The 141699-nt window shown below is 37.1% G+C and overlaps 13 protein-coding genes and 1 pseudogene across 24 annotated transcripts; 7 read left to right on the top strand and 7 right to left on the bottom strand.

Moving 5' to 3' along the window:
- Window positions 1–11923: 11923 nt before the first annotated feature.
- LOC112290845 (uncharacterized) lies at window positions 11924–18397 on the top strand. Of its 4 annotated transcripts, none has more exons than XM_024537624.3 (15): window positions 11924–12113; window positions 13795–13931; window positions 14075–14152; window positions 14614–14669; window positions 14839–14958; window positions 15250–15320; window positions 15428–15521; window positions 15736–15948; window positions 16273–16521; window positions 16638–16746; window positions 17023–17090; window positions 17256–17343; window positions 17526–17600; window positions 17745–17836; window positions 18083–18397. In XM_024537624.3, exons 1-15 carry the CDS (start codon window positions 12053–12055, stop codon window positions 18171–18173), a joined length of 1602 nt encoding a protein of 533 aa, XP_024393392.1. In that variant the 5' UTR covers window positions 11924–12052; the 3' UTR covers window positions 18174–18397. The 4 variants fall into 4 exon arrangements, with proteins under 4 accessions (XP_024393392.1, XP_024393390.1, XP_024393391.1 ...); XM_024537622.3 differs by having other exon boundaries at window positions 11925–12954; XM_024537623.3 differs by having other exon boundaries at window positions 11925–12954; window positions 17274–17343.
- A 5961-nt stretch (window positions 18398–24358) lies between these two features.
- On the bottom strand, window positions 24359–27971 carry LOC112290465 (uncharacterized). The gene is made up of 8 exons (XM_024536719.3): window positions 27846–27971; window positions 27003–27407; window positions 26494–26628; window positions 26135–26308; window positions 25940–25990; window positions 25497–25693; window positions 25194–25281; window positions 24359–24943 (listed from the first exon to the last, which is right to left on the bottom strand). The coding sequence occupies exons 1-8, from the start codon at window positions 27846–27848 to the stop codon at window positions 24716–24718; spliced, it is 1281 nt and encodes a 426-aa protein (XP_024392487.1). The 5' UTR covers window positions 27849–27971; the 3' UTR covers window positions 24359–24715.
- Window positions 27972–29029: 1058 nt separating this feature from the next.
- LOC112290464 (peptidyl-prolyl cis-trans isomerase CYP37, chloroplastic) lies at window positions 29030–31339 on the bottom strand. Its single transcript, XM_024536716.3, has 4 exons — window positions 31259–31339; window positions 30540–31089; window positions 29678–30106; window positions 29030–29568 (listed from the first exon to the last, which is right to left on the bottom strand). The coding sequence occupies exons 1-4, from the start codon at window positions 31259–31261 to the stop codon at window positions 29120–29122; spliced, it is 1431 nt and encodes a 476-aa protein (XP_024392484.1). The 5' UTR covers window positions 31262–31339; the 3' UTR covers window positions 29030–29119.
- A 1932-nt stretch (window positions 31340–33271) lies between these two features.
- Window positions 33272–34491, top strand: LOC112290582 (small ribosomal subunit protein eS24z). Its single transcript, XM_024536984.3, has 5 exons — window positions 33272–33419; window positions 33651–33692; window positions 33797–33967; window positions 34117–34203; window positions 34364–34491. The coding sequence occupies exons 1-5, from the start codon at window positions 33348–33350 to the stop codon at window positions 34397–34399; spliced, it is 408 nt and encodes a 135-aa protein (XP_024392752.1). The 5' UTR covers window positions 33272–33347; the 3' UTR covers window positions 34400–34491.
- A 1163-nt stretch (window positions 34492–35654) lies between these two features.
- On the bottom strand, window positions 35655–39133 carry LOC112290581 (putative LL-diaminopimelate aminotransferase, chloroplastic). The gene is made up of 10 exons (XM_024536982.3): window positions 39058–39133; window positions 38475–38686; window positions 38261–38328; window positions 37982–38098; window positions 37761–37823; window positions 37440–37544; window positions 37195–37245; window positions 36658–36978; window positions 36306–36512; window positions 35655–36101 (listed from the first exon to the last, which is right to left on the bottom strand). The coding sequence occupies exons 2-10, from the start codon at window positions 38656–38658 to the stop codon at window positions 35799–35801; spliced, it is 1419 nt and encodes a 472-aa protein (XP_024392750.1). The 5' UTR covers window positions 38659–38686; window positions 39058–39133; the 3' UTR covers window positions 35655–35798.
- A 5801-nt stretch (window positions 39134–44934) lies between these two features.
- Window positions 44935–50674, top strand: LOC112290579 (protein THALLO). Its single transcript, XM_024536979.3, has 14 exons — window positions 44935–45312; window positions 45945–46084; window positions 46421–46567; window positions 46747–46880; window positions 47036–47123; window positions 47253–47432; window positions 47729–47821; window positions 47958–48071; window positions 48336–48484; window positions 48752–48887; window positions 49085–49308; window positions 49545–49605; window positions 49805–49873; window positions 50223–50674. Exons 1-14 carry the CDS (start codon window positions 45180–45182, stop codon window positions 50352–50354), a joined length of 1800 nt encoding a protein of 599 aa, XP_024392747.1. The 5' UTR covers window positions 44935–45179; the 3' UTR covers window positions 50355–50674.
- Window positions 50675–52229: 1555 nt separating this feature from the next.
- Window positions 52230–54026, bottom strand: LOC112290583 (small nuclear ribonucleoprotein SmD1a). Its single transcript, XM_024536985.3, has 4 exons — window positions 53854–54026; window positions 53552–53628; window positions 52856–53047; window positions 52230–52627 (listed from the first exon to the last, which is right to left on the bottom strand). The coding sequence occupies exons 1-4, from the start codon at window positions 53865–53867 to the stop codon at window positions 52566–52568; spliced, it is 345 nt and encodes a 114-aa protein (XP_024392753.1). The 5' UTR covers window positions 53868–54026; the 3' UTR covers window positions 52230–52565.
- Window positions 54027–54305: 279 nt separating this feature from the next.
- On the top strand, window positions 54306–58197 carry LOC112290580 (U3 snoRNP-associated protein-like EMB2271). Its single transcript, XM_024536980.3, has 8 exons — window positions 54306–54750; window positions 55150–55271; window positions 55500–55863; window positions 56230–56454; window positions 56735–56981; window positions 57213–57391; window positions 57540–57605; window positions 57859–58197. The coding sequence occupies exons 1-8, from the start codon at window positions 54463–54465 to the stop codon at window positions 57934–57936; spliced, it is 1569 nt and encodes a 522-aa protein (XP_024392748.1). The 5' UTR covers window positions 54306–54462; the 3' UTR covers window positions 57937–58197.
- A 4015-nt stretch (window positions 58198–62212) lies between these two features.
- On the bottom strand, window positions 62213–63529 carry LOC112290415 (beta-fructofuranosidase, insoluble isoenzyme CWINV3 pseudogene; annotated as a pseudogene). Its single transcript, XR_016505918.1, has 2 exons — window positions 63328–63529; window positions 62213–63194 (listed from the first exon to the last, which is right to left on the bottom strand). The product of XR_016505918.1 is annotated as a beta-fructofuranosidase, insoluble isoenzyme CWINV3 pseudogene (transcript).
- Window positions 63530–75354: 11825 nt separating this feature from the next.
- LOC112290219 (uncharacterized) lies at window positions 75355–77663 on the bottom strand. The gene is made up of 8 exons (XM_024536297.3): window positions 77405–77663; window positions 77230–77267; window positions 76997–77071; window positions 76688–76771; window positions 76508–76542; window positions 76074–76159; window positions 75894–75959; window positions 75355–75648 (listed from the first exon to the last, which is right to left on the bottom strand). The coding sequence occupies exons 1-8, from the start codon at window positions 77481–77483 to the stop codon at window positions 75614–75616; spliced, it is 498 nt and encodes a 165-aa protein (XP_024392065.2). The 5' UTR covers window positions 77484–77663; the 3' UTR covers window positions 75355–75613.
- A 2118-nt stretch (window positions 77664–79781) lies between these two features.
- LOC112290726 (acyl-coenzyme A oxidase 3, peroxisomal) lies at window positions 79782–84590 on the top strand. Its single transcript, XM_024537351.3, has 13 exons — window positions 79782–80314; window positions 80687–81144; window positions 81332–81439; window positions 81568–81740; window positions 81875–81974; window positions 82092–82297; window positions 82409–82544; window positions 82673–82792; window positions 82919–83065; window positions 83291–83395; window positions 83736–83834; window positions 83974–84041; window positions 84162–84590. Exons 1-13 carry the CDS (start codon window positions 80170–80172, stop codon window positions 84337–84339), a joined length of 2043 nt encoding a protein of 680 aa, XP_024393119.1. The 5' UTR covers window positions 79782–80169; the 3' UTR covers window positions 84340–84590.
- A 4559-nt stretch (window positions 84591–89149) lies between these two features.
- LOC112290453 (uncharacterized) lies at window positions 89150–91765 on the top strand. Its single transcript, XM_090255477.1, has 4 exons — window positions 89150–89314; window positions 89607–89670; window positions 89964–90944; window positions 91147–91765. Exons 1-4 carry the CDS (start codon window positions 89236–89238, stop codon window positions 91634–91636), a joined length of 1614 nt encoding a protein of 537 aa, XP_090111603.1. The 5' UTR covers window positions 89150–89235; the 3' UTR covers window positions 91637–91765.
- Window positions 91766–93494: 1729 nt separating this feature from the next.
- On the top strand, window positions 93495–97213 carry LOC112290454 (uncharacterized). Of its 8 annotated transcripts, none has more exons than XM_090255480.1 (5): window positions 93598–93719; window positions 93914–93971; window positions 94100–94185; window positions 94929–95814; window positions 96289–97213. In XM_090255480.1, the coding sequence occupies exon 5, from the start codon at window positions 96291–96293 to the stop codon at window positions 97080–97082; it is 792 nt and encodes a 263-aa protein (XP_090111606.1). In that variant the 5' UTR covers window positions 93598–93719; window positions 93914–93971; window positions 94100–94185; window positions 94929–95814; window positions 96289–96290; the 3' UTR covers window positions 97083–97213. The 8 variants fall into 8 exon arrangements, with proteins under 8 accessions (XP_024392467.1, XP_090111606.1, XP_073394471.1 ...); XM_073538370.2 differs by having other exon boundaries at window positions 95727–95814; XM_024536699.3 differs by lacking the exon at window positions 94929–95814 and having other exon boundaries at window positions 93495–93719; window positions 96289–97164.
- Window positions 97214–98042: 829 nt separating this feature from the next.
- Window positions 98043–103374, bottom strand: LOC112290452 (uncharacterized). The gene is made up of 10 exons (XM_024536690.3): window positions 102221–103374; window positions 101658–101735; window positions 101165–101533; window positions 100919–101048; window positions 100634–100773; window positions 100257–100435; window positions 100015–100122; window positions 99074–99873; window positions 98752–98875; window positions 98043–98567 (listed from the first exon to the last, which is right to left on the bottom strand). The coding sequence occupies exons 1-10, from the start codon at window positions 102429–102431 to the stop codon at window positions 98445–98447; spliced, it is 2262 nt and encodes a 753-aa protein (XP_024392458.1). The 5' UTR covers window positions 102432–103374; the 3' UTR covers window positions 98043–98444.
- Window positions 103375–141699: the final 38325 nt, after the last annotated feature.

Genomic DNA, 141699 nt, shown 5'->3' on the forward strand with positions numbered 1-141699 from the left:
TTTGCCAATTGGATTGGCTAATTTTGCACTAATTTCCGGTCCTCTACATACATTCTGAAGTCCCCGTCACATCCTTCTATCTTACATCAAGGAAACAACTACCTAAAAAACCAATAGACTGTCGCTACTCCGATCGCGACAACAATGCCACCACACTCTACTAGAGAACACCACTAGAAAGACAAAAAGCATGAGGTCTTCACGCCGCGAAGTACGTCCTCAGGATACCCAGTACTAAAGTTGTCGATCACCACTGCTGAACTGAAGCAGTCGACTACTCTATACCTTCGCACTAATCACAAAATAAAAAGGATGCTGCTCCGCAGCACTACAATAAGACAAAGAATACAAAAAAATCCTGAAGCACCCACGGACACAACCAGCGTCCACGCTGTACAAGCAGCACACCATACTACAGCCCGTACACTGAGCGAAAAAAACAGAGAGTAGGAGCGACACCATCCTTCGCCTTCGATCAGCCTCTCCCATCGTAGCATTTGGAGCTCCAAAAACAGAAGGAAGAAAAAAACAAACCAAAAAACTCGTTCCGGGGAGCCGGAGCTCATGCAACAGAAGGAAGAAAAAAAATAACAAGAGGGTTAGGGATCCGGGCGGCCGGACCCCTCACCACCTTGATCATCTTTTATTTTATTTTATTTTTCTTTTCTTCTTTTTTATTTTTATTTTTATTATTTTTTCCTTCTTCCCTCTTCTCCTCTCTTTCTTCTCTTCTTTAGATCTTTTTATTTGTTCATAATATATATATATATATATATTAAGAATTATTAATAAAAATAAAAATAAAAATCTTTTGACAACAAGACATACTTCCATTGGCCATCATCTAATGTTAGCTACAAAAACCTATTCATCATGGAATTTTGTCCTAATAAATTCTACCTTAGGTTGCATATTTGCTATTAGCAATCTATTTCCTATTTCTTCAAAAAATTCTACTACTAACTCACAAATTCTGTGATTTTAGGCACAATAAGTACATTTTTTATATTAAATATCTAAGTGAGACAATTCAGTGACTCACAACTTCATATTCTTGTTGGTCATCAACTACAGCTTGTGGTGGTGGTGGTTGGTGTCGATCTAGAAAGCGATTTGGCTTAATATAAAATTCCATCAATTGCAAAATATGGAAGATTAGATGGACTCAAACATGTGGCAGAAGCTTGAGGTGATATGCAATGTCAAAATTCTTTGCACAAATGAAAAAAGGTCCAAGCCTTCAAGGTACTACCTTATGGATTTGGATTGATGTAGCAAGTGACAAGTTGGAATTAGAGAATAACACTTGATCATCCTTCCAAAAGGTCTTATGTTGCCAATGGTTATCCGCATATTACTTCTATTGATTTTATGCAATAAGGAGGCATTTATGACAAAAATATAATGAGATTCATAGTCACCTACTCCCAATGTGCCATAGGTAATAAACTTAGCTGTAATAGTCTAAGAGATGCTGCGTTGCAAGCTTTTTTATGTTCACATGACTTGCAAGAGCATACAAAAGCTCAAATGTCACAATCCAAACCTACCCAAAACTATGTTCTTGAGATCTGTTCTAAAGTCATCTCTCGCCTCAGATATCCATATTAAGATATCATGTTCTTCTTGAAGTATGCATGTTTGGAATATAGCATTGTCAAATATATAAATCTATTTTTTAAAATAGAGCAAGCCATCACTAAGACTATAATCTTGATATTGTATATTGTCTACATTCAGCTAATCACAAACAATCTTGAAATAAGTATCCTAATACATAGCTTTCTTGCACTTTGCCTCTCAGGTTAGATTTGAAATGACACTACTAATGGTAGCAACTTCTACCTTATCTTTCAATTTGTCCTTCAAATTTGGTCTCTACAATAAGCTATCTAGCACAATATATTCTCACCTTTACTTGTTAGGTAATAAATTATTTGACTTGCTAGTTTGATTCTAGGCAATAGTTCTATTTGAAAGGAGGCACCTTGATCAAGAGGCACACCACTAGGTAGATCGATTAGAAAGATATCATGATATTTTTGTATGAGTTGATCAGCCCATTCTATTCCTTTGGTTGTCTTTCCTACCACTAGTGTAAGATTTGGAACCACCATATATATCGATTGCTTATGCTGTATTTACTTCTTCATAAAGGTCGTCCCTACAAGTTAATCTTTGATTGCAGATTGTCTTTCTTATTCATTTCATACAGAGGTGCAAAGAGTCACCTTACATCTACCATCTTTAAAGGAGATTGTCCTTGCTATCCAATCAATTTACTTATTTTCTATCTCTAGCCATGGCATACCAAGGATAATATCATATCTTTGTATTGTCACCTTAAACTTCTCTCTTAAGACATAGGTGTCAATCAACCTCAAAGTTTTTTTTTCACATGTCTCACTTAATACATTCTCTTAGTCATGTACAAGGTATATACTTCCTCCTTTAATTGCCTTAATTTTAATTCCAAGTTGGTCGATAATTTCAATTGAGATGCAATTTCTTGTGGAGCCATAATCTACAAGCACTCGACATGGTTGTCCTCTTAGTAGTCCCATTAGATATACTAGTTGATTTTTTTTTATAGTTTTCTAAGGCCATGCCATTTATCTCTAAGAGATAGTAGTTATCTCCAATATTAGTCTTCAGCACCTTTACTAGGGAGCCTCATTTTTTTACTTTGTCTCATTATCAATTTGGTGAATTTTGAGACTGTGAATCTACCTTGTTTTGTTGGTGCCTGAATTTTGATGTTTTGAACAACCTCCAATCTAGTGGCTTGGCTCTCGGCAATAAAAATATAATTCCTTTTGCACCAATATTTTTCATCTTTGTGGTGTCAATGATTCTTGTAGGACATCAATGTGCATTGATATTGCTTGTTATGCCATAGTATTAGATAGTGGCATAGGACTTTGTGCTATAGATTGTGCTTCACAATTTCTAAAATCTATAGCATCAACCATCTCTGCAATCCAAATTATCTCTTCAAATATTTGTAGATCTCTTAGTTCTACTTCTTGTTGGACTCCAAGTTTCAAACCTCATAGGAATCAATCCATCATCTCCACTTCGGAAACATTGTCAATTTAGAGATATAGGAACTTAAATCAAGAGACATATTTTTCCACCAATGTAAATTGTGTAAGATTTATCAATTGATAACATGCTATCTTCTCCGCATTGATGTGCCAAAATTTATTCCTAAAATCACTCTCAAACTCCTTCCAATTACAAAATACACCTTGAGCTGTATAACTTTAAACTCAATGTCATCACCAAATGGTTGTTGCATCTTTCAAATAGCTGGCAGCATACATAATTCTTTTAGTAGCACTTGTCACAGATAGTTGGAGGCGTTGTCACATGTTGAAGAGCCATTGGCATATATCTTCTTATCTTAAAGTTCCAAAGTATGTACTAGGCTTATTCAATTTTAGCCTAGTAGAATAAAAAAATCCAATGTGACTATAACAATTGACCTTAGACTAAATGATGACTGTTGATAAACTACAAAAAAATAGTCTAATATTCCCTCTTATACCAATAAAATAAGATTGGTCTATCTTAAGTGTCCATGACCTTTCTAATCTACAACAACCTAAAACCTCATCCAAGGTAGGACAAACTAGACCAAAATAAACTAAACAGAACTAAACAAAATGAAATATGGAAGATAAAACTGAGCAATTAGAATCAGAAGAAAACAAAACAAAATAATAAGACATAAAATCTAATTATATTAAGAGAAAGGATTCAAAGCCATATCTAATCAAATGACCTAAAAGGCCCTAACTAGTCCTATTAATACTTTATTCTACCACCTTAGACTTTCTAGAATGTTCTTAGATGATGGACTCAACTTAATTAATTGCCTTAAATTTCTTCTAGAAAGTTCTATGGTAGGCTCTACCTTAATAATCACCCTAGGCCTTTTCTAGAAGGTTCCAAGGTAAATCCTACTTAGTCCACTAATCTAACTCCAATTCTAAAAACTCCCATGGTTCTAACTACCTATAAATATCTTATCTATATCTTATTACAAGGCATCTATCTATAGTCATTTTGAAGGTCCAATTTACTAAAGACAATTATACCTTAAAGTTGATCAAGAAAATCATCCATACATGAAAGTGGAAATGCATTCTTGACAGTCTACTTATTGAAGACTCTATAGTCAATGTAAAGTCAAAGTCCAACATCATTTTTGGATGCAAGGACCACAAGTGCTTTCTAAGGCAATGTGCTTTCTTAAATGAGGCCCTTCTCTAAAAATTTATCTAACATCTTTGTAGCTCTTCAAGTTCATTCGGTGCTAGGTAATAAATTGGCTAACTTGTCAATTTGGCCCCAAAAATATTTTTATTTGAAAGGAGGCACCTTAATCAAGTAATATGCCACTAAATAAGTCAATTGAAAAGACATCATGATATTCATGTATAAATTATTTTGCCCATTCTATTCTTTTGGTTGTCTTTTCCACCATTGATATAAGATTTGAAACCACCATATATATATCAATTGCTTATGCTATATTTATTTTTTCATAAAGGTTATTCCTATAAGTAAGTCTTTAGCTGCAGATTATTTTTCTACCTCACTTGATGTAGAGGTATGAAGAGTTACCTTATGTCTACCACCTTTAAAAGAAATTATCCTTGTTAGCTAATCAACTTACTTATTTTCCACCTCTAACCATGGCACACTAAGGATAATGACATATCTGAGCTTTATTACTTTGAACTGCTCTCTTAAGGTACAGGCATCACTCAACTTCAAGGTTTCTTCTTTACATGTCTCATTCAATATATTCTCTTAGTTATCTACTAGGTATATATTTTCTTCTTTGATCACCTTGGTTTTAATTCTAAGTTGGTTGATAATTCGAGTTAAGATACAATTTTTTGTAGAGCCACAATCCTCAAACACTCAACATAGTTGTCGTCTTAGTTGATCCATTAGACACACCAGTTGACTCTTTTGATAGTTATTTGAAACCATGTTGTTTTTCTCTGAGAGGCAATAGTTATTCCCAATATTGATCCTCCATGCTTTTATTAGGGAGTCATATTTCCATATTCCATTTTTTTATCGACTTAGTGAGTCTTGAGATTGTGAACTCATCTTCATTTATTAGTATTTAAATTTTGACATTTCAAAAAACCTCTAATTTGATGACCTAACTCTTGACAATAGAAACACAATCCCTTCTTTGTTGATATTTGTTATCTTTGTAATATCAGTGATTCTTATAAGGCATTTATCTCTATCAACATTGATTATTATGCCATAGTATTAGATATTGATATGGACTTTGCATTATAAATCATGCTCCATGGTTGAACTCCTTTGTGAAGATCGATAGAACAATCATAAATTCAATGTTCTAAAAAGATATCTATATTTTTTTTTTTAAAAAGTCCTAAAAATCTAGATACTAGCTAGGAATACTATTGCACATCTTCTCACCAACAAAAATGAGTGTGGTATATATAACAAAAGATAATCCTTCTTTTGTGGCATATATGAAAGTTCTTGCATCTACCAATAAAGGTTTGCATGTATTAAACTTATGTATTTCTACTTGGCTAATGAGGTTTTGAATTAAATTATTAAAAAAATTAAGGTTACAAAAAATCCAATCTATCTAAGGATGTATTTTTTTAACCAAGATAATCCTAAAATAACAAAATTTGATAGAGAACTTATTACATTAAATATTATAATTCTATTATGATCTTTAATTGCTACATCTAAAAAAAAAAAATCATGTCTAACATCTCTAAAAGATAACAAATGACCATCTATGACTTCTACATGTACAAGTTTAGTTTTCTTGATTAACAATATCTCTTGTTTTTTGACAAAATCTTCATCTATAAAACAGACTGAGGCTCTTGAATCTAATGAAGCTAAGACTATGATTTTTTGGTCTTAAATAAACTTCTATTGTAAAATAAGGTGAGGGGTCTAAAGAGAGAATTAGACCTTCACTAGGAATTATACAAGATTTCAGCCACACGATCCCTATTGTAGCTAGAAAAACTTGTTTTCCAACACATTGTCTTCTTTGGCAACCATGCTTTTCATTTTGTAGTTGTATTGTTTCTTTGAACAATATTAAACAATATTTTTAGCTTCTCCATAATATAAGTATAAGCCTTCTTGATGTCGTTGAGTCTTTTCTTGCTCCATGAGGGATTTAAAACGTAATATATCAATTTACATTGGTTTTGGCATTGATAAATAAATTTTTGAATTCAACCCATATCAAAATTGATTGATAAGGGCTTTTTCATTTTAGTTCATGTCACAAGCAAGGTTTTAGAATTCAATAGCATATATGGTGGCTGACCAAAATCCTTGTCATAAAAATAAGAGCTTAGTCTTTGCTACTCTTTCTTGATCACTTTTTCTAAATGTGGTTATAAATTCTTTTAAAAATAAATTCAAATTATAAAAGAGTCACAAATCCTTTTCTATTAAAGGTGCAAATTAAAAGAGAACATTTCTTGATAGAAGTGTGCTTATAAATCCAACTTGAGTAAATCCATTAGAGTATTGGAAGGGATGCAACTTTATATAGAGCTTAACTTATTGTAAAAATCCTCAAAATTTTGATCATGTTCCATCAAAAATTTTAGATTTAGTAATCATTATCTATATCATACTTGTAGAAACAAAACTCCCTAGATTTTGTTGTGGGATCAATCTACTTGCTTCTTTCAACTATACAATTTTTTACCATAGACTTTGAATTTCTACTATAGGCATAAGAATAGTACTTCAATGATTCACATTAGAAATATGTAAAATTTCTATTCTTATAATATTAACAAATTCATAAAGATCTATAATAGTTGCAAATATATTCTTACTTCCACTGAGGATAGTATCCATAATCTTTCCTTCTATAGACAACTTAAAAAAATTCAAAAAGTTAAATTAGAAGAAGATAATCTGTAACTTCTAATATCAAATAAAAGTTTTTACAAAGAGAGATAATCTATTTTTTTTAAGAAAATATCAATATTACAAAATAAGATTATTTATTTAAAGATAGATATTCTACAATCTTTAAAATACAACAATAAAAGTAGGATAATCCACTCACTTCTAAAAAAAGTTAGAAACAATAAGTTAGCACTCTTATCAAACTATCAAAGATATGAATCTTGAAGAAAGAAATCCTCAATATACTCTTGTATCACTGAAAATAATTAAAACGCCACTCAAAGATGATATAATATTGAATTAGAATAGCTATTACTAAAAATATAAAAAATAACTAGAAAGTCTTGAAACAAGAATAAAGATTAGAAAGATGTTGGCAAAAATGGAAAAAACTTCACTTTTGCTTCTATATATATCCTTAACTATGAACTATGTGACAATATTTTATAACACCTCCAAAACATGTTGACTTTGCAAGACACATATCTTAACCTACCTTGACAAGTTTTCTATATGTGCACCACATAATTAGCTTATTTCACAATCTATTAACATGTGATTAACTTATTAATCAAGTTTCTAACCTATCAATAAACTATAAATATATGTAAAGTCAAAATAGCATCTATAAAGATTTTTAAAAGATTTTTTAAAAGATATTATATAATTTATCTATTTTTATCTATTTTTATTTAATCATATAGGTATTTACTAGAATATGCATGTATATTCATTACAATGGCACATTTTGTACCATGTACAAAATTTATCAAAGGTAAAGAAATAGCTAAGTTTTTCTTTGGCAACATCTATTGCTATCATATATTTTCTAAAGATATTATATTAGATAGAAGAACTCAGTTTGTATCAAGATTTTAGAAAATACTTTTCAAGATTTTGAAGGTTTACCTAAAACTATCTTTGGCTTTCTATCCTCAAACTAATAGACAAATAGAGTATATAAATTAAGTTTTGAAATAGTATTTGAGATATACCATCAATTATCAACAAGATGATTGAACAACTCTTTTGTCATTAGCAGAGTTTGCTTATAATAACATGATATATTCTTCTATAAAATAAATATATTTTTTATTAATTTTGGTTATCATCCATAATTTGATGCTTTTAAATTTTGAAAAGTTGATAATCATATGACAAAAGATTTGGCAAATCATTTATTTGAGCTACATTCAATAATAAAAGTACAACTAAAACAAGTTCAAGAACAACAAAAGAACAATACAAATGCCTATCACAAGCAACAACTTCATTTTCACGTTAGTAATAAAGTATGATTACTTTATTATAATATTAAAATTATTTGCCTTTGTGGCAAGTTAGATTACTATAAACTTAGACCATTTTCTATTTGTGAACAAGTCAATCCAATCACTTATCAATTACTTCTATCAAAATTTATGAAAATCCATCTTGTATTTCACATATTTCTTTTGGAGCCATATGAAACAATAAATATCTCAAGAAGAAGATAAATACCACTATCTTCTATAGAAGAGGATAATAATAAAGAATTTGAAATAGAAAAAGGCTTAGACTCAAGGCAAAACTAACTTAGGTAAAAATAACTTATTCATTGATATGAATATGATATTAATAAATATGCATATGAGCTAGCAAAAAATCTTATAAATGCAGCAGAGAAGGTCAAAGCTTTTCATCAACAACATCCATCAAAACCAAAATAAAAAAATAGCAAACCTTTGCTATAAAAGAAATATAATGTAGGAAAGATTGCATTAAACTTTTTATCGTCATTTGTAGCTTTTGTATGATTGTGGTCTTAAAGAGATGGAAAACCTATAGCCAGCATATTCAACTCAAGAACCATCATTTGTTAACTTAATAGATGAGACATTATGATTATCACAGCCTTTAAGATGATATAATAGATATAAAGACCTTCAAGAGCAATACGTTCTTCCTTGAATAAATGGAAAGATACAATGTATTTGGTATTATGACCTAAAAAGAAAGGCTTGATGTTTGGTGATTTTATTGGAGATGGAAACAACTCTTGATGGTTTTATAAATGTTTTGTTTGAAGGAAGTTACAAAGGTTACAACAATGATTAAATAACAAGGTGGTCTTTTCATCCTAGAATGAGACATTACCAATGGTTAAGAGAGCCTATCAACTACCTTCAAAGGAAAGAAACATTAAAATATGTAGAAAATATAATTTGCCACATCTTAGACTTCTTTGACATGTGATTACCGTTCCTTGTAGAATTTTTTCCTAAAAGAAGTGGTAATATCATGAACATATATTTATTATAATTTTTATCTAAATAATATGAATAGATAAAATAAGTAAAAATAAATTAATTTCATAACATAAAAAGTAGAGGTAAGAGTGAAGTCTTCTTCATTCTTGTCAATTTCTTCATTGCTTTTAGTCTAATTTCAAGAGTCTCTATTTTTCTTATCTTTTAGAAATATTTATTTCAGTTTTTTTTAATATACATATTTTCTTATTTTTATTCTATCATATTTCTTTGAAAAAAATTCACTTATTTATTTACCTTTATTGAGTTTTTTTCTTAATACCATCCTCTAATTTGACTTGAATATTAATCAAATTTATCTATTATAAATATAGAAGAAAAAATAATGGATACTACACTTGAAAAAATGAAAATAGATTTGCAATTATTATAGATCTTCATAAACTTGTGAAAACTCTTTAAGTAAAAATTTTATGTATTATTAATGTCAACCATATATATATCATGTCAATGCTTATAAAAAAAGTCAACAATAAGGTCCAATATTTATGACAAAAAGTTACATAGTTAAAAAAAGTAAATACATCAATCTTATAATTAAATTCAAAAAACTTTTGTGCATGTAGAGGTCATAAATGGTTGTTTGTAACTTCTTAAGATGTTATCCATGATACTAATTTTTTAGATATATAAACTAATGGATATAATAGCTTAATAATATTTAATTTTATTAGATCTCTCTCTAACCTAGTTATTTTAGATTAGTTATGATTAAAAAATATAATCCTCAAAATAACTAGATTTCTTATAATTTTAGTTATTTCTATACCATAATTATTATGGACATACATATTTATTCTAATAATTATCTAAATAATATGAGTAGGTAGAAATAGATAAAAATAGGTAAATTTAGTAATATCTTATGAAAAAGCTTTTCAAAAGCTTTATAGATATAATATTGTCTTTATATGTGTATATAAGTAATTAATAGGCTGAAAACTTGACCAACAAATTAGACATGTGGCACATATATGAAGCTTATAAGTTAGACATGTGTCTTACAAGTTAGACATGTATTTTACAAGTTCAACATGTGTTGGATATCCTATAAAATATTGTTATATAACTCCTAGTAAGATAGTATATGTAGAAGCAAGAGTGAGGCTTTTGTCACTCTTGTCAATTCTTTTCTTACTTTTAGTGTAGTTTCAAGAGTCTCTAGTTTCTCTAGTCTTTGGCAATAGCCATTCTAATTTCTTCTTGAATATTCTTACTTTCTCATTTTTATTTTGTCATTTCTCTTTAATACACATCTTAATTGTTTATATATCTTCTTTAAGTTCTTGTCCATAAAAATAATCCAAATTTTTGTTATAAAAATAGAAAGTCATAAGTCTAAACCTTGATTGGTAGGTGCAAGAGCCTTCATGCATTAAGCAAAATAAAGGTCGTATGCATATCCAATGCACAACATTCAACTAACAACAAAGGTCAAACATTGACATATGAATTATTTTATAAATGTATTTATATTTTATTAAAAAAAACTATTCATACTTTTAAAGTCTTGAATATCTTGTGTTAAGATTAATATTATCTTTTTTCATTTTTTTTACAGCATTGATTTTAAAATTTTAATATCAAACATAAATATACTACTTAAATATATTGATTATGTATAAAAAAAAATTATAAATATATAATTTTGGAATTTGATTTTTTATATAAATTTATATTTTTTTATTACTACTGTTATTATAAATGATGCTTAAAAGTAAATTTAAAATAATAATTTAATAATTTTGAGATTAAATTTTATTTTTAAAAAAATTCATAATACAATATATATATATATATATATACATTCTTAATGTATGTATTAAAAAGGATAAATATTGTAGATATACATTTATGTTAGTAAGTCTTATAAATATTATTGTTTTTTGTGCATGTGAATGTTTACACATATACTATGAGAAGCAATTAAATAAATTTTTTATTATTTAAATTAGAAAAAATTGTAGTCATATAAGTTATTATTTTTTTGGAATTTATATATATATATATATATATATATATATATTAATATTAATATAATGAGATTAATATACTCATTTTACTTAATTTTATTTTAAAGATTAATATATTTATTATAATTAAATTATAATCTAGTTTTATTACTTTCTTTTTATAACAATAATAAGATGTAGGCAGTTTCATTTATATTTTCATTTTTATGATCATAATTTTTTTTTCTTCTAATCACGTGTATTTTCTGTAAATTATAAATCAGTTTTACATGTGTGTCTGTTTTCATTTTATTATTTTAATAAACATTTATGTGATAATTATACAATATATTTGTATGATTATTAGTTACATTTTTTTTTCATTTTGATATACTATTATATTGTGCAAAAATAGATATCAAAAGATTGCCCTAATATATTACTTCCAAAGCATAGTCCCAATCCGGGTACATGCAGAGACGTTGGAATAGGCCTCCATGAAACGACGGAATCTGTTCCACCGCAGAATTGTAACTTACGTCCAAGTCGACGAACGCGCCCCCGTCCCAGTTACGGATCACGACCCAGCGTTCGTCATCGTTCGTCCATTCAGGAACGAAGTCAAAACCCGTCCGTCGGTGTCATTCAATCGAAGTGAAGCAGGTGTGGGGTAGGGCGATGCGATGCGCTGCACTGCGTGCCATCGCTCATCACTAGGAATCCGAGGATGGGCAGTGCCGGAGGATCGCATCGCATTGCAGGTGTAGGACATCCACTCCCACCGCGTGTGCCTGATTCTTCTCGCAGCACTTGAGATCGAGCACAGGAATAATGGGGTGGCGATCAGTCAAGACTCAAGGCGAAGGAGGAGGAGGATATGAAGGAGAGGGAGGTATAGTCGCACTCCTGCGAGAAATTCTTCTGCGCAGGGATGAGGATGCCCTTGGAACTATAACGAAGTCGAGGAGTATCACGCTCATGACGTGGCAGGGTCATGTGTGTATTTATATGTATTTATAAATATAATTTATTGTCTGGTTTCTTTTCGTTTTTTGTGGAGAAGTGACGATATCTCAGGTCTTTGAAACCAAATCAACCCCACCCAACAGCACGGCTTCCGCTGTGTAGATGCTCTTTGTTAACCTCAAGGCCTCCACTAAAAACTTTTTTACACCTGAAGCGGAATCGCAGCCCATCCAGAGCCATTTGTGGAAGGAGCAGAGGGGCGATTTTCTCGACGTTCCCTGCTGCAAACATCAACACTGCTTCGGAGTCGCTGACCCCCCTTGTGTTTCTCAACGTCATTTTAGGGTTTCGTTTGGATTGAATCTGTGAGACCATAGCTCTTCTGCCACGTTTGTCAGGGGTGAGAATATCATCAGAGAGTAGAGTTGACGTTTTGAAGGTGTGAGTTGAAGGAATTTGAGGAACAGCAGATTTGGGTCTAGCTTATTTGAGAGCGAGGGCAATGGAAGGAGGGGTTTTTCGTCGCACAGGTTTGGGAATGTGGAATTGAGGGACACGGGTGGAAGAGAGGAGCAAGGGGGTGCAGTAGCCGGCAAGGATGTATGGCAGGTTGAGCACTCGGAGTGGGCCTACTGAGCAGCATGTGGTGAGGCTGGAGCAGGTGCCCCGTTGGATCGAGCAAGAGCCTCTCTCGCCATCCGCGAGTCACAGTGAAAGTGAAACCTCTGACCGGGGCTTCGTTGATCCTCTCACTACGTCGCTCGCAGGTAGACTTTTTGTTGGAGTTTTGGCCATATATACCTCTTGAATCAACGGATACTTGATTGTTATAGAAATCACGGTCCCCCACCGAATTTTACAAAAGCTCTGGGATCTGGACGTGGAGCTGAATTAGGTTAAAAATATGTGCCTGCTTGGTTATACGCAGCACAATCCTAGTTCAGTATCTTGTGCGCCGCGTGAACATGCGCGATCGTTCTTGTATCCTTGTAAAGGCGTGTTAGCTGGATGGCTTAGCGGGTGTTAATTCAAAGCTTTACCTACTCTGGAGATCGTGAATACGCGTCATTAGATCGTTAGTATATCTTCCTGTTTGCAAAGAGAAGAGAGAAGAGAGAAGTTAATTAACATTCAGAGGAAATATCGTTGTGTGAAGTATGGTGGTTATTAATTTTCAAGTTTTAGACTAATGGTACTCGCCCTAAAAAGTTTGCTCGTGCTCGATTTAGTATGTTTCGTAATCATCAGCATTTTAATGCCTCCGTCAAGACGATCTATAGTATACTGGTGGGACTTGGATCGTTGGATGGTTGCGAATTCCTCTTTTTTGTCTCATTTGTTTCTTTCAATTTGTGTTCTGGTGGTAATCGGGTTGCTAATGTGAACACTTGACGGAAGCCGTGAAACTTGGGTTGTAGCTATTGTCTCCTCCCTTGGTACTCTTTCTACGTACTTCGTAGGTGTTTTGCGCTTTCATCTTTGTTCTCTGTCCATTATAATACGCAGGTCTTCAGGAAAAAGACACAGCTTGCTCTAGTAGCTTCTAGAATTTTGAAACTATGAAGCTTATGAGCATTCAGTAAGACAATGTTTGTTCCTGCTGTCAGGTTCTGAAAATGGGGGAACGACTTATGGGTCAACTTCCAAGTTTCATGTTGATCATGACATGAATGCAAAGCTCTATCTGTGGAGGGGTACCCCATGGGTTTTAGAAGTTGATGCAGTTGTCAATTCTTCCAATGAGGTAAATTATGCATCGTTTCTTTCGAAATTAATGGACTATGTAAAGCTGCACCATCCAGACAGGGGTGAATGTAGTACACATCTTCTTTTCTGCTCCCTTGTTCTGTGCTTTCTACTCTTTAACCTTCTAAATATGGTGAACAGAATCTGGATGAAGCACATAGCACTCCTGGCTTGCACCCAGCAGCTGGACCTGGACTTGCTGAGGAGTGCGCCACTCTGGTAAGCTTTTGAGACCACTTACTAGGATACGTTTGACATGGTTGGTGTAGTAGATTGTGATGGTCATATCCCTTGTAAATGGATGCCTGTCAATCGTAACGTTATCAGTGGCTGAAGTTTTAGGATTTTTGTCGTATTCTGACACATGGTTACTTGCCATGTTAACAATTCAATTGTATGATGCTATTGTATTTCTAATAAAAGCGAGCGAGTTCAGAGCTAGCTCGATTTTATAGTTCCTACTCAGTTGTGATGCAGTGAAAATAGAGTATATTTTTGGGCTGAACTATATGTTACCATGATATTCAGTTTTATCGGCAATGGATTGGCTATTCACTTGAATGTACTCCAATAAGAAATGGATGTACATTTTATGAGAACTTGGGAGTGCTTTTGACAAGTGCTTCATCTATATTATACATCGAGTGCGGTAGTAACGACAAGTTGAGATTCGTGTACAGGGAGGGTGTCGAACTGGATTGGCCAAAGTCACTGGTGGCTATGATCTACCTGCAAGGTATGTTATTGGTTAAGGATTTCTGCCGATTTTTTCAGCAGCATTGTTTGCCTACTCTAGTAAGTCCATCACTAGGTAGTATCCATCGGCAATCCTTCTGTATACTTGTTCAGAATTCTAAATCAGATGGTTACAATTTACAGTAGGGGTTGGCTTGGTTGATTTGCAGGCGTGTGATTCATACAGTGGGACCTAGATATGCAGCACGGTACCACACAGCAGCTGAGAATGCATTGAGTCACTGCTATCGTTCATGCCTGGAACTTCTTATCGAGCAAGAACTTTCCAGGTTAGGTTTTTGAGTCACTTGTAGGATGAGTTTTATTGCTTCAGTTAGTTTTGGGGGGTTTTATCTATCATCTTTTACTTAATATAATATCAACTCTAGGTAAAATACCATGCTATCACAGTTCATAATGCTTATTGGAAATGCACATGTGTAGTGCAACTTAACATCTTTTCAAGTCTCATGTAAGTTGAACTTTATTAAGACTTGAACTTTGATGGTATAATATGCAACTTTAGTTAAAATTCTAGCTTCTACGTTGTAACTAAATCCTGTGCTTTGTTATTTCACCAGCATTGCATTTCCCTGCATTTACACAGAAGCCAAAGCTTATCCAAGGGAGCCTGCTGCTCATGTTGCGATTCGTAAGTACAATTTTTTTTAATACCGTGATTGTTTCATCTGCCTCTTTGGACTTTATAGTTCTTGAAAACACTTTCAGCGTGGCTAATTGATGCACGGATTTAAACAGGGACCGTTAGACGTTTCTTGGAGAAGCACAAGGACAAGATTACTGCTGTAGTCTTTTGCACATCAAATGCTACTGATACAGATATATATAAAAGGTCAGATAATTCAGTGTTACTGATAAAAGGAAGCTCGATACTTGGAAAAGATCCGACAACTTACGATTTTTTTATTTATTGGTTTGCAAAGCAGGGTATTATTTAAACTAGAATTATATGGTTATGTTTCACCGTTGAAAACATCATTCTAACTTGATTGTATTAACATCTAAATTTTTTTCGTCTGACTTGTTCTAGTCTGGTTGCTGGGCAGATTGCTTCCATTGTATTTTCCAAGGGACAATCATGAGGAGGAGATTGCCGCTACCAAGCTGCCAGCTGATGTGGGAGATGAAAACGGAGAAACAGTTATATCTGAACGCAAGATCAGAATATCAGCATTGCCTGGTGTGGATGGTTTTCCGATATCCACACAACCCTTCTCAGGAGATGTCACGCCTAGTTATCGGTCAGCTGCTATAAAAAGGTGGATTTTTGGTTCACATTATGTATTTTATGATAACCGCAAAACTAATGTGATGTGGGATCAATATTTGATAACACAACCGGTAATAGTAGTTCTGTGTATGTTCCATGTGTTCCTTCATTTGTTAATGATGGTAGTGTCCCTTTATGAACATGTTCCTCTGGTAACTTTTTTCCGCATGGCCCTCAGTACTTTTGATTTCATGGTCTTCTCGTGGAGAATTTTGAAGTGGTAAGCATTGTCCGATTATGAATTGTGTGTAAATCGTGAGTGTTCAAGTCTCTGATCCGACTAGTCCTTGTATGAATGTATGTGTGTTTATAGGAACGACTCAATTGACGGGTTGGTTGACCCCGCCTTCATGTCGATGACTCGGGATCCTGATCAGAGACGGAAAGAGCAATGGGAGAAAGCTGCACAATCTCAGACAGGATGGGCATGGGGCAGATGGTTAGGGCTTGGAGGCTTGGGGGCTTCTGTCCTCTCCTCCACTGAACAAGATTCTCTTCATGGGCGTTTTCTCGCCAGAGCAAATGCTATTAATCTTACAGAAGTTGCGGAGATGAAGATATTGTACTTGCTCTCACTTACCTTTGTAACACCACTTTTATTTAATTATTTGCCATGGATGTAATGGCGTATAGTGGCCAATGATTGTGTGTTTGAGATTAATGGTTGACGCATTGCAGGTACCGAGGTGGAGTCGATGTTGATGGGCGACCAATCATGGTAGTCGTCGGGGCTCACTTCCTCCTCCGTTGCCTCGACTTGGAGCGTTTTGTATTGTATGTTGTGAAGGTTAGTGCATACTACCTGGCACATGATGTTGTTGTAAGTGGGTCTGTGATTTTGTTTGTAACTTTCTTTTCTACTTGGCGGTTTTTCAATACGCTGCAGCACATTGGTTTTTAAGAAATATCTCGATGAAATTTGCTTTTCAAGGGTATTGCAATTTGAGTGGGCAGGTGGTCAAACACTTGTAGAAAGTGTCGTGTATTATAATTTTGGCTGATTTTGTCGTTTGTTCTATTTATGATGCATTGATTATGAACTTTGGATGTGTTGTATTAACAGGAAATGGAGCCACTCATCAATAGACCTTACTCAATTGTGTACTTCCATTCAGCCGCATCACTCTCAATGTGAGTTAGCTTGTGTATTAGCTTACTTTTGTTGCTGGAGCAACCGTCTTATGGCTGGAGCACCTGGTTACTTTCAAATTTAACACGATTTATTTTAATCTTTTGTGAATGTGAGTTATACTTCTCTTGAATGTGTTGTGAATTGGTTTTAATCCTCAAACATAGTTTTCGCTCTGGTCACAGACAACCTGATTTCGGATGGGTGAAGCGCCTTCATCAGATTTTAGGACGGAGGCACAAACATAATCTACATGTATGTACACATGCTTGACCCAAGCTGGTGGATATCCTTTTGAAAGTGGCAGAATAATTACTTCAAGCTGCAATTTCTTTTATCATCATGTCGGTTATGTCAGATAAAAGTTGACCTTGTCGAGGCAGTCTGAGCAGTTTCTTGAAGTAATCATTCAATTCCTGAGTGTTTGTATGTGACAGGCAATCTATATATTGCACCCAACTCTTGGTTTAAAGGCGACGGTGATGGCCTTGAATTTACTGGTGGAACCTGAGGTAGGTTTTTAATAATATTCCTGACATGAACTACTTAAACGTAATTTTAGTTTCGTTACTCTAGCCTGACTACTAGATTCTTTTTCTTTTTCCTTTTTTATTTTTACTTGTGGATTCTATATCTGAGTGATTTCTTTTCATCAGGTTTGGAAGAAGGTGGTCTACGTAGAGAAGTTGTCGGATCTCTTCAGATATGTTCCTCGGGAGCAATTGACCATTCCAGACTTTGTTTTCCAGTAAGTCCCTATCCTCTAATCATCGGGGATACATTAAATATGGGGATTTTTGAGCTTAGTAATGTAAAATAGATTTTCGATGAATAATTTGTTTATGGATTTGTAAACGACAATATTTGTTCGTCAGCTTCAATATTTCCTGGATTCCTCATGCTTTTGTTTGTAGGAAGGCGTCTAAATGTGGTTGTATTTCACCAGTCTTTTGGGCATAGTTTTCACAGTACATTTGTGGATCCTGGAATGCAGGCATGATATTGAGGTTCATGGGGGAAAAGCTTTTGGGATTGATCCCAGACCACGAGCCATAGCAAATAGAAGCCTTCTGACCTCCCGGTAGCAGTGTTTGTGAACGCTGTTTTGTAAAGCTCCTTGTGACCCTTGGTATTTCAGCCAACTTGTCACATATTCCCCCTGTTCTTATACGTAACTTGTCTGTAATTAGGGTTGCAAAATTATTATTTTATATCGTAGACAAGGTTGCAGGTGAATTTCTGAAAGAAATTCTCCGCTTGAAGGTGTTACTATCTTACCACAATGCAATGGATTTGTGAAAATTTTCTATTTCTGACCAGTCTGCTTTCAGCAGTAGTTGCTGGATATTAGATTTGCAGCTTCTCCAAAAATTCCATGGTATAAGCTCTAGCTCTTCCTGCGTCTTGATCATCATCATCTACCAGAAACACTGAAATCACTTTCAATTTTACTCCTAGTTTTTAATTTTTATCATATTGCAGTTTCCTACAATCCCATCCTAACTAACAAGAGAGTCTAAATATTCATCATCATTAAAAATGATTTAAGTATCGAATTGGCATTGAGTTTTGATATAAAATGAAGTAAAAAACTATAATCTTTATGTTCTCAGTAAAAACGCAAAATGGTTAGCTCAGCATTGCATTTGCACTGCTATCTCACACTCCATGCACTGGAATGCTTCTAAATAACTTTTCCTATTCCCCTTCTATATGTGGAAGCTGTAGATAGCAGATAAAAACCTGTTGTTTTTGCTTCAAACAATATCACAAAATCAATAATTGGGGTTGAGATTCAGTAGTCTTGATTGAAACCTAAAACTGAAATCTGGCACTATGGTCTCATTGGTTATCTATGGTTTACCTGCATATTATGCTCATCAAATATATATAAACAAGTGTATACATATAAAGATTGAAATTATGTGGAGGTATTTTAGTTAATTCAAATCCTACATGTAACATAAATTACATTTGTATGTCTAATATACATGATATAGAAATATATATATATATAGGAGAATGTTAAATAGACCCAAATTTTTACTAGATTGACGTGGCCATCCTAACCATCATGTAAAATAAAAATGATCTCAAGATTCATTTCTCCACTATTAGATATGCAATCAATAAAAACCAACTTCATTCATCATGATTACCATATTCTTCATCAAAGGCGAGTCTATTTAATAAAAGATTATGTCTATTTAACATTCCCCTATATATATATATATATATATACACACATATCTCTCTTTATGTGAATAGTATATAACATATTTATGAAGTATCCTCAACAAAACATGTACTTGGAATTTAGTTGGAATACAATTTTAGTTTCTAGATATATATATATATATATATATATATAATTTCTATAAAACATCTCAAATACTCTTAGAATATCCACATAGATAGCATAAGAGTCTTGGTAAAACTTTATTCTATCAAATTTTAGCCTTTAGACTTTAAGGTCATGCCTCATTATTTAATTACCCATCAATTGAATTATCAATCCAACCACTACAAGTATCTTCCATACTCAATCCATTTTATCTTATCTATGCAAGAATAGAGACTTAAATATCTTATATATAATCAATATTAAGATTGAGAAGATATAATTAAAGTGTACTTTGAAAATCTATCAAATTCTATAAACTTTGTTGCAAACAAATCAAGATTAACGGAAGGAATGGTGATTAAAAAGTAATATTAAACTGGTTTGTGTCGTTCTTTATAATAATTGACAAGACATAGGAGTTTAAAATATATTTATTTAAAAAAATAAAAATAAAATGTTACGTAATCAATTTCAAAATTATTAAGGCACGATATAATTTTTATTACTAGAAACAAAGCATAATGTAAAAATAAAAAAATAAAAAAATAAAATATTTTTAATAATATGAAAAAAGAATAAATTTTAATAAACTTAATTGAGTAAATATTGTACTCTTTTACAAGATATGCAGTAGGAAAATATTAAGTATTCAAAGACCTACAATATTTCTTAAATTTTATATAAAATACATGCAAAGGCATCACAAGATAATAGAAGCAGTGCTTATATAAATCATAGTTTTAAAACGAATTTTTTTTTAATTACGTGTCTTTTTTTAATATAATATTCTAGTGACTCAAGAAACAACATACTAAGATTCTAATTGGCCTTAAATTCTATTAAAATCCGATTTTTGTAAAGTCTTTAATAAAATGTCTTTGAATTTTTTTCTATGAGATAATCCAAAAACTTAGGTTTTATAATCAATATATAATATGATATTATTTTTTTTTGAGAGAGCAAAGGCTTTGGTGTAAACAAATGACAATAAAACTAATTATTTTCTATTAAAGAAAAAAAAATATCAAGAATGTCATTTGGCTCCTTACTTATTTTGTTATGGTAGATGAAATTTTAAATATAGATATTCAAGATGCAATTAAAATTTAAGATGGAAGAACATAGTTGGAATATTTCTATTAGAGGATTATAAATATTTTTTAATTCAGTATACAAATGAACTTACTTTAATTATATATGAACTAGAAAAAATTTGTGCATAAAATTTTTAAAAAATCGCAAATATTTAGTCATGCTTTAGAAATAGTTATAAATTAATTTAAATTATTGATCTATTGGGAAAAAAAAAAAAAATCTATGACTAGAATGGATAGATAGGTTTATATGAACTTGGACTAATGAGACTAACATCAAGAAATTATTGGATATCTTCTTTGGCTTACATATCCAAACTAATGATTTTGACTAGTTTCTAATTGATACTATGAAATATAAACTTGACTATTGATGTTCTTTCAAAATCAATATGGCACAAGGGATTATAATTGTACATGATATTCTCCTCTCTTTTATATTCTATTTCATATCTAAATTAGTTAGATTACAAAAATAAATAAAGCAAATAAGAATTCTTTTAAAAGCTTTTCTAAACAACATCCTTGTTATAAAAAAAAATAGCACAAAGTATGTATTGTAAGCTTAGGGATGAAAGAAAACTTAGATTTATAGATTCCAAATATGCAAATATAGTCTTCTTAGCAAAATAGACTATTACAACTTAACACCTTAAAAAATTAAGTATTCAAACATTCTAGAAACTTAGACTAATGTAAGCATTATCAAATGCTTTTAAAAAAATGGGTACTAGACTCTCACCTTGCTCTTCTTTCAACTTATATATAAAGGGGTAAAATATTGACCAAAATATATATATATATATATATATATATATATCGGACCAAGCTGATCATTTATTTAGAGATAAGAATTCTAAAAACTTTATTCTGAAATTTGACATAAGTTTTTGTAACAAGTGACAAATTTTTCACTTGCATTGGATTAGAATTAACCTCAAAGGACAATCTAATTAGAAAAAATATGAATTTAATATGTAAATTAATTTTTTAAATAAAATAATAATAATAATAATATATTTTATTTTTTAAAATAATTTTTTTAATTTCTTATTAGTATAAAACTATTATTAGGAATATTTAACTAATTTATGTTATAGAGGTTATAAATATTTGTTAAGAAAATAAATAGCATGCTTAAAATAAGAGATTTGATAGAATTATATATATTATAAAATAAAATTTTACTATAGTACATATTTTGAATAAAAATCTAGATCCATAAATACAACAACCATAGTTTGAATTACTTAGGTCAACTAAGATCAAAATTTATATAATAAGAGGCCAATTTAAAAGTCTAAATCATGATAGAATGATTTAGCAACAAAGCATGCTACCATAATGGTTCAACATCTATAGCCATAATACAACATAACATGTGGCTTTGTAAAAATAGTTACAATGATAATTTGTACTGAGAGAAAATACTTTTTGGATACAAAGACAAAATTTTATTTTATGGAGTAATGGATGTTCTTTTATTTTATCTTTACATATATTTTTATTTATCATGGCCTAAATTAATGACATGCAGAAAAATTCATTTTAAAGTACACAAAGTTCTTAGAATTTAAATACTTAAAAAATGTATAGGAGTACTAAACAAAAAATAATAATTACAATTAGAATAATGTGTTGTTTAAACTAAAAGACTAAAAAAAATGTTAATAGAAATAATTTGACATTGTACAATGGTTGTTGATGTATGAAAAACACAATATAATACTAAAAAATAACCTCTGTTATGTTGTCTTTGCACACCAAAACATCATATATTATTTTTATACTAATTCTTAGAATGCCTTCAAACAAGAAGAATTTGGGATTAGTCATTTGCAAGCTAATTACAAGCTTAAGATTTTAGGAGCATTAGTGGTCAATTACTAGGAAACAAATAATTTTTTATAAAAGATATTTTGACCAAATCTAGGAGGTTCAAAACTATTTGGTTATACTTGAAGAAAGTGCGTATCTAGACAATTCAATTACAACAAAATAAAATGTTGTTTAATGGCAAAATGTGGTTAGATCAATATGCATAAAAATTAATCTAGACCATCCTTTAAGAATATAGAAGAATAGTATAGAAATCTACAAGAGATAAAATAGATAAACAAAATTGAAATTAATGTATTATTCTTTAAAGAATGGAATAGATTATGGGTGGCCAAAGAAATAATATAGTTACAAATATATTAAAAAATTCTAAATAAAGTAGAAAAAAAAAAAATAGATTTCTATAAAGTAGATTGATTCTTTATGAAACAATGAAAGTTGAAATGTTCCTTTGTTTGTCCTTTATACAGGATGTTAGAAAATAAGATGCCTCTTGTTATAAAAATTATAATCAATGCATCAAATATATCTTGTAGATATGAAAAAACAAAATAATGTAGAATGCAAATTGTGGAGCTCCAAACCTTGTAGCAAATCTTGAAAGTCCAAATCTTAACAGATTCCTTTTGAAGCCTAACCCTTGTGAACAATAGTATTCTTAGAAATTTTACTCTATAAAATAATAATAATAATAATCATTCATAGCAATAAATATGATCTTTTGCAACTACCATTGTTTCTTGATATAACTTACTCTGATATTCTTCAACGTTCTCTTGCTGCAGCTTGTAATTTTTTGATGATGTTACATTTTTATTTGTATTTTTGTATGATTTTAAAACAGAAATTTAATATAAAAATATTCTCCCATTTTTCGAAATTATATTAATACTGTCAAAAGAAATACAAGCAAAGAAAACTGGACATAAAGCATACCAAAACAACAAACATCATAACTACAAAATATGGCTTAGGTAGTGAAAGACTAATAGAACTATCATAAGCAAAAATATCAAAAAGATAATCAATCTAACAAGAATATGAAAATAGAATCAAAACAATTGCAAATTTGTCCAATTTAAGAAATGGATAAGCATGATGTGCTTCCTTGCTTGATGATGTTTGTTATCTCTTTGACTTAAAACTTGTTCTGTGATTCAAATATTAGATCCTCTTCTAATATTGTAACATAACAAAAAAAATTGGATTTCCATTTTTTTACAATTTCCACAATTAATATAGATTTAGTGTGTTAACTCTAGCTTTGAACAAAATATTTTCAATATGCTGCACGTTGTCAAATTTATTTTGTTGTTTTATTATTATTGCATATGTTTCTCCTTTTTCCTTTTTTACATTATATCAAAGTTCAAACTTCATATTTACTTTCAAACTAATATGCATCAAGGTACAACACAATGGTGCATTTCTAAATTCTTTAAACATGAGTTGTTTGTAAGAGAAACCAGTTGTAATTATGGATGGTTAGACATTAAATTTGCATTATTCAACTTCAAATCGTTGTAAGTTGGTATTTCATGCTTCGACTGTGGGATGGGAGGTGCGTGTTATTACGCTTGGACATGAAAATTCAGCTCCACAGTACATTAACAAGTTCGTTTTTTGAATTTCGATTCCAACTGTTTGAATGTATATATATATATATATACGCACGTGCATACACATTTTCATAATCATCAGTTGCAACTTCTCTTGCCACTAGTACATGATAGAATATATAACACAGGCATATACATCTCTGTCTGTCCACTATAAATAACTGGATTACATACTGCTTCCTAAGTGGCTGGTTAGTTTATATTCTCATTGCTATGATTTGAGAGCATTGGTAGTATTCATGAAGCATTGTGAAAAATCCAAACACGAAGAAGTTCCCTCAAAACTCTCTTGTGGGCACAATCCAACAACGAAGCACATCTACAACACTACTAGAAGGAAAATATAAAGAAAAAAAATAACACAAAAACTGAGATTGCGGATCAAGGCTAGCATTGTTTCATATTGTCAAGACAATAAGAGATTTCACTTCTGTTAAAAAAAAAAAAAAAAAAACCTCGAGTAACTCCGAGTTGTCAACCCTCAGGTACAGCCTACTTACAACTCGACAGATCAGAGTTACACTGGGTACCACCCTCTAATATTCATATGGATCGTCGCCACGTTGCACTCCGGCCAAGAGTTGGTCTAAAGTTCTCATGCGACCCACAAACTTTGTGTGAGATCAAAGTTTCTACCACGAAGGAAGTTCTCTGTCTACCTCTCAGCTGGAGCCCCTGAACAGCTTAAACTGGTGCCATACCTACCTGCAGAATTGAGTTGAAAATCACTCTCACGATTCAGAATATCCCGAGAAAGCTGGACCAAGTAGAGGGGGCTCATCTATTGAGGCTCCGTACGAGTGGATTTTGTTGAATCGCCAGTAGCTATCAGGTAACTCATCCTTAAACCAATCCTGAAAATCAGTGAACTGCTGCGATACTTCAGACACTGAGAAGTAGTTTATTGGGAACATGTCACCAGTGAGCAAGCCTTCAGTGTGTCTTGGGATCCTCTTGTACTGCAGTTCAGAAACAGGAGGAGTCAACAAATCTCTTACTTTGGCAGGAATTGAAATTTGACTGCCAAATAAAGCCATCAGCTAAATAAAAAAAGAATATGTAGAGCTTGCCACAGGTTCTTTCACTTGATCTAACGAGGACAAGAAAACCACAAAACAGATGTTTGGTACTATCATTGCAGATATGCAACATTAGCAACTGAACAGATTAATGAGAACAGGTCAGTAAATAAGGGAGATAGAAAATTACCAACAAGAAACCCATCACTTTTTCTAGAAAGTCATCTTCATTCATATTGACAGCTGTCGGATATATCTTCCCGACCACCACCCTATGCCTGCAAAGCAGCCCAACCCACCCGTGTAAGTTGGTAAGACATATCAACAACAAACATTTCCTAGTCTAAGCTATCTCAAGATGTGGTGGATACGCTGGAGCTAAATATCCGCCTGACCTTCAATCACAATAGAAGTACTCCGTTGAGTTTAAATTCAAATTGAACACAACTAGAGCCAGTAGAACATAATCTAATACAAGGCTGAACTAGCTTACACAGTCTCCTTGTCGTCTTTGCTAACGAGAATGTCATATATCCATCCTCCATTTGTCACCCATTTGTCCTCAACATTAATCTCAAAAACAATTTCTCCACCGTTTGGTACTTTGACCTTGCACATCCTTCTCCGTGCTGCAGCCTCGGCAAGTTCCTTTTCTGCTTGTGCTAATTCTTCACCAGACTGATCCTCTGACTGAGCGGAGTCAGACAAGAGCCACGATAAGTACGAGAAATCAAGATAGAATAATTACTAACCGAAACAAGCAGCCCCATCGATAATTTCGGTGTAAAATTCTCAAACGAGACTGGCAAACGATTAGTTGCAAGTTCTATGTCCTAAAAAGAAGGCGAAACAGCATACTAAATAATCAAAAGCCCAGTGCTTGAATGCTCGTGATACAGTCTAACAACCTCCAAATGAGAATCGAATTCGTCATACCGGTAAAACATCGCACTTTCCGGCCTCCAGTAATTGAGGGTCAAACACCATCTGCGTCAAACCAAAGAAGATCAGAACAGGACCAAGAAGAAGTACACACATGCTCATGATATCAATGAAACTAGAGTAGAACGCAATATGCTAGGTAACTCCTAAACCAGAAATCGAATCGGATGGCTTGAACCTTCAGTTTACCTCCTCTTTCAAGCCTCGGTCGGCCATCATTTGTAAATTTACTTTTGCCTTTGCCATTGCGGCTGCGGCCCTTCCCCTTTCAGAAATAGAACCTGCATCACCAGGCTGTTCCCAAAGAGATTTCTGAAATGGATCTGTATTTCCAGGTGGTGTTAACCCGAGTTCCGAAAACCACTGCCACAGCAACGTCACTCGTCAATACTATTTTTGACCCTCTCCAAGTTAGACTGGTTCAACGAACATATTTAGATACAACGCACAAAGATTCATTTGAAAGTCACATCCCAGCTCCGTAAAAAGTATTTAAAGTGGATGAGAAGAACGCGTGCACAGCTTGGACATTGTGTTACGGCACTCACCGATTGCCGGCAAGCAAGCATTTGCTTCTGATCCAACTCATTCAAGTTGTAGAGCTTGTAGTAATGGCACATGTCAGGACGCCTGCCCATCAGCAACCGTAGGGAATTTCGCACGTCTTTCGAAAATCCAATATACTGCACACATATTGAGGCAGAGTATCAAATTTAGTTATACTGTAATTGATAACTTGAGATTAGATTGCACTCGATGTTCCATTGGAGTGCAACACTGTACAAATTTTGCTACACTTTTGCATACTCGAAAGAATCAGTAGAGACGGTAAAATTAAACGTGCTCTGTGAACGGAAGTTCCGAGCTAGCAGAGTTTACATTGACCATCTGCACAACTTTCACGACGTCCGACTTCATTCTGCATTGGAGAAATAGCTATCAAGGACGTAAATTCAATCACAAGTAGAAAAGTAAACAACATGTAGTCCAAACAATAACTACCAAGTTAACTGTGAAAAAAGAATTAAAACTGTTCGTGTGAGGAACAAGAAATTACCTGAATTTTCTTGTTTTGATCACAGATTGCAAAAACAGATGCGGCTGTGTTAAGCTCGACAGGGGGTTGAATGCGCCCTTGTTGATTGATGAAATTGATCAGGGGCAGTTCATTGAGACTAGGAATAGTTCCCTCGGTTGTATCCGTGCCCGCAGCCATGGCCACCACGGCATTGCGACCATGCATCCGTAAAGTTTGCTTCCTTGAGCAACACTTCAGTGCCAGTCTGGCTTCACCGTATAAACTCGAACTCTGCTGACTGCAACTGGAGACAGCGTGCTGGTGGCCAAAGCAATTGGAAATGGGCAAGGTCACTCGAGGCGAGGCATTCAGCGTGGAAGCAGAGCTGGTTGAACCCAACTGGGACATGGCGGTAACCCCGCTGGTGACGCACGTAGCCGATGCCTACCACACACAACATTCCAAACCACTTCGTCACTAAATCCTGCCACAAAGATGACAGACACTGTTTCACAAGAAGAGCAAACAACCTACTACTCACGCCTATCTCTAACCATCACACCCACTCGCCCAGCTACGCATTTGCAGTCCCCCGACAGAGGCAATCTCAAGAGACGTGTAAGGGATCAAAAAACCCAGAAAAGTAAAACCCCGATCAAGGCAATGAAAGACCGATTTCTGTGTCACAACCTCCACTGTACAAAAACCCACCCCAACTTCACACACAAACCCCCACCGCCGCTTCTCGACCCTTGCAAAAAACAAGCAAAACAGCTTGACCTCGACTTACTAACTCTTCCTTCTCGCCCTCGTCAATGACATATGTAGTGAAAGGAAAATGGAACAAGTAGCAGAAACAAGAGTGGAAAAAGGAGCACTGACCATCGCAGCGACTGCTTGAAGACCGGCTCCCTTGCTCCTCAAACTCCCGCTCTGATTCCTTGCGCTTCTACAAGGTCCAGGATGCGGAAGTGGCTTGCGGCATAGCGAGCGAGAGAGATGAGAAGAGAAGAGAAGAGACGGCGAGGGAGTAATGTGCCAATGGGATTTTGTTGGATAAGGAGGGCGATCCTTAGCTCGGATTTTCCAGCTCGCTCCTCCCCTTTTCTTTTTTTTTTCTAGTTTCCAAAATTGGGGAAAAGCTTAAAATATCTGCTGCCTCCTCTTCTATTCTACTGTCACTTTCTCTTTCTTCTCTTACTTTTTCCTTGATATATCAGCTTTTTGAAGATTGGGCAACCATACCTGAAGGTACAAATGGTGCCACCCCTGCAAGATAAAATGCCGCTCAAGACCCATCTTCCGAAATTCTGCTGTTAATGGTGTATCTGTTCACAAAGCTTTAAGAGACTAGAGATATTTTGATTGTGTTTATTACAGAAGAACGCAGTACACTGTGATGAATGTCGATTTTTGGGTGTATATGCATTAGAAAACCAGTTTCGATTTCACGTAATGTTGTTGTTCACAGAAATGACATTATCCATGATCTTCCATCACAACTTCAAAACACCAAATACTCCTAAATCTGGAATACTAGTAGTTCATTGTGCATCAAATCACAATGTAACAAATTGTTTATAAAATAAAAATAGTATAGAGTTCTTTAGTGTAAATAGAAGCTGTTAATAAAAACATCTCAAGTCATCATTTGGATGATGGATGTCACACATCGAAGATTCTTTTCGTAGGTGTTGTACTTAGTACGGAAGATATTCATGCTTCAGTGCTCACCATGAGAATTCAGTAAACATGAAAGAAGAGCATTACAAATGAGAGGACGACGGAGAACAATGGCTGCATAAACCCACAGTAGCTAGAACGGAGTCGAGCATTCTGTATACTGCTCACGAAGTGGCTCAAGCGCTAGAGAATTCAACTCAACGTGCGTCGTACGAGGGGTCTGGAATAGGATGCGACTGTGTGGTCGGTTCACATCGATTCAGTGCAAGAAGCACAAATAGTCATATCGGCAGTTTGAACTCAACAGGCAGTGAGATTGACACCGTGCCGGTTGAAAGGGCAGAGAAAACAGCAAAAACAAACAAACAGAACAAGCAAAGCCATGGAACAAACCAGCACAATCAGTTGTGCAACTTCAGGCTCTTTCTAGAATACACACATTCTCAGCTGTGAGATTTAACCTATTGCGGTTGTCATTGAACAACGCGATCGGCCCCAGACACTAACTTTGCCTCTTTTATAACATCTCCCGTTTTCAGTTGAGAGAGCAGCTCCCTACCTTTGGTGACATACCCAAATACAGAGAACTGGCCCTCTTCGAACGACAGGCCACCTAGTCCAGAGTTGCGCCTGTCATACAAGTAGAAGAAAAACTGTGAAGGGGAGGAGAAATCTTCGGACGTCTTGTTGTGCGCCATGGCCACGGCGCCATAAACAGATAGTGGCAACACTGGCAACTCGCCGTCCTGCACGTTGAGGGTTGTCCTGTATAGAGGTTGAAACTCCCCGGAGGGCAGGATCTCGATAGGTAGCTCTCGCCCTGCTCCGTTGAGATTCTCCGTGTCGGACAGTACTGCCTGCTCTGTGTTTCTCAATTTAATCCCGTTGTAAGCACCTCTCTGGATCATATCGGCAAAGTTGCCTGTACAGGAAACACAGCAGGAAAAAGGGTTCTAATCAGCATAGTTCTCCACATCGCATAGAGATCATATGCCAATCGACACAAGAGTGTTCTTCCAGCGAGTCCTTACCTGCCGTCAAAGGAGCAGAGTAACCATCCAGAACAATTTCGAGAACTCCAACTGGCTGAGGACCGCCACCTGCGGCCACAACGAACGTAGACCCATCACCTTTCTCTAGAGTCAGCTCGGCGACTGCCCGTCCTGTGAGGTGAGGGAAATCCTGAAACTCTTTAGGGAGTAGGAACGCCAACCCCGTAGCTTGCATCACCTCCAGTTGAGCGATGGTGTCGAGCGACGAGGCAAGGCGGATGGAGACTTTGTCTGCGTCTTTCGCAGCAATAGCATCTAGAAGGCCAGGAAAACCGCCCTTTGCAGTCATCAAGTCATTGTAAAGCTGCGTGCCTTTCTCCTTCTGGTCAGCTGGCAGTGCAGCTAAAATTGCATCCTTATCGTCTTCAGCTAATTTGAGCGCCTTCTTCACGTCACTCTCCATGGTACCTAAACATTAAAAGCTGTTGTCAAATCCCTTGTGGCCACCTAAAACTTCAGATGTAAGGACTGCATTTTCCAAGCCTTCATGACAACTTTCGCCATGACTGTAATGTAGAAGATTATCAAATTCCAATTCAAATCATTTCTTCAGAAAGCTGAGATCTATAAATCTAATACTGGTTCTGAACGTGAGATGGCATCAAGGATACACCACTCTATCACGAAAAACCTCATTTGTGCTTCGTGATGTCACGCGCAAACTTTGTCTTAAAAGTGAACTGTCATTCGAAAGATGTGCTTGAGAAAAAACAGGGGTGCCTACATATGTGACTGCGAGGGCTGCACTTTCACGAGTCTACATGATCACCCTGAATGAATCGCCTGGGGAAACGTTTATAGGAATACAGGAATAATTCGAAGTGGAGGTGTGCCCACTTACCGTAAGGTTTCCGCTGGGGGATGCGGAGCAGATAAAAGATGTCCTCCAAAGATTCCTGGATTTGTTTCATAGAAACATTGACAGCTGGAATTGCCCTCCGCAAAGCCACTTCCGCTGAGCGAGGAACTTTGGTATCCGGAGAGTACAGCACTGCCTCCGCTGGACCGGCGCCCCATTCTCCCACAAGCCCATCGATGGGGATCGGCGCTACCGCTTGTAATGTCGCCAACAGCAGCGCAAACACTCGACCTCCGCTCTTCTGCCATAGACTCAAATCCGCTGTCACTTCGCGGTTCCCAGTCTTGGACTGCGAGAGCTCATCCGCAGCGGAAAGCCTACCGATTCGAGGGAATGCATCAGTTTTCACATGAAGCTCTGCATCCTCTCTAGCACTGGGTGCGAGGGGACGAACTCCTGGGTAACAAGCCCGTCTGGGGTCAATACACCTTGTCTTCGACGAATTAGGAGGTGACTTCGAGTGAATCGATTTAATGACTGAGGAGAATTGCGACACAGCAGTTACCTTGCTAGCAATGCACGCGGCCGAGGCCTACAATCAATCACACTATATCACCGTCTTCAGCACGAAACCCAATTCAAATCATCCACAATCCACTCAAAAACAAAAACAACCCAATTGCTTACAAATCTCTTCCAGTGTGGGCGAACCCAATAAAGTACTGCATAAGACGGTGGCAAGTGGGAATAGAGCGACGCACCATCACGACAGAAGGGCCAGCTTCACCGCGAAGTGGCGAATTCTACAGCAAGGCCAGCAAATTCCACAGCGACGCTCGCGTGCGAGAAGCGACGGGGCTTCGAGACGGGTGGGTGGGTGTTGGATAAGGGTGGCGCCGGGGCCGGGATCGTGATCGAGGATGACGTTCATCCATCAACGATATCATGTGACGGAAGCGTTCTTCATTCATCCGTGTGTTTTGTCAAAGGGTGTGTTGCTGATGGTGTTGGCCATACCAGTTCAAAAATGTACATTTTTCTTATTCATTTTTCAAACTTTTTTTCTTTTGTGATTCTCGTTTTTTACTTTCATAATTTATAAATATTTGCATACATGAACCGTAATGTAACAGTTGTGACCCAAATCAACATAATTAGGTGTATGGATTTTTGTATGAGTGCGTGTATATTTAATAAAAGTACATGTTTAATTTACATAAGGATAACTTAAAAAGAGTCTGATTTTTTTGGGTTCTGAAATTCACACTTGATCGAAGTTAGTAAGAATTAAGCTCAAATTCATAATTACATCACTTTGTATGTGTATATATATATATATATATATATATGTATATGTTTTAAGGTCGTTTTATTATTTTTAACTTACATATATTTTGAGTAAAAAATAGTAACATAAAAACCTGCACAACACTAATGCTACTAATATTTAGTAAAGAAGAATGTTGTGAACCGTTCAATTGCTTGAATTTTACACCCACTATTCCATGCATTTGTCTGCTATGCTCACCCTATCAGAAAAATCTTGATAACACAATAAACTTATTTTGTCAGAAGATTTAATGTAATTTTTATGCAATTAAGGATGATTTATTTTTTTTCAGATTTATTATATGCTACGAGTCTGTTGTTATCAAATCTTAACTTTTAATTAACATACAATATCAATGGAATTAATCTTCATGTCTAAACTTGTTCGACATAATTTTTCTAAGACTCCTTCGAATGACAACACACTCTGTATTAATATTCATGCATGGGAATGTTGCAAATTGTTGGTTTATGCAAATTATTTTTTTGTTTTGATATTGAAAATGCTAAACATCCTGATAATTTTCTAAGTTTAAAACATCCTGATACTTATTCTTTATTCTCACATTTATAGTTGCATGTGAGACAGATAATAATTATTGAAATTATTGACACAAATATTGAACTTAAATGAACAAAGTTGCTTGTAAATATGCATGTTTTTTGTATGTCTGCATCTATTAGGATTTGAAATATTTTGTTTTTTCAGTTTTGTTTTAAACATTCTACAAACCATATCATTTTTGCGATGTATATATATACAACGTTTACATACAGTTTAATTGACACAAGTGTATTGCAATTGCTCTCAATATCTTACATTTATTTATTTATTTATTTTTCTTTCTTTCTTTCTTTTTGAACAACTACAATCACAATTTCATAAAATTATTAAAGTATACAATGTTAACAACAAAATGCATCCAAATTTTCATTAACATTATTTTTTTACTCTTGCAACAAGAATATTAATGTGATAACAAAAAAGTGATTTTTCTAATATAAAATGTTTCTCTACTCAGAAAATATAATAAAACCAAGTAATATTGTATTTACTGTGTGTAGTACTATTTTAAAATGATATAAAGTTGTCTAAACATCTTCCATCGAAAGTTACGAAAAAATAAAACCAGATCATAGTTACAAAAGCGATTGATTAGCTATTCTTTGTTCTTTCTCTAAATAAATTATCTTCGGTGGAAGAAAAAGAAAAAAACACACACACACACACACACATTCCCAATCGCCTTCTTTTCATTCATTTTTAATTCAATAAAAGTCTTGAAACCAGTGAGGGAGTGAGTGGCACCAGGCGAGCGAGTAGAACACGAGGGGAACAGAAAGGGAACGAGAAGGGGACAATTAGGGTTTAGCGGGGAACGGGCAGGGGCGCCGAGTAGGGTTAAGTCCAGGGAGCCCTCGTCTTCTGACCCTCTTTCTGCAGCGTTGCGCCACCTCGTCGGAGCTCCAGTTCACGTCCAGCATCGCATTGCATTGCCTTGGTAAGCAGGTCCCAGCAACATGGCGGACAAGGCGTGCACCGTGCGCACTCGCAAATTCATGACCAACAGACTGCTCGCCAGAAAGCAGTTCGTAAGCAGCGCTGGCCCTCCTCTCCGTTCTTTCTCCCATCGGTTTCCCAACTACTCGGTTGGATTGAGCTTTTCTGGGATTGAGCTCTTGTTGGTTCTGTGGTAGCACGCTTTCATATTTAGGTCTTTGGCTGCTGGGTTTAGGGAGAGATTTTATTCTTATTGTTTATTTTTTCGGAAATTTGGTTCGGTTTTAGGGTATTGATGGGCGGTTGTGTGATCGTTTGTGCAGATCATTGATGTTCTTCACCCTGGTCGTGCCAATGTCTCGAAGGTGAGTTTGTGTAGCGAGTGCTCATAGTTGTATGCACTTTTTTGTAATTGTTTCGGTCAATATGGGGATTGTTGCGGTGTCTGAACTTGAATTGTGTGGTTCAGGCCGAGCTGAAGGAGAAGCTTGCCAAGCTTTACGAAGTTCGTGACCCTCAGACTATCTTCGTGTTCGGCTTCAGGACCCAATTTGGAGGTGGCAAGTCCACTGGGTTCGGTCTTATCTACGACTCTGTTGACTCTGCTAAGAAATACGAGCCCAAGTACAGGCTCATTAGGGTATGTTCTGTCTCGGCGCAGGGTGTCACGGGATTTCTGCGAGTGATAATCTATAGCTTATGCTACCTTTCTCAATTTCATTCTGGCAATCGAAAACCTAATTCTGCATCCACTGTAATTTTAATAACTTTCAAATTGGGAACATGTAGAATGGATTGGCTACCAAGGTGGAGAAATCCCGGAAGCAGATTAAGGAGCGCAAGAACCGTTCCAAGAAGATCAGGGGCGTGAAGAAGGTACGTGACTTGGTTGTGAGTAGTAGTTGGAATTTGATTATTGCGCATTTTGTCATTTGTTTTGATCTATGATGTTCTATGCTGTTACAGGCAGTTATTAATAGGATACCACATTACTTAGTACTACTACTTATTTACTAATTCTTATATTCTCCTACAGACGAAGGCCGCCGGTGACGCCAAGAAGAAAAAGTAGATCTGAGATTTTTCTTCAGATTGTATAGCCGTAAAGTATACTTCTCCTGGTGGATTTACTATGGCAATCTTAATGAAATGAGAGTTATGACATGTATTGTTCGAGGCATTTGTTTAGTTACGTCATCTTGCTTTATGCCCCCTTTTTTATGATTGTCTTGTTTGTCCTGGCCCTGAAATTTTTGGATCCACTTCAAGGTCTTAGTCCTTGACCAGCAAATATTAAGCGAAGTGTATCTAGTTCTTCATTCTGCTTAGTAACTGCATGCTTCTCTATCACCAAACACATTGTAGTTGCTGTACTGTCTCGTCAATTGTGAACTGTGGTTGGAGTACGGAAGCATGATTTTGTGATAGCTACTTCGGTTCGTTGATATTTCTTACATTGTAGTCTTTTACAAATATTTCTCGATCACATTAGATTGTTAAAAGAGGTATGAATCCCCTGAGTAACCCATTCCAACTCACTACACTACCAATTTATTAAAAGAAGCGAAAGTGGACCCCACACTTCCAATACTGTCTCACTTTTGCAGTTTTCCTCCTTGTTAGGTTTTCTCCCCCCCAGTTTTGTTAATTTCTTTACTTTCATCAATATTCTCACTGTTCCAACGGAGGTACAAAAGAATTAACTAAACAAAATGGCGTATGGCAACCTTTGACGCAAATTAACTTTCTACAACTACGAAAAATGTGGAGAATGTCTATAAGTGGAATCACCAAATTACGAACAATTTATACTGTCCACTCTTGCGAAATGCTGCAACAGCCCCATACAAACTTGGAAAAGCTAAAAGCTGAGTATCTTACTTACTTGTAAATCCAAACTGGCTAACTACTCTTTGCATCCTGGCTACTTTCTGTTCGGTAATGCTCATTCATTAATTTGAATTGTATAGTTGTCAAATGATTTATCTGTCCATGTCAAAGTCGCATGTGAGTGTAGTTGCTGGCGTTGCAGAAAGGGAAACTGCATCAACAATATTTGTAACCACTTCCAAATTTCTGCTACTAGTACCAAGCTGACTACTAACTCCTCCAGCTAAATGTATGTACTACTTCGAAGTGGTTGCAAATCATGGTTTTTCTGCATGAGTCAATACATAATAAATTCGTACTATTTTTCAGTGTACAGGTTTTCAGTGCTCAAAACCAACAGGCATGGATTTTATACACGGGCACAGGTGACAATTCTCGTTGATGTACAGGACAATCCTTCGAGGAAGCAAAGAATATTGACGTTGAGGTAGCTTAAGTGAACATACAAATCAAAGATAACTTGAATTTGAAGCATTATAAAGCGAAAGGTTGAAGGTATCAAAACTCAAGAACTTGCAAGTCTAAGGACTCATGTGCCAGTTATCGTGTAAAAGAATATTCAGTTCTACAGTACTTCACGCTCATTTCTTGCTTCCGAAGTACTCCTTGAGGCGCCTTGATGCTTCCAGAATGTTCTCTCTGTGGCCAAAAGCACTTGCTCTGATGAACCCTTCTCCACCAGGCCCAAATCCACTTCCTGGTGTGGTAACGATGTGTGTTTGCTCCAAAATCTCTGAGAAAACATCCCATGAGCTCTTCCCTGGAAATTGTACCCACACGTAGGGAGCATTCTTCCCACCAAATGTCTTAAAACCCAACGACTCGAACGTTTCCACTAGTATTTTAGTGTTTTCCTTGTAGAATTTCACAGTTTCATGCATAGCCTGCAATATTACAAGCTACTAATCAGTGCCATGCCATAGTCTGACTGGACAGACCTCATAACAATCCTTAGCAAGCTCTGGCCGACCACTGGAATAACCAATTGAGACATGAACCAGAAATATTCCACGTCAAGCGGTTACAAATCAACAGATTGATGAGCTAAGTAGATAACGAGGCAAGGGCTCTACAGGTTGGTATATTACCTTGAGACCCTCAGAAGAGACACAGGCTAGGCCGCCTGCTTGCGCTACGTTGGATGCACCATTAAAGCACGTGGTCATGACACGATTGAAATCAGTATGCACTGGATGGCCATCAGCAAATTTAAGGGCCTTGGGCACTACTGTCCATCCCAACCGCACTCCCGTGAACCCGGCGTACTTGGAGAAGGAGGCAGTTTCGATGGCACACTGCACATGTTAAGAAGACAAACACTTGCTATCAACGGGATTACTTGGTCACCTAGACATAACGAATAGAACCTGGACCACCTAGATCACTCTAAGGCATAGATTTCTGCAAAGAGAATCACTTTTCAAGAAGCACAAATAGTACCTCCTTGGCACCAGGGATCTCGTAAATAGATTTAGGGCTGTCGTCAGAGGTATAGATAGCATAAGCTGAGTCGTATACGATAATGGATCCATTCTTTTTAGCGAAGGCCACAAGCTCTTCCAATTGCTTGCGAGAAGCTGACGCTCCGGTGGGGTTATTAGGGGAGCAGAAAAAGATGATATCTGTTCTTGGTGTTGAGGACAAGTCTGGAAAGAAGTCATTCTCAGGTGTGCACTTCATGTACTGAATCTTGCTGTACTGTTGAGAATCGGATTGAAACAGACCAGTTTGTCCCATCATGACACTTGTATCTACATAAGCCTGCAGTCCAGATTTGCGATCGAAAGTAGACTAGTCAGAATCATAAGCATTCTTACAAAGAGGCGTGGTAAGAACTTTCAGTATTTGATACTCTATGACTTGGATAAGGATATTGTAATAACAAGTTATATTGCAGCACAGAACAAACAAGATCAATCCACCTCTAAAACTGATCGAAACCTTCTAAGCCGAAAAATGTGAAGTAATGACAGATACCGGGTATGAAGGATCTTGCGCTGCCATTGTCACATTAGGTCCAAAGACAAGCTGCATACAAATAATAAAGGCTGTTGGGTGAATTCTTGTGTCTAGTCATAAGTGGTTAAGTAGCAAGAAGGAAGATGGGGGGCCTAAACCAGTATAGAATCAACGGTTGTTCAACATGATGTACAAAAGCAGGCGTTAAAACATGCAGTGGATGATTACTTTGAGGTCTAACATAAAATAATAACAACAGGTACCTGCAAACGCGTGATATCACATTTTGCTCCATCTGAGACAAAAATCTCAGTTTCATCAATTCCAAGGTCGGCATAAAATGCTGCACCAATACCCGCACGCAATGGCTGCAGAGTGCCACACATGAAGAGTTAAACCTTAAACCTCAGTAAGTTTTTTCAAAATAGCGCCATAAATGGTAAACTCGATGGAAGTAAATCTTACGAGATAAACCCAGAAAAAGAAGTTCAAACGACCTCCAAACACGTATCTATCACAGAACGCCAATAAAGCTGTCCTCAGAAGGAATTTATTTTTCTGTTCATGGCTAATGATTAGCTCACCTTTTCTCCTTGCTCGGCGCCGTATCCGCTGTAACCTTCAAGAGTAGACAGCGCTCGAGCCCTCTGGATGTCATCACCAAACTTCAATCGGATTACAACACGGGCAAAACCTACTCAAAGACGGACTATGTTTTCCCATTCACCACTATGACAATGTTTGACAAGTGAAATGTTTATCTTTTATTGGTTCAAAATCTGTGGCAGCACAGTTTCAACTTTACCGCTTCCATAGCTCCAGTGATAACTGTTGGGATTGGCTCAGTAGTGTCACCAATACCCAAGCTAATAACTTTAGCATCGGGGTACCGTTGAATGTGCGCGTTTCGCCTTCTCGCAATCTGTAGATTGAAATGTACGGTTAAAACCAAACAACTTGAGGACATAAAGGTCACCAATTTTTTCCCATCACAAATTGCATTATTCACGATGAGGTGAGTCATAGTAAACTCCTCGCCAGTACAAGCTAACGATGAAGCTTGACTGGTGAATTGAATCCTCACCTCAGGAAAGAGATAACCAGCCTGAAGCTTCGCGATATTCGCATTCCTATTTACTGACGTGGTGTAAGCTGGAACATTAACCCATGAACATGATCAAAAAAATACCTTTGAAAGATAACGGTTCCTTTGGAGAAATACGTTAATCAGGTGGATTACAAGGTCAAGGAATGCAGGAAAAATATCAGTGTAACAACCAGACGTCCAAAAACCTTACTTGTCTTTTCAGCGGGCTCCGCAATGCATCGAATTAAAGAAACAGATGCACCGCGTGTAACAGAGACCTTCGGAAGAAGCGAAGTTGCAGTGGAGAAGGAGACAGAGGAAGAGAGGTTTCGAGTAGCAGGTACAGTGCAGAGTCTCGCCGATGGAATAGACATTGCAGTAGTCATGGCGTCCATAGCTACACAAATGCTGCAATGATAACACCTGCAAAATCTGCAAGGGTTTAGGGCTTTCAGCACAAACTGAAAATCAAAATGTAGGCAAGGAACTAACGTGAAATGCAGCAGTCTCGAGTAGATTCTTTCGTGTAAAAAAACCATTCCAGACTCAGACAGAGGTGCTGATTTCTCGAGCCGCAAACCCTAAACCTAAAGTAGGAAAATTGGAACTGCCTACTATGAACACAAATTTTAATCCTGGATGCATTATGTGCCCTATGAGGCATTACACTTCTGTCCGGAAAGAAACTCTTTTCTTTTTAACACTTCAAGGTCAGTACTTTCGCCAAGTACAAATCCTTCAACAACAAGCAGAGAGCGTACGTTACAATAAACTTTCAACAATGTGGTTCATACCTTGGGTCCTCGGAGCACTGAGGAGTCACCGCAACAAAGAAATTTGATATGTCGGACCCAGACAGATAAGGGAGCTTGAAGCAAAAAGACGTTTATCCCCCCCCCCGAAGAAAAAAAACCCCAGGATCCGCTACGTTAATCTCAATTCGTGGAACGCTATGAGCCACTTGATTCCATACCCGATGGTTGTTATTACTGCTGATACCCGCTCAGAATGGTTCTCCTCATTGAACCGTAAACAAGATCTCTTTTTTGCTAAACGGGCTGTTCATATTGGAATTCGAGGTGCTCACTCTCGAGCAATCAGTTTAAGACTGGAATAGGGTGCTATAGAACATAGAGACACTGGCGACGAGCGGCAATGAAGCTCCCCCCTGTCTCACTGTGCGCAGGCGCAGGTACAGTGCTTGAAATTGGGAATGGAACAAGTATCTTCAGAATTCACACGTAACTGCGCCTGATTATGTGCTTGAAGCTTGAAGAATTAGGGTCCGCTCACGTTGGGAGATGATGCATGCATGCACATGATTGCGGTTGGGATGTTGTGCGAAGTTAGAAGCTCAGAGACCTACAAACTTCACCGTGATTGCAAGGAACTTTGATCTAGATTGATGGAAGCAGATATAATTACAGTAGTTTCTATTGGCGAAGTGATTGAGGAGCGGATAGGTCTGTCAAGTGTGGTTTTTGCTGCTCCTCCGATTTATGTATTATCCTCAGGTGTTCTTCACAGTGAGAATCGGAAGGGACGGGCGGAGAGTGGGACATGCTGAGGACACACAACCCATCGCCACTGGGCGTCTCCATCCTTAGTGAGGTCGATTTGCAGGAATTGGGGCAGAAAAGTGTTCTTCAGGAAAATGGCTGACTTCCCCACCGTGACAGTCCACACACGGAGCACTTCGTTGTGGGCTTCGCCGGACGCTGTCCAGTGCCGCAATGACAAGTATCCATTCAGGCAGCCAGCCTCCGAATAGGGAGTCTCATCGGTGTGTATTGGAGATTCATTATCGTCCGCGTTGTGGACGAAATCAAAAAATCGGCTCGTCACCAATGGAGGCGCCTTAGCCACCTCCACCCATTGCATTTCAGGGGTCAACCCCCACACGATGAGGTCGCGGCCCGAGGGGCTTTCATTGTTAACCTCAATGGTGAACAAGAAGATGGAATCATCGCACACGAGCAGTTTTTTGTGAGCCTGCAAGTCAAGCCGCGTTGCAGGAAGCGAACCAGTGGACACCTGAACCCAGCTCTCGTTACCAATATCAAACTCGAAGAGGCTGTAATCCGGGGCAAGAAAGATGAATCGCCCGCCACAGAAGACAGAGTAGCGATCCGCAGCAAGGAAGGAGGTAGGGGGTAACACCATCTTCCATCGCGCCGGCGCTTGGGTCTGCAAGGGAACGGATGTGTCACATAGCTCCGCGCATGTCAGCTTGAATCCACCATCATCACTGTCGAGGAAGTTCGTGGCGAGGATCTTCATAGCCCTTGTGACAGGATCGACTACCATACCCTGGATGACGCCCCAGCTCCTAAGTGGCGGCAGCTCATGCCATTGCTTCAGCACTGGGTCACACACCGCGACGCGTCCGTATGTTCCGAACTTGCGATAGCAGCGATCGCTCATGCACACAAGGTTACCATCGGCTGCGACTGCAAAGGGAAACCTGTTGTTGCTGTCCACAGGAAGTCGTATGGAATACCATTGCTCTCGCATGGGATTGTATGCCGAAAGCTTCCCCAAGTGAAGCCCGTCGGTGATCATGAGCAGCAAATCCTCAGCCACTGTATTGCCGTTCTGTGAGGCCGCTACTCGTGCCACAATTGAATCCCGCCATCGCTTGCACACCGTTGTGAAACGCAGCAAGCTTAGCATTGGAAGCCGCTCAAAAATTAACTCCATCAGCTCTCTTGGCAACCCCATCTTCGATTCCATGATTCTTGCGGTTTTTGTCGCTCGTCCCCCCTTCAATTTTTTCCTCACTCTACCGCCTTTGCTTCGCCACCCCCTCAAATACTTATTCTCCCTTTTCAACCCTACCTTCTTCAGACGCCTCTTGCGTTGGGTAAGCATGGTTCAAGAGCAATCCCCGTAGTCACCAATACCAAATGGTATGTGTAGAACTGCAACACTTCAGAATGTGAAGATGTTGCGAAAACAAAGTGTGAGAAGTGTTAACGGCGCTAGGTCGAAGGCACAGAACATACTATGGAATCGACTGAGCAGAAGGATTTGTGCAAGCGCTAATTTCAGCTATTTTACTGTCTGAAGTGGCACCGCAGATTGTTGCTGCAGTTCCATGTCGAATCAAAACTGTCTCGGATGCAACATTCTTCTATCTATTCCAACTATGTTTCCCCATTCCTCTTTCTGAATCTCACAATATGTTGTGTTTCAGAGACCAACCGCGAAATACAGCGTCTGCTTCTATCGCTGCCATGAGAATGTCAATTTTGGTTGAGCTGAGTGTGTTTCTTCTCTCAGCGTTGTAACGGCGATACAGTACCAGCGCATTTTCTAATGCAACAACGTGGAAGTTCCGACGTGTTGTGCGAAACCAATCCCAAATTTTGCAGGAAGAGAAGACCCATATACCGTTCAGGGAAACGGATGTTTTTGCACAAATTGAATTCCGAAGTTTTGCAAAATATTAAGATTAACCATGTCATCAATCGGCAAGAGAGCCTAATATCAGGTGGGTTATTGCAATGTGGGGAATCTGGGAGCATGGGGGGAGAAGGTGTGAGTGATGAGATGAGAATGATGAGAGAAGGGAGTGAAGAGACGCATCAAGGAGAGAAGGGAGGGCCTCTTCCACTCTCCTGCAAAATTAACTCTTTTGCATTCTCTCCGTAAACTAAACCCGTGAGCTCTACGAATTAGTCGATTTGCATCTAAACTCATAATACAAAAACAGCTTTAGTCTTAAATGCTGTCACCGCAAACATACAGACAGACTGTGAAGAAAGTGGACAGCCCAGACGATCTGTAAAGGGGAGCTGATGCGTCTTCGAAGTGAGCACAATCTTTTTGAGTTTGACAAACCAGTAATTGTACACTATTGTGGCATTATCGATAAAAATCCATACTGCAAGTGGAAACAAAGCATTGGGTATCATGCTCCACCGTTCTCAGCGTAAGTAACAGTTCAATGGGAAGAGTCGCTCACCGTGAAGTTGATGCACACTCACATTCCTAGTTGTTGTGTGTGGATTCTCTGCTTAGGTTGAGGCGATTCATGGCGTCCTTTATGTGAATTCGCCGATGATCGTACCGACGAACTGGCACCGATTGTTTTATAGTTGTCCTCGCTGTCGGTGAATGTTTACTATGTCAATGTGTTCATTCCACTGGCTGTTCTTCGTCGAAAGAATACATGAGGTTTGAGATCAAAGAGATGCATGTTTCAAAATTGGAAACTTGGTTTTTTTAATATGGGCATATTTATATAATAAGTAAGGATGGGAATGAAAATCATAGGGATAAACTATTGCTTCTATTTGCTACAAGGTTACCTGTACTTAAGCTTTTAATGGAACTGATTATGGGATTCATGGAAGTATTTTATTTGGAGTTTGAATGGAGAAGGAAATTTTACAAGCATGTTTTTATAGGAAAAAAATATATAATGTTTATTTTGAATAAAAATTGCAATACTGATGATATTTCCAATACGGTAGTAGATTTCAAAAAATTGTAAATTCCAAAAAAATGAAACGACTCAAATAATATTTATTTATTACTTCTTTGATTTTAGCTTACTTGTTGTTTTGTATGATTTGCACTAGCATCAATATATTCATATAAAGTATAGCATCAGTATACTTTAACAAAGTAGAAGAACAAAAACAAATTAAAAATAATCTAACTAACTTCACTTCTTTTGTTATAATAGAAATTTGTGCTAATTACTACCAACACCTCATTGTTCTTTTTTGTTGCATTATTACTAATGTTTAATATTATTTTATAATAAAAATATATAATCTCTTAAAACTTACTCAATTAACTACCTAGAAACTTAATATATATTTATTTTTTGTTTACTAACACTATGTCATATCTTTTCAATTGCAATATAGCTGCAACATAGTTTGATTCAATTAACAACAATTGCTTGACACTATGTAAGTTTGATTGATTAGACCTTTAGAGATATAATTTTTCCTTCACCTCAATGCAAGAGATACATATTGAAGCCTTTATAAAATCAGAATGTTTTGCAATTGATATATACATATAATTGATTGTACATAAATAAAATTTCAAAGAGATGATTAAAAACATAATTATTTATATAAAATTTATATATTTTTAATTTACAATATTTTATCAAAAAATAGATTTAATTTTTTTTGTATGAATATGTTTTTTATTTAAAATTTTAAGCAATTAAATTCAACATAATGAGAGAGTTTCTTATTTTTATATTTTGATTCTCTCAATATTATTATCATTTTTACTTTCATATATTTTAGTATTAAAGTTTTGTAACTTATCAATGTATATATATATATATATATATAATGACTTCCCAAGCTGATGAGAAAAATAAACTTTTTTCTGTATTTTGTTTGGTTATATTTCTTCTAAGGGAATTTTAGCCATTTTTCCACCACTGAAGCATTTTGTTGTAAACAACAGTACTTATTAATCGAACATCTCCTTTTGTATTGCTTTATAACACAGATTTTATTTTTATTTTTTATTTTTAAAAAATTGTGCAAAAGAATGCTACATATAGTTGGCTATGGAAGAAGAGATCTTTTGCTAGATTTAGCTCAACATACTTCATTGTCTATCTTTAAGATTTATTTATTATTATTATTATTATTATTATATAAGTAAATAACTATTATTTTTCACTCAAAGCATAATCAAAATTAAAATTTTGATAGTCAATGTGATTTCAAAAATGAAAGTAATGTGGTAAACAATATTCTTAATAAACACCTTGGCTTTAATGACTTAATTAGTAAAACATTTGACAATTATTTAACTTTTATTACAAGGCCATTGGCTAGATCAAGATTGTGTAGAAGCATCACATGTGTACCAACTTTTAGCAATAAGTAGATTATACTCTATTCAAATTATTTGTATCAAATTTACATAAATATTTTTTTTCCTACTTTCAACAAATAATTAAAATTATAGCTTTTTAGAAATTTAATTCTTAAAATATATAATTTTCAAAAATTAAGATTAATTAAAATTTCAAATTTGTCATAAATTGCATGGGTTATAATTTGACTTGTTATAGATTAAAAAATATTTACAAAAAAACAATCCAAATTTCATAATTTCAAAAACTATAAGTAAAATTTGAAAACCTCATGTTAGAACATTGATAATAAGTCTTATTGCAATTTGTTTGAGATGCAATCAATTATTTCAACCAATACATGATAACTCTCAAGCAATAGAATTGCTTGATTTTGCAAGCTATTTGAGAAATCTTTGCTCAAGTTCTCTTTACAATTTCATTCCTTTGCTCAACCATTTTTATACAAAGTGTAATTTTATCACATAACACTTCAAGACACCACAAAGTTCTCCAAGCCCATAATCCACAATCAAAACACACATGCCCCTAACAATGTCAAATGCTTGTACACATCCATCCCCTTATAAGACCATCCATCCATCCACCCCTCCGTTTATCAATCATGTCATCCATTCAGTTTTCATCCACACATTCATCAACGCATTTCATTCGTTCGTTCGTTCATAATTTCATCCACCTTTTCATTCAATAATCCATGCATCCATCTATTTATTCATTCATCTACATTCTACATTCTCCCAGCCTCGTTGGATTTCCAACTTGTAAGAGTCCCACCTTTTTACTTTTCTTCTTCTCATTCTTCTTCTCGCGGCCTCATACCCGCGAAGAGTGAAGCAACGATCCAACTGTTTAGGGTTTAGGGTTTAAGTAAGCGTGAGGGGGTCTAGTCTAGGGTCTTGGGTTCTCAAGCCCTCTCCCTCTGTTTTTCTGTCTGTATGTGCTTGCCTCGTCTTGTCTCGTCTCGTGCTACAGCTTCGTGCCAAGGGTTGCAATTCTCTGTGTGGGAAGGCAGGGCAGGCACTTGTCTGAGGTTTATCCACCTGGGACACGATGAAGAAAGAGAAGATGGAGCGTCTTACAAAATTGCAGGAGATGCAGGAGGAGGAGAGCGAGGACGGGGAGATGCAGGGCAGCGATGACGAGGACATGGATGAGGAGGAGCTCACTGGGCTTGCAGCCAAAAGTGCGTGGATTCTCTCGCGTGTGACTGTTGGATTTTTGCCAATTGGACGCAGGAATTGTTGCAGGGGTTGAATTGTAACGGTATTGTAGGGTTAGTTTGATGGTTATGGTGCTTTCTGAATGATTTGAGTTTGTGTACACGGGTTGTCTCCTTCTTATTCGAACAGTTCAGTTGAAGTGTTTGTAACTTTCAGTACTGTACTTTGTAGCTTCTTCACTGCAGCCTCCTTCTCAGAACACGTTTTGTTATGCTGGATTTGGCTGTTGTCGTGTTTCAGGCCCGTGAAACTATCATATTTTATTGCGTCCGATTTTACAGAAGTTCAGCTGACCTCTTAGAATCTGTAAAATTTCATAGACATTTCACGGGGTTTTCTAACTGCATTCTGGTCGCATAGGCTGCCTTCATCTATAATGCGGAAAATTTAAAATTTCGTATCATGCTATTAATTCATCGTTGCAGTTCAATTTTTGTGGGGAAAAGCTGCATTTGGTTGTGCTTATCAGTTCGACTTTGCGCTGTATAATGTTCTTGCCGATCGGGCGCATGAATTGCAGTAGTACAGTGTTAAGGTAGTTGAACAGATGCTGATGGTCATTCGTGGGTGATTTTGTTTGTGTCCGTTTTTGCAGTGGCTCGGCAAGCTAAGTTTATGAAGCAGAGAGTGGGCATGGAAGACGATGAAGACGATGAAGAAGAGGAGGAGAAGAAGAGTGCTGTGTGGGGAAAAGGGAAGAAAATTTATTACGGTGCAGATAATGTGGACTATGAGGTAAGAACTATCAATGCTGGTGAGTCGGTAGACCTCAAAGCTAAGGTTAATATGCAGTTTTTTTGACACTGGTAGTATCATATTACACACGTTTCAAGAAAATTTAAATCATTCTCTTCTTTCTGTATTTTTGTTTCAGCAATTCAAATGATGAATTAGTCTGTAAATCATATTTTTCTCCTTTATTCTCCTAGTTTAGTTGGAATTCGAATTATTTTTTTGGTTCGCATAACCTATAGCACAGTGGTTCGTGCAACCCTTTCGTATAGAACGCAAATTGTTCGAGGTGTATCGTTTAGAAGCTGAACTACAGTGGCCGGGTTGTGATAATATCAGCTTCAATCTAGTGATGAGGAGGCTCCTGCAGAGGAGGAAGAAGCAATGAAACAACTGCAGAAGGAGATAGCTGCAAAAATGCGCCCTGAAGACTATAACGATGATGATTCGGATGAAGAGGGGATCGAGGGCGAAGAATCTTTTGAGGTGATCTGATATGCAAGTTCATGATTATTTGTTTATAGGTATCCTCAAACTACGGTCTGAAGGTGTAGCCATGGTTGTATGTGTGCGCGGTATTTTATTTAGAAATTTCGTACACCTCTTTTCTTGGATTTCTATAGTCTCAACGATGTATAGATCCCCTAACCTACATGTCGACACAGGATGCTGCAAAAAAGGAGTCTCAACCAAAGAAAAAGAACAAAGTCGTAGATAAAATGGTCACAGACGGTACCATTGAACTCAAGAAAGATATAGCGGCACTGTCTAAAGAAGAGCAGATGGAGGTTTTAATGAGGTATGTATTTCATGGAAGTTGTTGGATTCCATGCCTTCACGTTTATGAACTCAAGCTCAAAATAACCCAGTTTGGGTTCTGAGACATAGTAGGTTTTTATGAACATCAACTTATACATGCATATATAACTCAGTTGACATGATTATGAATGACAGCGATGCTCCAGAGCTGGTGGGGTTAACGACAGAACTTCAGGATAATCTTAACGAGCTTCGGACAAAGGTGGCACCGTTGCTGGAAAAGGTATATGAATACAAGATCATCAGAAACATCAATGATTTTTAACATGTTCTTCTTCAAAGGTTGGAGAAATTTGTTCTGCGTGAATGCTTCCGCTCTGATCTTGGTAGCGGTTCTTAATTGATGATGAAGGTGAGGGGAAGAAAAGGAGCAACCGAAGAAGGACTTAATTATTTGGAACTGAAGCACATGCTACTTCTAAGTTACTGCCAAGCCATTGTTTTTTACTTATTGTTAAAAGCTGAGGGACAATCTGTTAAAGACCATCCCGTTGTTGGCCGCTTGGTTGACCTAAAATTGTCATTAGAAAGGGTGAGTGTTCTCCTCAACGTCTAATTAGATTTAGTTCAGCTCCGTGATTTTAGTCCAAATTTTCTCTTGGTCTGTTCCAGTTGTAATTTTATACTTTGAGTTGGGAGTTTAATAGTCTACCGGTTAGCAGTTTGCCATGCCTGGAGACATAGATATTTAAGTTGCTCTGCGTTAGTAGTAAACTTTACTTCTTATGATGTTTTTTCGTGTTCAACATAGTGTTTGGTGTATGGTATCCCATTGGGTGCTTGGAATGCAGAAATCACTGGTATAATGATTCTATGTCCTTTTGACAGCTCCGTCCGATCGAGGAAAAATTGCAGAAGCAGATAGAGAAATTGCTAAACTCAGACTTGATCGAGGCTGATGAAGAAGAAACAGAGGCCAATGTACCTCTTTACACCTTTCTCCTATTTTAAGCAATTATGCAGTGCTTCAGTTGGGACCTTGTTTTGGTATGAAGGAATGTAAAAGAAGTTTTCGTGCCTTATTTTCCTCATTTGTAGTGGTTTTAATAATTTCCAGGAAAAACGCGAGAATTCTAAAGCTTCGAAGAAAGCATCTAGTGAAGGGAAATCAAAGAATCGTAAAGCTGCCATTGAGGAGACCGGGAATGGAACAAATGGTCATGTTGAGGAGGTCAGATGTTATGAATTGCTGAAGCATCAGGTTCCTTTCTATTTAGCAAGTCTGGTAGTTAGATTTAGAGGATATATCCAATTGATTGCAACGAGATACGTGAAGATGTCAAGAACCCAAGTGCTTTATCTATTGCATGCTCAGTGCCAGAGTATGAATATGATTGTGTTTTCTTTGGTTTTAGGGGATTCCTACTTGTTATTGGATGTGTGTGATTAATAGTAGTCGATTGCCAGCACTAAAAATTGGTTCCTGGTTAAGCAGGCAGATAATATGTTGGGAATTGTGAGTAAACAAATGTTGGAAGAGAGGTCTCGCTTGGATGCTCGTACACAAGAAGGGAGGCATGTTGCCCATGTACCCGTATCAAATGCAGAGCGTAAAAAAGCTAAGCGCCTTAAGGCTAGCACTGGGTGAGTTTTTTTTCTCAAGAACTTGGTTTGAATTCGGCTTTGATGTTTCAAATCATTGTTCAACATTTATGTGGGTAAATCAGAGACTCACTGGCCTTTCGAAATTGATTTGGTGTAGTTCTCTTACTTAGACTTCGTTCTCTCAGCCGTGTGCACAGTATTCTTGACGGAAGTTGTTTTCTGATTGACCGTTACACCGCATTGAATATTCTAGGACAAATGACTCTTCTGCTTATTTGCATTTCGAACTGGTTCTGCTCTTGGCAGGATGACAGGAACGGGTGATGATTTTGAGGATGTTGTGGACAACGATTCTGGAGTGTCGAATGGACTTCTTAATGCGAAGCCACGGTCACTTTCACAAGTCATCGCTCAAGCTGGTAGACCTTTTAAGAAACCGCAGGTATTAAATGGAGGACGATGTCGAAACTTAATTACTTATCGCAAAAGCCATGAAATCTGAATTCATCAGAGGGCATTCCTGTTGAACACAGCTGAATTGGCGAGTTCTTTTTATTGGTCTTTTGAAATCGGTTGCAATTGTCATACCAATCCAAGTCAGTGATGAATACTAAGGCAAACAATTTGCTTTTTGTACAGATTATTTCTGGTGATGCTGATTTACCAGTCAGGGAAGAATTAGGAGATCGAAGGAGAAAACTTGAAATTCAGAAAACTAACAAAAAGATAGCCATGCATGACTCTGATGACCATGAAAGCAATGGAAGAGCCAGTTCTATAGAGCCAGAAGAAGATGAATTCTATAAGCAAGCTAAATTGCTCAAGGAGGCCAAACAAGCTGCTAAAGATTCAAAATATTCAAGGTCAGTAAAAAAGTTATACTGTCAAACTTTCGTCTTTCTCAGGCTCAGCGCATCACCTGCTTTCTTGCGTGCGAGGTTTGTATTCAGTCCTTAGGTTTGTGTGGGCAACAAGTTTGCTCTTCATGGCTGTTATTCAAATCTTGGTCACCATTCTTTTTAGCAATTATTTAATATGAGTTTGAATTTCATGTGGTTTCTGGTTTTACCCCTGAATTCATAATGTTATGTGATTACAGAACGCTTCTGGTTCCCGTTGAAGAAGAAGACGCTGAGGGAAAACGGAGCATTACTTGGCAGGTAATTGCGGAGCGTTGCTTGGATGTTCGAGAGGCTTATTACTTTGCTTTATTGTATACATCGTTGACTTCAGTGGGCATTTCCTCTCGACTACACGAAATTACTCGCGCCACATCTTCTCGAATTACCCATGAGGCATCCTTTGCCTGTCACGCAAATCTCCCTGAAAGCTGAATTTGGCTTTATTGTGTCCACGCAGATGGAGAAGAATAGAGGGCTTACGCCTCATCGTAAGAAAGCTAATAAGAATCCTCGCAAGAAATACAAGGTCAGTGCCCTTAACACTGTGGGATACTACTGTTGTAATCCCATTTCACACTGTTGTATCTTTCTTAATATCTTGTCTTTCCACCTATCAGCTTCTCATTTACATTTACTTCCCGTTTTGGTAAGAACGTATGCTATTCTTTTTACAATCCTTATATGATTATGTTTTCCAATATAGTAAGAGCCTAATGCCGTGTGTGCATGCTTGTCAAATTTTAAACAACTTGGGTACTGCTTTTATTTGTGTTGGGAACTCACGGAAATGAGAATGTTGTGCGATAGACTGTGTCTCCCTTTTTGAGTATTGGATATCTTCTTAATTTAATGCATTTTATTTTTGTGCATTTCAGCTTAAGCATGAGAAGGCAGTCATTCGTCGGAAAGGTCAAGTACGTGAAATGCGACAAGCTACATCGAACTATGGTGGTGAATCTACCGGTATTAGAACCAACATCAGTCGGAGTGTTCGGTTTAAAAACTAAACTTTTAGTCAATTATTGTAAGGGCAAACAAAATTATAAGCTGCTTATTTCTATGGCTTCCTTTCGAGATCTTCAGCGGGTCTCCCGGTGCAACCTTGGTGTTACCCATTTTATGAGGATATTTAGAGTGTACCTTTTAGCTCCCGGATACGAACAACCAGTTTTGCGCACTCTGAACCGGTTGTACCATTATGTAAGACGGCTGGTATAGGGCTTGTGGCACCTTGCGAGTGGCATGGTCAGCTCTACCTCCCCAACCAGCTCCACCCTTTCGCGCTACTGAAAGCGCAATGAAGTGCGCTCTGCTTTTCCTCGTGTCCCTTCCTGGCCATCATCATATGATTTGCTTGGTCTAATGTGGACTCCCTGTAAATGAAATTCTGATAAGATCCATCCTCGTAATTCCTCGATCAAGTAGGTCATCGAGAGGACCTTCTCGAGCTACGCGACTTTAATACGATAAATTTTGTGTAATCAATCGCTCTAAAGTCAAAATTCCAACTATTCATTTACATTTTTATTTACAGCACAGTATAAAATTTGTACACTCAAAAGTTTTAAGGAGCAATAATCTTTCTAGTTTTTTTACAGTAATTACTACTAGAAATAACATTATGTAGCATATCTTTTCACATCTGATTAATTTGAGAATCATTTAAAAACATCAACATCAGTGATTGAGATGAAGACTTCAAATGTGAAAAGCCTAATCTACCTTCAGTTCTATTTACACAATTAATTTAGCAATATATGTAAATCAACCCGAAATCTCATCACCGAAATTTTAAAACCTAAATGTATGTACATGTAAGATAAAAATAGAAATAAATTCAAAATTCGAAATTTTGTTATAATACGGTTAAGATTTCATGATTATCAGTTTCTATTTTCAAAGAAATGATATTACAAATAAACTCTCATTATGCCATGAACGTAAATTTGTGTATCCAGAATAAAAACCTATGACGTCATTTATATATAAATATGAGATAAAAGCCTTTCCTTGTGTTCAAGAAGAACATCGATAGACACGCAGTTCATATGTCAAAAATTTCTTCCTGGGAGGAGACTAATCCTCCACTCTGGCTTCAAGACAGAGTTCTATAATTGTGTATCTGACATGCAGCTGTCTTGCTTTGATATCTTGCTAGCATCTGTGAAATTCTTGTGTAGGAGATAGTTGACCTACTTCTCATGAGTGCAAACGTTTAAAATAAGATATGTAGGATATAAGCCTACTGTGTGAAGTACAAGTCAACGCAAACTTCATGTAATCTTCCTGCAACCCTTAACATCTCCAAGTCTCACCCTGCACAGATCACTTCGGTTCTGCTTGCAGTCAATGAAGAATCAAAGGTATAAACACCATGAATTTGTAACTGTCGGATTCGAGAGGTACTCGGGTGACTTGGAAAATAACAAATTTCTATGTAGATCCCGGTCAGCGTGTAAAGGCACATGCTGAATGCGAAATCGGTGAATAAAGTCGGACACCGAGATCTTGCACTTGAAGGGGGGGTTCTTCACGCATTCACTGTGATGCATCCATTATTCATAAATATGAGAGTCCTACATTCGAAGCTTTGCACGTGAGAGTTCCGGCAAGTTCCATGGCTCCTTAAGGCACAGATGCCTCTAAGAGTGGTAATTTCTGGGATACCCGCAAGTGGCTGGGCTTCTGTGAAATGAGCAATTTTCGGTCCCAAGTGATCAACCAACAAGTGTTCACTGTATAGCTTAGATCTGGGAGTGCTGTTGTATTTCACAGCGTCAATAACCTTCTCGGCTTCACGCAAGTACAAATTGTTTCGAAACTAGACCCACCCAGATATTAACATAAGGAGGAACTATTGGGCCGGGCAAAAAAAACACGAGTGCCAATTTCCAGCTGATATCGCAGTTACTTTGTGTATCACAGATGTTACAGGATGACAGAAGCATCGGCAATACATATATCCGTGGCTCTTTCCTAAAAAGTCACATTACCAAGCACTTCCATGATCCACCCTTGACGCTACTATTGACCCTCGAACACAGAGGCTCTTTCTCATCACCTGCAAGCACCTTATCCTGCCAAAGAATACTCAGAATTGAGATAAATTGACGCGGCCAACATCAATAAGATACACATGTGCATTTAGTAGCACTGTACTTATACCAGGGGGTCGCTCAGCAACACTGGAAACCCTAATGAGGGATATGAACCACAAACTATCGCCCACGTCCACGCCCTCTGCCACGACCGCGCCCTCTTCCCCTTCCAACGGGTTTGCCTGCATACGATATTCACCGTTGTAAGACAGTATACACGATGCATAACTACATAAAAAATGTAAATATAATAAGACAAAGTCTTGAGTACATAATCAATACAACATCAAGACTCAGTCTTAGCTTAATACACAACGTGCTGGGATACAATGTAACAATTCTAGTAAAGCCAAGGAATAAAAAAAGAGTACTAGATAAGACTTCTGACTCAAAGGGTTTAACAAAGAGACCTGCAACAGGTTTCTTGACTTTCACGCGCGGTGTATCGTCAACAAGAAGCGTGTCAAGATTCAAGCTGTCAGGCAAGATATAATATCGAATGTTGTTGCCGCGGACACTGAGATGGTCGAGAGCCACAGGAACCTTTCCCTTCAAAGTGAGCTTCACAGACTTCAAATGCGTATTCATGCTGATATCTACACCTGCGAAAACGAAGTAATAACATCAACGACTCGCCATCGTTTTCGCCAGAAAGCTATGTTTATTACAGAATTCCGCATTTTTCGTACAGTAGCCAAGCTGAATACATTTTATGTCGCTTTTTTAGTAGGAAACTTCGGCATATCCAGCTAGAGTAGAAACTACAGAATGACAACGACCAAACATCGAGGTAATACTTAAAAGAAAAACTAACTGCGTAAGAATCCCTTCATGAGAGACCCTTTACAATATTCCATGGATACCAGGGTTAGCTATCCGTAAACTCCTTCAAACTTCAAAACTGGAAAGGAAAGAAAACGGGGAAGAGGGATACACCAGAAATTCAAAATGCTCTGCTAAGCGCAGACATTGTAACTGGGAGCCGAGTCACCCAATCCCAGGAGAAATTATTAAATAAGGGCGAAATCGAATATGTCTCAGACCTACCTCACCGTGATGTAGAATTAGGGTAAGAAAAAGACGCCATACTAACTTTGAACACATACCTGTGATAGTACCGTGCACAATGGTTCCATTCTTGAGCTCTATCGATACCGTCTCATTGTTCAGTTTCATCAAAAATCTGAAGCCACTCACCCACACAGACTCATCAGGGTCCAGCTATCGTCACTCCCACAACAATTCCACACAAGACTGCCGGAACCAAAACTCCACATTGAAATTCACCCGCAGCCAGCACCTTCATGTAAGTACTCGCATTGTACAATTCACGAGTGAAATCCTAAAACACTAACCCTAAACCAAGAGATGGAACCCAAAAGAACGCGAGGAGAGGAGGGAGCGGCACCTGACGAGCTTCATTGTGACTGATACTTGCTGAACCTGCTGCTAAGCTTAAAAAATGAAAATTGGCCGCTGGTGAGGGATAGCACCGAAGTAGTAAACAACTTGCATCCGAGGAATTGCAACAATCGGCCAGCAAATCCGTCGGCAACCAAGCTCAGCTGCAGCAAACTTGGTTGCAGCGGACTTGGCCTTCATCTTGGCGGTACCGGCGAACGGGTCGGGTCGTGCAAAGCCGGGGGGGGGTGATACCAGATCCCGGTAAAACTTTGGATGAAACTTTATACTTTTTGATTAGTTTGATATTTAATCTCAGGATATAATAAGTTTAAAAACTAGAACAATGATAAACATTCATCCAGATCAGCGTTGGTGCAATTTCCGTCCGCCTCCGTCTATCCTTGTTCGCCTTCGTCCATCTGTGTACGTCTCCTTTCCAAAGCCCTAAACCATTGTACAGAGAAAGAGATTGCTGATCTCCATGGCCGACCTGCGCTTTCACCTCGCTCGTTCGATGCGATTGTGCGCCTTGCAAGCATAATTTCCTCCCCGGGCGATGGTTTGATTGTGCGCTTCCTTCAGATGTTGAAGTTCTAGTCTCTGCCTTATTGAAATGGCGAATGTGAGGAAAAGAACACAGCCTAATGCGCGGAAGGACAGGGGCAAGAAGCGTAAGGTAAAGGAGGTCGGAGAGAAGAGAGATGGAGGCTCGGTTAGGAAACCCAGAAGAGATGAGGAAATATCTAGCGAGGAAGAGGAGGAGCGTATCGGAAATGAGGGGGAGGCGTTTTTTTCCGAGGAGGAAGAAGAGGAAGTGGATTTAGAAACAGCTGATGAGAAGAGGTTGAGAATTGCTAAAGCTTACCTTGATCGCACTCGACAAGCTGCAGCGGACGCCGAGGTACCTGGTCCCTCCCGCTTGTGTTCAAATTTTGTTCTGCTGTGTTGTGTGCACTTGGTTCCATGATTAGCATTCTCTCTTGTCTCTGAGTGTTTGAATTTTGGCAGCCTTACCTACGTCTACATGTGTGTAAACATTATGCTGGGCCTTGCTCCGTTTGAAACAAGTTACTTCTTGCAATGAGTGCCAGAATGAGGAATGTAAATACGTGATATTTTTGGAAGTTAGTTTGCTGAGGATTGGCAGGATAACGTTCATTCTTACTATTGTGTGTTAGGGATTTCTGCGACCCCCTCAATATTGGTTATTTGAACTTTAGTTCACAGTAGAGTGCAGTGTTGTACCACATTTCGGTCAATCAAGAAGCGAGCCAATATGACTTGTGTTTGCTTTTTGTAGGATGATGAAGATGACGAGACGGCAGACCAGCGTATGGGAGCTCGTGATAGCATGGTCGCAGATTTATTGCAACAGGAGCAGCTTGAAGAGAGTGGCCGTGTGCAGCGTAAGATAGCTTCAAGGTAATTTATCAGCTCATTTTGATTACTTGAGGATGATATGAGCTGTTCGTTTTTTAACACATAGACCGATGCTTTTACCCATTTGCAACAGCTTAGTATTGGAATTGGTTCAATTTTCGAATTTTCAATATTCAATGTGCGGTTTACTTGATTGATTCAACTGTATGCTCATTTCCTTTATTATCCCATTCTATTATTGACGTTGTTTGGGTGTTCCCTGTGCTTCAGAGTTGTTCAACCAACTGCTATCCCTGAAGGTAAAGCAGTGGGCCGGAGGCATCGGCAGTCAGTGACGGCTATTTGTATCACGGATGATGACACATTAGGGTTTTCTGCTTCTAAAGACGGAATGATAATTCAATGGAATATCGAAACTGAGCAAAGTGATAAGTATCAGTTGCCTGGCGATAATGTAGCCCCTTCTACTGCCAACGGTGGTCTCGTACAAGGAAGTACAATAAAAAAAACTGACAAGAAGGGTAGTAGACATATACTTTCGTTGGCCGTGAGTTCCGATGGTCGATACTTGGCTTCAGGAGGTCTAGATCGAGCTATACATCTTTGGGACATTCGTTCGCGCCAACATATTCAGGTAACATCTTGTCTCTTGGGCCGTCCAATTACCTTTTTCAACAATATAAATAGGGGCCTATTAGTCTAAGTTTGGGTAACAGAGGCGCGTTCGTGGAAAGGACAATTCATACCATCATTTCCGAGGAATTGGTTATTAAGACTTCCATGTTAAAATTGAGGGCATATGTTGGTTGTGTTAATTGATTGTCACTAGAATGTGATGTTTCATCTTTACAGCTGTGGTAAACATGGCATCGTTTCATTTTCAACGTAAACTAGTATCCTCAACTCCATGTCCAGGGACATCAATTTGTTTTCTGTAGGGTTTTGGGTAATTATGCAGCTTTTTCCTGATCACTGTGGAGAATTTGTCTTATGTGTACAGGCTTTTAATGGCCACAGAGGTGCTGTCACGGGATTGGCATTTAGGCAGGGCACGCAGCAGCTTATGTCAAGTTCCTTGGATCGTACCGTCAAGTTATGGAGTGTGGAAGACCGTTCGTACATTGACACTCTATATGGACACCAAAGCGATGTGATTGCAATCGATTGTCTTCGCCAGGAGCGCATTCTTTCCGTAGGACGTGACCGCACTCTTAGACTCTGGAAGGTGCAGTCCTAGGCCCACATAAGTTTAGTCTCGAGTAGATTGTGGTGGTTAATGACATTGAGTTCTTGCCTTTTTAACTTTTCAAGTGGTGTGTAATTTATGGGCATTGTTTATGTGGTTTTCAAATCTCCGCTTGCGTCGTTTATATTGTGACAAATATTTGTTATATGAATCCAATTGTTATAGGTTTAGAATGAACATCTCGTTACTTAAAATTGGAAGTTTGATTTGTTGGATTATTTACCTCTTCTCAGTGACACCGGTGTGGTTTGTATGACAGATTCCGGAGGAGTCGCAACTTGTGTTTAGGGGTCACAATGCTCACCTTGAAAGCTGTTGTTTTATTACAAATGGGGAGTTTTTATCTGGTTCAGATGATGGTTGTGTGGCTTTATGGAGCACATTGAAGAAAAAGCCAGTGTACATAGCTCATGGCGCGCATGGGAGTACAGAGAAATATCACTTGAGTTTACATACAGATCAGTCCAGTTCATTAGATTTGGCGAACGGAAATGGAAATGGAAACGGTGAGTCTGACTATTTGCAACCCATAGTTCGTTTTGTTCTATTGTTTTTGTTCTCATAATTTTAGCTATTGGAACTCTGATTGTGATTTTTCAAACGACAGATATAAATGCTGGTTGTCCTAGTTTTCGGATAATGAGTATTATGCAATAATATTCATGGCGTAAAGCATGTGTTGAATTTCCTATTGCAGTCTATTAATTTTGACTGAAACGAACGTGTCATGGACGCAGGTCATGTTGAGGAGCACTCTGTCTCCACTGGGACTCGTGGTGCAGAGTCCTGGGTAGGAGCAGTAGCAGTATGTAGAGCTAGTGACTTAGCTGCGTCTGGAGCAGGGGATGGTAGCATTCAACTCTGGGCTCTTAAAGATACGAACCGCATTCTTGAACCTCTCCACAAGTTGCCAGTGGTAATTTACTCCACATTGTTGCGATTTTATATTACAACTGTCTACTGTGGATATGTATTCTGGTTTTCATTCTTTTGCTCCACATATGCTTATTCAGCTCGTTAGAGCCATCTGTCAGAACTGAGTATCAATATGTTGCACCTTGCAGAAAGGGTTCGTCAATTCTTTGGCATTTGCACATAGCGGCCGTTTCCTGCTTGCGGGTACTGGTCAGGTATGTCAGCTTCTTCGCCTGGAATCTTTCTTCGAGTCCTGTCTACTTTCTCAACATTAGGTGCTCTTCTACTTCTCTGCTTTAGATAATCTTACTGAAGTTGTCACAGCAATTAAAGGTAAATCAGGGGACTCTGAGCAAGTCATAAGTTTCTACGTGGCATTGCAGACGTTTCCAACGTGATGTGCGGGTATAATACGCTTTATGTGAACTTGAAAAAGCGTTGCTAATTATTCTTTAATTTCAACCGCAGGAACCTCGAATGGGCAGATGGGGCCGGGATCCAGCTGGAAGAAATGGAGTTATCATGCATTCTATCGAGTTATCATGATTTGTCCAACTGTACTTGTGGCAGTTGCTGTGACCAAACGTAAGTACGTCTATGCCAGGTTTTCCTGCCGGAGCTAGTCGGTCGTATGTAGTTACCTCACAATTTTTGTCTGAGAAATGTACACAAATCACAGATTTATTTAGTTTTATTTTTCAGTCATCGGGAATGCTAGAGAGTAGACAGCTGAGATTATCTGTTCTAGAATCGCAACAGCTCAGCCGAGGATTCTTTTAATTATTAAATTATTGATTTCTTTGCTCATAGTTTATCACAAGTTTGCATCTGAGAATTTATTGCAGCCATGCTATTTAAGTAGCTGTTATTTATTTCTTTTCCGTTGGTTTTGTCTACTAAATTGGTAAATTGTCATGAATGATGCATGTTCCTTTGATAGGAATTTTTGTATATTTAATTATCACTTAAAGAGCAAAAATTGTTTCACATGATTTCAATGAATTTGAAAAATTTAACTTCATGGTAGTTAAACATAATGGATTCAAGAAATGCCATCTATTTAATTTTGTACATGACAACATTCCAAAATATGAAAAAAAAATATATATATATATATATGTAGTTGCAATTTGCAACAACATGATAGCATGTAATTTGCATACCATTTAAAGCTTAGAGAACCTAAGAACCTAAGTCTTTTAAAAGAAATTGATTCATTTAAAACTTTGCAAGATTAGATTTTATACAGAAAATTATTAATGGATAGACACTTTGATTAGAATGTAATCCAACATATAAAAACTCAAGTGAAATGAATGTGAAAGCAAAAAAATTCACAAACAGTATTGTACAACTTAAAAAATGTACAAGACTTTTTTAAAAATTAATTTTTTTAACACAAAATGAAATTTCACATAAATTGATTAACAGAGATGATTTTAAATTCTTTAAGAGTTATTGATGTTTAAAAAAAAAAAAATCTAAATTTGTACAAAAGTAGTGGTTAGTTCTTTTGAAAATTTATACAAATTAAATGTTATTGTATATATATATATATATATATTAGGTCTATTATAAACTTTAAAATTTAATTGATTTATAATTCTATACCCACATTTTATTACAAGTTTAATTAAGACTAATAACCCTCAAATATAAAATTCAATTGGTTTAATCTTTAAATTTATATTTCTTAAAGATCAGTTGATTAAAAAAGAATCAAAATAGTTGTTTACAAATAATGGTTAACATATTCAAAGCACTAATTCAAAACTCTTTTTCCTCCAAAAGAACCAACTCAAACAACAGTTAGTATTCACTCCTATTTATAATTACAATTTTTGCCTTGGATGCAAACATGTATCAATTTTTATACTATTAGAAATTATTTTGATTTTGGATGCATATGAGAAAGAGTTAAGGTGAGAAGTTACATTGAATTTTTTTACCAAGAATAGAAAATCTAACATGAAAGCACCATAGTAGAATTCATCAAAGGATATATCTTTCTAAGGGGGTTTATTTGATTTTAAGAGAATTTGATAAGTTAGCATGAGGGTTAGGTTGAAATTGTATAAGCTCCATCTTTCTCTTGTAGTTTTAGTAAAAACAATGTGTTTGTAACTATTGCCATTAAAGAAAGTGTTGACAATACAAGTAGGTTGTATATAAGAAAGAATATGAGGTCAAACACTTAATCTTATATGCACAAGTGAGAAGCATGTTGTACATTGTGAAAAATACATTTGATATATTAGATTAAGGATTGCCTCAATTGACTAACTTAATGAAGTTTGATAACATAGAAGTTAATAGTATGAGTCTTTATAATGAAAGAATTTAAGGTTGAATTGTAAAATGTGATAAAATAACCACATTTTTTTTATTTTTTATTTTTTATTTTTTTTGCAAGAGTTGATAGGATGTATTGAATGTGGTGCAAGGCGTAATCTAATAAACTATTATAGTGTTGCAATTTATAATGAAATAATGTAAAACAAAAATAAATAAATAAATAAATAAATAAATAAAAATGATTTATAAGAAATATCATAGAAATTATAAACAACTTAAATTGGAAAAATTTACTACTTAGGATTGGTTTAACTCCTTAATAATAGTACTTGAATTTTGGTGCTTGTTCTTTTAGATGAAATTTATGATATAAAAGATACAAGATTAAAAAAAAGTTTTGGTTACAAAACAACAATACATTTGTTTCTATATTGTGTCAATTTTTAAGAATATTAATGTCATAAAAAAAATTGAAATTATTTTTGGAAGTATAGCCTCTAATACAAGGTAGATAGACAAAGTTATTAGAGAATATAAAATTTGAAAGAAAATTCTCTAATAATATAAATTTAAATTTAAAAATATAAACTGCAATAAAGAGTTATTTTTGTCAATATTAAAATTATAATTACTTGCAATAGATTAATACATTTATTTTTTTAGACTTGATTTTTAAAGACATGAGTTTTGGAAGTCAAGGGAAAGATAAAATTATTCAAAAAAAAAATTCTAGTAAAAGAATTATATACATACATACATACATACATACATACATACATACATACATACATATTAATTATAAGTAGACTAAATAATTACATTAGAAAAGCTTATTTTTTATTATTAGATATTATAAATGGATTTTATTGTATATCTTGTGTATTATAATATAAAATTTAAATACCTATATATAACATGAAAAACTTTTTATTTTATGTACCAAATATTGTTAAATGAAAAAATAAGTCATTTTACATGGTTTTTCTATTTAACAATATTTGGTACTTAATATCAAAGGTTTTTCATGTTGTACATAGGTATTTACAAGTTGTATTCTTATTTGTGGTACAAAAAAATATTTTAGTAATTTTTCATTTGTAAAGTTTTTGATATGTTATAAAAATCACAAAAAGCACAAAAATAATTTAAAACAAATTTAATGAGAATATAATCGATTTGTATTTTTTATTCAAAAAAAATTGTAAGTTTAATTAAAAAATATATATTTTTTTAAGATCATTGTATGTACATATTAATTTTTTAAAATCAGCTTATGATAGAAAGGTATATATAAACACTAAAATGTAGAAATATTTAGATAGATGCTTTAGTAATAATGAGCATTTCTAGTTAATAGTGTTTTTTTCATTACTAATTACAATTAGATTATTTAAGCATCTCTAATTATCATAAGTAAATTTTTCTTTTAATGTGTAGCATGCATTCATAAGAATAATAGTCTTACAATACATTAGTATACTAGGAAGATGATTTTAAAGCCTATAAAATTTATAAATTTAACTACATAATAAGAAACATAACATAGATGTTGTATATTAGATTAAGATATGTCACATTTTGTACAAATTATTGTTGCATGATAATTATGATTAATTTTAGAATAATATAAATTATAAGTTTAATATTATAAAAAGTGGCTAAAATCCTAAAGTTAATTTACAAAATATACTAGATAAAAAAAAAAAAAAAAAAAAAATGTAATAGAAAGGAGGGATTTCTTTTCTATTATTCTTTTGTATAAAAACTAACATTGATGTAAATTTCTTTGGATTAATTTTCTCAAAATTTTAGTTAATCAATTATTACATTCTTTTTTATATTTTTTTATATTTTTTCTAATTAGTCTAATAATATGAATAACTATTATATGCTAGCTTTTGTAGCATTAAAAATCTAAATAAATATGATTATATATATACAAAATCTAAAATCTGTATTTCTAAATTACATCCATTTGTATGAGAGCTCGTTTAGTAAAAAAAAAAAGAAAAAAGAAAGAAAAAAAAAAAGAAGTTAGGTAGTTTTGATACATTTGAAAAACTAACAACTTAAGAAGTTTTTTTTAGATATTTATGTAAATTTGATCCATATTTAGAAAAGATGCTCTTCAAATTAGAAAAAAAAATAATTTAAATTCATTTAGTAGAAGCATACTTACAAGAAAGAGTAAAAATTAAGTCTTAGTCAACTTCAATAGATTTGTAATCATTGAAAACAAAAAAAACATTGCCAAAATTCATCCTACACTTCTCTATAAAATTATGAAGACAACAATAAAATATTTGTAGTTAGGACAATAAGAACTCAATAAAAATATTGATATTTTTTAAAGAAGAAGAAATAAAAAAAATAAAAAAATAATGTAGTAATTATTATTTATTAAACTCAATATTTAAAAATCAATAAATGAATAACCACATTTTGTAACATTTTGTAACATATTTCAAATTGTGGTTAAAGAGTTCTAATACATGCACGATTTTAATTGTTAATGAACATTATAAGGTTTGGAAGATATGAATGTCACACACAATTTACTTATACTTTCACACATTAGTACAAAAGTTAGTCAAAAAAATAAATAAATAAATAAATAAATAACTTCCTCTATTTGATCTAAACTACAATACTTATCTAGAATGTTCAAAATGTTGTATACACACACACACAAAATTTAAAAGGCTGAGGCTACAAGCACACCCTAACTTGCTACAAGCACACCTAATTTTATATGTGCACACCCAAAACACGTGGAGCGTTATAATGAGGATCTTGCTCGGGCGTTGCCTTTAATAGTAGGATGTGAGAAGTTGTTCTGATCTGCAGCACGACACATTTTTTAAAACTTTTTGCAGTGGAATAACACACAAAGCAAACTGCTCGTCAATAAGTTCACACATGTAGCTAGTACATCAATACCTCCCAACACCCTTCGCAACAACCTTTCTGCTTTAGGCCAAAGTCGCTTGATGCAAGTCGATATGCCGAAGTGGGTCCATATGCCGAAGTTTTAATTTTCTCTATGTCATGAACGCGCTCTCACACTTTGATCGACAACGTGATAGTTCGATGCTAGTGTTGATCTCTACGATGAGAGGTTTGTATGTATTGGCTTCTGCCAAGTAGTTTCCGACCGAGTAGTAGTCATGTTTTGTTTTTAGCTCCAAGCTGACTTTCAGGACATGCAACACGCCCTTTCCAACTGCGGATGTATTCAAATCTTTCCTACCCTTGATCCTCACGGGAAACAAATCTGGGCACTCCCACATTCCTGTTGTGGGATCCTCGTGTAGACGGTTGGAGAAACTCCATGTCTGGAAGTCCATGCTCTTGTACAGAAGCGCAGTCCCTATTAGACCTCCCTCGCCGGCGTTTGCTCCCACCAGCAACCCCCACACCCCATCGAAAAGCCTCCATGCTTCTGTGGGGTCCCGGAATTGTGATGAATTGTAACCGAGAGGTATGGGAGCAATAGGGTTATAAGGAGCCTGAGCAATCAAACCCAACAGAGGTGGAATGAGGCTTATCCTCTCGCTCGGAAAGCTAAAATGACTCAAAATTTAGTATCCAAAATTCGGCTCTCAAAAGATCGTCAATACAGTTGGCAAAGTTTTTGCTCACCTTAACCCATTTCCTTGGAAGGGGATCAGATGGATCCTCGGGATCGCCTCTCGCTTGGACCTGTTTTGTTTTCGAAGGAATTTCCAGTGTAGAGAATCACCGAGGTGCCATCGTCTAAGATTGTGATAGAACCTGAAAAGCAGCCATTGGCATCATACCACTGATCGCGCTTCAAGGTTGCTCCCAGAAAATTTCCAGCGGATCAAGTCCTTGGAGATGACATGGTGCCACTTGATGTTGCCAGGAATGGCCGCATCTTAACTTGCTACAAGCACACCTAATGTTTTACAGATTTGTGCTTTACAGATTTTATGTAAAACTAAGAAGTGAACTGAATACAAGTTGCTGTCACCTTGGAAGGATATACACTTGAAAGGTCCTTCTTGTTGTAGTTTGCTTCTCGGTATTTAATCGTTGCTAGCCTTGGCTGACGTCCTGTGAAACGACCAATTTGATGTTGATAAAGTAAATAAAGCATTCTATCTATGGCAAAGCAAAGTGACAACTTTACTGGCAATAACCATTGGTCACCTAATCAAGTCATGTGAGGAGATGAAATAGGGAAGAATAGTTTGTGGTAAAATTACACCCAACAATGAATAGTTTGAACACTGTAGATTGCATTAGAACCGTGGCAGCTAAAGGAATCGCCAGTGCCACACTTTCGTACGACACTAGATCATTTCAATGCTGCAGTGTCTTTAACTAGGACTTTAACAGAAATTACTACCACAAGAAACACATGCAACTTTTAATTGTTTCAAAGCATCCAAAACTCTGGCCGTGGTGCTGTGAGCAGGTGCTTTTTTGAAGCGTTTGCGTGACATTGAATGCTAGATTTTTTAACAGCAGTAGTTCCCACATAGTAGTCCGTTTGCTTACCAGATTATCTCCTATTCCATGATGTATCAAAATATGAAGGTTTTGGAATTTCTTGTTGTTCTGAATAGACCAGTAAGGTTTGAATGATGGTAGAATAGTTATCTTGTTGTGGAATTAGAGGAATTGGATACATGCCAAGTTGAGATAGGCATTGGAAATGTTTCTCTTTGGGAAGAAATTTTGTAAATATATCTACTATCATATGTATGGTTGGTATATATTATAATTTGATTTCCTTGGCAAAGATCTTTTCTTTGATAAAATGCTTTTAGTAAAAATCCAAAATATCACTCTAAAAGCAAACATATAACCATTCTTATTGCTTTTAGAATGATATTTTGGATTTTTACTAAAACCAATGGCACTTTGACTATTTGAATATATGGTGGTTGGAGCATGTTGAAGAAATCCAAGTTCATAGAGTAACTTTCTTAACCATATGGTTTCAATTGTAGCTTTTATTAAAGCTATGTATTCTGATTCTGTGGATGATAAAGCTACAAATTATTCTTTCTTGTTGTTCCAAGAGATAACTCCTCTAGCTAGTAAGAAGCAAAACCTAGAGATAGAACAACAGGTGTCCTTATCACTTGCCTAATCAGCGTCAGAATAACCATGTAGAATATCATTGTGAGGTAAGTGTTGATATTTGATTCCAAAATTTAATGTGCCTTTTATATATCTCATAATTCTTTTCAAAGTTTGAATGTGTGTAGAGCCTAGTTTAGAGAGATATTAGACTAAATTATTTATAGCATAAGTACAATCTGGTCTAGAATTAACAATGGCATATATTAAACTGCCAATAACTTGAGAATAGAGATAATCTTAGGAAGTAATGTGGTCTTCATTACTCAAATGAATTCCTATTTGGATTGAGGTACTTAATAGATTAGAATTCAACATATTAAATTCATGAAGTATATTTGTTAAATATTTGGCTTAATAGAGGATTATCCATCCTTCTTTTTGGTTTTTTAGAAAGGCACTACCTAGAGTATAATGGATTTTTCTTTCATTTGACAGATCAAATTTTTATTGTAAAATATCTTTTACTTGTTGAATTAAGAGAATCTTGTTGCTGATAATGATACAATCATCAACATAGAGTGTAATTATGATAAAATCTTTTTCATTTTTCTTTAGTGATAAATTTTTACATCTATTTCTAGATATTGATATTTATAAAGAAGTAAGTATTGATCTAACCTTTGATACTAAGGTCTAGAAGATTATTTAAGACTATAGAAGGATTTATTTAAATTACATACTTTTTTAATATGTGTAGGAGATAATTCTTTTAGAATAGTCATATAGATATCTTGTCATGGACATATACATGTAAATCAATAATTACCTATATGATTACATAAAAATAGGTAAAAATAGATTATCCATAATATCTTTTATAGAAGCTTCATTGATGTTGCTTTGATTTTATAGGTGTCTATAATTGACTTTTTAGGTTAAAAATATAGTCAACAAGTAAGCCATGTGCCACACATGTTGGTAGCTTGAAGAACAAGCTAACTATATGGCATATACATAGAAAACTTTTCTTGTAAGCTAAAGCATATGTCCTGCAAAGTCAATACATATTAGAGATCCTATAAAACATCTCTATATAGCTCTTAGTTAGATAGTATATATAGAAGCAAGAATGAAGCCCTCTTTACTCTTGTCAATTCCTTTCTTGCTTCTAGTCTAGATTCAAGAGTCTAATTTTCTTGCCTTTTGGCAATAGCCATTTTAATTTTTTTTTAATATATATATATTTTATTTCTATTTTTTTACTTTTTTTTGACACAAATTTCTTAAGTTTATGCGACTTTTATAGTCCATGTCATTGAAAAATTGACAAGAATACACTTACAATATTAGAGCTTTGTCTTCTCTTAATTAAGAGTGGTTTACTCCTTTTGATAAGATATAAGCATATCAAAAGTTGTGGATTACCTTCTTCTAAACTAATATTGTTCTTAGTATCTTTTTTGTTTTCAAATCCATATCTTGCAAAAAAACAATTAATCCATTACATTATATGCTTCAGAATTTTGACAACTTGCAACTGATATCAAGTCGGATAATTTTACATTTATTAATCAATTTTTCTCTGGATTATAATATGAGATAAAAAAATTGATGGTCAACTTACCTAATCCTGAAACATTGAGTTAAGCAATTATCTTTGCTGTAAAATATGACAATTGACTTTTTAAATTTTGATTATAGAGTTTGACAAGTAGGCCTCAACGTTTTTATAATTCAATGGCACCACCAATGCCTCCTCAACACATACATTCAAAAGTACAAAATATGCAAATTGATGTGATATGTTTTTAATCTCTTACTTAACAAGAAAAAAAATCATTGTCATCGAGAAGGATTGTGCTTATATTGTGGAGAATCTAAGCATACTATTCAATATTGTCCAAAAAAATGATGCAATTATAAAATGAAAAGTATATATGTCAAAGAAGATAATATATCAAAAAATAAGTTTGTCTAGCTATAATAGGAACCATGTGGCTAAAACCTTGTACAATACCTAATAAAGGTCATATTTTCTATTCAAAACCCTCTTCTTATTTTATATTAAATATTATTTTAGGATCTAAACATTATAAAGCCTCTATCCTGTTAGATTCAAGAGTCTCAACATGTTTCTTAGATAAAAAATTTACTAAAAGACTTAGCATATCTTTAATGAAGAAAACTAAACCTATTCATGTAGAAGTTATAGATGGTCATCTCTTGTCTTCTGGAGATGTTATTCATAAAATTCTTCTTATAGAAGTAATAACCAATCGTCATAATAACTTTGTGATATTTAATATCATTAAATCTTTCTCTAATTCAATCATTTTATACTCATTGTGGTTAGAAAAATATAATCCTTGAGTAAATTGAATTTCTTGTATTTTCAACTTTTCTAAGAGTGTAGCTAATCAAGTAGAAAATTACAAGTCTAGTACAATTAAATGTGTGTTTGTAGGTCCAAGAGCTTTCTTGCATACTGCAAAAGAAGGATCACTTTGTGTCATTTATACCATACCCATTTCTAATCGTGCAAAAACTTCAAGTAGCATTCCAAGCCAATATCAAGAATTTTAAGATATATTTGAAAAAAAGAATATAGATACTCTTCCAGAATATTATTCCTATAAGTACTTAATTGACCTTCAAGAAGGAGTACAACCGCCATTTGGACCAATCTATAATAAAATGAGTTGATTGAATTCAAGGAATATATTGAAAAAAATCTAGCCAAGAACTTCATACGCCATTCCCAATCTCTAACAGAAGCTCTAATTCTATTTGTGAAAAAAAAAATAGATTATTGCGAATGTATATTGATTATTGAGGACTCAAGAAGATCACCATCAAGAACATGTATCCACTACCTTTAATATCTGGACTTCTTAATCAATTGATTCAAGCTAAGATCTATACAAAAATAGATCTATAAAGAGCATACAATTTGGTATTCATCAAAGAAGGAGATGAATAGAAGACTGCAATTTGAATCAAGTATAGATATTTCAAATATATTGTCATACCTTTTGGACTTATAAATGTACGAGTAGCTTCACAAAATCTTATGAATGATGTTTTTTGAGAGTTTTTGGACGATTTTTTTGCCTATTATCTAGACAACATCTTAATCTATTCTAAGAATATAGAAGAATATGAACTTCATGTTTTTCATGTGTTACAAAAATTAAGAGATGCGACTCTATGCCAAGATAGAAAAATGTATATTCTACACTATTCAAGTTGACTTCTTAAGTTATATTATTACAAATGATAGACTTATGATAGATTCTAAAAAAATTCAAATTATTATAGATTAAAAGATCTAAAAAATAATACGAGATGTCTAATATTTTTTGAGATTTGCTAATTAGTATTAGATCTTTATCATAGAATTCTTTCAAGTTGGAGCTTCACTTACACATTTGACTTATAAAGACAAACTTCACTAGAATCAAGAAGCAAAAGTAGCATTTGAAGTTTTAAAGATAGCCTTTGCTTTTGCCCGAATCTTGTATCGTGTAGACTTCTTCAAAATATTCTTTATGGAAATAGATACATTAGACTTTGTTTTAGGTATTGTATTATCACAAATGGGAATAAATAATAAACTTCACCTTGAAGCTTTTTATTCCATAACATTTTCAATAGTTGAGATTAACTATGAAATCCATGACAAAGGGCTTCTTGTAATTGTGGATTATTTTCAAGAATGGCATCATTATTTAGAAGGCGCTTCCAGTTTAGTCACCATGTATACAGATCACAAGAATCTTGAATACTTCATTTCAACAAGTATTTTGAATCGTCGCCAAGCGTGTTGGAATATATATTTATCAAGATGTGATTTCAAGATCACATATCAACCTAGAAAATAATAAGGTTTATTAGACATTCTTATCTTACACCAAAAGAAGGAGATGCATCTTTTGATCAATAAAGAACGATTCTCTTGAAGCTCAAGCATTTTCATCTTTTAGTAATGAAATCAATATTAACTATTGATTCAACCTTTATCAAATAAATTCAATCAAATATATCTTCTAATCCTTTTTTTCATGATATCAAGAATTCTTCTTTTTGGTCTCATGATGCTTTCAAATTCAAATTCAAAAACAACCTATTCTATTTCAAAGAATGCTTGTATGTTCCAAAAGAAGAAGCATATTTATATGTTCTTCAAGCATGCTACAATTTTCCAACAGTTGGACATTTTAGATATAACAAGACTTTAGAGGTGATATCTAGAGATTTTTGGTTGCTAAAAATGTAGAAGGGGGTCAAAGATTTTGTTCAATCATGTGATGTTTGATCAAGATCAAAAACTCCCCATTATCAATCTTATGGACTTCTTCATCTATTACCTATTCCAAAACAACCATGGTCTTCCATTTCTATAGATTTTATTATGGATCTTCCAATTTCACATTTGTATGATTCTATACTTGTGATAGTAGATCATTTTACAAAGATGGCACATTTTTTATCATGTACAAAATCTATCACAAGTGAAGAAACAATCAAGCTTTTTATCAATAATATCTATCAATATTATGGATTGCAAAGGATATTATATCAGATAAGAAGACTCAATTCATATCAAGATTTTAGAGAACACTTTTTAAGATTCTAAAGATAGATATAAAGCTATATTCAATCTTTTATCTTTAAATTAATAGACAAACAGAGTGTATAAACTATATTTTGGAGCAATACTTAAGGTCTATTATGAATTTTCAACAAGATGATTGGAGAACCCTCTTGTCATTGGCAGAGTTTGCTTATAATAATATAATGCATTTTTCTACACAAAAAACACCTTTTTTTTGTCAATCATGATTATTATCCATAACTTGATACTTTTGACTTTTCAAAAGTTCATAATCCTACAGTAGAAGGTTTGGCAAATCATTTGATTGAGCTACATGCAACAATGAAAGTTTAATTAAAAGGAGTTCAAGAATGACAAAAGATCAATATAAATGCATATCAAAAAGAACAACCACAATTTAATGTAGGTGATAAGGTATTGATACTTTGTCATAATATCAAGACTACTTGTCGTGTAATAAATTGGACTACTGTAGGCTTGGACCTTTTCCTATTTGTGAACAAATCAATCTAGTTGCTTATCAATTATATCTATCAAAATCAATGAAAATCCATCATATCTTCTACATGTCTCTTCTTGAACTATACACGATTGCGAACATATCAAAAAGAAGACAAGCCCTATGTCATTTTATAGAGGTGGACAATAATGAAGAATTTGAAGTGGAAGAAATTTTAAACTCAAGGTGGTGCCAAAATAAATTGGAATATTTTGTCTATTGGCATGGATTTAATATTAGTAAATGCACATTGGAGCCAATTAAGAATCTTGTCAATGGAGCAAAGAAGGTGGAGACTCTTTATCAAAAATAACCATCAAAACCAACATAAAAATCTTCTTTATAAAAGAAACAAGATCTAGGCAAGATAACATTCTATTTTTTTTTTTTTTTTTTGTGACTGCTTTATCTTTGTGACACTAAGAAAATGAAGAACCAACAACTAGTAGATTTGACTCAAGAACCTTCATTTACTGACCTACTAAATGAAATATTACAATTGTTATAACCTTCAAGATGACGTAATCAAGATGAAGATCTTGAAGAATGACATGTTCTTCCTCAAATAGATGGCGAGATACAATGCATTTGATATAATGACTTTGGAAGGAACTTTCAATGTTTGGTGATTTTAGTAGAAGTAAGAATAATTCTTAACAATATTCTAAATATTTTATTTGAAAGAAGTTATGAAGGTCTTAACAATGATTAAATAACTTGGTGGTCTTTCCACTCTAGTATGAGGTATTATCAATGGTTGAAAGGCCTTATCAACCAGCTTCAAAGATAACAAAGATCAAAGTATGTGGCAAATATAATTTGCCGTATCTTGAATTTCTTCAACATATGATGATTGCTCTTCATAGAACTTGTCCCTAGAGAGGGACATAATATCACAAATATATACATGTAAACCAATAATTACCTATATGATTAGATAAAAGTAGGTTAATTTCATAATATCTTCTATAATAGCTTTTTAGAAGCTTCATAGATGCTGCTTTGATTTAATAGATATCTATAATTGACTTTTTAGGTTAAAAACGTAATCAACAACTTAGCCATGTGCCATACATATATAACGTAATCAACAAGCTAACTATATGGCGCACACATAGAAAACTTTTCTTATAAACTAAAACATGTGATTTACAAAGTCAACACATATTAGAGGTCATATAGAACATCGTCATGTATCTTTTAATTAGATAGTATATTTAGAGGCAAGAATAAAGCCTTCTTCACTCTTATCAATACTTTTCTTGTTTTTAGTCTAGATTCAAGAGTCTCTAGTTTTCTTGTCTTTTCACAATAGCTATTTTAGTTTTCTTATAATATACATATATTTTATTTCTATTTTGCCACTTTTCTTTTGATAAAAATTTCTCAAGTTCATGCATCTTTTTCCGTCTATGTTCTTGATATATCTTTTTCTATAAAATAATTTTTAAATATTATTTTAATAATTAATTGGTATATTTCGAGATTATATAGAACAGCTAAAGCAAAAAGAAATTTGATGGAATTAAATTTGACTATAGAAGAGAATATTTTTATGTAATCAATGCCTTAAACTTAAGTAAAACCTCATGCAACTAGCTTTGCTTTATATTTATCAATACTTCCATTAGCTTTAGTTTTGATTTTAAAAATCCTTTTTGAACTACTTGATTTTTATTAAGTAATAAATTTATCATTTGTTATGTATTTTTCTTGTTTAAAGATGTAATTTTAGCATTAATTTCTTTTTGCCATTCTTAAGCATCATCTCTCTTCATTGCTTCTTGAATGGAGTTTGGAGCTTCTATGATGGTAGAAACAAGATGAACTTGGTGATGCCTATGACAATGGCATTTATATTCTTTTCTTTCTTGTATAGATTCTAACAACCGTGTGCTTAGTTTAATATTTCTTGTTGATTATGAATTAGAAGGAAGATTTGAATCTTGCAATATAGAATGGACTTCATCATATTGAAGAGATAATATCTCATCATCATTGAGTAATGATAGTTGAGAGAAGTCATCGATGACATCAATGTAAGAAAGAGGTTGTTCTCTCACATTTTCAAAAGTATTATGTAATAGATGTTGATCAAATACATGGTAGTGAAGAGATTCCTTGAATAGAAAGAATGTTTTTTTCATTGGTCCTTATAGTTGTTGTAGAGTGCTTAAATAATTCTAAGTCTAGTAAGAGCTCTTTGTTGTCTTTTGGCAAGTGTTTTGCTTTTGGATCATGTAAATTTTTATTGAAGAGATCATCTCTAAAAATAAGAATTTGTTGATTTTATATATTCATGAGTTTGTAGGCTTTAGATTCTTCAATATAGCCTAGAAAGATAACTTCTTGTCAATAAAAGTCTAACTTCTTTCTTATTTCTTTAAGAATAAATATACAAGCTTTGCAACCAAATATTCTAAGATAAATTTGGTTGGAGTTTATACCATAATTCAAATGGTGTTTTGATATCTTATACAAATTTGGTAGGATTCTTATTTTGGATGTAATTAGCGGTTTGGAGTGCTTCATCCCAAAAAAAATTAAGTAAGATTGAATAGGATAGCATTCCAAGAACTACTCCTATTAATGGCTATTTTTTCTTTCAAAAATACCATTTTGTTGTGGTATATAAATTATAGTATATTCTTATTTGATTCTTTTTTTGTTACATAAATCTTTAAATTCAATTGATTCATATTCGCCTCCATGATCAAATCTTAAGGTTTTGATTTTGAAACTTGTTTGTTTTTTCACAAATTTTTTGTATAAGGTGAATTTTTCAAATACTTTAGATTTATATTTCATCAAATAGAATTGGCAATATCTTATTAGATCAGCAATAAATGTGATGAAGTAAGTACATCCTGAATGTGTTTCTTCTTACATAAGACCACAAATGTCAAAATGTACAAGTTCTAACAATAGGATAGTTCTTTTTGTACCTTGTATAGGAACCTTCTCTTTATGTTGTTTACCTTCTATGCAAGGTTGACATAAGATAATTTTCTTTTCATCAAAGAGGCCAATCTTTTTTGCCATTGTTTGTATTTGTTTAAGTCTTTGTTGATTTATATGTCCTAGTCTTAGGTGCCACAAATCTGCTTTATTGAATTAAGTTGTTGATGAAATTGCAATTTGAGGCTTCTTTAAAAGTATTGTTGTACCTAATTTATATAAATCAAGGTTCAAAATTACACATTGCAATGGTGTTACCAAATTTATTGATAAGTATAGTTGTTCTAGGTCTTATGAAAATTTCTCCTCCTGCCTTATCCAATTATTTGGCAGAGAATAAATTCTTGGCAAGTCCTAGTATATGTAATATATTAGGTATGATCTTTTCATCACCATTTATGATTTTGATATTTACATCACCATATCCTTCTATGGTGTATGTTGTAGTATTGTCTCCTAAATAGACAACTTGTTTATCTTCATTTTTGATGTATTTGACAAATTCTGCTAATTCATGATACATATGTTGAGTTGTTTCCGAGTCCACATACCATATTGAATTTGCGTTTTCTTTAACTATAAGTATTGCCACATATAATTTATTTGATTTTGTAACAACATTTTTTTTCTATTATTACAATTTTCAATTCTTATTCTTGTTCTACAACCTTTAATCAAGTGACCAAGTTTCTTGTAGAAAAAAATACTTCTTATTAATAGCAAAATTACTCTTTTCATATGGCTTAGAGGTACTACTCTCTCCTTATGGATTCCTTCTGAAATTCTTGTTAAAATAAGATTTCTTATTATTATTCTAAAATTTCTTGCCTACATATAGGGCTAAATTATTATCAAAAGTTAAACTCATGTTTTTTCATGAGTGTTTCTTCCTAGATCAAATCTATTATCAAGGATGCTAATGTGATCCCATGCTGCCTTCTCAAGGAGCTAATAAAGGATCTATATTTTTAAGGCAAACTTCTCATTAAGGTGAGAATTGCTTCATCATCTGGAACTGCTAATCTTGCTCCCAACAATTGTTCCATATGTGCTCTAAAGATATGAATGTGTTTAATAACACTATCACCTTCTCTCATTTTTAAGATATATAATTTGTCTTTCAAATACATCTTAGTTACTGCATCATGTAATTCAAATATTTTTACTAGTTCTTGTCATCCTGAATTTGCTGATGTGTAAGATTATATATGTGAAAAAATGTTTGTTTTTTAAGCAATTGTTGATTATGGTTAAAGACAATGTATTCTTGTCTATCCATGTGCTTATACTCCCTACTCCTATGGTAGGTAAAGTTGTGGTTCCAGTAGCAACTTCAGCTACCATTAATTCCATTAGTAAGCATTCTTCACCACTTGCTATCCACCATAACTTTTCAGCCTTGAAAACTAATATTAATCTATGTTTCCATATATTAATATATAAACCATCAAATTTTGGAACATAATTGATGTCCACTATCTATGTCATCTTCAATATTCTTAATTTGAAGTTGAATTAAAATTATTTATTAATTCATTCTTAATCAATTCAATTTTACCTTTGCTATTTTCAGGTTTAGAATTGCTTCTCATGGTTTGAAGAACTTCAAGTTCATCAACCTTTCTTGTGAAGCATTTTTTAAAGCTTTCTAAGGATCAAAGATTTCTATCGCTCTGATACCATGTTGGAAACATTTTATATATTAATATGATCAATTCTTACACAATATATTATGTGCACAAGTATGACACCAAGAGTCACAACTCTTGGTGTAAGGTCACAATTAAGTAGATAGTATTCTATACTGGAAACTAGTGTAATATACTGAATATTTCTCCCAATACTCACAAGATCAGGGCCAGGCGCGGAATGTCCTCAACGCCAAAGTCGAAGCAGTTCTGGAAGCTAAATCAGTTACAGAGGCCGATTTTGCCCAGTGTTCTTAAACCCAGTTTCTTAGGTGCTCTTCCGCCAAGGAACACAGAAAAGGAAGCTTTGGTGCATAAACGGTTTCCTACTGCGGGAGAACAATGATAGCGGAGATTCGGATGTCGGGGGGTTTGCTGCCACCGACACTCGTCTTTGCCCAGACGTCCGAGTATCCGTTACGGAAAGTCCAGTGAATCAACAATGAGAGGTTCCTACAGGCATTCAGCTGGCCATGTAGCTACTTCGAATACTTCGAGGTCTGAGCAAATGGTATAGAAAGCTGGGGAGGAGGAAATTATGTCAACCTCCACCAGTTTTAGCAAAATCATGGGTGATAAAAATTACGAGCAGAGAAAACCCATAATGTAGGTGGTGAATCCCATTCAACCTAAAACCCAGAAACATGCTTTCTACAGAATTTGTGCACCTTTGTAAGGCTTTTGTATTACTTCTGTCATCTTGAATAAGTGTAATATAATAGGAGAAACATGAATCTGCGAACGCAGGTGTGAAACTTACAAGTGCATACAATATAGTAAGAGCAAATTGAAGAAAGCTATCCCTATCGTAAGTATAACATGAACAAAAGCACAAACCATGCTAAATGCATGAATCACTCAAAGAAGTCCGTATTACAAAATGTATTACAAAAATTGTACAAGCAGAGAGAATAATCTTGAAAGAGAATGACAGCTCTGCATTTTGAAGGCACTGAGGATTAATGAGTTCATGGTGAAGACCAACTCATGAATATGGAGGAACTTTTAAAACATTAATCAAAACAAAACACGGGCAATTTCTGAGAATTTTTTCCTGAAAATTAAAGAATTAAGAACTATTAAGTACATTCGTGGAGGCAATTTCGTTACTCCCTATTTGCGAGCTTCAACCTTTTTGGCTTCCTTCGCTGTTCATAAAACACAACGTATGAGGCAGTTAGCAAACCGACAATCTGCATAAACCACTTACTGATGCAAGAGATAGTTACAAAAACAAATAAATAAATAAATTTTAAAAGATTCAAAAGGAGCGCACTTTATCTGCTACGTATTTAAGTTGTAGATTAACAACAGGAGACCTCTCTAGAGACCGTAAGACATGTGTGGCTGTGCATGGAACAGTAAACAAAAACATAGGGGTCAAAATACGAACCAGCCTTCTCCTCCTCTCGCTTTTTAGCAGCCTCCAAGCGCTGCTGTCTTATCAGTTGTAAACGCTCTGCACCATCCCATTATCAAACTTACTCAGATTCAAAAATTCAATGATTGAATGGTTTGGCACACCGGAAGTTCCTGTTGATCAGTGAGTCATGCCCTGTAAAAAAGCACTCACCTAAATCTTTCTTTGACTGCTCTGTCTTGCCTTGCTCTTGCAATTTCAAGTAACGTTCATGAGCCTTTTGCTTCTCGAGCTCTTCTCTGCATTACAATCAACCAACTCAACAATCTAAGCATTTGCACTCTACTGGAAAAATTGCTTCTCACTTCCTGATTCCTACTACACGTATACAATATACAAAGCGTTGTCTTTCGAAATAGGCGACACAAACGACCTGAAGTAGCAAGCATAAGTCACGAAAATCAGAAACAAAAAGCAAACCAAAACTAAAAACTGATTTTAAAAATTAGATGATGATGATAATGATAATGATAATAATAAACACGGTAAATCCTTCTAAAGAGTGAAAAGAAGATACTAAGTGATGATTCAACGAGGATAGGCGACGGACAATAAGACGTAATGGAGCAGGAGTCGTAAAGACTTACCTCTCGCGTCTTGAAAGCTCTGCTGGCCTATCCATCTGCACAATCCCGGGAACCGTAAAAAACCTTTCTGAGGAAATATGAATCATTCATTTCTTGAAACAAAAACCGAAATTTTCGCCACCAAAAGCCATCATGTGATACGTTGTGATCACATAGCAGGAAATGGAAGAGTACGCGTACATCAACATCCTTGGCTTTCACGTTCTTCGGTTTCACCAGGTTCGGATTATGGATTTCAATCACTCCTGCAGTGCCCTTCTTCTTCTGCGTGAAATACAAAATCATTCTTAGTTTCCAGAAGAAAAAAATATTTAAGTAATTAGATATAATAGCAAGTATCAGGCTTGCCCAGGCACTAAAATAAACGTCTTCCACTTCTGGTTGCCGCATCATGGTCATAAATGCAATTTCTACGAACAGCTTGTTTAGTTACTTATGCTAAAAAATCATGGAATGAATTCAAGAATCGAAAAAGATAAAGTCACTAACCATGGTCTCTTCCTCCTCCTCGGACTCCTCCTCCTCAGATACCTCTTCTTCAGACTCCTCCTCTTCCTCAGGATTCTGCTCAAAGCCCAATCCAAGAATTCACTTGCACTTAAAACGTAATAACAAAAGAAATGCACGTCCGTCATAAATTCTCGAAGAATCTTGTCAGCAACCCGTTTCCTGCGAGCCGGCCATATCCCACGATCCCATCAAGCAGCAGCCACGTGACTTACCCGCTTGAAACTTCGAGGTTTGGTCGAGGTGCCGGCGGCTGTAAATCCAACAACATGAGGACCAATGATTCACATCAGTGCAGTCCTCACATGAAGAACGGAATGCAACAACGCAACAATCAAGAAAACCGAGAAAGATCAAAGGGGTACAAAAAATCCTGCTCGGCACACATACCCATCTCCTCCGGCGTGGAAAAGTGGCGCCGCCCCGTGGGCTTCCCCTTGAACTTCCCACGTCCCGCACCCCCTCCCATGTCGAATGCTTCTTCTTCTTTCAGCTGCTTCTTGTCCCCGTTCGCTGCACTGTCAACGAAGGTGTGCGCCCCGGAGTACACCGGCGAGAAGCAGCACGAGAGCGGGCGAGCGAGCGAGCGAGCAGTGGGAATACAGAGAGAGCAACACAGAGCGTGGCAAACAACAAACCCTAACGAAGAAGAAGAGAAATAGAAGAAAAACAACTTCAGAGTTTGGGGCCAAATCTGTTGATCCGCCTCCTCCTCCTTTGGAGCAAGACGATGTTCCCATTCCGTTCCCATCAAGGGATCGTCGATGTTCCTATTTCGTTCCCATGAAGGGATTGTCGATGTTCCCATGTCATTCCCATCGAGGGAGCGTCGAGTTCTCCTCCTCATGCAATCAACGCGCCATGACTGTGATAAAGAGCTTGATCGAATTCAAAAGCTTCGCGTATTAAAGTTACTTTTATCTTCCATCCTAATTGTTGGATTCATTTGGGGATTCGTTCTTTATTGTAGTTTTAGAAATTTTTATTTTTATTACAGAAACTAAAAATAGGCCCGGGTTTATTGTGAATGTATACTTTTAACTGCAAAATTTAACTTAACGGTTTACTTTTCAATTATAGTTGTAAGAGATAGAAAATAATTATATATTATAATACAAGGAAAATTTAATAATAAATGTTGATTGTGGACTTGCATCGTCTTTCAATGAGTATTCTTTAGAGCTTCATTGTAAAACAACAATCATTATGGTTGTCGAGATTAGAAAACCATCAAATTTATCAACTACAATGTAGAACTTCAATGCTTAGGAGCACTTTACAAACAGAAGAGATGGTATGAGATTATAACTTTTAAAACTTGTAATTGGTTGAAGGTAAGGTGCTTTATTTATTTAGTTGGATTTATTCTTAGATAATTCAGCCAAGAATACATGAGAGGAAAAAATGAGGTGGAATGAATTTTTTTCCTTGACGAAATTAAATTATATATATTTTTTCCCTCAAATTTGCAATAGGCCAACGGTACAAAGACAAATTTTGCAAAATTTTAAAAACCAATGTATACAATTGCTAAAAACTCCTACAAAAAATAAGTAATATTTCTTTTGTGTTAGTAATTTATTTATTTTATCAATATATGAATTATTATTTAATATTTTTCATTTTAAAACAAACATGATTTTTTTTTGTGTTTTTAATATTTTTTAATGTACTATACTATTTCCAAAGACTAAGACTTCTTAATTTTTTATTTGTTTATTTTATTAATAAGTGGTAAATATTTCTAAGGATTTTTTTATTATGACCTTTTGAAGGAGTTTTTAGACATATAGTCCTCTCGATGACGATTTAATGAAGACAAAAAAAACAAAAAAACAAAACAAACAAAACAAACAAACAAACAAACAACATACACACAGATTTTGATCCTTTTGTATTAATAAAAATAACCAATGTTCCAAACAATGATTTTTTTTTAAAGACGTGCAATTATTTTAATTCCATTTTTCTGAAGTTCTTTAAATAATTTTTCTTTTTAGGTATTAATTAAGTAATTTGGTTTTTATTTTTTTATCTATTTTTCTTTGAGACAGAAGATCTTGAAGCAACTTGTTGGTAAAGTTGTCTTAATGTTCTTAAAAAGACACCGTTAATATGTTAGAAAAATAGAATGACATGATTATGCAAGACGGTAGAGAATATATTGATAAAAACACCAAATGCAATGTAGTCATCAAATGGATTAATGCTATTTTGGAATCTTTAATACAATATGGTCTGTCTGTCTAGAAGCCCTTTTTAAAAGGCCTTGTAAAAAAAGCTTATAAAGCTCTTAAGTCTTGTGAAGGAAAAACTCTCCTTTAAAAATCTTGGCCTTTGAAGATAATATAAAGTTAAAAGAAGTTATAGAATGGACCAAACCATTTTTAGTTTATTTTATTTTATCTTATTGTTGTTATTATTATTATTATTATTATTATGAGTGTAAGGATGTCTATTCATACCTTCATTCTAACAACTACGTTACGACTACTTGATTTTGCTATTGTTACGACGTAAGCACCAGATGGATGAATGATAAAGAGTACTCATGGATGAATGAAAAAGCACGATGAAGACATGCCCTCGTGATCTGAACACAACGTGAAGGAAGGCTCACGGACTCCGAAGAAGACTCCCCGTCTCCAGGAACGTTACGTGGATAATACCCGGGTGGGATATAGGGTATCGTTCACAGGGTATGCATCGAAGAACGAGGTCCCCACGGAGGGAGGGCCGAGGCAAAGCACAAGCCATCGCGACACCGCGAATTGTTTTGTCCGGTAGCGCCTCAGCGCAGTTTGCTTCGGCACGGTGGATGAGTTCGCACCGAATTCTAGATCAGGTCCCCATCCCATGTCTAAATTTGTACTCTGAGCGGATTTTAGCATTCTTCCACTTTGGAGTTCCTGCGTGCGCCTCTCTCTTCCTTGCTTATAAAGAGAACTGCCAGGAGGTTGGCACGCCACGCTGGTTGTGTGATTGGGCGGGATAGTTTCGGAGCATCTGTCACGGAACAGTGACTTTGTTGCCTGGAGGTGCGAGGTTTGAGAGTCGAGAAGAGGTGCAAATCCAGAGACAAGGGAGTCGAGTTTGAGAGAGTTTGCGAGAATTTGAAAGCGAGAGAGAGAGGAGAGTTTGGGAATTGATCGGAGATGTCTGAGAGCAGGAGCGATGATGGCAGAGCCGTGGCTCGGCGCACGGGCGTCCTAGCCAGGCATCTGGCGCAGGAATTAAGCCCCGTTTCGTTCTTTCAACCTTCTCCATGCCTGGCGTATCAACCCCCCGAACTTCATTGCGGTCTCAATTCTGCCCTCGTCTCTATTTCGATGCGCTTCTGTGTTTCTCTTTGGAGCCTCGTTAATATTGCTACAAAAGTTTTGCTTCTCTTGCTTTTAGGAAAAAATCTGGAAAAAGGAATAAAATAAAATAAATAAAGATATTTTTAAAAAAAGGTCATATAATTTTTCGTCACAAGAAACTGTGTTTGTCTCGAAAAAACTGTTCGAGTGTGTCAGTTCGACTGTAAATGTTTGTCAATATGAAGCTGTTAATTCTTTGGGGACGCTTTTCGATTGAAACAATCATTGAACGGCGGATCATTTCATAGATTTTTAGTCAATTTTAAGTAACCAGCCTGAGGATTGCGAATTGCTTCGAAATTTGGAGCAGATAAGTCCAGCTTCGACAAATCAGTGATGCGGGAGCTTTTGGATGGGCACCACGTTGCCCTTCGCGACTCCTTTGCGAACCTGATGATAAGCAGCGACTTGTTCGTTAACAAACGAGTTGGTAACCTAACGTTTGCCACGCCTAACTTCAACACGACGATGGAAGAGCATAGAGACAAAACCTTGGATCGCATTCTCTTCTTTCGTAGCAAGGGGGTGTTCAAGGGCTGGCTGACGGATTCTTCCGTTGACCACGCCTTGAAACGAGCTGCTCTGTTTGAAACTCTTGGTACCTTTGATCACTCGCTGGCCATCAAGCTTGGCGTTCACATCCACTTGTGGGGAGGCGCCATTCAGTACTTGGGAACCAAGCGTCATCATGACAAATGGCTGAAAATTACCGAGGATTACCAGGTTCGAGGATGCTTTGCAATGAGCGAGCTCGGCCATGGCAGTAATGTAAGTACTAGGTCTTTTACGGTTTCTCTGTCCTCTCAAAACTGGTAGTGAGAATCTGCAAAGCTATCTGTCTGTCTAGCGTTTAACGTTTTTTTGGGATTGATAATTTCCCGATCTATTTTTGGATTATAATTTTATTCGCAGTGTTGTGAAAATTAGTCTTTGAACATTGTGATCCTCTGACCAGGTGCGAGGCATTGAAACTGTTACTACCTATGATCCTTCTACAGAGGAGTTTATCATCGACACTCCTTGCGAATCTGCTCAGAAGTACTGGATTGGAGGAGCTGCGCAGGTAACTGTACCATGTTTTGTATTGTTGAATTGTGTTAATTCTGTGCGCTTTTGAAGTTTTTTAATATGCCGATCATTTTTTGCACCGTTTACATGATCCGTGTGCTCACTTTACTCTGTCATTGGCAGCATGCTACCCATACGATCGTCTTCTCGCAACTTTTGATCGATGGGAAGAACGAAGGCGTTCATGCTTTTGTTTGTCAGTTACGGGATCAATATGGCCATGTTATGCCTGGGATACGCATCGCCGATTGTGGTCACAAAATTGGTTTGAATGGCGTGGACAATGGTCGTATTTGGTGAGTATTAACGGTTCTTAGTTTGCACTAGTAAAATTGGTGAAAGAACAGTGCATTGTTTTTTGCTCGAATAATCGTTCTATTTCTATGAAGTATTATGCCATCTCACTCTAAACAACACAAACTGTTGGTAGGTTTGACAAAGTGAGAGTACCCCGTGAGAATCTGCTCAATGCAGTAGCAGATGTAACCCCAGATGGAAAATATGAAAGCGCAATCAAAGACCCTGACCAGGTTCGTGTTAATTGTATACTTGGGCCCTTCTTTCTCACCTAAAAGAATTCATCTAATTTTAATTAAGTCACAGTTGAAAAATTCTTACGTGATATTTCAATTATTGAATTCTTGCAGAGGTTCGGTGCTTTTATGGCTCCTTTGACATCAGGGCGCGTGACGATTGCCGTGAGCGCTATTTACCAAGCAAAGGTGGGCTTAACAACAGCTATCCGGTATGCTTTGACAAGGCGTGCTTTTTCGTTGGCTCCAGAACAGCCGGAGGTCCTTCTCTTGGACTACCCTAGCCACCGACATCGATTGCTTCCTCTTCTGGCCAAAACGTTAGCATCTAATCACCACATTTTCCTATTCTATCCACTGCAAAGTACTTGATTTGTAGGTTTTCAAAAAACTTTATAGAGGTTGATGTGTATGATCTGTATAACTGGCAGATATGCAATGAGCTTTGCTGCTGTGGATTTGAAGAACCTGTACGTGAGACGGACACCTGCGGACTCGAAGGTTATTCATGTCTTGTCAAGCGGTCTCAAAGCAGTTTTCTCGTGGCACAATCTTCGCACTCTTCAGGTACTTATATCTCTGAGCCAGTTCTTTCTTCTTTCCTTTTATTTTAATTTGATTTGATTTGATTTGATTTAATTTTTTTTTGTGTGTGTGTTCACTAATGAGTTGAGAATTGTATGAGATAATTGCAGGAATGCCGAGAGGCATGCGGAGGCCAGGGTTTGAAGACTGATAACCGGGTGGGGCAGCTAAAAGCTGAGTATGATGTTCAATTGACGTTCGAAGGTGACAACAATGTGCTAATGCAGCAGGTCTGGTTTTTCAAACCTAAATTAAGGACCAAGTATGTGACTTAGAATTACACTATTATGAATCATGACTTTTGTTAATTAAATTGAGATATAAAGAGTGTTAAACTGGTGTCTTTCGTTTCTCAGGTCAGCAAGGCGCTGTTGGCTGATTATATGTCTGCTAAAAAGAGAGGGAAGCCCATGAAGGGAATGGGGTTGGAACACATAAATGGTCCAGCACTGGTTATACCTGAAGACCTTACCAGAAGTGTTCTTCGTGACTCCAAATTTCAGGTACGTGGGTATTCATAATAGTGTGATTGGTTTTTTTTGCCTTGATTATAGCAGTCCTTCAAACCCGCAGCTCAATCTAGCCCCTCATACTTATACGTTCTTTTCTGTATGTGTTTAGTAGTTTCTCGTGGTATATAGGGACGAATTTAAAAGATTTCGATAAGGTCGTTATCCTTTGCTGACCAATCGAGATTAACACTTATTCCTTGTCTGCTGTTGTACCAGTTGGCACTTTTCCAGCTGAGGGAGCGGGGATTGTTAGAGCTTCTATCCTCGCAAGTTTCATCTCTTGTATCAAAGGGAGTTTCCATGGCTGATGCAGTCATTTCGGTACGATTCTTTTCGTTCTTTGCATTACGTTAAAAAGAGGCTATATGGGCAGTCAAATATGGTGGAAGTCTCAGGGAGGTTGATATGGATCGTTGATAAGAGGATGAATTCTCTCGTCGCATGGTTCGATTCGGGAATTTATCACATCTTTTCTGCTGCGGATAAACATCTTTTGTCTTTCCCTAGTGTTTGAAGTTTTTGCCGATTTTTGCCGATTTCAAACGTGCCTTAGAAAACCTGTTGGAAATTACTTTTCTGAGTGCATTGGGGTTAAGAATTATCAACAGCGCTAGTGTTCAGGAATAGAGGTCTAATATTTTGATTGTTGTTTCTTTCCCAGAGTTATCAATTAGCTGAGGATTTGGGCCAAGCATTCTCGGAACGCTCAATCCTGGAGAGCGTCTTGAGAGCAGAGCAACAGACTACAGGCTCAACGAAGGTACCCAATTTCTTATTCCTGGTTAACTATTAGAACTACTTCTTAAGTAATGTCTTTTCCACCAGTATAGATACCTCCTCTGCATCAATTCCTCTGCTTAACAAACATGCGAAAAATATTGTGTCTGTTCTATTTGCAGGAGGTGCTTGGTTTGTTAAGGTCGCTTTACGTGCTATCTGCCGCCGACGAGGGACCAGTATTTTTGAGGTAACTGCTTTCAAATCTAGTTCCAGCATAGAAATTGGGATTTATCTTACCATGGGTTTTCAATTCTGCATTGTACCTGATTTGGAGATAATTAATCTCAGCCTCGCAAAAATCTCGCAGATATGGGTACCTCTTACCGAAGCAGTCACAGCTTATCAGCACCGAAGTTGCCTCTCTGTGCGGCGAGCTCCGACCTCAAGCCGTCAATCTCGTTGACGCATTTGGCATCCCTCAGGCCTTCCTGGGGCCGATTGCCTTCGACTGGGTTGAGTACAACTCCTGGAACAACGTGCGATAATGCAGCAAATTCTTATAATCCAAGACAGTCAATGGGTTGATGATTGCCGACTTTCAGGCCAGTTTATCCTCGTCGGCTGCATCTCATTGTTCGAAGTAGTGTAGCGTCCAGATTAGCCCTGTCACTTTTCAATTACAGACATGGTGAATTAGTTTGAACAAGAGTAATGACACTATATGATAAGGTGTCATATCACAGATACTTGTTTGAGTCATTTAATTTGAAATTTCTCGATTGCCTCATCGGTACAATTGGAGACTTAGCAATGGATTGAAGTGATACTTCAGTGCTCAAATCTTGCCCAAATTTTGTGCAGGAACGCAAGAGTTGACGAGTCAGGTGAATTAGGTTGAGAGTCGTCGAAGATTGAATTGGATTGATTACTTCAGTCTTTTTTCGTTTGATTACCCTCAAATATCAAAATCCTAATTTAGATAAGTGAGTATGTTGTATTATTTATTTGGATGTTCTCTGTAGAGTTTACAGCCAATACTTTACACTGAGACGAATTTGCCCTCTTCAAAAAAATCGATAAATAAAAAAATGTATTAAACACAATTAACAATGTTATTAACAAAGGTATCCATTGTTGGTGCATAAAAATAAAAACAAAAACACAACATGGCAAGATTATAATTATAGAATTCTATATTATAAAAGTTATAGTAAAAATGTATATATTTAAATTTTTATAGATATTAAATAATAAGTTTAAAGATCATTTAATATATTAATAATTTTTTATAAAGATAAATTTAATGAGATATTAAATAATTGTATAAAGATTTTCTCTAATATTTGAACATACAGGAATAAATAGATGTTAAACTAAAGATACAATGCAAAGGACAATATGATAATACGTAAGAAGATTTTTTTAGATATGGTGATACATGGTCAAGAAATGTTTTTAAACAACACGAAATTTTTATCAATTGCAAATTAGTATAAATCAAAATAAAACAATCTTTACAAGGCTTTATTCTTGCAAATGCTAAATGTAACTCAAATACAATTAAAGTTGGCCAATCTATATTTTTAAATTAGTTTTATTATATAACTTTTTGAGTAAAAATATTGAAATCTAATATTCTTGTACTATTTATTTTGTAGGTAAATCTGAAAAATAAAAATAAAAACTAATAAAAAATAAAATCAATGTTGGTAAAAAGATGAATAAATTATGAGGTATATCAACTAAATTTATAAAATCTATTATGAGAAGATAATCTAAATTGTTAATTTTTCTTTGTTGCAACTAAGATTTTATCTAAAAAATATTTATATACATTTATATATATATATATCGAAAAACATATACATGCAAAGATACTACTAGAGCATTGAAAAAAGACATCAAATACAACACATGTGCAATATTTGGTTTCTGTTAATATCAAAGTTTTTTATTTTAATATTTTTTGTATATTATTGATCTGCTTGGTTCTAGAGCATTTATACATAAATTTTAAGAAAATGTGAAGTGTAGAAGATCAAGACAGACACAAATAAAGTGCACCAAACAATAATGAGAAGTTCACATTCTCTTGCAAATTGTTCCACTAGTATATTTTGAAATATTCTTAGTATAAAAAAAAACACCAATTTTTTGAAGATTCTAAGAATAATTTGTAATATATATATATATATATATATATATATATATATGTATATTTGATGGAAGAAGAAAAAATTATATGTTTTTGTAAAAATTGTTTCAATAAATTACTTTAAAGATGAATATTTTATATTCTTATTTTGTAAATGTAACCCATCATCATGTTGCATCCACCACCCAAAAATATGACTTTTTGCATTTTTTCAACAACTTTACTTGGGAGTTTTGGCAGGAACTTTGGGTGGAAATACCAATTCTTTAAAAATGTCACTAACAATGCATTTTTTTTAACAATTTGATAGTTAAATTACTAGAAGAATTATTTTTTATTATTAAGATAATTTTGCTATGCATTATACTTGTATTTAGAAAATGAATTTTTTAATATATATATCCATATATATATATATATATATATACATATATATATATATATATATATATATACATATATATATATATATATGTATGTTTAATATCATTCAATTTTTTAAAAATTGTCTTATAGTTTTATTTAGTTCTTTTGTTCTTTTTGTATTGAATCATTTATTAGCAGCTTTGAGTCTAAAAACTTTATGTTTTAAAAGTTCTTTTTAAAGAAAAACCAGTTATTTATACTAATTTACTGTAATTACGTAGAATATTATGTAACATTAATAAAACTTAAGAATCAAAGAATAATAAATTAAACAATATTGGCTCAGATATTTAAATTGTTTTAAAAGCTCTACTTGGCAAATGTATCATTTCTCTAAAATTCTTTACAAAAAACATTGATCAAAGGCATTTATGATCCGAGTTTTAAAGTTCAATAACACAATAAAAATATTTATTATTTATTTAAAAATATAGATATTTATATATAGCTACGTCTTTTTTAAAAATTGTCTTGTCTATTTGAACATGGAGTTTTGAACATAATTTTTTTTGTTAAAATTTTAATTTAAAAATAAAAGAAAAGGAAAGATAATTCAACAAACAAAATATTTCATCAAGAGAATATTACAAAAATGATTTTATATAAGCAAAAATAGGAATTGTTTTACTCAGTGATTACAATTAAGAAGAGGAGTTCACAATACTGAATATGTTCAGGGTACTTCCCAAAAGCACACAATAAAATATGTTTATGAAAAGGGATCCTCTAACATCATATTATTTACATAAAAGGTTCTATTCAATGTCAAATAATATTATTCTATATTTTTTTTGGATGTTTGTGTGTAGAAACATGTGCATTCATTCATTCATTCATTCATTCATACACTATGAACACCAGGTTCTGTTCTTGACAATTCCTGGTAATGAACTAGATGCGAATGATTCAGTTAAACAAATAAAACCATTACTTTGCAATTAAGAAACGCGTCACACCTCCGTCCATGGTCTTCAGGAGAATCGAACCCGTGATCGAACCCATGGTGTCCAGATCAGGCTCGGACCCATACCAACCACCACCGAACCTGCCTGCTCGGGCCAGAAAATTTCAAGGGGCCGTCTGAACGGCCCGCGACGAACGATTCCGTCAACGAACTACGTCGCAGTCGTAGACACCTACTACGACTGCTGATTCTGCAAAAGCAGAGCCTCTGATCTCACCATATTAAGAAAATTAGTGCCAGAAATACTGCGACTTCAACGTCTGTGACTCACGGATCATACGAAAACACGAGACCCAGGAAATATTGTAACGCCAAATCGGGGTGTACAGGATGATTTATTTAGAAGTTGTGTTGCATTAAGTTCGAGACTCAGGAATAGTAGAATTGCAAAAGAGGAATGGACTGAGGTATCTTGGAGCACGTGGGGTTGACTAACAGTTGAGGAATCAGCTGTCGAGAGGAAAAAATACACTATCGGGAGTTGGGAGTTTCCATTCTCACGACGTGCCGAGCGACCGCAGTCTGGACAAGTGGAGGTTGGATCAAGATGATTGGGATTTCCTGAAATAGTAGTCGGAACTGCGAAGTGCCCTGGATCATGTGCGTGACCAGGAGGTGATTCGAGCACATTGACAGAGACACGGGGGTTGTGAGGCTTCAGAAGACTTGTGCCGATGGCCCTACCTGATGACCAGGACCCGATGGCACGTTATCTGCTCATGGATGCTTTACCAGTAGTGGTAGATCAGGCAGATACTTATTGCGGAAGAAAATATCGATGAGTTCATGTCAGAGTTCAGATAATCCAACGGCTTGAAGACATCGCACTCCTGCAATCTTGTGACCGACTCCACCCACATGTGATCTCATCACCTTCGAGTTGTCTGTATCGTCGTGTTGTCTGTATTGCGCATGAGAGTAAAGGTGAAACTTAGTGAACTGAATATTGTGAGCGCCACTTGGGCCACCACTCCCGCTGCAGTCTGTTGGAATAGCCTGCATTTCAGTGCATGGGTAGCATGGCGGATAGTGGACATGTTGTATTCAATATATATATAGATATATAACTTTGCATGCTAAAAGATTGTTTTAGAGTGAAAGGTCAGGGTCTTTGTCACTAATTGAATAATATTTGTATTGTTATTAAACAATCCCTTCAGCTGAGTAGTTTACCATAATACCTTGCTAACTGACAATTAGAGAGTAAACTAGCATAGATTCCTTCCATTCAGCACAGGTTGGATTCGTCGTAGAATTAAAGTCCAACTGCTGACCATGAAGCATATTGCTGATGTGGAGATTGACTTTTGAAGGAAACCAGCCCATGTTGAGGTCGTGGATGTAAACATTTGTTGAATATTTTGTTGCTAAAAAATCTATATATATATATATATATATATATATATACATATGAATTAGCATATGGAATTTAATTTTAATTAAAAAAAAAGTCTTGAAAATAAGCATGTCACAACTTCAAAAATGCATACAAATACATACATACATAGCATACTAAACAACGAAACAGCATTTGCTAATAATCTTTACTATCTCCAATACAAAGTCCAGAATGCCCACAGGTTATAAATAAATAACTAAATAATATATAAATATATATATATATATATATATATATATACACACACACACACCCACGAGCTTTCATGGTCAAAATGGTAAAAATACGATCCATTTTTACAGCATTCAACGCAGAGGGCCAGTGTGCAACAGTGAGGAATCTTCCGCTGCCAGCAAGAGAGGGTATAAGCATCTACTCGCCGAGATATGAGAACCAGCATCATCTCTTCCTCACGTCTCCGATCACACACACTCACTCACTCACACTCGGTGCCTTGCATCCGTTCATTGCTTGCCAGGTACGTGATCCAATGCCCAATGCTCGCAGTCAAACCAACTCTGTTTCGCAAATTCACTCACCTGATTGTTCTGGACTGGACTGGGACTGGGGCTGTTGGTGCAAGCTCCTGAAGCCTCTCGTCGATTTCAGGCTCTTCACGTTTGCTTGTGGACTGTTCTGATTGTTCTTCTTCTCCATTCCCAGACCTTGCCATGTGAACTGGGAAGATATGCTTATAGCATTTTGATGAATGACTTTCCCGGTTAACATGAGGCACTGGAGTTTGATTTTGAGAGGCCATAGAGAGAGAGAGAGAGAGAGAGAGAGAGATCTGTTGGGTGAAGTTCCGGTAACGGTGTTGGTTGTACTCCCCTGTCGGTAGTGATGTGAGTTGGGATTTGTGATGCAGGTACTTCAGAAGCACTGAAGTTATCTCGATTGAATCGATCGCGAACATCAGCCAATTCTGCCAAGTATGTGAGCTGGCTCTGTAATGGTGAAATAGTTTGGGTTCTACAAAGCTTGAGTCAGGCGCCTTGGTTAAATTTAGTTCTGGATCTGATTCTTAACATCATTAGTGTCTTGTCATTAAAGCCCACGCTTGTCACTTTCAATCTGTTAAGAAATTGGAAAAAATGCATTGATTGGCTGCTGATCGTTAGATTAGTGGAGTACCGGAATGATGAATGCTTCTGTAGTTACTAATTCCAGGTTTCTCCTTCAATTTTGTCAAGCACTTCACGTATCTCCCTGCATTTTGTAACAGGTCCCCAGCCATGGCGCCACTTGCATCCATCGTCGTGCGTCCACACGCCATGGAAGATCGTTGTCTCGTAGCACCCCATCCCGAAGTCCGCCAGCGCCTCCTCACACGATACAATGAAATCAAGGCCACTATTGCCCAGTCCTCGGAGCTTTCCTTCCTTCGCTCGGTACTCCGCCCCATTGAGAGGCGCCCGCCAGGATTCAACGATGGTCTTCTCCGCCCTGGCCCAACCTTTCGCCCCGGAATGACCTTCGCGGCGCAGCTCAAGGAGCGCGTTCTCCTCCGCGGCGACGTGAACGTCATCGTGGTCTTGGTAGACTTCTCTGACCAGAAATTCACTCCCTCTCAAACAAAAGAGCATTACGCCAAGCTCTGGTTCCAGGAGGGCTCCAACAGTGTGAAAGACTACTTCAGGGACGTTTCCAACAACAAGGTGGACATCAAGGGAGAAGTCGTTGGCCCCTACCGGATGCCGAAGCCGATCTCGTATTACGCAAACGAGGAGAATGGAACTGGTAGCACGGCTCCAAACGCAAGAACAATGGCTCGAGATGCAGCCATCTTGGCCAACCCGAAGGTGAATTTCTCTAAATACGATAACGATGGCGATGGGTTTGTGGACGCGTTTGTGATTGTGCACGCAGGCTCCGGAGCGGAGAGGACGAGTAATCCCAACGACATCTGGAGCCATAAATGGGTGCTAGACAAGGGGGCGTATCAAGCCGACGGGACGAAGGTCTACAGCTACCTGACTGTTCCAGCGGATTGTAAGCTTGGAGTATGCGCGCACGAGCTCGGGCATCTAGCGTTTGGGTGGCCAGACTTGTATGACGCAGATTACACTTCGAGTGGAATTGGGGATTGGTGTTTGATGGCCGGTGGGAGTTACAATGGTAACGAGGATAATCCCGCGACTCCGTGCGCGTGGTGCAAGGTGGACCAAGGGTGGGTGGAAGTCATCACGCCAAAGGAGACGCAGAAGTGAGTTCCATCATGTCGATCACCCTGTTTCTTAAGTTTCTGATGAATTTTGAATCCAGAGCTTTTAAACGATTGCACGGAGACTTGCGTTTTCTGTAATATGAAGAGTTTAGTGTTAGGTTTAGCTGATACTACGGGTGCGCTGAAAGAAATTTACATATCTTGCGTATTGATGTGTTGGTTGTTCTAATGATCGATCCAGGGTGTCGCTGCCAGATGTGAAAGATGAGCATAAGGTGCTGAAGTTATGGACGGACGGTGTCGCCATGAGTGAGTATTTTCTGGTTGAGAATCGTCAATTGAAGGGGCGCGACAAGGATCTGCCAGCTGGGGGGTTGCTGGTGTGGCACATTGACGAGACGAAGGACGACAACACGAGCGAGCAGACGAATTACAAGGTGGCGTTGGTGCAGAGTGACGGCCTGATGGAACTGGAGCGCACTAAAAGGGATCAAGGAGACAATGGCGACCCATTTCCGGGGGTCAAGGGAGTCCGGGTGATCAACACGACGACGAACCCATCGACGAAAGGGAATAATGGCGTGCCTACTGGAGTGGCTATTAGCGACATCAGCGACCCTGCAGATGTCATGACTTTCACTGTGTCTGTTAGCAATAAAAACCCTGCCAAAGCGCAGATTGGAGAGGGATCCACCTCAGACGTGGCGAAAATTCACTTAAGCACGCACTAGATGCGTATTGGTGAAGAGTTCCACGCAAACTGAACGGTAGATGGCTTACGAACGACTACAGCAATAAAAACGTGTAAAGAGATTTGATTGCAAAAAATATTCAAATATTGTGATGCATTATTACAAAAACTTGGCACTTGTTCTAGCAAGCAGCTCTGAGAATTTTTTTTTCTTTTTCACCAGAGTTCTACAACCTCGGCCCACAATTTACACAATGCTATGCTTCCGGACGTGACCCATTCATTCTGCACACTGTGAAGCCTCACAAACAAAGTTTACCGATTATTCACTTATCTCCGTTCTCATGGGTGAGGTCCTCGTCCTCAGTCGCTACCAATTCAACAGAAATTGCTCGATCTAGTCCCTTAACTCTTAAACATTATTGCTCTATTGGATAAAATCGAAGATAGAAATGCTTGCTGGTGGTGATGTTGATGCAAGTGGTGAAGTGCTGCAATTTCATCATTCTGTAATCGGCTGCTCTATTTGGTGTAACTTTCGATTGATCGTTTGTCCGATGAGATGTGTTTCCGATTTGCCAACACTAGAAGCTGCCGACAATTCAACGCTTTCTGGAATACTGAATGAAGCCCTCAGTGAGGAGGCTTCACTTGGGAAGTAATATCAAGTTCTTGCATTTCTTGATGGTGGTTCTGTTACTTGAAAATTCTTAGGCATCAAAGAACACTAACATAACGATTGAGATAAAAATGCACAGGATGGTGCTCGTCCTGCACGGAATAGCTGGTTAGAGGTCACGAAGATTACGGACGTTTTGTCGAATAGGCCAACAGTATGTCTAGCCTAGTGACTAATGAAGGAAATAGCTTGCACGTGTTCAGGTAAGTTCATACACACTACGCAGCTTGTTCGTTCGATCACATGCCATGTAACTCGGAACACCTGAAAGACTATTTACATAGTGCACAGAAGTTGATAGAGTTTATGAACGGTGTGTGGCCTACGCAGTTTGGCCGCGTCATGACTCCTTGAATGCATGACCATCGGAAGACTGATGATTTATAATCGAAGACTGATGATTGTTCGATATTCGTCTTGATCGTTCCTTATCTGTAAATCTGCACATGAGTAATCCATAGGTGGCACAAAGCCGATGAAAGGTTCTCTTCAGTTATTTTGGGGAAATGTGGTCTCAGATTGTGGTTCCCTAGATCCCTTACAAAGTCGTCTAGGGGTGCTCTGGGTAAGCTACATGTGCACAACAACAAGGGACACCAAAATAGAAGCAGAATTTCCTCATCGACCTTTATCCGAGAAATGACCATATGGTTCAAGGTGCCCCGCCAAATGTGTGCGAAACAGTGTTAATCCTCACTGTATTACCCTCACAGCAGTTCAACACTAAAACTTTCGCGGAGGTTAAAACTCGTCTCAAGCCGTCTATTCGAGCAGAGAAACATTTGTCCATAGATCGACCAAACTTCCAGAGGAGAAACTAAAAACAATCTCCGAGCTAGAGAGAGAACTGGAGGGATTGGTATGATAGTGCTGTAGCGTGGTCTCGGCAAGTTCCCTTACGTGTTTCTGTAAATATCCATGCATTGGCGGGGTGTTTGTTGGTAAGCATTTTTTTCAGGGCTTTGGAGTTTCGTGGGGTTTGCATTCATAATGTTTGAGGACCCAGAAATACCGACGACTGTTCTCCTCGTCAGCTCGTTAGTGGTGCAGTTGTTGCTGTCGTGGCAATCGAGAGACGAAGTGGAGAATGGGCACAAGACGGCAGCGTGTGCACATGCTCGATCTCTTCTTCGTCGACGAACAGGCTTCGTTAATGTCAGTCTTTCAAACTGCAAGGTGTCATTCTGGACGCTTTTCGTAACTCACATTGGCTATTTGCAGTGGTAGGCGATGTGCTTGTGAAGAATGCTAATCCAACTCGTTCCATTTACAATCGAGACATCTGCAATATGCCTAACCACATGGAATTCGCCCCCAGCAAACCTCCCAGGTGGTGATTCCGACGTGGTGTCCCATCATGAATCCAGTTCGTCGTGCACTGTCTCTCAATACACATTACAGCGGCGGGTTTCGTGAAAATCCTTTAAACCCTGTTCTTGCACTGGTATGGCTAATGTGTATATGTATAGGTCCATATTGGTTACAAATACCTACAATAATCATAGATGGTACAGGGCATTGATTTTTTTTATGCTCTAGAGTTTCCCAATTTGATGTTATGTTTCGAAATTATCCGTTTAAATAATACCATTTTTTATTCATTTTTTTATTTTGTGAAATGCGTTTGTACCTGTACAGAAACATGTATAGAGCACATTCGAGAGCATGGACTCGAGACGTACAGGCTACAAATTTTGTAAAATTCCTCCACTTTTCCGTGTTGCTTTGACATTCTTCAGATTGCGAAGTGTCCAGCAGTGAAAACCCAAAACCCTGGACGACTAAGGAAGCTTGTCCTGGCTAAAACGCGGAGGCAAACCGCAGGGAAGCGTCGAAGGGCGAGGCTATGCTTGGGGGACGGAGAGGAGCAGTATCAAGAGCGAGGACGGCAAGCAGCGGAGGGAGATAAGGTAACGTCATCCTGCATAGCTTCCTTTTCCGCATTTGGTCGCATAGAAAGGTTGTGCAAAACGATTGTCGTCTCCTAAATTCTCGACACCCTTTTCCAGCTCTTTGTAGTGAGGTAGGGTTTCAGGGCATGGAAGAAACGCGGCAGGATTAGGCGGGCACTAGGCTTTCAATTGCTGAAAGCTACCCACTCGCTTCTGGTAGTTGGCGATGGCTTTCAGCGATAGAAGACCCATCCAATTCCAACTCGCTAAAATGCCCTAGTGTATGCGTCTGATGTCTCACCAATGCCTGACTCTCTAGTTCTCTTCAGTGCCGCGTTCGGGAACCTGTGGGATTTTTTTGACAGGGGATCGATGACAGGTCTTTGTTGGGTTCCAACGCTTGCCTCTGTTTCCTCCGTAGGTTTCTGAGGTTTGTTCAAAGTGTGTGAAAGTTCAGTTTGTGAAATTCTCAATCATGAAAGGTTTGCAGTTATCAGCCGAACAAGAGTTATGGTAACTATAGTTTCTTGGTTTTTGTTGCACTCTGTAAACCGTTGTGTTAGTCCTCTGGGAGGTGGACCACGTCCTTTTGTGACTTCGTACTTCGAATTGCTCTGTTCTACATCTTTGATCTTCAAGAAATTGTTGATTACATTGATTTTACTGTTTCATTCCATGCCTAAGTCTTTTAAGGCGTGCTAGAGACAGACCTCAATGTGTCCAGCTTGGAAATTTGAGGACTGTTCTTTTTCGCTGTGTAGATTTAAAGAAGCGCCAGCTTTTCTTGAATTGGGGTTGTAATTTGGAGCATTAATCCCTTGATTAGTGGAGGAGGGCGCTGGTTTGTTTGAGTTGCAACTACCTTCGAACATGATGATTTCTGCTCTCAATCGATGGACAGCATACTCTTCTCTTGTCTGGTAGAAGCTGCATCGGAGCCTCGACTTGCCCTTTTGTTCGCAAATTTCACCTCGTTCTTCATTTGCACCATTCCAATCTTCCCAACCGAGTTAGCATTTTGAACTCCTTTGCACACCTGTCTCCCTGCATTGGTTCGTTGTTGCACTACTACTGACGCACTGGCATGTTGTCGGAAGGTTTGGGATTCTGTGTCGATGGAGTAAAGGGTATCCTGCGACTGGATTTTAGCTGGTAGTGCGGTCAAACATTACCATGTTTGTTCTCTATCTTCGTCTTGGTGCTTTATAGGATTCACCTGCTGAATTCTTCTCATTTTTCCATAGAATTTTTTTATCGCAGATTCCAATTTGAGGAATCGTTGCTAAATACAGGTTCATTAACACCACGGAGTTTTGTTGTACATGCTACTATAGTGTGCAGCAAGTGTAGCTCTTCTAGCGTCAGGCTGATCGACATTTAAAGTTTTCTTACAAAGGATCAATGCAGGAATTTTGTGGCCAGTTTAGGTGCATTAGTTATCTTCAGTTAGCGAACATATTGAAGGAGATATGTGCACCATTGAACTTTCTGTTTTGTTTGCCATTGAATGGTGCCATCCAACAAAAAAAATGGTATTGATGTGTCCGTTAGCGAAATAGATCTAACAGTTGATGGCGATTCGAGGAGCACCTGTGGCGGTCTTTGGTGGGCAATTGTTGCAGTGGTGATCCAAGGTCAAGGAAGGAGGTGAACTTGTGTTTATCTAGATTGTTGTCTGAATTTGCAGAATTTTTTATGTGTAATGGAGGTAGAAATGGCTCTTTTTTGTCTTTATCACCATAGCAGTAATTTCTGTAGCAGTTCGAAACTGGGTTCGGAGAGTGGTAAGTTACTGAGTGAGAAGCTTGTTCGAGACAAGATGATGAAGCTTTACTAGTTCAATTACCTGAATGAATATGTGTACTTGGAGATTTGGAACCAGTAAACCTTGAGTATACTTCCTTTTTTTTTCTTTTCTTTCCTTTTTTCCTTTTGTCTCATTAGGTTTGATGGTCTTTCTACTTGCAGTGTACCTGTAGAGGTTTCGAGTTGAACTTTTCTTTCTGCATGGCCTCGCAGGAGCAAGCTCATACATGGCCACGCAAAAGTAAAAGTAGAAGTCAATGAGCGCTTTATTACAAATTGCCCTCTGATGGGTTTGCTGATGTCTCATTTTCTAAGGTATGGCGGCTCAAATTGGGGATGGTGAAGTGACTGAGATCAAAGAAGAGGCAATTGACAAGCCATCTGCTAAGCGCAAGGCAGATGCTCCAAGTCACCGGAAAGACAAGACTTCACGATGTCTTGTGGATTCTTCGCACGTGTGCGCGTTGGAAGCTGCTTTTCATCATCATTTTGCAGTGTACAGTAAGGATCGGAAGACTGTGAACCAAATCATTCCAAGTGTTGTTTGGAAAGCAGTTTACTCTCAGTACAAAAGAATCTTTCCCAACTCAAAATTTCAGCAAGAGAGCCTGAAAGACCGCCTTCGAGAAATGATTAAGGAAAAGAAAACTGAAAATTCTGCCCAACTGGGCACAGAGAAAGCTGTTTCGCAAAGTGAGGAGGTCCTGATCCACTTGAAAAGCCCTGATGAGTATGCAAACGGAAATGATCCAAGAAGTAGACGATTCTTGATTGAAGAGATACCTACAGCACTTGGCTCAGTTGCAAATCCGAGCTCCAGTAGGTCTGATGTCCCCCCAACCTGGCTTCCAAATGCCCTTCTGGCCAGTCAAGAAAAGCAGATGGTAAAAGTGCAGATGTTGCAACAGAAAGTTCCAAGCATTGCTTCCTTGACTACCCAATTTCAAGATTCCTCTCAGAAACAGGATGCTTTGTTAAGTGCCGAGCTAGCTATCAGTTTAGAGAAGCTGAACAAGCACAAAATTGCTAACCTGAAGAGTGCTAGAGATCTAGGAGTGATCAGCGAGGAGGAGTTCAAAGAGAAGGTTAAAACACTTCTGAACCTGTAGTTCACCAATGGTTTTACATGTGATCAAGTTGGTCCACCCAGCAGCAGTTACGATGAGCTACCAGCAACTTCCTCGATATAAACTAATTGCACAAATTACTAAATAATTAATAAGTAGCAGCTATGAAATCATCACATTTTATTAACTTTTTTTAGATAACTCTTACTTATAGCTGCACTTTAAACTTAATCAATAATCAGATCTCTACGAACTCTTTGAAGCTAATGAAATATCGTGATGAGGCTGCAAGCCACAACAGCATGAACACCTTCCTTTCCTGCAGAAGTAGGTTCGAATGAAATGACAAAGCGCAATAACGCTGTCCTCCAAATAGCCATCTCTAGACCAGACAAACTGATTTTCGCAAATGACAACCCAAATGATCGGCACTCATTATGCCAGAAACCAGCATCATGTTGATCATAGCATAGTCTAAATCCAAACCTGTGAATTCACAAGACTTAAAAATTCAAGTATCATCGTAACACGATTGCATGATCAATTTCATTCCCTAGGTCATGTTGACTCTCCTCTTATATAATGTGGTAGCATCTATTATGAATTTACAGAATAGCAATGCTACGATCTGGGGTGTGCCAAGGCGCATGGCTGACTACTCAATTTGTATTCAAGTCTTTTTTTCAGAAATCATCGGGCATAGCGTTTTGAATAAACATGAGCACACAAGAATCAAAGAACTTTGAGCATGTTCTCTAAATTTGCTAAATGATCACAAACCAGGTTCAGTGCTCAAATATGAGTAAGCAAACGTTTAGCTTATACTGCAAGTCGATGCTGGAAAAACATACTTCTAACCCAATCATGAAGCAGAAAAGAATAAATGCTTCCTCCACGTTGCACATTTAAATGGGAAGCAGCGAATTGCCCTAGTATAATCAGATGACCTTACCAATGCGTTGAACATATTTGGAGCACTCATGAAATGATGAACCCATCCAATGATCTCAAGAAATTATCGATGTATTATACAGATGGCAGGGAATAAATACCTGCAAGGTCATCAAAACCACACAAGAGGGAGTACCTATCTTTTTCGATCTTCCCACACCCACTACGAAGCAGACAATGATGCTTCGTGTATGCTGAAGATAATAGCTACACCCTGTTAGAAGACCACTACAAGGCTATGGATGCTGTGCTGGCAGATGATAGATGAGTGTCGCTAAAACCATCTTCAAAACGTAATCTAGAATCCTCCTGACGTAATTGCCATTGGCACAACAAAACTGTGTGTGATCCTAGGGTCAGGTAGATCAAAACCCAGAGGCATGAATCACGCCCAGGTACGATACAATTCTCTTGAAGTGGTAATCAAATGATTCTCAAATTCAAGACATCCAGCTATTCGTGATTCTCAACCTTCGGCCTTTTCCGTGCAGGTTCAGACTCTGGAACTGATGGTGCTGGTCGGGTCCTGCCCTGAGATTGATGACTTTGAGCGGAGGACTCCGGCGTTGTAGCAACCTGGCGTTTATACCAAAATCCAAGTATTAGACTCCCAAACATGCTCTATGCAAATGTCAGCTTAAGGTTTTACGGTAACTAATGTATGAACAATTTCCAATCACTCCCAAAACAAAGCATAATACGTCTACCAATCACCAATAAGATACTCAGGATGTTCCGCGAACATTTTCTATTTGTTCACCTTGGCTGAAGTATCACCAGGAGCTACTGTAGCGTTCTTCCCGAGATCAATTTGGACAGATATATTTGCTCGACTCAAATCAACTCCGGAACTCTGCAATGCTCGTGTCAAAGTGTCCAACAACCTGCCAAATTTGGATGAAATAATTTAAGTGAACAGAATTTAATCAAACTTAAAAAGTGAGCGAGCAAAATTAGAACTTCCTTTCAAAGTAGTGGCTCCATTCACATCCTTACCAAACATTAGAACAAGGAGCAAGCCAGAGGACAAACGATTCTCTGTAAAATTAAATCAAGCATGTGGACTATAGATTTTTCCTCACCCTTGAGAGTACACAGAAGACACGTTGATGACTCCTCCTTGTATACGTGGAAAAGGTTGAGGAATATTAGGAAAAACGGCAAAGCCATCTCGAGTAGCCATATGATCATTCTGATTTGTCTGTGGATGCCTTGTGTGTTTGTTTGCGTCCTCTTTGTGTTGAGGTCCTCCTTGTGGTTGCCTAGGAGCACTGGATAGCAGCCCTGCTTGGACCCCATCCATTCTACCTACAATTGTTGTAGCTGACATCTGATGGTCTTTTGGTTGATGGTCAGAGTTCTGGTCAGCTTGGCCGGAAGAGATGCGAGGCCTCACTTCGAACTGGTGATCTGGGGTAGTGTCATGAGCATACCCATTCTCACGAGAGCTCACAAGGTCCATATCACTCGTCTTCTCCTTCCTAGGAGCATTTGAATTTGAAGCAGGTGTGCCTCGGTTACTGTCCTGCTCACGTTGCCCCTTGGAGGGGACTATGGGAAAGGCATGTGGTGATGGAATGGCCTGCTGAAGAGGGACTCCAACTGCAGTAACAGCAGTAGCACTCTCTTTTTCACCACCTAACGATGAAACACAGCTGTGTATGCTACAAGCTGGACGACTAGAGGCCTGTTGGGCATTGAGGCCCCCAGTCGAATGAGCTTCAGAAATGGGTGCTGCCTCTTCAGAAGAACGTGGCACACGGTCAGCGGGTACTTCTGTTCCTGGTTTGATATCTACAGACCTAACTCCCGAGTTGAGGTCCTTGGCGAAGACCAGCGCATTGATTTGAGATGTCTCGTCTCCTGATCCTGCCGCACCTCGCTGCAAAGAAATAGAACAGAATATGTCACTAACACCTACAAGGACGACACCTGAAACATTGAACGAGAGAAAACTGGAAACCCGTAGCTATTTACTGCATAAGCATTGAACAAAGGCACAACGATGGTTAGTAGTTTTCACCTTGCAGAGATCCCAGACCATAGACTTGAGTCTTTCTTGATGCCTTCCTTGCTCCACAGTTTCATATTTCCGTACCTTATCCTGGAGGACTTGGATATATTCTATAACCTGGGTGCAAATACAACTTACATGAGACCATTCTGATGTAATCAGGCTCACCGCACACTGCGCTATGGTGGGCACGCCCACGTACAGAACAGCCAATTAAATACAAGTACATCACAAGTATGCAGATCTGTTACCTCAAGTAAGAAGGAAGCTTTATCTCGCTTCTGATCACTGTGAGGAACCAAATCTCTGAGCATTTGAAACCTGTCATTGATTTTACTACGCCTCCGTTGCTCAGTGGCTGAGTGCTTAGACCTAGGTGTGACACCTCTTAAATCTGCGTTCTTCGAATCCATTCTCTGTGCTCCATCCCCTGATCATGGTAGGAATTTCTATGCAGTCAAGATGGTGACCCAGAAATTTGTGGAGCCACGAGGTCGGCAAGTTCAACACGAGAGCAAGTTGCACACGCAGCAGAAATGACTCTCGCATAAAGCTCATTCCAACCTTCACACATAATAGAGAACCTTTAAGAGTGAATTTACTTCAAGTGAGTGTCTATTGAACCCACCTTTGCGCAACATTGGCTCTTTCCGATTTACTTTAGGCCGCTCAGATGAATCCTCGTCATCGTCTTCATCCTCGTCGGATGGTGGTCGTGCGGGTCGTTTCGGGGATTCAATCATACCTTGGGCGGCTTGTGCCCAATGCCTACAAAATCCACTCTGAAGTCAGAATAAGCTCCAAATTCTTCAGGTCTCCAAAGAACTGGACACCAAAGACCAATCCCCCAGCTTCTGCTACAGTTTCCAGAGACATGCTCAATAAATTTATTGAGTAGGTTTTGAAATCTTACTTGGTCATAGTGGGTAGTAACTGATGTCCATTCTCAACTACACTCTTCGCTGCTGGGTTTCCTGCAGTAAAGGTTAAATCTGGTGGCATACCGAATTGGAATCTCACACCTGGCCAATGTGCAAGGTTCTCTGCATCACAAAACAAATGCAAATTAATAAGTTATTTTACGGCACAGTCCACAACTTATAAGACAGACATCCACCTCACAATCATCAGCTGGGAAAGGCGTAGTCGCGACGCTAACCTTGTGCATTAGCAGCTTCTGGGCCTACGGCTATCTCCACGCCTTTGAAGGTCTCAGAACCGCTGTGATCCTCCCGTGACGAGAGAGTCGCTATGGGATAATTCCTGCCTTGACGCACGGCCTCAGCCTCACCCACCATGCGAAGCATAGAATTTGGAGGCACCGTGTAAGGGACCTTGATGGCTGCGTAATTAGGCGAGGAAGTGGGATGAGCCTGTTCACCCGGGCCCGGAGTGGAGTGACGAGACTGCCCATTCTCTCCACTTGAGTGTTTCTCACGTAGCACGGGCGCGTCTCTACTCGTTGGCCGGGCTCCATTTCTTTCCAATGGTTGAAGAAAATCATGTGTGGTGAGTGATGAAGATAATCCTGAATCAGCAACCAGACAAAGAATCAGATCACCTAACAAGTCTAACCTTTACATCGCAATTTTCACTGCCAACTGAGAGAAATTATTGACAGACACGAAAAGATGAGCCAAGCTAAATCTTACCGGCACTAGACACGTTTTCCGCTTGCTGTGACCCTTTGTCGTAAAGAGAAAGAAAGTCGTGTGTGGACGGTTTAGTATCTGAAAAAACCAAAATGCTTTGCGATCAGCACTCAATAATCAAACGAAATTGAATAATGCCTCAAGTCTGCATCATTGAGCATCGTGACCTTATTGACCCATATTGACATTAAAAGAAGATCCTCAGCACCAGGTCCAGCACACTGAAAACCTAGCGCAATGCCTGTCAGCGGTTACTGCATGTCGCTCCACAACAACAGAGGACTCCCAGAGATCATTCAAGAGAGGTCCAAAAAAAAAAACAAAAACAAAAACAAACAAACAAACAAACAAACAAACAAAAAAAAAAAAAAACAACCAGAAAACATTTTTAAAAATAAATAAAAAAAATAAACGCTACGCAGAGCCACAGCACTCCCTCAAATCCGTCGCCATTGTTTTCCAAGCGAAGTCAGAAACACGAGTGGTGAGCAACATTCATAGGTAATCTGAATCCCTTCGAGACTCAAGGTGCTATACTTTCCCAGCAGTGAAGAGCTGTTCACCTTCGCTGTGTGCGAAATGGCGGGACTGAGCCCTTTCTGCGTGCTGCTGCGCCATGGTATATCTGTGCACAACCTGAAACTCCCGTTGCTGCTGCGTGACGGAATCCCCTGGCGCCAACTCCCCGAAGCTACTGTACCCCAGGGAAGAAGAAGATCTTATGGCCCTCTCAGGCACTAGCTGCTTCTGTCCCGCGGTGGCGACAAACGCCATCTACCTAGTACAAAACTCTTCTTCGTCTGGCGGCTGCATGTAGAACCACTAACTCCTTGCACGTGCTGCCCCTCTTCGATATTTCTCAAGAAACCGCTCCCAAAAACTCGCCTCCAAAACCTCGAACAATTCCTCACTAGTTTCTTCGCCAAGGTTTACTGATCGATCCAAGGCTAGCTACGTAGTTGATGCTTTAACCTGGTTACCGTCTCCTCCAAGCATTCACTCCCTCCCTCAACGGTTGACCTCTCCACAGTGGGGAATCCCAAATCCTTTCCAACAGTCTAACACTTGATCCTCTTTATCCTCTTAACCTTGCTCTTCATCCTGCACGCATGGAGAACGTCCCGCTTGAAGCGTCAACATCCAGTGCCCACCCACGCATGCGTCCTGCTCATCATGCGCTTCCACAGCTGCTGCACCCAATTTGTGTGTGGTTCCCCTGGTGGGGACTACCCTGGGGTCGAATTCACGTGTCCATCGTGAATGAATGTCCACAACATGCGCATGCACGGACAACCGGGCGCAAACCCTGGAACCCACTCTCCGGGTCGCACCACACTCTCCTCCTCCTCTTCCTCTCTCCCTCTCAACGCACCCTCATCTCACCCACACCACCACCACCACTTAAACACTCCTCACACCTTCGATCCTCCACTCTCGCACTCTCACTTTTACACACACACTGTCTTCCAAATGTAACCCACGACTCAATCAACCAAAATGAGAACCAAACATGAGCAACGCACTCCCTGCAAACTCTGCAGACTCTGGAACTCTCCGCACACAAGACCAAGCGACAGGCCTTTTCTCTCATCGCCCTTCTGCTTCGTCCCTCCCTCTCCTCCCTCTCCTCCTTCACACCAGTGGCGCTTGCCAGAGCATGAGCCAAGTAGCTGGCCAGATAGACTGCAATCCCACTGACAGAAAGCAATATTATTTTTTTCTCGTGTGACGGGATTGAATTCAACCGCGAGCGCGAGGCCTGGGTAGGCACTGGGTTTGGCCCCCCAGGCAGGCAGCCCACCAATGCGACACACCCCCCCCCCTTTCCAAACCCACCCACGGCCATGGGCGCTCCTTCCCCGCCCTCCCCTACCCTCCCGGTTTCAAGGTTCGCTCACTCGCTCTTTCAAAGGGGGGCATCATCATGTAACTAAGTCAGCCAGTCAGTCAGTCAGTCAGCTCTTCGTGCAGCAAGCAGCACAACTCTCTCCCCTAGAATCTTGTTTGTTCCTAGATATCCAGTCACTAGAGCGAGGAGACACCTTGCTGTCGACGCATATCACACACACACCCTTTCTTTCATCTCTGCTTCACTTCACCTCTCTCTCTCTCTCTCTCTCTCTCTCACATTCATGCCTTTGGACCACAAACTACCTCGATGATCCCTTCCTCTCAAAACCCAACTCTCCACCCACATTAACTACACCCCTAAATATATCACTTTCAACTCTTTTGAAATCCAAAACAGTACTTACATACATGTTTACATACTGTTCTTTGTATTAGTGGAGCTATGTGTTGTTCAGCGTGGGAAATAGTTCATGCGAGTAGTCATTTAATTTCCTAGTATTGATATTAATTCCCACTAAACTTCACTATCGGTTTCACTTTCCATCAAACGCGAAGCCATGCAAACAAATCCATGACCAAATTCAAGACCAACAAGCAAGCAACCTCGAAACAAGGTAAAGATAAGAAAAGAGCAAAAGAAAAAGGCAACTGAATGGGAAAAAGGGAAAGAAACAAGTGCAGAAATGGAGAGAGGGATCCCACCCCCTTTCACAACCTCCTCCTCCTCCACACACAACGTGCACCCTCAAGCCATGTGTCCCCCCCCCCTCTCTCTCTCTCTCTCTCTCTTTTTCTTTTTCTTTATTTTTGTTGGATAGAGCACATGATGCCACACACGGAGACAAGCTTTGTATGATTGAAGTGCTGGTCAAGCCAACCACTTGGGAAGGGTCCAGGGGACCACTTCCTTCTTCCGCCCCTTCCCTGCCAACACCCCCTCAGAGGCTCAGCAATGCTTGATAGAGAGAAAAAAACGTGATAAGGATGGCTATTTGCTCAATATTTATAAATAATTAAAAAAGGGGGGTTCCAGGGATTATTTTTCTTTTTATTTGCCTCGCAAAGCTGGCCACCCATTGTTGATGTTGAGGGGCACTAAGGGGGTGTGTGAGAGGGTGGGGTGGGTGGGAGGGTGTGTGAATAGGGTTGAGCCCCCCTCACCCACAAACCTGGTCTCCTCCCCTCTCTGCGATGGACATTCAGAGCCTTTTTTCTGAGACGGAAATGGGGTATTCTATTAATGACCGTGTTGACGCCTGAGTGTTCCATATGCCACGGTTATAGATGTAACGTGACGTCAGCCCCTATGGGTCCATAGAGGGAGGCAAAGGACTTGATCTCCTGAGCATGCACACTTTTCTTTTTCTTTTCGTTTTTTTTTCCCTTCAAAATGTGCCTGAAATTAATTGACTTCGCCTTCTTCCTTTCACGAGATATTTCCATCGTTCTTTCCTTTGGCTTCTTGAAACCATTTTTTCTCTTTTCTGAAAGCAAAAGGGTCTTTAAAATTATAGTATTTTATCCATTGTAAAGTTCACTCTGTATTAATTAGTGGGATTATCCTCAACCCATCAACAAATAAGCTTCCTGGACACCTCCCCAATAACATAAAACACGTATTTAATGCTATTAATACACCTCGTGACTTTATCACAACTATGTAGAATTTAATTATATTTAAACTACTTCTACTTGGTATCATTTTACAACCTGCTTGGGTAGTTTAATCATGTTGGATATTTCTTTAATAACTATTAAGGTTATATATATATATATATATATATATCTTGTCTTATTCAACTACTGATTTTTTATAAAACAATTGTTAACTAAATTATTTATACATATTTCAAAATATATAAGTTGATTCTTAAATAGATCATATCTATTTTTGACATGCTTCAGTTAGACTAATTATAATGTATGTTTTAAACATTAGATTCTTTTCAATTGAGAATTAAATAACTAAAATCATTTAAATTATCATAATTAGAGAACAAAACATATTTCTAAACAACTTCTGAAAATTTCAAAATCCGTTTTAAATCTCTTGTGTATTTGTACCAATTTTGTAGGTTTTTAGAAATTTTTAGAATCTTCTGGAACCTTCGTTAACCTTTTAGAACTAATGATAAAAAAAATTATAAATGTTTACAAAATTTTGTAGCTATTCTCATCTCCCCTCCTAAATGTTTTACTAAACCTATTTGATATAATATAATTAGAATGACAAGGTAAGGAGTAACTTAGTGTTGCTAATACAAATTTTAGAATAGTCAAAGTATTATCTTGTTCTTATTTTGTACTTAGTCTTGTTTCTAATCTAGTATCTTCATTGTCTTTTAAACAAGAATAATAATAATAATAATAATAATAATAAAAATAATCATAGTTCATCTTGAATATAAACTAAAGCATTTATGTATGTATGTATATATATATATATATATATATATATATATAATAAAATATTTACATCTTCTTTTACACTACTTAATACTTTAATTTGTAAGTTCAATGTAGTTTTATTTGGAAAATTTAATGAATATAAGGATACATTTGACCAAAAAAATGTAGATGTGATATTAAAGCATGAATCATATGATTGTCCAATAAAATTAAATAAAGAAACATGTCTTTTTATTAATCAGTTTATAACTTTTTGCAAGTTAATTATAAAAGTTATAAATTTTATTATAAAAATATATTATTAAATCTTATTTAAAAACTACTTCTGACATTCAATGTTGCAAAAGAAACTAGTATATCTATTTCCTTAAAATGACCTATTAAAATGAATGCGAATTTTTAATAATTAAAAAAATAATTATTTTTAATAATTATTTTTTTACAATTGGTTTTAGGATTACTGCAGCAACTTAAAACAAGTAATGGTTTATGCAAATATCTACTTTACTAGTACTACAATTCACAAAAAAAAAAAAAAAAAAAAAAAAAAACTTGAGAAATAAATAAAAAAAGTAAAAAAATTCACAAGATATGGATGGTTTGTATACAATATTATTCTATTTAAAGTAACTAAATATTCTTGCAATGATACTATAATGTATATATGTTTACATGTATATATATATATATATATATATGTATATTTATGTACTATTAAATTTTGGAATAAATCAATAGTTCTTTGAAGAAGTCAAGATTTTTTTTGTTTAAACTTCTTATTAAACTTGTTACTAAGAGATTTCATGGATATATAACAAACTACAATTTCTAAAATCTTACATTCTACATCCTTGTAAAATATATATATATATATATATATATATATATATTTTACTACTTTTTGCAGATCTTTAAAAATGTTTGGTTCTTTTAAATTCTTTTGCATTATTTTAGAAACTTCTTTTGCTGTTCCAAATCTTTCATAATATCAATGAGATTTTCCACAAGATTTTATCAATTTTCTTATTGGTAACTGTATTAGATGTAAAAATTTATCAGATGTAAAAAATTATTTGATCCAAGTATTTATAGTAAGAAATTATAACATTAAATTTTAGCTATAAAAATGATATATAATAATAAAAAAATCATCCCATCTTTTTTGGCATTTTAATGATAAGATTGTAGAATTTGAGAATGATAAAATTAAAAATATTCTTAAAAAAAATTATTATTAAAATTTATTATAATTTCAGTGCTATACATATAAACTAGTATATTGTAGGTTTTAATAGCTCTTGTCTTTTCTGACTTTGATGCCAAATTTATGCCTGCATGTGATGTTGAACTTAGCATGCTTTCATCAATAAATTTTTCATAGTAGGAGAATAAAAATAAAAATCTAACTTCAAAATTTAAAAATGTGTTTTTGAAACTACTTCCGTCTTAAAAATAAAAAAATCTTTAAAAATAAAAAATAGAAAATAAAAATTATTAATGAATTGAGATTCAATCAACAAGTAATAATGCTTGTTGGAACTTACCATAAACCAAATGTGAAATATAGATTTCCTTAAAATAAAAAACAAAAAAACAAAAACAAAAACAAAAAACAAATGATGATGAACTCTAGAATAATTTGGATTTAGCCATTGCAATGAATTTATATATCTACTTGTATAAGCAGTCTAGCTCCTACATTTTCAGCTATTTTATCCAGTGGAGTTTCTTCACTACAAACAAGCTAATCATTAAATTCTAATTTCACAAACATGTGACTTTTTAACTAGTTAATATTCTGACGTTAATCCTCTATGGCAACATATTTGATTTCAATATAGAAATCAATACATAAATATAACCTTAACTAGAACTTTCTAAAGTGACACCAAAGTAAAATTTTATGATAGAAGCTATGATAGAAGAGTGGTCAAGAGCGCTATGCATGAAGGGGGGGGGGGTCCATGAGAGTCATGTTAAAGAACAGAAAATGAAAAGAAAAAAGGAAAAGGGAAAGAAATGAGACAGGCATGGAAAGACAGAGCAAGCACTGGATGGAAGTGGATATGTGCCATGTGCCCCAAAGGCGTGGGCGGTTGTAGGTCCCAGAGGGGAATAGTGTGAGAGGTCGGTGGTAGGCATGTGCCGCATCGACAGTGCTGCCCTGCCTGCCTCCGCTCTACCTTTTCCACGAAATAAACCAGGACGCTGTTTCCTAGGCAGCTTCCCTCCCTACCTCACTCCCCTCCAAAGCTTACATTGTGTCTCATTTTCTAAACAAGTATTGGATACGAATTTGTGTAGAGATAAGGGTACTATAGGTGTGAAGGAAGGACCATAGGGCAGGATAGGGAAAACCCTTCTTTTCTGTTGTACTATTACAAAAGAAAACAAACAAAAATATAAGTTTTAGAAGATAGACACAATGGATATTTTCTGGTGGCATTATTTCTTTTATTTAGATCATAAAAGTGTAAAGTGGATCATATTGGAAATGTGTGCTCATTGTCTCCTGTATTGAGTTCGCCAACAATGGCCAAACTGTGGACCCTTTGCGTGTTCTAACTGTAAAATATAACAATATTTGGGGAAGTATGGAATCAATCTGAACACACAAATGTCTTGTCATTGATTGGTGGTGTGTGTGTTTTGGACCATGTGGGGAACAATGTAACGACTTGATCTTTACTCAAGAAGTATGAACAACAGAAATAAAGAAAGAAAAATCAATTAACTTATTTGTACAGAAAAGGGAAAAAAGAAAACATGGTACTGGTTGATATAATATAATAGAGCCAAATGGCATAAAGATTTTGGACATCATACAAATCCCCCTAAAATGAACTCAAGTTCATCAAGGACTTCTATGAAACATAAGGATCTACCCTATTATACTTCAGGAAATAAAACAATAAATGAAACGATGTTGCTCAGCCGTACAACTCACATGCTGAGACAAGGCCACTAAAAGATACAGCACGAGATAGATACACTGCGGCAGTGTTATCTACTATATTATATATTTATAGAGAACATAATGCAAGCGTAACAATAGACCTGGTAGCATCGGGTCTACTTCGCCATGCAGCTAATCACCATCTGCCCCGACCAAGAGCCTTTGCACCAGAATCATTACTATAATTTCCACTTTGGCTTGGTTGCGATAGCCTGCTAACACACACACGCACACACCAGTGGACTCTCGCAGGTGGGTGGTAAAGCTGGACCTTAGCGATGGAGGTCGGAACCGAGAAAAGGCAGTGGAGGGGAGGAAGAGCGGGAGAAAGCAAAGTCTGAGGAAAAGAAAGCGCGAAACCAGGCAGGCAGGCAGTCAGGCAGGGAGAGGGAGTGGAATCAGTCCCCTGCCTTGCTTGCTCCCTGCCTTCCAGGTCCGACGGGGGATGGATCACCGCACGGCACGGCACGGCACGGCACGGCAAGGCAGGCGGAGACGGGGATCAGGGCGCGGAAGGAAGGTGAGGCAGGCATGTAGGCAGGCGGAGAGAGGGAGGGAGCATTGATCAGGAGTCGGACGCGGCGTGGAAGCCAGGGAGGCACGTGGGGGTAACGACCAGGTCGTGCAGCACCCTGGACTGCCTGGTCGATGCCTGCCTGCCCGTGCAATGCCCCCAGTGGACATCCTGATGTGGCCGTGCAGGCAGGCAGCCAGGCATCTGCACTCATAAGCCTATTCTGCATCCATGGCGAAAGCTATTTCGAGAGCTAGAGAGAGACCGAGACCGAGACCAAGAGTGAGCGTTTTACTGTCCAACCGTGCTCCATGCACTCTGTAGAATCTACCCACATGCACTTAAGAAAGCCACGTTCTATCCACACGCCTACGCCTAGCAAGGCAGACAGCTCTGAGTTTCACTACAGTCATCACTAGAAACAGAATCGACTGTGCAGCTACACTCGTATCGCACCACACGCATCCCCAATCACCGCGACCAAGTGTCCAGGTCTATCGACCTTCCGCATCGCGGCCAACGGAACACTGGGACCATCTGCCACGAGGGGTAAAGGTTATTTCAATGAGGCATCTTGGAGACACGTGGGGCCTGGCATTGCATCGCCACCCTACACGTCTGAGGCAATAGGGAGTGTGAACAGCGTAGATGGGAGTCGATGCGGGCTGTAGTGTCAATCTCTGATTTGCAGCGAAGTAGAAGGAGCCGGAGGTTTCGTGATAGGCGCAATGTGGGACATGTTTCTGGCTGGGTCCACCTTTCGTCACGTGTGGAGCTTGTCGTCATGGAACGCGAGCGAGGCAGAAGCAGGGAGGATAGTGTACAGTCAGTTCTGTTCGATTGTCGTTTGCTGGAATAGTTTTCGGGATAAGAGCTAGAGTGCGTTCGATGACGCTATTCCAGGCGATCACGGGACACTGGCGCGAGACGTGTGGCAGCGACAGGGTGCGCTTGGATGGCGATGGAGCTACCTGCTTCTTTTTCATGCTTTTTCATGCTTTTTCATGCAATGCATCTGTGGAACAGATTTACCGCTGGAATCCGCGCGTGGGGATGGATGCAACCTAAGCCAAGCCAAGCCAGGAGGACGAGGAGGAGGAGAAGAATGAGAATGCCCTGCTTCGTGCGTAGCTTCGTTGCCATACGGGAATGAATTATGCTGCCATGGATCCTCTCGCTAACGTCCTCACCTGCCAGGCAAGTACTCCAGCCTTTGCTAAAAGAAAGAAACATATGTATATATTTGTATATACATATTTGAAGGTGTTTACATTGGCTCTGGAGACTGATTCTAAGTAGGAAATTTTGACCTCACTGGGGTTGTGATTCCAATGGCTAGTTTTTTCTTCTCCGGAAGTGCCTATCATATATATCAAGCTTGATCCATGCTTTGGCAAATTTGTTAAGGTTATCTTTGTTATTTCTGTGAGTATTTCCTGATTAATTATATAGTCTTCAGTGAGACATTATCCTCTTCTTCAACACATCTAAAAACAGTTCTTCTCTAAAGTTGTAACCAAAGAATACACTAATGTTTACACATACACACACCTATTGGGAGTGAGATGGTTAATTCAAATAAAATGAAATTAAAATAGACCGCACATTCCATACATTGAGTATAACCAATTGCTCACAATAACTTATTCAAAAATTTCTAATATATATACATATGTACATATTCCTTTTATGTGATTTTTTTTGTAGGTGATAGACTAACATTGTGTCATTAAAAGTCATGAGTTGCACGTTGTGACTCTGCCATCCAGTGGTTAAAGTTTAATTATGTATATATATATATATATATATATATATTTTTTTTTTATTACTATTGGCATTGAAATGTATCTAAGAGAAAGTTTTGTTTGTTTAATAAACAGTTTGTTTTTGTTTTTGTTTTGTTTTTTTTTTTTTTTGAAACAAAGCATCAAATGATTCAAATGAAAACTTCCCATATTTTGAAAAAAAATCCCTCAAAAAGGGTCATTTAATGGAGCCAATTGCATTTGACCTTCATCACATGTTTTTGTTTTTACCACACGGAGCACCTGCCAGGTTAAGGAGTATGCTACGTCAGCAATACATTGAAAATTTATAGGATTTAAACACTTTCTGCACCAGCTACTTGAAATTACCATTCACTTCCCCAGATTAAAGAGGAGTTAAATTGACTGAACTTTCAAGAAGAGGTTTTTGATATTGCTACATAAATCTATCTTATAAATTGTATGATGATATTATGTTCAGCACAGTTCATACTTTCGGGTTTTTCACATAATTTTAAAATATTGTGATAAAGTTTTATTTTTTAGTTTTTAGTTTTTTTATAGAATTGTAGAAAAAAAAGTTGATTTCATATTGTGACACAAATATTTTCCCACATGATTTCTTTTGAACTGCATTAGAAGGAATTAATGTAATAGTCACAACACACACACGTGCATTGTGCAGACACAGGTTTGGGATTGCATGGTAGTTTATTTCCATGTCAAAGCCAAACAAGATGATCATAAAACTTCTAAATATGAAATTGGGCAGAGACGGAGCCGAAATGGTGGTGGGGGTGGGGGTGGGTTGCGTGGCTATGCAAGTTGTCTGGACGCATGGTGCGAAATCTCACGAGGCTATGGTGGTGAGAATCATGGTGCTCTCTCTCTCTCTTGACGCCGAAGGTAGCTGAATCTGAGCCCATCCCAATAACCGAAGAAAGGGAAAGAGAAAGAGAGAGGGGGAACTGTGCCCCATAACCACGACAGAAAGTCCATGAGGCAGGAGACACGATTCTGGGTTCCAGCACGTGATAAGTCACACACACCCTTCTTCACTTTTGCGAGAAAAAGGCCCTTCTAGCTCAGGAGCATCAAAGCCCCAAAGCCATCTGCCATGCGTCACCACCTGACCTCACGGCACCTGATCCCACCCCCACTTCCCTCTAGCGAAAATAAAATAAAACAAAAACACAAAACAAAAATCGAAAAAAACACAGAGAGCTCAAGAACACGGTCAGTCCGTTCTATCACTGGTCGCGGTGGCACCTAACGTGAGTCATCGTCCATCAATCAATGACCACCCCTCGCAACCATCCTCGGATGCAACCTGACATGAGGCCTGATCCAATCTGATCGAGTCCTCATCGAGCTCCTCCTCCTGGGTGGCGGATGAGAACAGGATCCGATTCTTTCCAGAGATGAAGAAGAAGAAGAAGCCTGGCAACGTCGAGGGTCGCATCTTGTGGGGGGATAGTATAAGTTGCTGTCCACGATCGCCACATGGGTATTTATATATATATTATTCAGTGGCTCATCGCCACCGTAAACCAGTGAACGGGATCACTGGTCGTTGTGGCACACAACGTGAGCCATGATTGAGCAATCGATGTGCTCTAATCGACTGTGTTCTAATTTAATGCTAGAGGTGGATTCGAATCCGTATTTAGTAGATTAAGGCAGTGACCCGTCGACCTCAGATGGCCTTCCCAAGGAATAAAAAAATAACACAAACGAGTTTTATAATATATTTGTATTGTTCTGTTTTCTTAATAAATTTTAAATGCATCAGACGGTTCGTACATGGTATGGTAGTCTGTGGTTATAGGACGACGTTGGCCATCCCTCATGGACGACCTGCTACGCGGTGGAGGGATTCGCTGCAGTAACAACTAACTTTTTAGTAAGCAACTTGATTCCTGAAATTCTTGAGTAAACATGCACAAATCGCATGTCGCGTTGTAGCGAAAACGAGGTACGAGCGCCAAGTGGCTACCCCCGTCTTGAGGGATCGGTTTCAGTTATGTCAAATATACATATTTTAACTTCTAGAAATTTCACTGCAAGCATGTATTGAGTATGTTGTGTGCTTCAAGGCCTTGCTCAACCCTACACATTCTCCAAATCACGCAATAAAGACTATTTATTGCCTATCTTACTAATTGGGGTATACGGAATCCATTCTTGCGGGAGCATTTTTTGGTTTAAGTAGAAACACATGATCTATGACGGCCTTGAGAAAAGAAAATATACAGAGATAGAAAAACGGTATGGAGGATGTACATTTGCGCCGGGAATAGGTATCAAGAAGGGGTGTTGTGAATAGGGTATAATCAAAGATCACATTCGAACTGTTTTAGAAGAACGCCTTGTGTGGTAATCTTGTATGCCTTTGGCCGAAGTTGCACAGAGACCCAATGGAACCTTTGCACGCTGCATCCATGAATCAGTTTTCAGTTGGATGTACCTCATTGCTTGTCTACGAGCCTCTTGATCAAGCCTTTCTCCACATCAGCGCAGCTTCGTCTCCGCATATCCTGATTGACCATGAGGATGTTGTGAACTCAAAAGACTGATCGTGACATCTCTTCGTGCCCTACCTCTCTTAAAGTACCAAGCTTTACTGCGGACTACGTACATTAGTACGCCCATAGCGCTTAACACAATTGACTACCTTCTTTGATCCTAAAACAGCCCAAACATAAGTCCTTGCATTTACAATATTTGACACGAAAAGTGTCCTTCGCAGGAGGCAGAAAGAAACTTGCACAATTCCACATCCTTTGCCCCAGCTTAAATTAGTCAAGGTTTCTGATACAGAATTCCCTGCACGTGGTGTTGATCATATACAGGTCTATCACGAGTTTGGTTCATCTGGTCAATCTGCCGGGACATTTCAGGGATCGTGTCTTGAAAAGGATGACAAATTCTGGTGAACATCAAGCTTCGAAGTCTCGAATTAGGAAATTGAATCCTCACCTGGCGTTCTTGCTGGACTTCATCCACACCATGGTACTTGCAGAAATGCTCCTTGTAGACAAAGAACTCTAAAATGTAGCGCTGAATTTCTTCATCCGGGACAAGTCTGTTGCGGCGCTCAATGTCCAGTCCGAAATTTACATCTTTCAAATCCGACTAGTCGTGGTCTAAATTGGCAAATAACCTATCCTAGCATTACGGGCACAATCAAATTGCTCAGAGCCTCAGGTAGCACTCCACAGTTGTAAAGCAAAGTTTGTCTTTCTTTCTTTCTTTTGTCGTCCAACTAAAAACCCCACAGAATGCCCAACTAGCAAATACTCGATCTCCAAGAACGAATTTGAACGACAATTGTCCTCTAAATGACACCTGTCAATGTAATTTGATCAGAATTTACAGGTGTCGTTAAATGGATCGTTAACCCAGTTTACAGCACAATTAGGACTTTGCGAAGAGGTTAAGTGAGTTCAGCAAGCTTACAGCAAATGTAGGCTTAAGACTATGGACTCATGTGTGAACAAATAGGTTCCTCGCAAAGTAGCAACCAGTAGACCCGAGGCAACGAAATCTTATCAATTCCTCCGTAGCAAAGTGGAATTGCGTGGAGAAATTACCTTACAGGACATGCTTGGAATTCAAAGAAGGTATTACCGACGGATTACTTATTACCACGTTTTGCAACAAGTTGTGTAGGCTTTGTTGTTTAAGGGAAGGGAGATTGGATAGGGAAAAAAACATTTTTAAGAGAGATAGATTTCATTTTAAAGTACACAATTATTTTGTGAGAGATAAATCTTTACCATAAAAATTAAACAATGGCTAGCTTATTTCATCTACAAAACTAAAGGAATAGTTGTTCAAGGCCACCAGATTGATAAGAGTTATTTCTTTAGATTAAAAGTAAATTAAAAATAAACCTTATTGAAAAAAATTACTCAATTATTATTTTTATATGCATAACTCTTTTTAAAGTATGTGATGATTTTTTCATTTGCACAAGGTGTTATGCAAGTTTTGAAGGTTTAGCCTTTATTATGATAAATTCACAAAATATGGATTTTTTTGGCATTGCAATCTAAAAACTAATATGAGATATTGATAGAATTGAACAAAAAATAAAACTATAATAATTTTTAATTAAGTAAGAATATTTTTAAATAATTAATTTATAAATTAAATATATCTAATATTAACTAAGAACAAAGAAATATTTAATAATAAATCTTTATTTTAATAATTATTAAAATATAAAAAATTATAAAAAAATTAGTATACGACTTGATTTATTTGTAATACATGCTAAGACACTTGACTAGTATATATTGCAAATAAAAAAAAATTAGTTGAAAAATAAGATACTTTATTATTAATTATTTAAAAAACCATTTGATACTAAAAAAAAATTAAAACTAAATGATGTAAAAAATATCATTGATAAAAAATATGGTTATAATTTAAGTCATTTAGTTATAGTTATAATAGAATTATATAAAATATAAGTGTCTATAAGATATGTATCTATAAGATAAATATCTATTCTTTTTAATTTTTGTAAGTAGCAAAAAATAAAAATAAAAAATATGATATTCTTTATAAAGAATAAAATATGCCATTTATACAATAAATTAAAATACATCAATAAAAAACTTGACAATAAAATAATAACATATCTAATAATTAATTTTAGAGCATTCCAATTTCAAAGACAAAACATCATTTCAAATAAAAAACTATTAAATTATCTGTGAGCCCAAAAGTTGGTTCACATTATTGGTTAAACTAAAAAAATCTAAAAAAAAATGAGGATTTTGACTATGTTTTGTTATAATAAGTTAGTTATAGACATTAATGTTAGTGGCTTATTGATGATTACTAGGAGAAAGAAAAATCAAGGGAGAAGGGAGTGGTGGAAAAGATAAGAAAAAGAGCCAAAAGAAAAAGGAAAAAAAAAAAAAGAGAAAAAAAAGAGAGGGAGTGTGGCCACCCCCACCCTCTTATCCAAGTAGGAAGAGACCAAAGGGTGGCGGCCACATCTCCACCATCCGAATCCACCAACCCTAATCAAGATCAAGGGTCCACATTAATCCTAAGTCCTAAACACGATTTTAAGGCTGGGCATGCCCAAAATCCCCAATTCGAAGTGTCTTTTTTTTGAAAAAACTAACTCCACCAATGTGTTTAAAACATATTTAAACATCAAGTTTGACTATTCATATACCCAAATCTAAGTTCTAGATCATTAAGAACCAACAATTTGACAACCCCATCACAATAAATTTACTTCTAATTATTTTCTTCTCCTTTTTCGTCTTCTTCTCCTTGTCCCTCTTCATCTTCTTCCTTCTCTCTTCTTGACCTTCTTGTTTTTTTTTTTTTTTTTTTTTTTTTTTTTTTTCTTTTGGCTCTTTTTCTTATCTTTTCCACCACTCCCTTCTCCCTTGATTTTTCTTTCTCCTAGTAATCATCAATAAGCCACTAACATTAATGTCTATAACTAACTTATTATAACAAAACATAGTCAAAATCCTCATTTTTTTTTAGATTTTTTTAGTTTAACCAACAATGTGAACCAACTTTTGGGCTCACATAATTGGCGACCATCAGGGGACGAATCCAGCTTGTACTTGCCATTTTTTGTCCTTTAAAGTATTTTCACCATGCCAGTTCATACTGTTGCCTTGTCATAAGATAGAAAGGTGGAGCTCTTGTCCAAAATTGCGCTCCCTCATGTCTTATATTCTTTACACCTGCTACCTGATGTTCGTGTGGGAAACAATTGACCATTCAAGGTCTCCAATTGTACGGAGTTGTTTAAAAACACCTCCTTGACAAGATAAGGACCCAACCATACGGCATCAAACTTGCTTGGAAAGTCGATCTTCCGAGCGTCTTGTAACAATACTAGCATACCAGGTTGCAAGACCCGAGGCTTGTTCTATTTATCAAACACGACCTTGCGCCGCCTCTGGATGGCCTCAATGTGTTGAACCCCTCATCTCCTGCTTTCATCCAACGCCTCGAGCTCGTACAACCTTGTCTTTAAAGATTATCTGTCAGTCAATCTGGAATCTACTGCAATCCGAAGGGATGGAACCTCAAACTCAATTGGTAAAACTGCTTCCAGTCCATAGACTAGAGAGAATGGCGTAGCTTGCGTGGTGACTTTGAATGTTGTTCTATATGTCCATAAGGCGGCTGGCAGTTTCACATCCCAATCACGCTTGGAGTCTCTAACAGTTTTCCTCAATATAGTACCTAGTGTTTGGTTGACTCGCTCTGTCTGACCATTGGTTTGAGGGTGATAGGGTGTAGTCTTTCGGTGATCAATCTGGAATTGCTTAGTCATGGATTCAATCACCTCGTTGAGGAAATGAGTACCTCGATTACTCACAAGGATCTTCGAGACTCCAAATCTAGTAATCACATTCTCAAAGAGAAAGATTGCAGCATTTTTGGCATCATTTGTCCTCACAGCCTTGGCTTTAGCCCACTTAGTGAGATATTTGGTGGCCACTACAATATATGCCATTCCTTGAGATGAATGAGGATGAATCTCTCCCACGTAATCGAGGCCCCACTTCTCGAATGGCACCAATGGTAGGAAAATGTGAAGTGGCAACTACATGTGAAGGTCATTCCTAGCAAATCTCTAACATGCATCACAACGCCTCACATAGGTATGAGCGTCCTTCAAGAGTGTTGGCCAGTAATAACCAGCCCTAAGAATTTTTTGACCAGTCAATTGGCCAGAAAAATATCCGCCACACACACTGTCATGACAAGCCGACAAAATGGAAGGAACCTCATCTTCCATCACACAACGTCTTAACACTCCATCCAATCCACGTCGATACAACCGGTTCTCTAACACCACAAAATGACGACTATTGACCCGAATCTTCCGCCTCTCGTCCTTGGATAAATCCACTGGCAATTGTTGAGTAGTCAAGAACTCAATAATCCTAGAATACCATGCTGGTCTAGCTGTCACCAAGAAAAGACTCTCGTCTATCAATCTATCATCAATCGGGTAGATCTCCATTCCTCCAGGCAATCTCGACATGTGATCTGCTTGTTTGTGTACGGATCTAGGTTTGTACTCCACAGTGTAATCAAACTCTTGTAGCAACAAGACCCACGTAGCTAGCTGACCGCTCAACTCAGATTTGTTAACCAAATACTTGATGGCCATGTGATCCACATAAAAAACCACTTTGTTGCTCAACAGATAATGTCTAAACTTCTTAGCTGAGAACACCATGGCTAGACATTCCTTCTCAGTGGTGGAATAATTTTTCTCTGCAAGATTTAATTGCCTACTAGCATAGGCAATTGGATGATCCTTGCCCTTGCTTGGGCCTTCTACAAGTTGGCACAGAATGCTGCCAACCGCCACCGCACTTGCATCACAATAGATGTGGAAAGGCAAGTCCCACCTCAGGGGCCTCAATATTGGATAAGAAGACAATTCCTTCTTTAGAACCTCGAAAGCATCATTACAAGCCTGAGTCCATATAAAGTTGGTGCCTTTCTTCTGAAGGCTAGTGATGGGAAGGGTAATAGTGGCGTAATCTTCAATCAACTCCCTATACCAACCGGTGTGTCCCAATACACGTTGCACTTCCTTCACACTGGTAGGAGGTGATAAATTCTGAATTACCTTCACCTTTTCTGGCTCGGGCTCACGACCCCTCTTACTAACCATATATCCCAACAAAATGCCTCTAGTCAAGGCAAGATAGGTTTTTTTCTGGATTCAGGGCCATTCGAGCTTTCTTGCACCTCTCTAAGCTTTCTTTCACCAAATGAATGTGAGAATCTACATCAAATTGGGTGCTGAAATCATCAATGAATACGGTCATTGATTTGTATAACAAGTCTGAGAAGATAGACATCACCAGACGTTGGAAAGTAGCAGGGGCATTACATAATCCAAATGGCATCACATGCCACACAAACGTCCCCCAAGGTGTCATAAATGTAGTCTTGTGTCGATCTTCAGGTACAATAGACACTTGGTTGTATCCAAAATATCCATCCATAAATGTGTATAAATCGTGACCTGCCACTTCTTCCAAGATGCAAGTGATAAATGGCAAGGGGAAGTGGTCTTTTTGGGTGCAAAAATTCAACTTCCTATAATCCACACACACCCTAAGTTTATCATTCTTCTTCTTTACAAGCACCATGGGAGAGACCCAATCTGTAATCTCAACAAGTTTAATAAAACCTGCTTGGAGTAATTTCTCCAGTTCCTCTTTCACAATCAATTGAAGCTGAGGATTCATTCTCCTCTCCTTTTGCCTGATCGACACTGCACCGGTCATCAAAAGAATTCGATGTTCTACAATCTCAGGAAGAATTCCCTTTAACTCCTTGTAAGACCATGCAAAGACCTCCCGATACTCTCTTACCAACTCACATTAGGCCTTGATCTCTTCATCCTCTAGTTGGCTTCCCATCTTCATTTGTCTTGGTTCTTCTCCCTCAAACTCCACTGTCACAAACTTCCAGTCTTCCTTAGCAACGTGAGATTACTCATTGTTATCCCGATACCAATCCGAAGGTACATTGGGATAACTGGAAACGTCTTCTCCAACCGTAATTCCCGAAGAACCAATCTTAAATTTCAATGATCCTCCCAAAGGCTCACTTTCCTCTAAAACCTCTACTCCCTCAACATCCTCTATTCCAATCAAATGGACATCTACCTCAATTAAAGGTGTCAAACCATCATCCAACTCCATTCCAATGAAATTCAATCCTGCCGTCAATTCTGATGAAGAATCAGGGTTGTCTTGGAGCCACTTGGCATACTCTCCATTGTCTGACCAATGGTAGAGATTTGGGCCAAGACACTTCAAGGTTTGAACCTCAGCTTCAAACGTCATCCCATCCATGGATTTTAATGGTGTGCCTTCTCCAATAGATATGGTGTCAACCACCTCGAGTCCTATCAAAGGCTTGATTCTAACTTTAGTGGGGTTTCCATATGGACCGTAAACTATGGAGGGCTTATCACCACCCCATATGATGGTGGCATTGGCCATCCTCAACCACGGACGACCTAAGAGAAGTGGAAAAGACTCTTTGGAAGTGTGCATCCTGATAACATGGAAGGTCACTAAGTAATCCTCCCCTCCTGTAGAGATTTTACAGTTCGTGATCTGGCCTAAAGGCCTAGCAGGACTCTGATCTGCCATGTTTAATACAAATGGTGAAGGTCCAGTTAAATTCAACCCCAACTTCTCCATGGTATGAAGTGGCATGATGTTAAGCCCACTACTTCCATCAATGAGCACATTCGGAACCACCTTGTCTACGATAGTGACCTCGATCTCCACTGCCTTCACATCCACTGGCCTAATAGATGCTTGTACCCTAGCCACTGTCCTCTTCTGAGTCTTCTTCTTCCTCTTCACCCTAGCCAATCCTTCTTTGAAACTCTTCCTCATCAAAGGAAATATCTCCAATAGTTGAGCAATTGAGATGTCAGCCTTTATCTTTCGCAAGTCCCTCTAGAGATCATACTTTTGGTAAGAGGTTGGCATCGTACGACCCAACCCTCCAAATTCCTCCTCTTGAATATCTGGACCCTCCCATTCACCCGGTTCTAACCCTTTTCCTGGATCAGAACCTTCAGATGACCTTTTATCACCCACCGCGGCGCCTACCTCCCTTGTAATTCTTGCCGCCTCCTTTGCAGCCACCTCAAAAGCTACTAAATCCAACAACTCTTCAGACTCACTACTATCTGAGTCTTCTTCATCGATTGGTGATTGCCTATGAGCTTGCCCTCGGGTAATCACAGCCAAAGTAGCATTCTCATGGCCACCGCCTCCGTCCTTCTTCAATTCGTGGGTCAGTAAATTAGAAGGTGCTTCATGTTCTTCAATCACCAGTGTGGTCTTTGCTAGAGATGGCACAGGACCATTCAATAAGACCTCTTCCCCTACTCTAACATCTTGGTTAGAAGATGGACCTTGTTTCTAGTTTGCATAGTTTCAATAGCCGCCTTGTTGATTTTGGGCAACTGGGATATAACCTTGGCGGGTTTGTAATCCTTCTGGAGGTTGATGGTTTTGTCTGAAATCCTCATAGTTGTAGTAGAGATTAGGAGGTTTTAGGCCCCTCTGATCATCACCATGAGGTCGTCTCTGATCTCTCATGTTATTCCGCGCGTTCTCATAAGGATTTGTTATTGGTGGTGGTAGTTGAATTACCTTATCAGGTTGTCTACATTCATGGGTAGGGTGATTGCCACCACAATTGCCACACGACCATGGTTGGCCATCATCCCAGCACTGACCCGGCTCATGCCATCTCCTGCAAAGCTCATGGTACTCCTTTCGAGGCCTGCCACTTCTACCATATCCTTGAGGACCACCTTGATAACCTCTTTGCCACTGCTGAGGTCCTCTATCTCTTCCATAGCCTTGTGTTGGCTAGTATGGTTGAGGATTTAGATTACCTTGAGGCCTTACTCGGCACTGAAGAGATGTATGCCCATTTTGGCCACAAGTAGTGCACCAAACCTCCAAGTTATGGTTACCAGACTCTATTCGAGGAGGTGGGGTGTTTGAATTTTGATTCTTTACCATGAATGCCATCTGCTCAGTCAAGGCTTGGATCTGCTTCATCATGGAGTCTTGAAAACCTTCTTGTCCGGCCTGTATTTTCTTCTCCAAGTCCTCCACTCTCCTTTCCAATTGTGGCTCTAGTAACGCCAATAAGGGTACCAGAGCTCTGGTGGCCGTGGGCATGACATTGTAATATTGGGCACCATTGTCGACTATCGGAGGTGTACTTGACGTGCTTGGTTCTACCGCTTGGCTTAAGGGATTAATTGGAATAAACCTTGGGATAGACTCATCTTCCTTCCTCCAATGCCTTTCATAACTTCTCTCAATTAAATCTACAACGCGCGCCACTGTTTTGGCTTCCTCCAAAGTGGCTGGATTTCTCTCTAATACTCCCTTGATTGTAGATCGATTAGCAAATCCTTCAATGAAGAATTTTTTTAACGTATCGCCATTCAACAATCCTCCTACATAACGCATGCAGACCAAGTCAAACCTCCTGATGTAGTTAGCCATTTCCTCGTCTCTTTGCTGTCGTACCGCTCCCAGTGCTCTCAAGGTTGTACTTTGTCCAACCTCCGGCCTAAAGTGGTTTAAGAAGGCTACTTGCAACTGGGACCACGTGGTAAAATGTCCCTCATCATGGTCCCGGTACCAATTGTAAGCCTCACCGTGTAAGGTTCCGGAGAACCAAACCAGGTAATATCCCTCGTTCCCAATGAGGGATGTTGTCAAAATCTCTATATACCTCTCCATGTGTAGGGTTGGATCCTCGTCCTTGGTGCTATAGAACTTGGGGAGATTCCCTGGAATTGTGGCCGCTAATAGCACTGCTGGCATAGCCACGGGCAAATCTCGTGGCCTAACTAAGGGATCCAAAGCTAGAAGCCGCTCCGTCGCCATCTCGTGAACAAATCCTTCGACCGTAGGCACAAAGTCCAAGGTCCTATCCTGTTCTCCTATTTCCCTAAGGTTCACGTCTCCAAACACTCCGTCTTCAGGGTCTACGTGTTCTATCTCTAACTCCTCCACTTCCAACTCCTCCAATAGCTCGCTGCCCCCGACGTCTCCTAAAGCCTTTTCTAAATTCCTTCTAATGTCTCCTCCAAGAAATTCTTCATTGCTTCTACTATTAATGAGTGTTTTCCGAGAAGGGGCTGCTTCCTTGTAATCCACGACCTTGCCTCCACGTCTTCCAATATGTTCAAGTCCTTGGTTCAAAGTAGGTTTTTGAGATCTAGTTTTCGGGAACATCTAAACGTCATCACTGACCTTCTCTCATTACCTACCAACTCATTTTTTTTTTTTTTTTTTTTTTTTTTTTTTTTTTTTAATTTTTAAATTGATAATTAATAATCTAGCCTACCCTCAGGTAGGTAGGGAATGCAAACCACCAAGATAGTATTTACGGGCGATGACATGGAATTCACCAAGGCAAATTAGCCCGCTAGTCCAATCTTGGCATACGGTACAACCTATGTTGTGGGGCTTACCCGGTCAGTAAACGAGACACTGTGATTCTGCCTTCGCGGCCAAAACCCCCCTCGTTCTCAATTCAGCTCATTGTCGAGGCATTACCCACTAACAAGGCAACGACAACGACGAATTACAATCCTAAGTTAACATAGATCATTCAATGTATGATGGCTTACCTCATGCAATTCCAGCTTCCTGCGCCGTTAGTATACCACCGACCTCTCAATCACATGCTAAGGTTTCTAGCACAAACTAACCATAGATATCCCCAGGACCCACATACCTTCTGCTGTGCTCCCTCCAATCACGACCCCATCATCTTGCTCCTATTATCTCCTTCCTCCATGTAATCAATCATCTCACTCAAAAAAAAAAAAAAAAAAAAAGTGGTTAGACAACGTCTCTAAGATCGGCTCCCGACAAACGCACCATTTATGTGAGCTAAATTCCTCCACCCTTAATTGCGTTTAGTAGTCAAGTGGATTAACTTCACTCACACGCAATTTTTATAAACCCTAAGTTCATTCATAAACCCTAAGTTCATCCATAAATCCTAAGTTCATCCATAACCCTAAGTTCATCCATAATCCTAAGTTCATCCATAAACCCTAAGTTCATTCATCCTAAATTTCCATTCATCAATCATCCATCCCTTAATTCTCATTCATCCCATAACATTCATTCATTCAAAGTTTGTTCATCCAATTTTCATCTAAAGATTCATTCATCCAACCATAAGTCAACTTATCATCCAACTGACAATTCGTGCAATTGACCTAATTCATCCAAGTTTCATCCTAAAAATTAAAGAAAATTGGAAGTCGCCTCCTTCCAGTCATGGTATCGACCCCCTTGCACGAATTCCACTACAATGGTTGCATCACTAACTTGTTTATAACAAGCTTTACTATTTTAGAAAGTAGACTTACAAGCGCTTGTCTTCCAACAAAATTCAATGCAAAAAAACAATTAAGCTAAAAGAAATCTTGCCTCAAAGTTGCCTAACTTTTGCGGCCTAGTCAGAGTACCCCTGGCCACAAAAACCCTTGCCCTTGCTCCATTCCAGTTGTGCAACGCATATGCTTTAGCATTCCAGAAACTAGAATTGAAGCCGCATCACCTCCAACAATTTTTTCTTGAAAATCTTGAGTGAATTCCAAGATATGACCTTCCAAAGTAGCTTGAGTTGGCGGAGTGCTACATCTTCACCACGGCCGACTCCTCTTCACTCCAACCACCATAACTTCCTTGGCCTTTACTCAATCTAAGCGTGCAAATAGTACTTGCAAAGTTGACAATAAGAACCATCCACCACAAAAGTTTCAGCTCCAAATTCAATACTTTCCGCCAACAATCGCCTTCCAAAGTCGGACCTCCAGATCTGGCCGGCAGCTGACCTCCTTGTCACTAAAACACCACAACTTTCTTGTTTTCTCCCAAACAAAGCGTGCCTACTGTCCCGAGGAAGCTAACGACAAGATCTAACTATTGGTAAAGTTTGACGTTCTATTTCCAAATAACTAATACACTACAGCTGCACAATTGCAATTCTATACAAACAAGGATATGTGGGGAAGCAATTTGGCATGGCTTCGCTCGAAAGAAAAAAAAAATAAAAAATAAAAAATAAAAAAAATAAAAAAGAGAGGGAGTGTGGCCACCCCCACCCTCTTATCCAAGTAGGAAGAGACCAAAGGGTGGCGGCCACATCTCCACCATCCGAATCCACCAACCCTAATCAAGATCAAGGGCCCACATTAATCCTAAGTCCTAAACCCGATTTTAGGGCTGGGCATGCCCAAAATCCCCAAATCGAAGCGTCTTTTTTTTGAAAAAACTAACTCCACCAATGTGTTTAAAACATATTTAAACATCAAGTTTGACAATTCATACATCCAAATCTAAGTTCTAGATCATTAAGAACCAACAATTTGACAACCCCATCACAATAAATTTACTTCTAATTATTTTCTTCTTCTTTTTCTTCTTCTTCTCCTTGTCCCTCTTCATCTTCTTCCTTCTCTCTTCTTGGCCTTCTTGTTTTTTTTTTTTTTTTTTTCTTTTTTTTTGGGCGAAGCCATGCCAAATTGCTTCCCCACGTACCCTTGTTTTATAGAGCTGCAATTGCGCAGCTGTAGTGTATTAGTTATTTGGAAATAGAACGTCAAACTTTACCAATAGTTAGATCTTGTCGTTAGCTTCCTCGGGACAGTAGGCACGCTTTGTTTGGGAGAAAACAAGAAAGTTGTGGTGTTTTAGTGACAAGGAGGTCAGCTGCCGGCCAGATCTGGAGGTCCGACTTTGGAAGGCGATTGTTGGCGGAAAGTATTGAATTTGGAGCTGAAACTTTTGTGGTGGATGGTTCTTATTGTCAACTTTGCAAGTACTATTTGCACGCTTAGATTGAGTAAAGGCCAAGGAAGTTATGGTGGTTGGAGTGAAGAGGAGTCGGCCGTGGTGAAGATGTAGCACTCCGCCAACTCAAGCTACTTTGGAAGGTCATATCTTGGAATTCACTCAAGATTTTCAAGAAAAAATTGTTGGAGGTGATGCGGCTTCAATTCTAGTTTCTGGAATGCTAAAGCATATGCGTTGCACAACTGGAATGGAGCAAGGGCAAGGGTTTTTGTGGCCAGGGGTACTCTGACTAGGCCGCAAAAGTTAGGCAACTTTGAGGCAAGATTTCTTTTAGCTTAATTGTTTTTTTGCATTGAATTTTGTTGGAAGACAAGCGCTTGTAAGTCTACTTTCTAAAATAGTAAAGCTTGTTATAAACAAGTTAGTGATGCAACCATTGTAGTGGAATTCGTGCAAGGGGGTCGATACCATGACTGGAAGGAGGCGACTTCCAATTTTCTTTAATTTTTAGGATGAAACTTGGATGAATTAGGTCAATTGCACGAATTGTCAGTTGGATGATAAGTTGACTTATGGTTGGATGAATGAATCTTTAGATGAAAATTGGATGAACAAACTTTGAATGAATAAATGTTATGGGATGAATGAGAATTAAGGGATGGATGATTGATGAATGGAAATTTAGGATGAATGAACTTAGGGTTTATGGATGAACTTAGGGTTATGGATGAACTTAGGATTTATGGATGAACTTAGGGTTTATGAATGAACTTAGGGTTTATAAAAATTGCGTGTGAGTGAAGTTAATCCACTTGACTACTAAACGCAATTAAGGGTGGAGGAATTTAGCTCACATTATCACACACATATTGATATTAGTAAAGATAAGGGAAATTAGATATAAATAAATAAATTTGATAATAGCTTGTAGAGATGCTCATTAAAAGCTTTGTAGATGCAAATTTGAATTTTTAAGTATTTGTAGGTGATTGATAAGTTAAAAACTAGGCCAACAAGTTGGCCATATGTTATACAAGTTGTCACAGATATATATATATATATATATAGGTATTCTAGTAAATACCTATATGATCAGATAGAAGTAGATAAAAATAGATTAATTTCATAATATCATCTAGAAAAGCTTCTTAGAAGCTTTGTAGATGTTGCTTTGATTTTATATGTGTTTATAGTTGATTAGTAGGTTAGAAATTTGATCAAGAAGTTAATTAGGTATTGATAGCTTGTAGAATAAGATATCTATGTAGCATACATATAGAAAACTTGTCTTGCAAGTTAAGATACTTGTTTTGTAAAGTCAACACGTTTTGGAGGTCCAATAAGACATTGCCACATAATTCTTAGTGAAGAGTATATATGGAGGTAAGATTGAAGCCTTCTTTACTCTTATCAATGATTTTTTTAGTTCTTAGTTTTGTTTCAAGTCTTTATAGTTTTCTTGTTTTTGGCAATAGCCATTCTAATTTAATATTATATCATTTTTGAGTGACTTTCTAGTTCCTTTCAATGATACAAGAGTGTATTGAGGATTTTTTTTCTTTGAGATTCATATCCTTGACAATTTAACAAGAGTGCTAACTTACTATTTTTTTCTTATTTTAGAAGCAAGTAAATTATCTCACTTCTATTATTGTATTTTGAAGGTTACGAACTATTCAACTTTTAATAAAAAATCTTATTGTTTAACATTGATCTTTTCTTTAAAGAAAGTGGATTATCTCTCTTTGTAGAAATTTTCATTTTATATTAGAAGTTGTGGATTACCCTCCTCTAATTTAGCTTTTTAAATTTGTTTGGATTGTTTATGGAAGAAAAGATTATGAATGCTATTCTTCGTGGAAGTGAAAATAGATTTGCAACTATTCTAGATCTCTATGAGCTTGTCAACACTCTAAGAGTAAAAATTTCACGTATTTTCAATGTGCATTATAGAGGTACTATATCTATGCTTATAGAAGAAGTTTGGAGTCTGTGGCAAGAAGCTGTACAATTGAAAGAAGCAAGTAGATCAACCTCACAACCAAATCCAAAAAGTTTTACTTTTATAAGTATGACGGAGATAAAGATTAATATGCTTGAGAAGTTTGATGGAATAAGATCAAAACATTGAAGATTTTTGCAACAAATCAAACTCTATTTAAGGTTGCATCTCTTCCAATATTTTGTTGGATTTATTCAAGTCAGATTCATAGGAGCACTTCTATCAGGAAGTGTTCTTTTTTGATCTATATCTTTGATAAAAAATGATTCATAACTCTTTTATGTTTTGAATTCATTCTTAGAAGTGTTTATGGCTTTATTTGGAGAAAGTGATCAAGAAAGAATAGCAAAGACTAAACTCTTATCTTTATGGCATGAATCACAATCAACCACAATATATGCTACTGAATTTCAAAATCTTGCTTGTAATGTGGACTAGAATGACAAAGCTTTTATCAATAAATTTTAATATGGATTGAAGGATAATATCAAAGATTTGATATTGACAATGTCAAAGGCAAAATCTTTAGAACAATTTATTGCTCAAGCAATTGCATACAATAATGAATTATTTAAAAAACATCAAGAAAAAAGATTTGGTTGAAGAAGAACAAATCAAATAATAATAGAAAATCCCAAGTTTTCAGAAACTTATTCATCGAGGTTAAAACCAATGCAAATTGATATGATACGTTTTAAATCTCTTACAAAGCCGGAAAAGACTTAACAATGTCAAAAAGACTTATGCTTATATTGTGGAGAAGCTAAATACACTACTCAACATTATCCAAAGAAATAATGCAATAACAAAATAAAAAACATGGTTGCCAAAGAAGATAAGGTATCAAAAACGAGTTTTTTCAACTATATGTCACGGCCATAATCATGTAAGCTAATAATTAAATATACAAATAGGTAGAAGTAAATAAAAGTAGATAAAAGTAAGTTAATTCTATAATATTTAATATGGAAGCTTCTTAGAAGCTTCGTAGACGCTGCTTTGACTTCATAGGTGTCTTTAATTGACTTTTTGGATTAGAAACGTGGTCAATAAGTTGGCCATGTGCCACACATGTTGTTAGCTTGAAGATCAAACTAACTATGTGGCCCACACGTAGAAAAACTTACCTTGTAAGTCAAGGCATGTGTCCTACAAAGTCAACACATATTGGAGGTCCTATAGAACGTCGCCATGTAGCCCCTAGTTAGATAGTATATATAGAAATAAGAGTGAAGGCTTCTTCACTCTTGTCAACTCCTTTCTTGCTTCTAGTCTAGTTTCAAGGGTCTCTAGTTTTCTTGTCTTTTGGCAATAGCCATTCCAGTTTCTATTTCAATATATATACTTGTTTATATATATTTTGTTACCTCTCTTTGAATGAAGGCTCACTTGTCTGAATTGTTTTTTCATCGAGTTCTTGTCCTTGACAGAATAACAAGAGTACACCTACAATATCAGAGCTTTTTCTAATCTTGATTAAGAGTGGATTACCCCTTTTTCTTGATAAGATATAAGCATATTAGAAGTTGCGGATTACCCTCTTCTAAACTGATATTATTCTTAGTATTTTCTTTGTTCTCAAGTCCTCTCTTCTATTTGTCTTGAGCGATATTAGACATCTTCTCTTTTCTAAGTGTTATCATGGCATAACTTATTGAAATGAAGAGTGCAATGGTACAAATGCAAGAGCAATTGAGGGAGTTAATGCTTGCGATGCATCAACTCAATTTACCACCACAAGGAACAACAAGATTGGCAGGAAGTGAAGATATAGAGATGGTTGGAGTTGCTTCAACATCTATACCAAACCATGTCGTTTCTCCTATGGTGGAACGCCCTTCAAATGTTAGAGAACCAAGAATTGTCTTACCCGAGAAGTTTGATGGCACCAGATCTAAGTTTCGAGGATTTATCAATCAAGTGCAACTGGTGATTGAACTTCAACCCCAAAGCTATCCAACTCTAGGATCACAAGTTAGATTCATTGGTACGCTTCTTTCAGGTTCAGCACTATCACGGTTTTCATCTTTTTTTGAACGACAAGTTCCAATATTGGATAATCTAGAAGCTTTTTTGACAGAGTTTCGATCCATGTATGGAGAGCATGATGCAATTCGTGTTGCAACCATTAAGATTCATATTTTACGACAAGGCAATCGATCAGTAACGTTATATGCTTCACAATTTTGACAGCTTGTAACTGATATCAAGTGGGATGATGCTACACTTATTAGCCAATTTCTCTACGGATTACAATATGAGGTAAAAAAATTAATGCTCAACTTACCTGATCCTCAAACATTGAGTCAAGCAATTGACTTTACTGTGAAGTGTGACAATCGCCTTTTTGAATTCCGATCTGAGAACCGTACAAGTGGACCTCAACGTTACTATAATTCAATGGCAACACCAACACCTCTTCAATACATACATTCGGAAGTAGAGGATATGCAAATTGATGCAGTACGTTTCAAACCTCTTACTGAGCAAGAAAAGACTTGTCGTCGTCAAGAAGGATTATGTTTATATTGTGGAGAACCAAAGCACACTACTCAACATTGTTCAAAGATACGAGGCAATCATAAAATGAAGAGTATGGATGTGAAAGAAGACAATATGTCGAAAAACGAGTTTGTCAAGCTACAATAGGGACCGAGCGGTTGGAACCTTGCACAACATCTAGTAAAGGTCCTATTCTCTCCTCAGAGCCCTCTTCTTGTTTTACATTAAATATTATTTTAGGACCTAAACATTACAAAGTCTCTGCCTTATTAGATTCAGGAGCCTCATCGTGTTTTTTAGATGAAGAATTTACTAAAAGACATAGCATATCTTTAGTAAAGAAAACTAAACCTGTTCATGTAGAAGTCATAGATGGTCGTCTATTGTCTTCTGGAGATATTACTCACAAAATCCTTCCTATAGAAGTAATAATCAATGGTCATAATAGTTTTGTAGTATTTAATATAATTAGATCTCTTTCTAATCCAGTCATTTTAGGTTTATCGTGGTTAGAAAAATACAACCCTCAAATAGATTGGATTTTTTGAACTCTTACTTTCTCTAAAAGTATAACTAATAGTGTAGTTAATCAAGTAGAGAGTCATAAGTCCAATTCAATTAAACCCGTATTTATAGGTACAAAAGCTTTTTTGCATGTTGCTATGAAAGAATCATCATACATTATTTATGCTACACCCGTTTCTACTAGTGAAAAGACTTCAAGTGGCATTCCAAGCCAATATCAAGAATTTCAAGATGTATTTGAAAAAAAGAATGCGGATACACTCCCGAAACATCGTCCCTATGATTGCTCAATGGACCTTTAAGAAGAAGCACAACCGCCATTCGGACCAATCTATAATTTATCACAAAATGAATTGGCTGAACTCAAGCAGTATATTGAAGAAAATCTAGCCAAGAATTTCATACACCATTCTAAATCTCCAGTAAGAGCTCCAATTCTATTTGTGAAGAAAAAAGATGGATCATTGTAGATGTGTGTTGATTATCGAGGACTCAACAAGATTACCATCAAAAATAGGTATCCACTACCTTTAATATCTGGACTTCTTGATCAGCTGAATCAAGCTAAGATCTATACAAAAATAGATCTTCGGGGAGCATACAATCTAGTACGCATCAAAGAAGGAGATGAATGGAAGACTGCGTTTCGAATTAGGTATGGACATTTTGAATACAATGTCATGCCTTTTGGACTTACAAATGCACCAGCAACTTTTCAACATCTAATGAATGATGTTTTTTGAGAGTTTTTGGACGATTTTGTGGTATGTTATCTAGACGACATCTTGATCTATTCTAAGAATCTAGAAGAATATGAACTTCATGTTTGTCGTGTGTTACAAAAATTAAGAGATGTAGGACTCTATGCCAAGATAGAAAAGTGTGTATTGCATACTACTCAAGTCGATTTCTTAGGTTACATCATTTCAAATGATGGACTTATGATGGATCCTAAGAAAGTTCAAACTATTATAGATTGGAAGATCTCAAAAATGGTAAGAGATGTCCAATGTTTTTTGGGATTTGCCAACTACTATTGGATCTTCATCAAAGACTTCTCTCGATTTGCAGCTCCACTTACACGTTTGACTTGTAAAGACAAACTCCAATGGAATCAAGAAGCGGAAGTTGCTTTTGAATCTTTAAAGACAGCGTTTGTTTCCGCACCAATCTTGTATTGTGTTGATTTTTTCAAAGCATTCTTTATGGAAACAGATGCATCGGACTTTGCTCTGGGTGCAGTTTTATCACAAATGGGAACAAATGACAAACTTCATCCAGTAGCCTTTCATTCAAGAAAATTCTCAGCAGCAGAAATTAATTATGAGATCCACGACAAAGAACTTCTTGTAATTGTGGATTCTTTTCAAGAATGGCATCATTATCTAGAAGGCGCTTTCAATCTAGTCACCGTGTATATGGATCACAAGAACCTCGAATATTTTATGTCAGCATGCGTATTAAATCGTCGCCAAGCTGGTTGGAGCATGTCCTTATGAAGATTCGAGTTCATCATCACTTATCGGCCAGGAAAACAACAAGGTTTGTCCGATGCCTTGTCTAGACATTCTTATCTTGTACCAAAAGAAGGAGATGCAGTTTTTGAGCAACAAAGAACGGTTCTCTTGAAGATAGAGTAATTTCATCTTCGAGCAATAAAATCAACATTGACTGTTGATTTAACTTTTCTTAAGCAAGTCCAGTTAAGTATGTCTTCAGACCCTCTTGTTCGTGATATCAAGAAAAATTCTTCTAAATCTCATGATCTATCTAAATTTGAATTCAAGAACAACCTACTATATTTCGAAGGACGCCTATATGTTCCAGAAGGAGAAGCACATTTACGTGTTCTTCAAGCTCGTCACGACTTCCCAGCAGCAAGATATTTTGGATATAATAAGACTTTGGAGCTGATATCTAGGGATTTTTGGTGGCCTCAAATATGGAAAGCAGTTAAAGATTTTGTACAATCATGTGATGTTTGCTCAAGATCAAAAACTCCTCGTCATCGACCTTTTGGACTTCTTCAGCCATTACCCATTCCAGAACAACTATGGTCTTCTGTTTCTATGGACTTCATCACGGATCTTCCAATCTCAGGTTCTTATGACTCTATATTCGTGATAGTAGATCGTTTTACCAAGATGGCACATTTTATACTATGTACAAAATCTATCACAGGTGAAAAAACAGCTAAGCTCTTTCTTGACAATATCTATCGCTATCATGGATTACGCAAGGATATTATATCAGATAAGGGAATTCAATTTGTATCAAGATTTTGGCAGACTCTTTTCAAGATTCTTAAAGTGGATATAAAACTATCTTCGGCATTCCATCCTCAAACTGATGGACAAACGGATCGTATTAATCAAGTTTTGGAGCAATATTTAAGATGTACCATTAATTACCAACAAGATGATTGGACAACTCTTTTGCCATTGGCAGAGTTTGCTTACAATAACACGGTACATTCTTCTACAAAACAAACACCTTTCTTTGCTAATTATGGTTATCATCCACGACTTGATAGTTTTGACTTTTTAAAAGTTGATAATCCTGCTGCAAAAGATTTGGCAATTCATTTATCAGAGCTACATGCAACGATGAAGGCATAGTTAAAAGAGGCTCAAGAACAACAAAAGGTCAATGCGGATGTCTATCGAAAGAAACAACCATCATTCATCTTGGGTGATAAGGTATGGCTACTTCGTCGCAATATCAAGACCACTCGTCCTTGTGACAAGTTGGACTATCGAAGGTTGGGACCATTTTCTATTTCTGCACAAATCAATCCAGTTGCATATCGTTTACATCTACCGGAGTCAATGAAAATCCATCCAGTATTCCACGTGTCTCTTCTTGAACCATACAAGAGAGTGGACATACCAAGAAGACGACAAGCTCCACCTCCTCCTATAGAAGTGGACAATAATGAAGAGTTTGAAGTAGAAGAAGTCCTAGATTCAAGGCGACGCCGAAATAAATTAGAATATCTTGTCCATTGGTGCGGATATGGTATTAGTGAACATACATGGGAGCCAATAAAGAATCTTATAAATGTAGCAAAGGCGGTGGAGGCTTTTCATCGACGACATCCATCAAAATCAAGATGAAAATCTTTTTTATAAAAGAAATAATATCTAGGCAAGATAACATTCTACTTTCAATTCTTGTTCGTAGCTTCGTTGTAGTAGTGGCACTCAGGAGATGGAGAACCAAAAACCATCGGATTCAACTCAAGAGCCTTCATTTGCTGACCTGCCGAACGAGACATTATGATTGTCATAACCTTTAAGATGACGTAATCGAGATGAAGATCTTTAAGAACGACATGTTCTTCCACGAATAGATGGCGAGATACAACGCATTTGGTATCACGATATGGGAAGGGACTCTCGATGTTTGGTGATTTTGCTAGAGGTAGAAACAACTTCTGATGGTATTCCAAATATTCTATTCGAAGGAAGTTATGAAGGCCTCAACAATGATCAAATAACTGGGTAGTCTTCCCGCCTTGGTATGGGACACTACCGATGGTTGAGAGGCCCTATAAATCATCTTCGAAGAGAACAAAGATTAGAGTATGTGACAAATACAATTCGTTGCATCATAGATTTCCTCAACATATGATGACCGCTCCTCGTGGAACTCGTCCCTAGAAAGGGAGGTAATGTCACAGACATAATCATGTAAGCTAGTAATTATATATACAAATATGTAGAAGTAAGTAAAAGTAGATAAAAGTGAGTTAATTCTATAATATTTAATATAATAGCTTCTTAGAAGCTTCATAGACGCTACTTTGACTTCATAGGTATCTTTAATTGACTTTTTGGATTAGAAACGTGGTCAACAAGTTGGCCATGTGCCACACATGTTGTTAGCTTGAAGATCAAGCTAACTATGTGGCCCACACGTAGAAAAACTTGCCTTGTAAGTCAAGGCATGTGTCCTACAAAGTCAACACATATTGGAGGTCCTATAGAACGTCGCCACGTAGCCCCTAATAAGATAGTATATATAGAGATAAGAGTGAAGGCTTCTTCACTCTTGTCAACTCCTTTCTTGCTTCTAGTCTAGTTTCAAGGGTCTCTAATTTTCTTGTCTTTTGGCAATAGCCATTCCAGTTTCTATTTCAATATATATACTTGTTTATATATATTTTGTTACCTCTCTTTGAGTGAAGGCTCACTTGTCTGAATTATTTTTTCATCGAGTTCTTGTCCTTGACACTATAATAGGGATTATGGAATTGGAATCTTGCATAACTCCTAGTAAAGGTTGTATTCTTTCCTTAGATCCTTCACCTTATTTTATTTTAGAAGTTTATTTAGGACCAAAAAAATACAAAGTCTTAGCTTTGTTAGATTCAAGAGCCTCAACCTATTTTATAGATAAAGATTTTGTCAAAAAACAAGAGATATTGTTAGTGAAGAAAACTAAACTTATATTTGTAGAAGTCATAGATGGTTGTTTACTATCTTCTAAAAATGTTATGCATGAGATGTAGCAATTAAAGATCATAATATGATGGTAATATTTAATATAATAAAAGCTCCATTCAATGTGATTATTTTTGGATTATCTTAGTTAAAAAAGTATAATCATCTGATAGATTGGATTTTTCATAACTTTAATTTTTTTGATAGTTTAATCCAAAATTCTATTAGTCAAGTAAAAATACACAAGTCTAGTATATCCAAATCTTTATGGTAGGTGCCAGAGTTTTTATGTATGCTAGAAAAGAAGGATTTTCTTTTGCTTTATATGCCACCTCTATTTTTGATGGCAAAAAGACATCAAGTGATATTCCTAGCCAATATGAAGATTTTCAAGATGTTTTTGAAAAGAAGAATACAGATATTCTTCTAAAGTATTGTCTTTATGAATGTTCCATCGATCTTCACAAAGGAGTTCAATAACTATTTGGACCAAAACGAGTTAATTGCAGTCATGGAATATAGTAATTGAAACTTGGCTAAGAATTTCATACGTCATTCTAAATCTCCAATCGACGCTCCTATCTTATTTGTCAAGAAAAAAGAAGAATCTCTGAAGATGTGTGTGGACTATTGTCAAGGATATGAACTAAAAGAAGATGCATAAACTTGAAAAGTTTGTGTTAAAAGAAAAGTGATAGAATAACAATAACGTAGTATGTATATTAAAAAGAAATTAGAATGGCTATTGCCAAAAGATAAGATTACTAGAGATTCTTAAATCTAGATTAGAAGTAAGAAAAGACTTAACAAGAGTGAAGAAGGCTTCACTCTTACTTCTATATATACTATTTAATTAGGAACTAGGTGGCGATGATCTATAAGATCTCTAATATGTGTTGACTTTGCAAGACACATGCCTTAGCTTAAAAAGTAAGTTTTCTATGTATAGGCCATATACTTAGCTTATTTTTCAAGGTACCAACATGTGTGGTCCATGGCCAATTTGTTGATCACTTTTTTAACCTAAAAAGTTAATTATAAATACCTATAAAGTCAAAGAAATATCTATGAAGCTTCTAGAAAGCTTATATAAAAGATATTATGGAATGAACCTATTTTTATTTACTATTTAATCATATAGGTAATTATTGATTTACATGTGTATGTCTGTGACATTACTCTTCCTTGAAGGGATAAGTTCTATTAGGAGCAATCATCATATGTTAAAGAAATCCAAGATGTGATGAATTGTATTTGTTACATACTTTGATTTTTGTTTTCTTTGAAGATGGTTGATAGGGCCTCTCAACCATCACTAGTATCTCATACAAGGACGAGAAGACCACCCTATTATTTGATTATTATTGAGGCCTTTATAACTTCCTTCAAATAAACTATTTGCAATACCATGAAGAATTGTTTCTACTTCATATAAAATCACCAAACATCGAGAGTCCTTTTTAAGGTCGTGATACCAAATATGTTGTATCTTGCCATCTATTTGAAGAAAAATACATCATTCTTGAGGATCTTCATCTTGATTATGTTGTATTGAAGGTTTTGACAATTGCAATGTCTCATGTGGTAAGTCAGCAAATGAAGGCTCTTGAGTTGCATCTGTTGGTTGTTGGTTCTCTATTTCTTTAATAAGACAAATATACAAAAATCAAAAATAAAGATAGAAGGTAGAATGTAATCTTTTCTAGATCTTGTTTTTTTTATAGCAAAGACTTATTATTCTTCATTTTAGTTTTGATAGATGTTATCTATAAAAAGTCTCCATTGCCTTCGTTGTATTTGTAAGATTCTTTATTGGCTCCCATGTGCATTCACTAATATCATATCCATGCCAATGGACAAGATATTGTAATTTATTTTGGTGCCCCCTTAAATCTAAAACTACTTCTACTTTAAACTCTTTATTATTGTCTACTTCTATAGGAGGAGGTGGCGCTTGTTTTTTTCTTGGTATGTTCACAGTCTTGAATGGTTCAAGAATAGCCATGTGGAAGATAGGATGGATCTTCATTGACTCTGGTAGGCATAATTAATAAGCAACTAGATTGATTTATCCACAAATAGAAAAAGGTCCAAACCTGCGGTAGTTCAACTTATCACAAGGATAAGTAGTCTTCATATTATGATGAAGTAATCATACCTTATCACCTACATTGAATTGTGGTTGTTCGTTTCAATAGGCATCTCCATTGATCTTTTGTAGTTTTTGAGCTTCCATTAATTACACCTTTTTTGTTATATGTAGCTCTAAGAAATAATTTACCAACTCTTTCGCTGTAGGATTATGAACTTTTGAAAAGTCAAAAGTATCAAGTCATGGATAGTAATCATAATTGGCAAAATAAAGATGTATGTTGCGTAGAAGAATGCATGGTATTATTATAAGCAAACTCTACCAATGATAAGAGGGTTTTTCAATTGTCTTGTTGATAATTGATGGTACACCTTAAATATTGCTCAAAAACTTGGTTTACATACTCTGTCTGTTTACAATTTGAGGATAAAAGACCAAATAAAGCTTTATGTCTATCTTTAAAAACTTAAAAAGAATTTTCTAAAATCTTACTACAAATTGAGTCCTCCTATCTGATATAATATCTTTTAGTAATCCATGATATTAATAGATATTATAAAAAAAAAGCTTGGTAGTTTCTTTACTATGATAGATTTTATGCATGGTACAAAATAAACCATTTTGGTAAAATAAACTACTATCACAAATATAGAATTACACGATCTTGAGACTCGAAGATCTATAATAAAATCTATAGAAATAGAAGACCATAATTGTTCTAGATTAGGTAATGGCTGAAGAAGTCGATAAGGTCGATGCTGAGGAATTTTTGATCTTGAATAAATGTTACATGATTAAACAAAGTTTTTTTATAGTCTTCCACATTTAAGGCCACTAAAAATCCCTGGATATTTGCTCCAAAGTCTTGTATCCAAAATGTCCTGCTCATGAAAAGTCATGACATGCTTGAAGGATACGTAAACGTGCTTCTCTTTTTGGCACATATAGGCTTCCTTTGAAATAAAGTAGGTTGTTTTTGAATTCAAACTTAGAATTTTTATGAGACTTAAAAGAAGAATTTTTAATATCATGAACAAGAAGATCACAAGACATAATTGATTGAATTTGTTTGAAAAAAGTTGAATCAACATTCAATGTTAATTTCATTGCTCAAAAATAAAATTATTCTAAATTCAATAAAATTATCTTTTGTTAATTAAAAATTGCATCTTCTTCTCTAGGTAAAAAATAAGAATGTCTAGAAAGAACATTGGACAAACCTTGTTATTTTTCTAGTTGATAAGTAATTGTTAGGGACATAGTCCTTAGACCTTTCTAGAGACAAGTTTCTAGAACCTTCTAGAAAGAAGTCTCTAGAAACTTCCAGAAGATTCCTTGAATATTTTCTTAAAATATTCTTCAAAGATACTCTAAAGATTCTTTGAAGATTCTCTAAAGATTCCCTTAGAAGGCTCTAGAAGATTCTTAGAATATTCTAGTAGATTCTAAGAAGTTACTTGAGAAGCTTCCTAGCTCTTGGGTAGTTGCTCGAGAAGCTTCATAGTTCTTGGGAAGCTTCTTGATGCGCTTCCTTAGAACCATAGGCCAGTAGTATATATAGGAGTCGAGGCTGAAGAGTTCTTCAGTCTCGACAACACATCTTTTGGAGTTCTAGCTCACCTTTCTGGTGTTGTTCTTGTACTCATCTGTTTAATCTAGTTCTGCCACTTCTTCTTGAACTTCTTATTAGATTTCAAGTCTGTATTTTGTGTCCGTGACAGTTTGTCGAGACTACACTAACTTGAGATATCAGAGCTAGTTCTTTCTTAGTAGAGTGTGGATTACTCCTCTACTTGAAGGTATACTAGCATTTTTTAGAGGTTGCGGATTACCCTCCTCTAAAAGTGAAATCGTTTAGTGTTTTTTTTTTTCTTTTCTCCGAGTAGGTTTTAGTGACAGGTAGTGCTACAATTTTCTCCAAGAGACTTAGCAATTTCTTCTTCTCTCAAAATTTTTCCATCTATTCTCTAAATATGAAAGTAGACCAGGTCATAGACAGTGCATCTCCACAAGTAGACAATAGAGTGGCAACTCTTGCAGATCTTCAAGCTCTTATGAATAGTGTATGAAAGGAGATTGGATTTCTTTGCGATCCAAGTAAAGAACCTCAAATTGATCTAGTGATCGAAGAAGCTAGATGCGAAATTCATAGCCTACAACAAGAGATTATTCGACTGAGAGAAGCAAGACATGTGTCACATACGACCCCTATAGATACTTCAAGGATTAGTATGAAAGAACCAAAAGCGAGTATACCAGACAAGTTTGACGGAACAAGAGCCAACTTCCGAGGTTTTGTGCAACAAGTACAGCTTTATCTACGCCTATATCCTTCTCGTTATCCGAATGGATTTATCCAGATTGCTTTCATAGGTACTCTTCTATCAGGAAATGCTCGCTCTTGGTTTGCTCCACTATTGGAGAAGGATTCTCCAATATTGTACGACCTAGAGGCTTTCATAGAAAGACTTACTGCTGCGTTTGGAGATAGCGATCGAGAAAGAGTGGCTGAAAGAAAGATACAAAATTTGCGACAAGGATCACGTTCTGCTGCAATCTATGCTGCAGAATTTCAACAGCTTACATGTGATCTTGATTCGAATGATAAGGCGTTCATGACACGATTTCGATATGGACTGAGAGATGATGTCAAGAACTTATTGATCACTATGCCTAAGGCGGATACTTTAGAAGAACTTATATCTCAGACAATTATTTGTGACAACCTCCTCTTTGAATTACGACAAGAAAGACGATCAGGCTGGAGAAATGATGGAGCATTTGCTACATTTTCAAAAGGTCCAGAGAATCACTCCACAGATCCCGAACCCATGCAAATTGATGCGGTACGTTTCAAACTCCTCACAGCTAAGGAAAGGAAGCGACGGTTTGAACAAAACTTGTGTTTATATTGCGGAGAAGCGGGCCATAAAGCTGTAGATTGTCGGAAGAAACAGAAGCCTCAAACAACAAGACTCAGGAATACAAGCATGCAGGAAAACAAGGACGCCCAGCCACAATAGGGACCGTGCGGCTGGACATCTCAACATCCAAAATTAATCAAGGTCCCTTTCTCTCAGCTCAACCTTCAGATTGTTTTATGGTACCTTTATATCTGGATATTCAAGAACTACAAGTCGATGCTTTATTAGACTCGGGTGCATCCGCTTGCTTTATAGATGAAGAGTTTACCAAGCTTCATAATATTTCTCTTGTAAAAAAACTTAAGCCTGTCCATGTAGAAGTCATAGACGGACGACCATTGTCTTCGGGCAATGTTATCCATGAAACTAAACCATTGAAGGTACGTCTTGAAAACCATGAGAGCAATATTGTGTTTAATGTTATCAAGACCCCTTCATGTCCTATCATTTTGGGACTATCTTGGCTTGATAGATATAATCCATTGATAGATTGGAAGTTGCGGAAAGTGACATTTCTAACAAACTCCTTGAAGGTGGAATCTGCCAAGACAATGTCTAGAAATAAATCCTTGTTTATAGGTGCAAGGGCTTTCATGAAGGAAGCCAAGCAAAATACACCTCTTGTCATCTTCGCAACTCCGACTCGAGAAGATGCAACTCTGACTTTGGTTATTCCAAAGCAGTATGAAGAATTCAAAGATGTCTTTGAAAAGAAGAATGCTGATATGCTGCCAGAGCATCAACCCTATGACTGTGCCATTGAATTGCAAGAAGGAGCACAACCACCTTTTGGACCAATCTACAATTTATCGCAGACAGAGTTGACTGAGTTGCGAAAGTACATTGACGAGAATCTAGCCAAGAACTTCATCTGTCATTCGAAGTCGCCAGCCGGGGGACCAATCTTATTTGTGAAGAAGAAGGATGGCTCACTACGGATGTGCGTGGACTATCGAGGTCTCAACAAGGTGACAAAAAAGAATCGCTACCCACTGCCTTTGATCTCTGGTCTTCTAGAACAACTTGGGCGTGCAAGGATCTTTACAAAGATTGACCTAAGGGGAGCTTACAACCTTGTGCGAATCAAGGAAGGAGATGAATGGAAGACAGCTTTTCGAACAAGGTATGGCCATTTTGAATACAATGTCATGCCATTTGGTCTTACTAATGCTCCAGCGGTCTTTCAACATATGATGAATGACATCTTTCGAAAGCATCTAGACGATTTTGTTGTCATCTATCTAGATGATATTTTGATATTTTCTAAGAACGAGGAAGAACATGAGAAGCACGTTCGTCTGGTACTCAAAAAACTACAGGAGCGAGGACTCTATGCCAAATTGGAGAAGTGCTTATTTCACCAAACTGAGATAGAGTTTTTGGGATTCATCGCGACTACGGAAGGCTTGAAGATGGATCCAAAGAAGGTGGAAGCAATCATGTCTTGAGAAGTTCCGAAGACGATTAGAGACGTACAATATTTTCTTGGATTTGCTAACTACTATCGGATCTTCATCAAGAATTATTCTCAAGTTGGTGCCCCCCTCACTCGGTTAACGTGTAAGGACAAGCTCGAATGGGGACCTATCGCAGAAAAAACATTTCAAGATTTGAAGATGGTATTTACTACAGCTCCAATCTTGGTACATCCGGACTTTACAAA

This window comes from Physcomitrium patens, chromosome 13, assembly GCF_059467195.1.
Source record: "Physcomitrium patens ecotype Gransden chromosome 13, ASM5946719v1, whole genome shotgun sequence".
Taxonomy (NCBI): domain Eukaryota; kingdom Viridiplantae; phylum Streptophyta; class Bryopsida; order Funariales; family Funariaceae; genus Physcomitrium; species Physcomitrium patens.

What these genes read in the sequence shown, in the direction of transcription:
- LOC112290465 (XM_024536719.3), bottom strand. An exon ending in TGCTTGCTTGCCGGCAATCG is followed by an intron (nt 26,309 to 26,493) that starts GTGAGTGCCGTA and finishes TTGCTGTGGCAG; the next exon opens with TGGTTTTCGGAACTCGGGTT. An exon ending in AAGTGATGGGTTTCTTGTTG is followed by an intron (nt 24,944 to 25,193) that starts GTAATTTTCTAT and finishes TCTGAACTGCAG; the next exon opens with TACAAGAGGATCCCAAGACA.
- LOC112290464 (XM_024536716.3), bottom strand. An exon ending in CCCCCAGCGGAAACCTTACG is followed by an intron (nt 30,107 to 30,539) that starts GTAAGTGGGCAC and finishes TTTAATGTTTAG; the next exon opens with GTACCATGGAGAGTGACGTG. An exon ending in CTCTGCTCCTTTGACGGCAG is followed by an intron (nt 29,569 to 29,677) that starts GTAAGGACTCGC and finishes TTTCCTGTACAG; the next exon opens with GCAACTTTGCCGATATGATC.
- LOC112290452 (XM_024536690.3), bottom strand. Translation starts at nt 102,431, where the DNA reads ATGGCGTTTGTCGCCACCGCGGGACAGAAGCAGCTAGTGCCTGAGAGG. An exon ending in AGAGCCAATGTTGCGCAAAG is followed by an intron (nt 100,436 to 100,633) that starts GTGGGTTCAATA and finishes TACCATGATCAG; the next exon opens with GGGATGGAGCACAGAGAATG. An exon ending in TCTTCTGTGTACTCTCAAGG is followed by an intron (nt 98,876 to 99,073) that starts GTGAGGAAAAAT and finishes CAAATTTGGCAG; the next exon opens with GTTGTTGGACACTTTGACAC.
- LOC112290582 (XM_024536984.3), top strand. Translation starts at nt 33,348, where the DNA reads ATGGCGGACAAGGCGTGCACCGTGCGCACTCGCAAATTCATGACCAAC. An exon ending in CCAAGTACAGGCTCATTAGG is followed by an intron (nt 33,968 to 34,116) that starts GTATGTTCTGTC and finishes GGGAACATGTAG; the next exon opens with AATGGATTGGCTACCAAGGT. An exon ending in AGATCAGGGGCGTGAAGAAG is followed by an intron (nt 34,204 to 34,363) that starts GTACGTGACTTG and finishes ATTCTCCTACAG; the next exon opens with ACGAAGGCCGCCGGTGACGC.
- LOC112290581 (XM_024536982.3), bottom strand. Translation starts at nt 38,658, where the DNA reads ATGGACGCCATGACTACTGCAATGTCTATTCCATCGGCGAGACTCTGC. An exon ending in GGAGCCCGCTGAAAAGACAA is followed by an intron (nt 38,329 to 38,474) that starts GTAAGGTTTTTG and finishes TTAATGTTCCAG; the next exon opens with CTTACACCACGTCAGTAAAT. An exon ending in GCGCCGAGCAAGGAGAAAAG is followed by an intron (nt 37,545 to 37,760) that starts GTGAGCTAATCA and finishes GGCACTCTGCAG; the next exon opens with CCATTGCGTGCGGGTATTGG.
- LOC112290219 (XM_024536297.3), bottom strand. Translation starts at nt 77,483, where the DNA reads ATGGGAGGGGGTGCGGGACGTGGGAAGTTCAAGGGGAAGCCCACGGGG. An exon ending in GCAGTCAAAGAAAGATTTAG is followed by an intron (nt 75,960 to 76,073) that starts GTGAGTGCTTTT and finishes GGGATGGTGCAG; the next exon opens with AGCGTTTACAACTGATAAGA. An exon ending in GCGAGAGGAGGAGAAGGCTG is followed by an intron (nt 75,649 to 75,893) that starts GTTCGTATTTTG and finishes TTTTATGAACAG; the next exon opens with CGAAGGAAGCCAAAAAGGTT.
- LOC112290454 (XM_024536699.3), top strand. Translation starts at nt 96,291, where the DNA reads ATGGCGGCTCAAATTGGGGATGGTGAAGTGACTGAGATCAAAGAAGAG.
- LOC112290579 (XM_024536979.3), top strand. Translation starts at nt 45,180, where the DNA reads ATGAAGAAAGAGAAGATGGAGCGTCTTACAAAATTGCAGGAGATGCAG. An exon ending in GACCTTTTAAGAAACCGCAG is followed by an intron (nt 48,888 to 49,084) that starts GTATTAAATGGA and finishes CTTTTTGTACAG; the next exon opens with ATTATTTCTGGTGATGCTGA. An exon ending in AACGGAGCATTACTTGGCAG is followed by an intron (nt 49,606 to 49,804) that starts GTAATTGCGGAG and finishes GTGTCCACGCAG; the next exon opens with ATGGAGAAGAATAGAGGGCT.
- LOC112290580 (XM_024536980.3), top strand. Translation starts at nt 54,463, where the DNA reads ATGGCGAATGTGAGGAAAAGAACACAGCCTAATGCGCGGAAGGACAGG. An exon ending in CTCTCCACAAGTTGCCAGTG is followed by an intron (nt 57,392 to 57,539) that starts GTAATTTACTCC and finishes TGCACCTTGCAG; the next exon opens with AAAGGGTTCGTCAATTCTTT. An exon ending in TGCTTGCGGGTACTGGTCAG is followed by an intron (nt 57,606 to 57,858) that starts GTATGTCAGCTT and finishes TTTCAACCGCAG; the next exon opens with GAACCTCGAATGGGCAGATG.
- LOC112290583 (XM_024536985.3), bottom strand. An exon ending in TGTGCACGGTACTATCACAG is followed by an intron (nt 53,048 to 53,551) that starts GTATGTGTTCAA and finishes TCGTTTTCGCAG; the next exon opens with GTGTAGATATCAGCATGAAT. An exon ending in AGTCAAGAAACCTGTTGCAG is followed by an intron (nt 52,628 to 52,855) that starts GTCTCTTTGTTA and finishes TATCGTATGCAG; the next exon opens with GCAAACCCGTTGGAAGGGGA.
- LOC112290726 (XM_024537351.3), top strand. Translation starts at nt 80,170, where the DNA reads ATGTCTGAGAGCAGGAGCGATGATGGCAGAGCCGTGGCTCGGCGCACG. An exon ending in ACCCCCCGAACTTCATTGCG is followed by an intron (nt 80,315 to 80,686) that starts GTCTCAATTCTG and finishes AATTTGGAGCAG; the next exon opens with ATAAGTCCAGCTTCGACAAA. An exon ending in GTGGACAATGGTCGTATTTG is followed by an intron (nt 81,741 to 81,874) that starts GTGAGTATTAAC and finishes AACTGTTGGTAG; the next exon opens with GTTTGACAAAGTGAGAGTAC.
- LOC112290453 (XM_090255477.1), top strand. Translation starts at nt 89,236, where the DNA reads ATGCTCGCAGTCAAACCAACTCTGTTTCGCAAATTCACTCACCTGATT. An exon ending in GACTGGGACTGGGGCTGTTG is followed by an intron (nt 89,315 to 89,606) that starts GTGCAAGCTCCT and finishes TTTGTGATGCAG; the next exon opens with GTACTTCAGAAGCACTGAAG. An exon ending in ACGCCAAAGGAGACGCAGAA is followed by an intron (nt 90,945 to 91,146) that starts GTGAGTTCCATC and finishes TGATCGATCCAG; the next exon opens with GGTGTCGCTGCCAGATGTGA.
- LOC112290845 (XM_024537622.3), top strand. Translation starts at nt 12,786, where the DNA reads ATGTATGGCAGGTTGAGCACTCGGAGTGGGCCTACTGAGCAGCATGTG. An exon ending in CGGTCAGCTGCTATAAAAAG is followed by an intron (nt 15,949 to 16,272) that starts GTGGATTTTTGG and finishes GTGTGTTTATAG; the next exon opens with GAACGACTCAATTGACGGGT. An exon ending in TTGTATTGTATGTTGTGAAG is followed by an intron (nt 16,747 to 17,022) that starts GTTAGTGCATAC and finishes TTGTATTAACAG; the next exon opens with GAAATGGAGCCACTCATCAA.